General features: G+C 52.6%; 1 protein-coding gene across 2 annotated transcripts; it reads left to right on the plus strand.

The window, feature by feature from the left end:
- The first annotated feature begins 2,332 nt into the window (after window positions 1–2,332).
- LOC144952553 (uncharacterized) lies at window positions 2,333–64,296 on the plus strand. Of its 2 annotated transcripts, XR_013640639.1 has the most exons (6): window positions 2,333–2,392; window positions 28,470–29,626; window positions 48,211–48,292; window positions 51,027–55,394; window positions 56,386–56,497; window positions 63,934–64,296. XR_013640639.1 is itself a non-coding variant. In XM_078883006.1 (3 exons), the coding sequence occupies exons 2-3, from the start codon at window positions 28,510–28,512 to the stop codon at window positions 48,279–48,281; spliced, it is 1,188 nt and encodes a 395-aa protein (XP_078739132.1). In that variant the 5' UTR covers window positions 2,333–2,392; window positions 28,470–28,509; the 3' UTR covers window positions 48,282–48,434. The 2 variants fall into 2 exon arrangements, 1 of the variants encoding a protein (XP_078739132.1); XM_078883006.1 differs by lacking the exons at window positions 51,027–55,394; window positions 56,386–56,497; window positions 63,934–64,296 and having other exon boundaries at window positions 48,211–48,434.
- Window positions 64,297–101,056: the final 36,760 nt, after the last annotated feature.

The raw sequence follows: 101,056 nt of genomic DNA on the forward strand, positions 1-101,056 counted from the left end.
TCGGATCTGACAGCTGCCGACCACCGGCGGCCGGATCTCCGCGGCGGGGCCGGCCCTTTCAGGCCCGTTCCGCGCCGTCTGGAGCAGCCGGAACCGTCGGACGGTCGTCAGTGTCCCGCCCCATACGACGGACCAGCCAGACGGACTCGCGCCAAGTCGTGCTACTTTGCGCGACCCGCCTCGTGAGGAGTCGGGGCTGTTGGTGCGCCTCGTCACTGCGTGTAGTCGCAGGGACGCTGGGCGCGTTCGTTTTCTGGAATTTGCTTGTATTGTGTTGTTGTTGACTTTTCGTGTTCATTGTCAATTTGTACATAGTTGTTCTTGTTGTTGTTGTTCTTGTTGTTATGTTACGGGGCACACTGGGGGGTTACGGGGTTTTTTTTGGTTGGTTGTCATCTTATCGTAGCGGTTGGTTGTTGTTAGCAGCCGGGCCGGCTGCGAGCTATGTGGGAGGGGGTGATGTAGTGGTGATACGCGCTGGGTGTATACGTCGTGTGCCAGCGCGTATGTACGGGTGTGTGTGTGGTGACGCGCGCTGACGGGGAGGAGCAGGCGTCAGTGCGCGGGTGGGGGTAGTGCTGCTGATTGGCTGTGTGCCGGTGACGCGCCCAGAGGGAGTGATCGGGTAGCAGCGCGGTGTGATTGGTCGGGGAGTGGAAACACGCGCTGAGCGGAACCGGATCGTAGAGATAGCGCGTGGGGATTGGGTAACTGAGGAGCGGTGCCGACGTTGAGGTCCGCATCCGCTCCGTCTCCCGGGAAGAGGAGGTATATAAGGTGATGCACAGAGGAGCAGGGGGGGAAGTGGAACCATCTAAGAATGAAGACGAAGGTGCAGAGATAGAGCCCGGAGAGGAGAGTAATGGAGAGTAATGGAGAGTAGAGGAGAGTAAGGTATAAGTGTGTAGCCAGAGAGAGAGAACGGTCTACACGAGCTGAGTACTGTATAGTGTGTAGCCAGAGAGAGAGAACGGTCTACACGAGCTGAGTAATGTATAGTGTGTAGCCAGAGAGAGAGAACGGTCTACACGAGCTGAGTGATGTATAGTGTGTAGCCAGAGAGAGAGAAAGGTCTACACGAGCCGAGTATGCATACGGTGTAGCCAGAGAGAGAGAAAGGTCTACACGAGCCGAGTATGCATACGGTGTAGCCAGAGAGAGAGATGCAAAGTCTACACGAGGCGAGTGGAGAGTGTAGCAGAGGCGCAGAGTCTACACGAGACGAGAGAAGAGTGTAGCCGAGGCGCGGAGTCTACACGAGGCACAGAGAGCCAGCAGCACAGAATCTAAGAGAGTCAAGAGAAGCGTAGGGCGGAGAGAAGAGGTCACGAGTTGTACCGTTGTATGGTGACCGCATTGTGAAGAAGAGAGGCCACGCGTTGTATCGTTACAAGTCAAGATTTAATAAAAGAAGTGTGTTCCCGTCAAGGAGTTTCCTGCCGTCATTTTCCAATACTTCATATGTAAAGAGATTAGGGATTAATAAAGTACAACCATAACCACAATCATATAAACATAAATCTATTTTATAGCAATATATGGGGGGGGGGGGGCATTTTTAGCATATTTGAATATTGGGGGGGGGGTGTGCCCCCCCCCCCCATATATATTATAATTACGGCCTTGGAGTGTAGGCATACCAGCCTGTGTTTCTAACCAGCGCAGATGTTCCATTTAGAGGGTTCCACGTTTCACATGCCTAGAGAAGGCAGGGCATGACTGTGGCCGAGAAGACCCGAAGCTTCATGCGGAGCGACAGACCAGGTAGCTTCCACACAGCATTGCACAGCTGATGAAAAGATAATGCCGCCCGACTGATTCAGACCACCCACACACTGTTCAAACATATGCAGTGTAGACGTATTGTGTACACACAGAACGTACACACACACAGTCTGCACATACAGTGTATACACAAACACACTTTAACAAGAACGACCGCCATTCGCCACTAAGTGGCGGTGAGGTCACCACGGCGCTTGTGCCAGGTTGTATGCACGTTAAGGCCACGTGAAGTGTTGAACGCCCGCCGTCAGGTCACAGGCCAGACTCAGGTGCCATGGGTCGACTGAGATGACTGGCCGATGCACCACCTATGACACCTACTGTGCCAACAGTGTACACACACAGTGTATACACACACACAATAATGTTCACGTTGTTGTCGTTGAGCTCACGCACCCAAGGGGTCAATGTTCAAGAGAGGGAGCAATGGAATAGGAATCTTAATAAACTGAACTCGTTCGTTGACGTCACCACTGCATTACCTCATCAGTGAGACGCGAGGGGGAGGTGTACCCCACTAGTGACGTCATGTCATCTCGTGCTGCCGCGTGACGTCACGAGATACCAGAAAGCTGCCGATTCGCGCGCGCGCTCACTGCGATCCGAGGTGAGAAGTTCACATCGTGGTGGTTGTTGTTGTTTACCTAGGTAGAGCCTCGCTCCTCTCTCTCATAGGGACATCAATTGAGTAGCAGCGAGTATGGAATCGATGTCCAAGTTGGAACATTACAACGCGGGGCCTAGCCATGCGGGGCCTTGCCTCCTGCCGTCGCCTGATTGCATTTGCTTTAATTCTCTGCTTAAGTTGAATTTGTCTTAACCTGGCTCACTACTTTAAACTTTGTTTCCTTTAAATGTTTATACAGTTTTTTTGTATTTTACCAGGCCAATCCCACTTGAGCTATACCGCTCTTTTTCAGAAGCAACCTGCCCACAACAAAGTGGCTTATCAACGTGTGGAAATGTATGTCGGTCAAATACTTTAAACGCGTGGTGATGTTGCCTCTAAATGTGGAGGGAAAAAACGGAGGATCCGGAAGAAATTCCACGCGACCACGGGGAAAGAGACGCGCAAACTCCAAATATATATCCGTAATACAGGTTTGTGTTAGATCGCGTAAATATATAAAGGTGTCGTTAAACCCGCCACCACCCGACACAGCCAACTCGTAAGGGTTGTCACATGAATAGAACGTGGCCAATTCGTCACTAGTACAGCACACCGGTTGTGTGTTGGAGAGCCAAGCCACAACATTTACCATCAGAATACGGCGTTCGCCAGTAATTACAACCAGCTTCATCAGGCGACAGCGAAATGTTGTGGCTTGGCTCTGTGGGAATATAAATCATGTCGCTGGGTTCATAGCGCAGCACGCTAACCATTGCACTACCGCTCCCCACTCATGCACAAGCATTATCATCGAAAGTATAGTATTCAGTAATAACTAAGTTACCCGGCTTCGCACAGGTCTCAGTAATCAAACATTAAGAGTAATGTCTTGCAATGCTGGCTTTATTAGAATGATTTAAGTATGTCAATGAAGTCTGTAAATGTGTGTATATTGCCACGGGTTATTGGTTGTGTTATACAATCGTAGGGCTTGTTTGTTCATAATGAGGACAGCTTTTAAATTCGTTGCACTTGGAGAGCTTAAGGATAGACAATGTTGGATGTTTTGCCATCTGGTGGGTTTAATCGAATGAAGCTTCAATTTTGGCATACATGTCGACAGCAGTTTGGCGAGGTGGGAAATTGTAGCCATCATCACGTATTTAAGGCCTCGACACAGGCGTAGTTTCTTTTTGTGCCTATGTTTGCTCTCTCTCTATGTATCTCTGTGATATCTGTCTGCTTATATGTCTGTCTATGTTTCTGGTTCTGTGTTTAATCTCTCTCTCAAATTTAGCATTCTCAGGAAGAACGTAATCAACCAGATAGGGTGTTGACTGTTATGTTATCCGACTCTCTGTTGTATTACATTACATTTCTAAGTATACTAGATTTGTGTTTCTATTTAATTTATACCTGATGATGATTACTTGTGTTGCAATCGAAACGTCGTATGCTAGTATTTAATTTAATTTATTATTTTATCTTTATACGTGACTTTACCGAAAGAACCAAAGAATAATTCCTGCAGTCACGAAAGCTCCAAATTAAGTTTGAACCACTTCTACGGGGAAGTTTAAAGTTTGTTTTTTCTCTCTCTCTCTCTGGGTTTTTTCGTTGTCTCTCTCTGCTTGTGTATCGGTCTTCGTGACTGTGTTTTTTCAAATTTCACACTTAACTTCTAATTTAGCAATCTCTGAAGAACGTAATCAACCAGGCTATGCGTTAATTGTGTGTTGACCGACCCTCTGTGTTGCATTGCATTACATTTCTAAATTTTTGCTAGGTTAGTTAATTTAGTGTGTCTCTCTCCCTGCCTCCTAATTTTTTCAAGCTTTCGTACCGTACCACTCATCGTGCTACTCATTGACATGCTAATTTCTCTAACCCCTCTCTCTCCGCCCCTGCCCCCCTCTCTCAAGCTTTTTACACCTTGCCACTCACCGTTTCCACTCATGGACATGCTAATTTCTCTAACCCCTCCCTCTCTCCCCGCCCCCCCTTTCTCTATTTAAGGCCTCGACACAGGCGTAGTTTCTTTTTGTGCCTATGTTTGCTCTCTCTCTATGTATCTCTGTGATATCTGTCTGCTTATGTCTGTCTATGTTTCTGGTTCTGTGTTTAATCTCTCTCTCAAATTTAGCATTCTCAGGAAGAACGTAATCAACCAGATAGGGTGTTGACTGTTATGTTATCCGACTCTCTGTTGTATTACATTACATTTCTACGTATACTAGATTTGTGTTTCTATTTAATTTATACCTGATGATGATTGCTTGTGTTGCAATCGAAACGTCATATGCTAGTATTTAATTTATTATTTTATCTTTATACGTGACTTTACCGAAAGAACCAAAGAATAATTCCTGCAGTCACGAAAGCTCCAAATTAAGTTTGAACCACTTCTACGGGGAAGTTTAAAGTTTGTTTTTTCTCTCTCTCTGGGTTTTTTCATTGTCTCTCTCTGCTTGTGTATCGGTCTTCGTGACTGTGTTTTTTCAAATTTCACACTTAACTTCTAATTTAGCAATCTTTGAAGAACGTAATCAACCAGGCTATGCGTTAATTGTGTGTTGACCGACCCTCTGTGTTGCATTGCATTACATTTCTAAATTTTTGCTAGGTTAGTTAATTTAGTGTGTCTCTCTCCCTGCCTCCTAATTTTTTCAAGCTTTCGTACCGTACCACTCATCGTGCTACTCATTGACATGCTAATTTCTCTAACCCCTCTCTCTCCGCCCCTGCCCCCCTCTCTCAAGCTTTTTACACCTTGCCACTCACCGTTTCCACTCATGGACATGCTAATTCCACTAACCCCTCCCTCTCTCCCCGCCCCCCCTTTCTCTATTTAAGGCCTCGACACAGAGGCGTAGTTTCTTTTTGTGCTTATGTTTGCTCTCTCTCTATGTATCTCTGTGATATCTGTCTGCTTATGTCTGTCTGTTTCTGGTTCTGTGTTTAATCTCTCTCAAATTTAGCATTCTCAGGAAGAACGTAATCAACCAGATAGGGTGTTGACTGTTATGTTATCCGACTCTCTGTTGTATTACATTAAATTTCTAAGTATACTAGATTCGTGTTTCTATTTAATTCATACCTGATGATGATTGCTTGTGTTGCAATCGAAACGTCGTATGCTAGTATTTAATTTAATGTATTATTTTATCTTTATACAGTACGTGACTTTACCGAAAGAACCAAAGAATAATTCCTGCAGTCACGAAAGCTCAAAATTAAGTTTGAACCACTTCTACGGGGAAGTTTAAAGTTTGTTTTTTCTCTCTCTCTGGGTTTTTTCATTGTCTCTCTCTGCTTGTGTATCGGTCTTCGTGACTGTGTTTTTTCAAATTTCACACTTAACTTCTAATTTAGCAATCTTTGAAGAACGTAATCAACCAGGCTATGCGTTAATTGTGTGTTGACCGACCCTCTGTGTTGCATTGCATTACATTTCTAAATTTTTGCTAGGTTAGTTAATTTAGTGTGTCTCTCTCCCTGCCTCCTAATTTTTTCAAGCTTTCGTACCATACCACTCATCGTGCTACTCATTGACATGCTAATTTCTCTAACCCCTCTCTCTCCGCCCCGGCCCCCCTCTCTCAAGCTTTTTACACCTTGCCACTCACCGTTTCCACTCATGGACATGCTAATTTCTCTAACCCCTCCCTCTGTCCCCGCCCCCCCTTTCTCTATTTAAGGCCTCGACACAGGCGTAGTTTCTTTTTGTGCCTATGTTTGCTCTCTCTCTATGTATCTCTGTGATATCTGTCTGCTTATACGTCTGTCTATGTTTCTGGTTCTGTGTTTAATCTCTCTCTCAAATTTAGCATTCTCAGGAAGAACGTAATCAACCAGATAGGGTGTTGACTGTTATGTTATCCGACTCTCTGTTGTATTACATTACATTTCTAAGTATACTAGATTTGTGTTTCTATTTAATTTATACCTGATGATGATTGCTTGTGTTGCAATCAAAACGTCGTATGCTAGTATTTAATTTAATTCATTATTTATCTTTATACGGCACGTGACTTTACCGAAAGAACCAAAGAATAATTCCTGCAGTCACGAAAGCTCCAAATTAAGTTTGAACCACTTCTACGGGGAAGTTTAAAGTTTGTTTTTTCTCTCTCTCTCTGGGTTTTTTCGTTGTCTCTCTCTGCTTGTGTATCGGTCTTCATGACTGTGTTTTTCGAAATTTCACACTTAACTTCTAATTTAGCAATCTTTGGAAGAACGTAATCAACCAGGCTATGCGTTAATTGTGTGTTGACCGACCCTCTGTGTTGCATTGCATTACATTTCTAAATTTTTGCTAGGTTAGTTAATTTAGTGTGTCTCTCTCCCTGCCTCCTAATTTTTTCAAGCTTTCGTACCGTACCACTCATCGTGCTACTCATTGACATGCTAATTTCTCTAACCCCTCTCTCTCCGCCCCTGCCCCCCTCTCTCAAGCTTTTTACACCTTGCCACTCACCGTTTCCACTCATGGACATGCTAATTCCTCAAACCCCTCCCTCTCTCCCCGCCCCCCCTTTCTCTATTTAAGGCCTCGACACAGAGGCGTAGTTTCTTTTTGTGCCTATGTTTGCTCTCTCTCTATGTATCTCTGTGATATCTGTCTGCTTATGTCTGTCTATGTTTCTGGTTCTGTGTTTAATCTCTCTCTCGAATTTAGCATTCTCAGGAAGAACGTAATCAACCAGATAGGGTGTTGACTGTTATGTTATCCGACTCTCTGTTGTATTACATTACATTTCTACGTATACTAGATTTGTGTTTCTATTTAATTTATACCTGATGATGATTGCTTGTGTTGCAATCGAAACGTCATATGCTAGTATTTAATTTAATTTATTATTTTATCTTTATACGTGACTTTACCGAAAGAACCAAAGAATAATTCCTGCAGTCACGAAAGCTCCAAATTAAGTTTGAACCACTTCTACGGGGAAGTTTAAAGTTTGTTTTTTCTCTCTCTCTGGGTTTTTTCGTTGTCTCTCTCTGCTTGTGTATCGGTCTTCGTGACTGTGTTTTTTCAAATTTCACACTTAACTTCTAATTTAGCAATCTTTGAAGAACGTAATCAACCAGGCTATGCATTAATTGTGTGTTGACCGACCCTCTGTGTTGCATTGCATTACATTTCTAAATTTTTGCTAGGCTAGTTAATTTAGCGTGTCTCTCTCCCTGCCTCCTAATTTTTTCAAGCTTTCGTACCGTACCACTCATCGTGCTACTCATTGACATGCTAATTTCTCTAACCCCTCTCTCTCCGCCCCTACCCCCCTCTCTCAAGCTTTTTACACCTTGCCACTCACCGTTTCCACTCATGGACATGCTAATTCCTCTAACCCCTCCCTCTCTCCCCGCCCCCGCCCCCCCTTTCTCTATTTAAGGCCTCGACACAGAGGCGTAGTTTCTTTTTGTGCTTATGTTTGCTCTCTCTCTATGTATCTCTGTGATATCTGTCTGCTTATGTCTGTCTATGTTTCTGGTTCTGTGTTTAATCTCTCTCAAATTTAGCATCCTCAGGAAGAACGTAATCAACCAGATAGGGTGTTGACTGTTATGTTATCCGACTCTCTGTTGTATTACATTAAATTTCTAAGTATACTAGATTCGTGTTTCTATTTAATTCATACCTGATGATGATTGCTTGTGTTGCAATCGAAACGTCGTATGCTAGTATTTAATTTAATGTATTATTTTATCTTTATACAGTACGTGACTTTACCGAAAGAACCAAAGAATAATTCCTGCAGTCACGAAAGCTCAAAATTAAGTTTGAACCACTTCTACGGGGAAGTTTAAAGTTTGTTTTTTCTCTCTCTCTGGGTTTTTTCATTGTCTCTCTCTGCTTGTGTATCGGTCTTCGTGACTGTGTTTTTTCAAATTTCACACTTAACTTCTAATTTAGCAATCTTTGAAGAACGTAATCAACCAGGCTATGCGTTAATTGTGTGTTGACCGACCCTCTGTGTTGCATTGCATTACATTTCTAAATTTTTGCTAGGTTAGTTAATTTAGTGTGTCTCTCTCCCTGCCTCCTAATTTTTTCAAGCTTTCGTACCATACCACTCATCGTGCTACTCATTGACATGCTAATTTCTCTAACCCCTCTCTCTCTGCCCCTGCCCCCCTCTCTCAAGCTTTTTACACCTTGCCACTCACCGTTTCCACTCATGGACATGCTAATTTCTCTAACCCCTCCCTCTGTCCCCGCCCCCCCTTTCTCTATTTAAGGCCTCGACACAGGCGTAGTTTCTTTTTGTGCCTATGTTTGCTCTCTCTCTATGTATCTCTGTGATATCTGTCTGCTTATACGTCTGTCTATGTTTCTGGTTCTGTGTTTAATCTCTCTCTCAAATTTAGCATTCTCAGGAAGAACGTAATCAACCAGATAGGGTGTTGACTGTTATGTTATCCGACTCTCTGTTGTATTACATTACATTTCTAAGTATACTAGATTTGTGTTTCTATTTAATTTATACCTGATGATGATTGCTTGTGTTGCAATCAAAACGTCGTATGCTAGTATTTAATTTAATTCATTATTTATCTTTATACGGCACGTGACTTTACCGAAAGAACCAAAGAATAATTCCTGCAGTCACGAAAGCTCCAAATTAAGTTTGAACCACTTCTACGGGGAAGTTTAAAGTTTGTTTTTTCTCTCTCTCTCTGGGTTTTTTCGTTGTCTCTCTCTGCTTGTGTATCGGTCTTCATGACTGTGTTTTTCGAAATTTCACACTTAACTTCTAATTTAGCAATCTTTGGAAGAACGTAATCAACCAGGCTATGCGTTAATTGTGTGTTGACCGACCCTCTGTGTTGCATTGCATTACATTTCTAAATTTTTGCTAGGTTAGTTAATTTAGTGTGTCTCTCTCCCTGCCTCCTAATTTTTTCAAGCTTTCGTACCGTACCACTCATCGTGCTACTCATTGACATGCTAATTTCTCTAACCCCTCTCTCTCCGCCCCTGCCCCCCTCTCTCAAGCTTTTTACACCTTGCCACTCACCGTTTCCACTCATGGACATGCTAATTCCTCAAACCCCTCCCTCTCTCCCCGCCCCCCCTTTCTCTATTTAAGGCCTCGACACAGAGGCGTAGTTTCTTTTTGTGCCTATGTTTGCTCTCTCTCTATGTATCTCTGTGATATCTGTCTGCTTATGTCTGTCTATGTTTCTGGTTCTGTGTTTAATCTCTCTCTCGAATTTAGCATTCTCAGGAAGAACGTAATCAACCAGATAGGGTGTTGACTGTTATGTTATCCGACTCTCTGTTGTATTACATTACATTTCTACGTATACTAGATTTGTGTTTCTATTTAATTTATACCTGATGATGATTGCTTGTGTTGCAATCGAAACGTCATATGCTAGTATTTAATTTAATTTATTATTTTATCTTTATACGTGACTTTACCGAAAGAACCAAAGAATAATTCCTGCAGTCACGAAAGCTCCAAATTAAGTTTGAACCACTTCTACGGGGAAGTTTAAAGTTTGTTTTTTCTCTCTCTCTGGGTTTTTTCGTTGTCTCTCTCTGCTTGTGTATCGGTCTTCGTGACTGTGTTTTTTCAAATTTCACACTTAACTTCTAATTTAGCAATCTTTGAAGAACGTAATCAACCAGGCTATGCATTAATTGTGTGTTGACCGACCCTCTGTGTTGCATTGCATTACATTTCTAAATTTTTGCTAGGCTAGTTAATTTAGCGTGTCTCTCTCCCTGCCTCCTAATTTTTTCAAGCTTTCGTACCGTACCACTCATCGTGCTACTCATTGACATGCTAATTTCTCTAACCCCTCTCTCTCCGCCCCTACCCCCCTCTCTCAAGCTTTTTACACCTTGCCACTCACCGTTTCCACTCATGGACATGCTAATTCCTCTAACCCCTCCCTCTCTCCCCGCCCCCGCCCCCCCTTTCTCTATTTAAGGCCTCGACACAGAGGCGTAGTTTCTTTTTGTGCTTATGTTTGCTCTCTCTCTATGTATCTCTGTGATATCTGTCTGCTTATGTCTGTCTATGTTTCTGGTTCTGTGTTTAATCTCTCTCAAATTTAGCATCCTCAGGAAGAACGTAATCAACCAGATAGGGTGTTGACTGTTATGTTATCCGACTCTCTGTTGTATTACATTAAATTTCTAAGTATACTAGATTCGTGTTTCTATTTAATTCATACCTGATGATGATTGCTTGTGTTGCAATCGAAACGTCGTATGCTAGTATTTAATTTAATGTATTATTTTATCTTTATACAGTACGTGACTTTACCGAAAGAACCAAAGAATAATTCCTGCAGTCACGAAAGCTCAAAATTAAGTTTGAACCACTTCTACGGGGAAGTTTAAAGTTTGTTTTTTCTCTCTCTCTGGGTTTTTTCATTGTCTCTCTCTGCTTGTGTATCGGTCTTCGTGACTGTGTTTTTTCAAATTTCACACTTAACTTCTAATTTAGCAATCTTTGAAGAACGTAATCAACCAGGCTATGCGTTAATTGTGTGTTGACCGACCCTCTGTGTTGCATTGCATTACATTTCTAAATTTTTGCTAGGTTAGTTAATTTAGTGTGTCTCTCTCCCTGCCTCCTAATTTTTTCAAGCTTTCGTACCGTACCACTCATCGTGCTACTCATTGACATGCTAATTTCTCTAACCCCTCTCTCTCCGCCCCTGCCCCCCTCTCTCAAGCTTTTTACACCTTGCCACTCACCATTTCCACTCATGGACATGCTAATTTCTCTAACCCCTCCCTCTCTCCCCGCCCCCCCTTTCTCTATTTAAGGCCTCGACACAGGCGTAGTTTCTTTTTGTGCCTATGTTTGCTCTCTCTCTATGTATCTCTGTGATATCTGTCTGCTTATGTCTGTCTATGTTTCTGGTTCTGTGTTTAATCTCTCTCTCAAATTTAGCATTCTCAGGAAGAACGTAATCAACCAGATAGGGTGTTGACTGTTATGTTATCCGACTCTCTGTTGTATTACATTACATTTCTACGTATACTAGATTTGTGTTTCTATTTAATTTATACCTGATGATGATTGCTTGTGTTGCAATCCAAACGTCATATGCTAGTATTTAATTTATTATTTTATCTTTATACGTGACTTTACCGAAAGAACCAAAGAATAATTCCTGCAGTCACGAAAGCTCCAAATTAAGTTTGAACCACTTCTACGGGGAAGTTTAAAGTTTGTTTTTTCTCTCTCTCTGGGTTTTTTCATTGTCTCTCTCTGCTTGTGTATCGGTCTTCGTGACTGTGTTTTTTCAAATTTCACACTTAACTTCTAATTTAGCAATCTTTGAAGAACGTAATCAACCAGGCTATGCGTTAATTGTGTGTTGACCGACCCTCTGTGTTGCATTGCATTACATTTCTAAATTTTTGCTAGGTTAGTTAATTTAGTGTGTCTCTCTCCCTGCCTCCTAATTTTTTCAAGCTTTCGTACCGTACCACTCATCGTGCTACTCATTGACATGCTAATTTCTCTAACCCCTCTCTCTCCGCCCCTGCCCCCCTCTCTCAAGCTTTTTACACCTTGCCACTCACCGTTTCCACTCATGGACATGCTAATTCCACTAACCCCTCCCTCTCTCCCCGCCCCCCCTTTCTCTATTTAAGGCCTCGACACAGAGGCGTAGTTTCTTTTTGTGCTTATGTTTGCTCTCTCTCTATGTATCTCTGTGATATCTGTCTGCTTATGTCTGTCTGTTTCTGGTTCTGTGTTTAATCTCTCTCAAATTTAGCATTCTCAGGAAGAACGTAATCAACCAGATAGGGTGTTGACTGTTATGTTATCCGACTCTCTGTTGTATTACATTAAATTTCTAAGTATACTAGATTCGTGTTTCTATTTAATTCATACCTGATGATGATTGCTTGTGTTGCAATCGAAACGTCGTATGCTAGTATTTAATTTAATGTATTATTTTATCTTTATACAGTACGTGACTTTACCGAAAGAACCAAAGAATAATTCCTGCAGTCACGAAAGCTCAAAATTAAGTTTGAACCACTTCTACGGGGAAGTTTAAAGTTTGTTTTTTCTCTCTCTCTGGGTTTTTTCATTGTCTCTCTCTGCTTGTGTATCGGTCTTCGTGACTGTGTTTTTTCAAATTTCACACTTAACTTCTAATTTAGCAATCTTTGAAGAACGTAATCAACCAGGCTATGCGTTAATTGTGTGTTGACCGACCCTCTGTGTTGCATTGCATTACATTTCTAAATTTTTGCTAGGTTAGTTAATTTAGTGTGTCTCTCTCCCTGCCTCCTAATTTTTTCAAGCTTTCGTACCATACCACTCATCGTGCTACTCATTGACATGCTAATTTCTCTAACCCCTCTCTCTCCGCCCCGGCCCCCCTCTCTCAAGCTTTTTACACCTTGCCACTCACCGTTTCCACTCATGGACATGCTAATTTCTCTAACCCCTCCCTCTGTCCCCGCCCCCCCTTTCTCTATTTAAGGCCTCGACACAGGCGTAGTTTCTTTTTGTGCCTATGTTTGCTCTCTCTCTATGTATCTCTGTGATATCTGTCTGCTTATACGTCTGTCTATGTTTCTGGTTCTGTGTTTAATCTCTCTCTCAAATTTAGCATTCTCAGGAAGAACGTAATCAACCAGATAGGGTGTTGACTGTTATGTTATCCGACTCTCTGTTGTATTACATTACATTTCTAAGTATACTAGATTTGTGTTTCTATTTAATTTATACCTGATGATGATTGCTTGTGTTGCAATCAAAACGTCGTATGCTAGTATTTAATTTAATTCATTATTTATCTTTATACGGCACGTGACTTTACCGAAAGAACCAAAGAATAATTCCTGCAGTCACGAAAGCTCCAAATTAAGTTTGAACCACTTCTACGGGGAAGTTTAAAGTTTGTTTTTTCTCTCTCTCTCTGGGTTTTTTCGTTGTCTCTCTCTGCTTGTGTATCGGTCTTCATGACTGTGTTTTTCGAAATTTCACACTTAACTTCTAATTTAGCAATCTTTGGAAGAACGTAATCAACCAGGCTATGCGTTAATTGTGTGTTGACCGACCCTCTGTGTTGCATTGCATTACATTTCTAAATTTTTGCTAGGTTAGTTAATTTAGTGTGTCTCTCTCCCTGCCTCCTAATTTTTTCAAGCTTTCGTACCGTACCACTCATCGTGCTACTCATTGACATGCTAATTTCTCTAACCCCTCTCTCTCCGCCCCTGCCCCCCTCTCTCAAGCTTTTTACACCTTGCCACTCACCGTTTCCACTCATGGACATGCTAATTCCTCTAACCCCTCCCTCTCTCCCCGCCCCCCCCCCCCTTTCTCTATTTAAGGCCTCGACACAGAGGTGTAGTTTCTTTTTGTGCCTATGTTTGCTCTCTCTCTATGTATCTCTGTGATATCTGTCTGCTTATGTCTGTCTATGTTTCTGGTTCTGTGTTTAATCTCTCTCTCAAATTTAGCATTCTCAGGAAGAACGTAATCAACCAGATAGGGTGTTGACTGTTATGTTATCCGACTCTCTGTTGTATTACATTACATTTCTAATTATACTAGATTTGTGTTTCTATTTAATTTATACCTGATGATGATTACTTGTGTTGCAATCGAAACGTCGTATGCTAGTATTTAATTTAATTTATTATTTTATCTTTATACGTGACTTTACCGAAAGAACCAAAGAATAATTCCTGCAGTCACGAAAGCTCTAAATTAAGTTTGAACCACTTCTACGGGGAAGTTTAAAGTTTGTTTTTTCTCTCTCTCTCTCTGGGTTTTTTCGTTGTCTCTCTCTGCTTGTGTATCGGTCTTCGTGACTGTGTTTTTTCAAATTTCACACTTAACTTCTAATTTAGCAATCTTTGAAGAACGTAATCAACCAGGCTATGCGTTAATTGTGTGTTGACCGACCCTCTGTGTTGCATTGCATTAGATTTCTAAATTTTTGCTAGGTTAGTTAATTTAGTGTGTCTCTCTCCCTGCCTCCTAATTTTTTCAAGCTTTCGTACCGTACCACTCATCGTGCTACTCATTGACATTCTAATTTCTCTAACCCCTCTCTCTCCGCCCCTGCCCCCCTCTCTCAAGCTTTTTACACCTTGCCACTCACCGTTTCCACTCATGGACATGCTAATTCCTCAAACCCCTCCCTCTCTCCCCGCCCCCCCTTTCTCTATTTAAGGCCTCGACACAGAGGCGTAGTTTCTTTTTGTGCCTATGTTTGCTCTCTCTCTATGTATCTCTGTGATATCTGTCTGCTTATGTCTGTCTATGTTTCTGGTTCTGTGTTTAATCTCTCTCTCGAATTTAGCATTCTCAGGAAGAACGTAATCAACCAGATAGGGTGTTGACTGTTATGTTATCCGACTCTCTGTTGTATTACATTACATTTCTACGTATACTAGATTTGTGTTTCTATTTAATTTATACCTGATGATGATTGCTTGTGTTGCAATCGAAACGTCATATGCTAGTATTTAATTTAATTTATTATTTTATCTTTATACGTGACTTTACCGAAAGAACCAAAGAATAATTCCTGCAGTCACGAAAGCTCCAAATTAAGTTTGAACCACTTCTACGGGGAAGTTTAAAGTTTGTTTTTTCTCTCTCTCTGGGTTTTTTCGTTGTCTCTCTCTGCTTGTGTATCGGTCTTCGTGACTGTGTTTTTTCAAATTTCACACTTAACTTCTAATTTAGCAATCTTTGAAGAACGTAATCAACCAGGCTATGCATTAATTGTGTGTTGACCGACCCTCTGTGTTGCATTGCATTACATTTCTAAATTTTTGCTAGGCTAGTTAATTTAGCGTGTCTCTCTCCCTGCCTCCTAATTTTTTCAAGCTTTCGTACCGTACCACTCATCGTGCTACTCATTGACATGCTAATTTCTCTAACCCCTCTCTCTCCGCCCCTGCCCCCCTCTCTCAAGCTTTTTACACCTTGCCACTCACCGTTTCCACTCATGGACATGCTAATTCCTCTAACCCCTCCCTCTCTCCCCGCCCCCGCCCCCCCTTTCTCTATTTAAGGCCTCGACACAGAGGCGTAGTTTCTTTTTGTGCTTATGTTTGCTCTCTCTCTATGTATCTCTGTGATATCTGTCTGCTTATGTCTGTCTATGTTTCTGGTTCTGTGTTTAATCTCTCTCAAATTTAGCATCCTCAGGAAGAACGTAATCAACCAGATAGGGTGTTGACTGTTATGTTATCCGACTCTCTGTTGTATTACATTAAATTTCTAAGTATACTAGATTCGTGTTTCTATTTAATTCATACCTGATGATGATTGCTTGTGTTGCAATCGAAACGTCGTATGCTAGTATTTAATTTAATGTATTATTTTATCTTTATACAGTACGTGACTTTACCGAAAGAACCAAAGAATAATTCCTGCAGTCACGAAAGCTCAAAATTAAGTTTGAACCACTTCTACGGGGAAGTTTAAAGTTTGTTTTTTCTCTCTCTCTGGGTTTTTTCATTGTCTCTCTCTGCTTGTGTATCGGTCTTCGTGACTGTGTTTTTTCAAATTTCACACTTAACTTCTAATTTAGCAATCTTTGAAGAACGTAATCAACCAGGCTATGCGTTAATTGTGTGTTGACCGACCCTCTGTGTTGCATTGCATTACATTTCTAAATTTTTGCTAGGTTAGTTAATTTAGTGTGTCTCTCTCCCTGCCTCCTAATTTTTTCAAGCTTTCGTACCATACCACTCATCGTGCTACTCATTGACATGCTAATTTCTCTAACCCCTCTCTCTCTGCCCCTGCCCCCCTCTCTCAAGCTTTTTACACCTTGCCACTCACCGTTTCCACTCATGGACATGCTAATTTCTCTAACCCCTCCCTCTGTCCCCGCCCCCCCTTTCTCTATTTAAGGCCTCGACACAGGCGTAGTTTCTTTTTGTGCCTATGTTTGCTCTCTCTCTATGTATCTCTGTGATATCTGTCTGCTTATACGTCTGTCTATGTTTCTGGTTCTGTGTTTAATCTCTCTCTCAAATTTAGCATTCTCAGGAAGAACGTAATCAACCAGATAGGGTGTTGACTGTTATGTTATCCGACTCTCTGTTGTATTACATTACATTTCTAAGTATACTAGATTTGTGTTTCTATTTAATTTATACCTGATGATGATTGCTTGTGTTGCAATCAAAACGTCGTATGCTAGTATTTAATTTAATTCATTATTTTATCTTTATACGGCACGTGACTTTACCGAAAGAACCAAAGAATAATTCCTGCAGTCACGAAAGCTCCAAATTAAGTTTGAACCACTTCTACGGGGAAGTTTAAAGTTTGTTTTCTCTCTCTCTCTGGGTTTTTTCGTTGTCTCTCTCTGCTTGTGTATCGGTCTTCGTGACTGTGTTTTTTCAAATTTCACACTTAGCTTCTAATTTAGCAATCTTTGAAGAACGTAATCAACCAGGCTATGCGTTCATTGTGTGTTGACCGACCCTCTGTGTTGCATTGCATTACATTTCGAAATTTTTGCTAGGTTAGTTAATTTAGTGTGTCTCTCTCCCTGCCTTCTAATTTTTTCAAGCTTTCGTGTACCGTACCACTCATCGTGCTACTCATTGACATGCTAATTTCTCTAACCCCTCTCTCTCCGCCCCTGCCCCCCTCTCTCAAGCTTTTTACACCTTGCCACTTACCGTTTCCACTCATGGACATGCTAATTCCTCTAACCCCTCCCTCTCTCCCCGCCCCCGCCCCCCCTTTCTCTATTTAAGGCCTCGACACAGAGGCATAGTTTCTTTTTGTGCCTATGTTTGCTCTCTCTCTATGTATCTCTGTGATATCTGTCTGCTTATATGTCTGTCTATGTTTCTGGTTCTGTGTTTAATCTCTCTCTCAAACTTAGCATTCTCAGGAAGAACGTAATCAACCAGATAGGGTGTTGACTGTTATGTTATCCGACTCTCTGTTGTATTACTTTACATTTCTAAGTATACTAGATTTGTGTTTCTATTTAATTTATACCTGATGATGATTGCTTGTGTTGCAATCGAAACGTCGTATGCTAGTATTTAATTACATTTATTATTTTATCTTTATACGTGACTTTACCGAAAGAACCAAAGAATAATTCCTGCAGTCACGAAAGCTCCAAATTAAGTTTGAACCACTTCTACGGGGAAGTTTAAAGTTTGTTTTTTCTCTCCCTCTGGGTTTTTTAGTTGTCTCTCTCTGCTTGTGTATCGGTCTTCGTGACTGTGTTTTTTCAAATTTCACACTTAACTTCTAATTTAGCAATCTTTGGAAGAACGTAATCAACCAGGCTATGCGTTAATTGTGTGTTGACCGACCCTCTGTGTTGCATTGCATTACATTTTGAAATTTTTGCTAGGTTAGTTAATTTAGTGTGTCTCTCTCCCTGCCTCCTAATTTTTTCAAGCTTTCGTACCGTACCACTCATCGTGCTACTCATTGACATGCTAATTTATCTAACCCCCCTCTCTCCGCCCCTGCCCCCCTCTCTCAAGCTTTTTACACCTTGCCACTCACCGTTTCCACTCATGGACATGCTAATTCCTCTAACCCCTCCCTCTCTCCCCTCCCCCGCCCCCCGTTTCTCTATTTAAGGCCTCGACACAGAGGCGTAGTTTCTTTTTGTGCCTATGTTTGCTCTCTCTCTATGTATCTCTGTGATATCTGTCTGCTTGTATGTCTGTCTATGTTTCTGGTTCTGTGTTTAATCTTTCTCTCAAATTTAGCATTCTCAGGAAGAACGTAATCAACCAGATAGGGTGTTGACTGTTATGTTATCCGACTCTGTTGTATTACATTACATTTCTAAGTATACTAGATTTGTGTTTCTATTTAATTTATACCTGATGATGATTGCTTGTGTTGTAATCGAAACGTCGTATGCTGGTATTTAATTTAATTTATTATTTTATCTTTATATGTGACTTTACCGAAAGAACCAAAGCATAATTCCTGCAGTCACGAAAGCTCCAAATTAAGTTTGAACCACTTCTACGGGGAAGTTTAAAGTTTGTTTTTTCTCTCTCTCTCTCTGGGTTTTTTCATTGTCTCTCTCTGCTTGTGTGTAGGGGTGTTACGGAGGGGCTGTATACATAGGATCACACGGGAAAAAAACACAGTGGGCGGGGCTTCGTGAGTGCACGGGGAGGTGCTCTCAACGACGTCCGCACCGGGCAGCCTGGGGGGCTGGCCCCACCCCTCAGCGGGGGGTTTTTGGTATAAAAGGGGATGAGCCGGAGAGCTGGGGGAACAATGTAAAAGCTAAACCAGTGAAGACCGAAGATCGTCTAGCTAGAGCCCTGGACTCCCCTGGGTCGCCGCCCTTATCAGGGCCGCGCAGGACCGAGCCAGCGGCGTGGTCCCGAGAACCAGAGCTAGTGCTCTGGGACTCCGGGTACCGTAGCCCGACTTACCAGTGTCGGGCCAGACAGCCTCCCCTAGCCCGTTAGTGGAGGACTAGGAGGTAGGTCAGAGATAGCTAGCAGTGTATTCCCAGCTAGCCGGGTGAGGGGGCCGATACCCCCTCCAGTGTTGTATGTTCACGGTTGTGACAACTGTTGCGAAATAAATACGTGTGCCTCAACCCCGGCGTCCTATAGTCCTCAACGATATTACATCTGGTGACAGAAGTGAACGACCACGAACATGGACACGCGCCGGACAGCTCGAGCCGGGGTACCGGAGGCGGAGGACACCGCTGAAATTGTGGAGCCCGAGACGGCTGAAGAAGGCATCGAGCAGCCGGGGCCGGACGCATCCTTACCGCAGCATCGGGATGAAGGGGAGCCGTCAACAGAAGGACTGAGGCTGGCTCACGCGAGACTGGCGGAGCTGCTGTACGCTGCTGCCGCCACGCTCGAACACATCACACGGCTGGGGGCTGGTGGACCGCCACGGGGCGAGGACAGCCGACGACCGGTGCGCCTTCCCGCCATTTCAACGGAGCCCAACTTCGAATCTCCCGCCATCGCCGCAGCAGCTGCTGAGGGCGTGGCCGGCCTGAACCTCGGGTCCGACATCGGCCGCACAGGGGCTGCCGCGTCATCACCAGCGGACAGAGCGTCACCACTGGTGCGACCGGCGATGCCATCCGTTGTTCGCGCCGAAGCCCAGCCGAGTAACGGGGACAGCGGAGTGCGAGCTTCCACGGCGGCCGCTGCGCTACACCAACGGCTACCTCCACTCAAAGAGTTTGTGGGCGAGGAGGGCGACTGGGGCGGCTTCCAGCGGCGCTTCCTCGCGTACCAGGAAATGGCGCAGTGGTCGGATGCCGAAGCTCTTTGCGCGCTGCCGGCGCTCCTCGACAGCGACGCCCTCGCCGCTCTTACATCGGCGCCGAAGAACAAACGCTCCACGCTACAGATGGCGCTGCAGTTGCTGGCTGCGGTCTACGGACCATCGTCGGAATGCAGGCAGCTCTTTTATGATCGCCAGCGGGGTGCAAAGGAGTCGCCCCTGGCGTACCGTACGAGTCTCCTGGCGCTGGCGAAGACGGCCTTCCCACGAATGGACGACAAAGGCGTGGACGCGATGGTAACGGAAAAGATCCTCCTGCTGGCGGACGACCTGGACATCGCCGTCGTTGCACAGGACGACACAGAAATGGGTTCCCTCCAGGCAGCGCGGCTCCTCCACGCCAACCTACTGTCGCAGCGACGGAAGGCCAGCAGGGCAGCGGTCGGGCGTACTGTGGCTGCAGCCACCCTCCCGGCGGAAGAAGTTTGCGCCATCGACCATCGACTGCAGCAGAGGGCGGGAGTACGGGCGGGCCGGGACGGATCGAGCTGCTCCGACCATCCGTCGTCGCCGCCTGCGCTCCCGCGCTGTTACAACTGCGGCATCTGGGGCCATGTCGCCTCGAGGTGCCGCTCTCCTCGGCAGCGCGGGACGACGCCTCGACAGGACGCCGGCCCTCCTCCCAAGCTCCATCAACATAACCCGGCGAGTCGCGGCACCCCTCATGTTTGGCCCACGCACACACCCGTCACACACTCGCAGACCGCAACGGACGGGGGGCCGACATTGCGCACCGTCGCGCCAACACGCACCACTATGGGGACTCAGATCGAACCCAGGCAGTGGTCCGTGTTGGCCCATCGCGTTGTGGCTGCATCGTCAGGGTCGTCAGCCGTGGTGGGGCACATTGACGGGGTTGAGGTGCGCATCCTGGTCGATACAGGAGCATCGGCGACCATCATTTCGGAACTAATTTACAATATTCTCCCTGTCCAGAGCCGTCCTTTACTGCCGGTTAACGTCCCATTCTATGCTGCTAACGGGGGCTCACTTGGCATCATTGGACAGATTCGAGCACAAATTTTTATCGGTGATATCAAATTGTCCGGCCCGATTTTTGTTTCCTCCTCGCTGGCGGTTCCGTGCCTGCTGGGGACGGACCAGACCATCATAAAAGGGGACGGGGACCCTTTCATCGCGGTCCTCAATGTGGGGTCGCAGACAGTGGTGGTTCCTCAAGGGACCGTGCTTGCTCACGCAACGCCGGTGCCCTGTGAGGAACCTGTCGCGAATCACGTAGGCACTGTCCCTCTGCCGCATCCACATTCGGACACCGATGAAGGGTGGCTCGAGGCGCTTTGTGCGGGATCGACGGACCTGTCGGATTTAGAGCGTCAAAAGCTTAGGACACTGCTGCGTGAATTTTTCGACGTTTTCAGTCAGAACAAATTCGATTTGGGCTGTACCCATCTGCTGCATCACCATATTGATACAGGTGACAGCGCGCCAATACGCCAAAATCCTTTTCGGTTAAGTCCCGCCGAAAAGGACCATGTCAAATCGGCTGTTGATGACATGTTAGCCGCCGACATCATTTCTCCCTCTACCAGCCCGTGGGGAGTGCCGATCGTCCTGGTTAAGAAACAGGATGGCTCGTTGCGGTTTTGCGTCGATTTTCGCCGCCTCAACAAAATTTCTGTTGCCGACGCATACCCGCTCCCACGGATTGACGAATCGCTGGACGCCTTGGCGGGAGCGCGATTCTTCTCCACATTGGATTTGCTTTCGGGATTCTGGCAGCTTCCTCTGGACGATGATTCTAAGCCTAAAACTGCATTCCGTACACCGCACGGTCTCTTCCAATTCAACCGGTTGCCGATGGGACTCCACTCGGCGCCGGCGACTTTCCAGCGATTGATGGAATTGGTTTTGGCTGGATTGCAATGGGACTCGTGCTTAATTTATTTGGATGACGTTATCGTCTTTAGCAGAACATTTGACGAGCATCTCCAGAGGTTGCGGGCAGTTTTCCTCAAAATGCGGGCTGCTAATTTGAAATTTAAACCCCAAAAATGTCATCTGTTACGCGAATCTGTGCGTTATTTGGGACACATCGTTGGACGCTCAGGTATTGCTACCGATCCCGTCAAAACGCAGTGCGTCAGCTCCTGGCCGACTCCCACCTCTGTGGGAGAGGTCAGGAGTTTCATTGGATTCGCGTCGTATTACCGACGCTTTGTCGCGGATTTTGCGACAATTGCAAAGCCCCTACACGCTTTGACGTCAAAGGGGGTCCGCTTTCATTGGGGACAGGAGGAGGAGGCTGCTTTCCGCTCCCTTCAGGATGCTCTGGTTAAAGCTCCTCCCTTGGTTTACCCCGATTTTTCTAAACCCTTTGTGCTCGACACCGATGCGAGCAACACGGGTATTGGGGGCGTGCTTTCCCAGGTGGTTGACGGCGTGGAACGGGTAGTCGCGTACGGTAGTCGGGTGTTGTCTCCAGCGGAGCAAAGATATTGTGTCACCCGTCGGGAACTGTTGGCAATTGTCTATTTCATCCAACAGTACTGCCCATATCTGTACGGTCAGCGTTTCACCGTCCGTACAGATCATGCGGCACTACAGTACGCCCTGCGAGTTCAACAACCATCGGGACAATTGTCTCGATGGTTGGAGGTTCTCCAGGACTTTGATTTTGAAACCACGTACCGTAAGGGCGTTCGCCACACCAATGCGGACGCTCTGTCGCGCATGCCAACCGCCCCCGAATGCGCATGCCTCCTGGGGTCGGATCGTTGCAGGCATCCGGGTGAAATATCTGTTCCGGTCCTGGCGGCCGCCGACGACGCAGCGTCAATGACGAATTCGATCGCTCAACAGGGATCAGATTCCCTGTTGGGGTTGCCTGTCACTGAATGGGGGCGCCTACAGATGGAGGATACCTCCCTCCTCGCGTTGCGTCGTCGCGTCGGGGATGCTGGGCGGGGGAGGGGTGATGCCGACGCATGGGAAATGGTCACGGGTCTGCTGATGCATTGGGACGGGAAATCCCATCGACACCGGCTGGTGGTCCCTTCTGGGTTACGGGGTAAGGTGGTGTGGGCCGCTCATGAGCGCCTCCTCCACCTGGGGACCCAAAAGACCCTCGCCTTGCTCCAGCTTGATTTTTTTTGGCCGGGCATGACAAGGGATGTCGCAGATCTGTTGGGGTCATGCCCTCGGTGTGCGCAACGGAAACCACCAGCACGGGAGTCTAACCCGCCTTTGCAGTCTATTAGAGTCTCCAGAGTCAACGAACTTGTCGCGCTGGATATTCTGGGCCCATTCCCCGCCACCCCCAGGGACAATAGATATTTGTTGACCGGGGTGGAGTACTTTACGCGCTGGCCTATGGCCTGGCCCCTGGCCAACCAGTCGGCGGCAGCCATCATGGAGGCCTTTGTCCAGGGATACGTCCTGGACAAAGGTGCTCCCGAGCGGCTGCTGACCGACCAGGGCAAAATTTTTTCCGGCAAACTGCTCCAACAAGTCTGTGAGCTCCTGGGCACGAAAAAGATTCGTACCTCTCCCTATCACCCGCAAACTGACGGGATGGTCGAGCGTCTGCACCGAACCATCACGTCCATGTTGTCACAGCAGGTTTCGGACTCACAGACCGATTGGGACCTGCAAATTCAAGGGGTCCTGGCAGCATACAGATTGGCCCCCCATGCGGCAACGGGATTTTCCCCCTTCTTATGTATGGCCGCGAACCTGACCCACCTGTTCGGGCCCAGCTGCAGATCCCCGCGCCGCAGGGTAAAACTAAATTGGCCGACCATGTTAAATTTAACCTTGCGAAATTAACAGAGGCACGGGATGCTGCCATGCAAAATTCAGACCTACGTCAGAAAGCTAATGAGCGGCTCAGACTGGGTCGCGCGCACGTGCTACAGTGGAAGCCGGGGGACAAGGCATGGCTGCATTGTCCCCAGGTACCACTCGCGACCTCCTCTAAACTGGTGCGGCCGTGGCGGGGCCCCGTCGAGGTGGTTGAGGTTTTGCGGCCTCAGTGCGTACGCATCAAATGGGGGAAGCGCCGGTGGTTTGTGCACCCCTCCAGATTGAAACTCTTCGTTGCGGTGCGAAGTCCCACTCCACACACGCGTGGCCAAACATGTGGGGGGTCGACCGACTCAAAGGGTCCGTCTCCGCTGCTCTCGCCTGACGTGTTGCCGGCTGTCCCGCCCCCAGGTGCACCAGGAATGACGGGCTCACGCCCGACAACCCCTACGGGGGATGCCGAGGGTCTCGCGACATCGAGAGGAGACTCACTCGGAAATGGACAGTTGCCACCCGACGGCCCGCCATCCGGGGTTGCCCCGTGTGACGGTCCTGCTGCGAGGACGCGCGCAAGAATGCGCAGACTCTTGTGATGCACAAAAAGAAAAAAAGAAAAATTTGTTATTTTTCACATGTTATGTTCACTGTGTGCTGCGTCGGTGGTGTGTTCCTGGCACATTGGATTGTACGTATGTTGTGTTCACTGTGTGTTGTGTGTGTGCTGGGGTTCCCTGCAAATTGTATATACGTTGGTTTTACGAAATTCGTATTTATTCGGGGGTGGGGTGCGTCGGGTTATTTTCCCTTCTTGCTTTTCTGGTTCTTGTTGTTGTTCTCGTTCGCGTTATTGTTGAAAAAATTGTGAGGCACACGCGGGGTCGAGGGGTAAATAAACTTTTATTGTCATGGTTGCAGCCGGGACGGCTGCGAGCTGTACAGGGGGGGGTGATGTAGGGGTGTTACGGAGGGGCTGTATACATAGGATCACACGGGAAACAAACACAGTGGGCGGGGCTTCGTGAGTGCACGGGGAGGTGCTCTCAACGACGTCCGCACCGGGCAGCCTGGGGGGCTGGCCCCACCCCTCAGCGGGGGGTTTTTGGTATAAAAGGGGATGAGCCGGAGAGCTGGGGGAACAATGTAAAAGCTAAACCAGTGAAGACCGAAGATCGTCTAGCTAGAGCCCTGGACTCCCCTGGGTCGCCGCCCTTGTCAGGGCCGCGCAGGAACGAGCCAGCGGCGTGGTCCCGAGAACCAGAGCTAGTGCTCTGGGACTCCGGGTACCGTAGCCCGACTTACCAGTCTCGGGCCAGACAGCCTCCCCTAGCCCGTTAGTGGAGGACTAGGAGGTAGGTCAGAGATAGCTAGCAGTGTATTCCCAGCTAGCCGGGTGAGGGGGCCGATACCCCCTCCAGTGTTGTATGTCCACGGTTGTGACAACTGTTGCGAAATAAATACGTGTGCCTCAACCCCGGCGTCCAAGAGTCCTCAACGATATTACATGTGTATCGGTCTTCGTGACTGTGTTTTTTCAAATTTCACACTTAACTTCTAATTTAGCAATCTTTGGAAGAACATAATCAACCAGGCTATGCGTTAAATTGTGTGTTGACCGACCCTCTTGGTTGCATTGCATTACATTTCGAAATTTTTGCTAGGTTAGTTAATTTAGTGTGTCTCTCTCCCTGCCTCCTAATTTTTTCAAGCATTCATACCGTACCACTCATCGTGCTACTCATTGACATGCTGATTTATCTAACCCCCCTCTCTCCGCCCCTGCCCCCCTCTCTCAAGCTTTTTACACCTTGCCACTCACCGTTTCCACTCATGGATATGCTAATTTCTCTAACCCCTCCCTCTCTCCCCGCCCCCCCTTTCTCTATTTAAGGCCTCGACACAGAGGCGTAGTTTCTTTTTGTGCCTATGTTTGCTCTCTCTCTATGTATCTCTGTGATATCTGTCTGCTTATATGTCTGTCTATGTTTCTGGTTCTGTGTTTAATCTCTCTCTTAAATTTAGCATTCTCAGGAAGAACGTAATCAACCAGATAGGGTGTTGACTGTTATGTTATCCGACTCTCTGTTGTATTACATTACATTTCTAAGTATACTAGATTTGTGTTTCTATTTAATTTATACCTGATGATGATTGCTTGTGTTGCAATCGAAACGTCGTATGCTAGTATTTAATTTATTATTTTATCTTTATACGTGACTTTACCGAAAGAACCAAAGAATAATTCCTGCAGTCACGAAAGCTCCAAATTAAATCTGAACACCTGTTTTGTTGCCAGAAAAAAAGGGGACAACCCTATTATCATGTGTGGAAGGTGTCTAGACTCTACAAAGCTGAGTGTCCATCGCCAAGGTCAAGTCCATATGAGACAAATTTAAGGCCACAACTTTGCCGTTACCCCATACACAATTCTAGTGGATGAGATCATTGATGAGGTAGAATCCGCAGTAAGATTCCTTTCACATGAGACAGAGATGACTACACACCTGGTTGCCAAAATAATTGAGAATAGGAAAGTACCAAAAGTAAATATTAGCTCGAACGCGGCATAAGCCTTAAGAGAGCTCCATTTAAATAAAGATCCTGACAGCTGATAAAGGCCGCACTACTTTAGTGATGTCACTAGCCGATTATGATAATAATATTAAAGATTTATTAGAGGAAAGTACATTAAAATTAAACAAGATCCAACTAATACTTTGGAACGTAAGACTACTGCAATCATTGCAAATTCATTAATCCCTTAGAATGAGCAATTCCTAATTAAGCCAAGGGCTTCAAAACCACCTAGACTGTATGGGCTACCAAAGATTCATAAAATCGACATCCCATTACGACCCATAGTACAATTGGCTCTGCCACATATAAATTAGCAAAATATATAAATAAACAAATACAGCCCTACATCGGTAGGACATCCTCATTCATAAGAAATTCAGAACATCTTGTAAATGTGATTAAATATATAAAACTTAACCCTAATGATATTTTGGTGAGTTTTGATGTGATTTCGATTTTCACTAAGGTTCCAGTGAGCAAGTCGCTTAAATTACTTGATACACTGGTAAAGAATACAGGTTTACCAAAAGATATTCCGAAACTCGCTGACCATTGTTTAAATAACACTTCTTATGGAGAAGCGATTTCTTTAAACAAAGGGAAGGAGCAGCAATGGGCTCTCCTTTATCACCTGCTATAGCAAATCTGTACATGGAAAACTTTGAAACAAGAGCACTTACCGAGCACATTAAAACCATCCTTTTGGTTGAGATATGTGGATGACACTTTGGTTGTCTAGCCACATGGTAAAGATACACTTAAAGATTTTCTAAACCATCTCAATGCACAAAACCCAGCCATCCAGTTCACCATGGAAATGGAGGTGAATTACACACTCCCGTTCCTGGATATTTAACTTGGACATGGCCTAAATGGTAAAATAACACACAGCGTTTACAGAAAGCAAACGCACACTGATGCCTATCTGAATGCAGATTCGCATCATCACCCAGCTCAGAAATCCTCTCTTATCAAGACGCTCATACATCGGGCTAAAACAGTGTCAGATTGTGAAAGTCTAGTGAGAGATTAAACATGTTAAAGAAGCACTAAGACAGAATGGGTACAATAATGCTCAAATTAACAGCACTAAATGCCAAATCACGATCGCAAAGCAACACTGCTGAAATCGATAAGATTGTTAAAACAATTAAAATACCATATATCTCAGGAGTAACTGACAAATTAGCCCGTGTTTTGCAAAAGCAAAACATTACAGTAATATTTGGTACAGTACATAAAATTCTAAAACTAGTAACTTGCACTAAAGACAAATTACCTAAATTATCAACAGAAGGTGTATATCGGATTACATGTTTATGTGGCAGATGCTATATTGGACAGACGGGGCGTAACATTAGTGTAAGACTAAAAGAACACCAAATAAATATTAAACTATCTCAAACACAACTGTCGGCAGTGGCATAACATGCTTGCCAACAGGGACACTCAATTGATTTTGATAACGTTGAAGTGTTGTGTAAAACTAATTGCTACTGGCACAAAATTAATTAAAAAATCCATTGAAATTGAGAGAAACAGAAATAACTTTAACCGCTCAGACAGTTACAGGCTTAGTGCGGCCTGGAAGCGTATTATTAAATAATACATATTACAATTCCTTATAGGGGAAACAAATACTAATTAACGGATTACTAACGTAGCATATAATTACAATAACACATTACAACTGATTACTAATCTACAACTCACATCGTAACAATCGCCTGATTACCCCCCCCCCCCTCAAATCGTTGCACCTGATGAGTTAAATTATGACGTCACCCTGCTGCTGCTCTATTTAAGACCGGGAGCAAGAGCAGAGCCTCACCATTCTGGCGAATTGCCCGATGATGCTGGATGCAATTACCAGCGAAACGTCGTACTCAAAAATTTGAAATGTGCTTTCTCTCTTCAACACACCGGTGGGCTAAAGAAGTAAACTATTTGTCCTTTGAAAAACGTGACACATTTTTTGCTGATTGGCCGTGTCGAGTGGTGGAGGGTTACGACACATTTATAAATAACGCGATCTGACCCAAAAACCTATATTATGAATAATATTGGTTGCGAAAGCCTACGTGGCTTCACCGAAAGACCCAAAGAATATTAATTTATGCATTTTTTCAAAATACAAGTAGTATTATTTTCAACAACCTTTGCTATGTTAGCTGAATTTTTCTTAAATAAATATTCATTTCGTAGCTAGACAGCCTAAATTGTGTGCTTGGAGTTTTGGGTAAACATTCACTTTGAAGATACTCGGGCTTCCGGGCATGTTTCTGACAACTTGCCCTCATTGTGAGCCTTAACAGCCCATGTGATGAATTGGGGAATATTATGAATATATTAATACGTCTAGACGTGTAATTCACATGTGACTGTGTATGTATTCATTCCTCTGCCTTGATACTGACGTAGATGGTGTGGATATTTTTTTCTGTCTGCAGCTGACGCTTCCTCTGTCGCTTCCTCTGCAAAATTGGTCTGATGGAGCAAAGGCACTCGGCGCAGCTCGATGCAAAAAGGCAACAATGCGACCAGCGTGCATACAGCACGGATCATTCTGGACATTTGACAGAGCACCAGAGAACTCACACAGGAGAGAAACCCTTCAAGTGCACTGTGTGTGGGAAGGCGTTTTCACATTCATCTCCTCTTATAACACACCAGAGAACACACACGGGAGAGAAACCCTTCAAGTGCAGTGTGTGTGGGAAGGCGTTTGCACGTTCATCTGCTCTTGTAGAACACCAGAGAACTCACACAGGAGAGAAACCCTTCAAGTGCACTGTGTGCGGGAAGGCATTTTCATGGCCATCAGCTCTTCAGACTCACCAGAGATCACACACAGGAGAGAAACCTTTCAAGTGCAGTTTGTGTGAGAAGGCATTTTCAAGTTCATTTTATCTTAAAATGCACCAGAGAACACACACAGGAGAGAAACCCTTCAAGTGTAGTGTGTGTGGGAGGGAATTTTCAGTTTCATTTTATCTTAAAATGCACCAGAGAACACACACAGGAGAGAAACCCTTCAGGTGCACTCTGTGCGGGAAGGCGTTTGCACAGTCATCTACTCTTCAGACCCACCAGAGAACACACACGAGAGAGAAACCTTTCAAGTGCAGTGTGTGTGGGAAGGAATTTTCAGGTTCATCACAGCTTGAAAGACACCAGAGAACACACACAGGAGAGAAACCCTTCAAGTGCACTGCGTGTGAGAAGGCATTTGATTGGCCATCAGTTCTTCATAGACACCAGAGGACACACACGCATCAGAAGATCCCCAAGGAGTGTAGTCTGCAATCGACTTGTGAAAGTCAAAGTGCTGCAATGAGCCCATCCCTCCTGAAAAAAGAACCAGAAGTAAATTCCAGCTTGGACACTATGAAATGTATCAAGGTGAAATTTGAAGAGACGAAGGTGAAATGTGAAGAAGTGATGGTGACGAGCGAAGAAGTGAAGGTTAAATGTGAAGAAGTAATGGTGAAGAGTGAAGAAGTGACGATAAAATGTGAAAATGAAGATTCAACTCCAAAATCAGACCTTCACATCGATGGAGGCAACGTGAAGCAGGAGGAGAATTCTGACTGTGAAGCAGAGCATGGTAACTCCCAGCAGTTTGTGAAAGTGGAGGTGTGGGTGGATTTCTTAGACAATACAGTCAAATAGAGTCCATGTAGATGTGTAATCTTGAGACAATTAAGGCCTTTTAATGAAAAGAATGTGAAGTTGAACACTAAATTTCTAGGTTCAAACCTGCAAAGTAAGAGCGGCCAGTATTTGCGGACCTGGGGGTTGGGTAGATCTCTATCCAGGAGTCAGAGCCAATAAGCTCTCAAGCATTCACAATGTTTTCATAATAATATTAGCATTTATCTGGTGCTTGCTTAATTGCCTCAGCAACTCGGAGTTTTGTATCACATCTCATCACAAACACTTGAACAGCATGTTGTATATACAGGTAGTCCTCTACTTACGATAGAGATGCGTTAGGACGACCTCATCGTAAGTTAAAAATATCGTAAGTCGAAGATGGCCTAGCCTACCCAGGAGTCTTAAAGAATGGTGATAATTTAGCAAAACAGAGCAATTTACAGTACCGTACTGTATAAACTATATACTGTATGTTTTTATTAATTACAATACTATGCTTGGTTCTTTCGGTAAAGTCACGTAGAAGGGAAATAATAATAAAAGAACATAAATTGTATTTATTTTATTATTTCCCTTCTACGTGACTTTACCGAAAGAACCAAGAATATGAATCCCTGCAGTCACGAAAGCTTTAAATCGAAAAATAACAATACTGTATTGCACAGTAAAATGTTAAATAAAAAACAAGGTAAATTCTTAGCCTACCTATATGAACTGCAATTTCATAGAAAGTTTTTTCACGAAAAATCCTATCTGCTATAAACATTCCTTCGGAGTGGGCAGGTAGGAACTTGGTTGGACAGCGCATTCGTGCGATCCTTGTCACGCGGCGCAAGCTGCGTGGGGCGGCGCGTCACGTGGTGCTGAGCCCGCCCGAAGCGCTCCATGAAATACAAATCGAGGGCGTGGCTATGCACGACAGACAGACAAACGAATAATCCCTGGTGGGCAGTGTGGAACTGTTCCTACCTGTAAAACTTTTAACATGCATTGAACGTATGTATCGTATCATGGTAACCCTAAAATGAAATCGCTAAAGCTATGTATCATACATGTGTTGAGTAGTTCCGACGGACGTACTCGGAGACGGAGGTAAGTTAAGGGCTTTCGCCAGGGTTTATTAAAGCTGTTACAATATTACACAGGGTACACAACTCCCAGGGGCTAGGGGTGCTACTCTGAGTCCGGGTCCCTGCCGGCTAGCTCCGGTCTCTCTCTCGTGTCGGATCGTGGACTCTGCCGACTCCACCGACCAGAGAGAGAAGCACCTCTACGGCTACCACCGGCTTCTCCCCAGACTCCCTATTCGATCCCTCTCTCTATCCCTGGTTCCCTCTTCACCCTGTTTACTCTACCCGTTCCCACAGTGACCCCGCTTACGTCACGGGGTATCCCTTAAGTACCCTAGGAGACGTGACGTCATGTGCACTGTCCAGCGCGCGTGACCCCACGTCCCTTGACGTCATCGCACTGGACAGCGCACACGACGCCACTACTCTCTACTCCTCTACACATGCATTGAACGTATTGTAACGTATATTGTACTGTACTCGCCAAGATTCTGTCCGTCTGCATACTTGAACGATGTTCGGTTGTTGATGGCTACATTAACTTCGTTGTCGGAAGAGGATGGCGATGATAAAGTATAGTATCGTACCTCGTACGCTGCAGCGTTTGCCTGCCGCGCAAAATGTAAAATATTTAACAATTTTGTCGTATCCCCATCGTAAGATCGAAATATCGCAAGTCGTACCATCGTAACTGTAGGCCTTTTCCAAAAAATTATATTAAGAGTGAATCTGCCTATTTTGTAATAATTTTGATCGGGATGTAGCACTGGGGCACGGAAAGGGTGAGTCCCCCCCCCCCACTGCCTCCTCCCTTGCCGCACAAGACAGCTAGAGGATAATTACTCACAAGCCTGCTGGGGAAGTCATAAAATGTAATAAAAAAAACCGGCAAACCCAAGGGGGGCTAATGAGATTCTGCAGGTAATCCCCGGTTGCCTTCAAGAGAAGGCCGCCATAAAGGAAACAACCCATAATAAAACAAACATAAGACGGAAACAGCAGGGGTCAAGAACCTCCCTTGGACTGTGAAATCCACCGAAGTGCAGTTAATCATTATGAGCTGACTGGGGTTTTTTTAATACAACAGTAAGGTGTGAAGCTTAGTTATATATTCAACCTCAGGAGGGGCCTCCCCCTAATATATCAAATACTACTCAAGAATTCCAAACCGTGACGTGAGTGCTGTGAACTCTGCTCAAAAGGTACTTTGAGTCACTTGCAGAGTCAAAACTGCAGAAAGTGGTACGTTTCCAAGCTATAAGTATACTTTTTTTACTTTCAACCCGTGATGAGAGGATGAAATACATGGCGAGAGCAAACACACCCGTGCACAATAGGTCATGACTTCAACGTCAGTGCCCCTTTTTGAGAGACCGCAAAATTTAACGCTTCCAACCCATGATGGGAGCATGGGGAACGCTGCCCAAAATGTGAATGGAAACATGGCGGTAATATAGACATCCGGACAACAAACAGCCCATGCGACTTCAAAAGGCAAACAGCTACCCCTTTGTGAAGAAAAAGGCTGAGGTGGAAAAATTCAGATAAGCAAGAACGCAAGAACATTAATCAGTACTGCTCAAAGAATCACCTAACTGCTACTGTGGAGAAATCCAAACCATCGAGCACATGACCGATGAATGCTCCATCCATGCACATCCTGGCGGTATCGCCGAAATCCACATTGTCAACCACATCATCGGACTGGATGAGGAACCTTTGCATTCATTTATGACGATCATTAAAAATAAAACTGTTGCTTTCCACAATGCCATACGAAAGATGAAGTACTGTGAGTGGCAGGCTCCTGGGATTGCCCTCGTGACTGGAAAATTCATAGGGAGCTCTGCATCGGCAGAAGCCACGCATCACGGAGAGTATTTTTTTGCATCATTGAGAGAGGCTGCCAGCCAAGGCTGGTGCTTGCAGTATTACAATACAAACGTGGGGAAGAGTGCCGTAGCATTACTATTCCCGGTGGCGAAGTCGCTGTGTACAGTCAACACGATCATAGTGACAATCGTTCCGATTGTGCTCCGATCAAAGTCAACCCTTCGAGGGAAAACTGGTGCAACCACTATTCATGAGAGTGCCCCTTTAAATCGCAACCCACAGGCGAAGTTTAGTTGATCTGTAGCGTGTCCTCTGCAGCACGAGTCGTACAGACAACTGGAAGAGGACTCTTGAAGAGGGGGGGGGGGAGACGACAGGTGCTGTCTCTCCAAGTCGCTCCAAAATCTACAAGGATCAACAGTGTCTGGTGCCAAGGGGGGTGACATGCGGCAACCAGCGGACGAGCTGAGAGCGGTGTCTGGTGACGAGATAATCGCGCACATCGACGCAGACCGAGCCGGACCCATCATTCCTTCCCGCACAAGCACCGCCGATATCGTGACCAGCGTGCCGACTCGGCAACCACCCCAGCAGTGGAGAGAGACTGACGAAGCAGTCAAGAGCGCCTTGTGTTTGACACACTTAGACCCAGCGCCACTTCTGAGGACCTGAGGTATTTTAGGTACAAGAAATGCAGCACTTTGGAAGCCGGTTACTCAACAGTTAGCAAGAACACACACACACACAACGCACATATTGGTACTAATAATGTTGCTCCAAGATGTTACCTTTGTGTTTTGGAAAGGGTTGCCATCCCAAGGTGGTGCATTTACTATTAGCTGATCATGAAAAGCATTGTTCTGTCCCTTGAGTTCTATGAATACGGTCGTTTAGAAGTATTTGGCAGTCGTTTTTGTTAATTGCATAACCATACCAATGAATTCATTGATGACACTAAACATAAGCATCTCACAGGAATACTATTGTGTTTTGATCACAGAATCTTGCCTGCGAATTCATTGATGTTCCATTAGCCAATTGATAAGCACTCACACTATTGTTTCAAGACATTTAGTTAATTGCATAATTTTACCAATGAATTCATTGATGTCTATTTTTGCCATTGGGCACATGTTTCTTTAGCACGTTTCGTATGAATATTGTACTTTTTTTGTCAAGGACTTTTCCTATCGCCGTGTATGATCGCGGTGCTCTGAGGAGTTAACCTATTGTTCTGTTACTCAGTTTTAACAAACGTAACCATTGAGGGTTAATTGTAAGGATCAATGAGTAGAACATCTTCAGAAGTATGGTGTTGACAATTCCGACCATAAGTGTGTTCACATATTAGAGTTTTTAGATATTAAAGTTGCTAAACATAGAGTCTGAGTGGTTCCTCCTAAGTTCATGCATAATAATCGTAATTATATTATAATAACTATCCCTTTTGTGAGATCTGAATTCTGAGACCTGATAGAATTGCACTAAAACAAAATCAGTTAAAGTTTAAGCGAGAATCATTGTATTATCACGATTGGTAATACACCTGAGGTGACGAAGCCGAGCCTTATTTGCATACATTTACAGAATTCCATAAATTTGCATAATTTTCTTAAAATACACATTTTTGTTATTGTGTAGTGGGTTCAACTGAGTCGCAGGCGTACTCTTTGGAGGCAACACATAGGTTAATTGCCCCTTAACAGGATAACCTATGGTGGTGGACCACCAGGCTAACTGCACTCATTACACGGTAACTTGCTACACTGGACCAGACCCCAGCTTGGGTCCCGGACCACGTGTTGGAGACTGTAGGACGTAGAACGTACAGAACAATAGGCAACAAGGGAAGAGAACTAAACGCAGTAACACGCGAACGCTCGGAACCCCCTCCATCACCAACATCTCCCACCCTCACCGTGTAACAACACCCGCAAGCACAACAAAGGCCAGAAGTGTGGGTACATGGGGATCACGAAAACCGAAGAGTTTTTGATCGAGTCCTTGTGGCCGGACCCCCAGGGGAGGTGGACTCGCTCTCCCTGGAGGTCCAAGGGGGAACATGCAAATGTCCCGTCGAAGCTGGCTCCTCACGAAGAGCAGTCGGCCGGGCGGATAGGCTGTACTCTCCCGAATACAGTGGAGACAGCGCAGGCGGTGGCTCGGGGGACGTTAAACGCACGGCACCTGAGGACGGGATCACATGACTCAGCAGAGGACCAACCTCAGTGGGCACACACCTCAGCTAGCCGGACACATCTGACACTCGGCCTCTGCGGTGTGGAGATGGAACGAACTCACGAGGAGCGATGAAAGGCTTGAGGTGTGAGGGATGTACAAACCAACTCTGCTGACCCAAGTGAATCTGAACACACTGGTCGAACGACCAGAATCGCATCAACCGGCCCCCTCCAGGGTTTAAACAATTTGGGCGACGTACCCACCGATTCCTGTGGACAGTGCAACCAGGCTTTGTCCCCTGGCACCCACTCATGTGCGGAAGTACGCGAACCCCTTAGCCGCTCATTTGCCAATTGGCGCGAATTGGAATTTACTCTGGAAGCCTCCCACGATTCGGAAAGCTTCTAAAGGGTAAAGTGCACGGAGTCAGAATTTTTTTATTTAGCCTTATTTGGTCGTGTTCCCTCCCGTACATTAAAAACAACGGTGAGTATCGATTGGATGCGTGACCTGATGGCTCAACATGGAGGTCAGAGTCTTGTGCAGCCGCTCAACCATGCCATCCGTCTGCGGGTGGTATGGTGACGTGCGTACTTTGTTCCCAACAAATTGCACACCTCGTGCAGCAATTTCAAAGAAAAATGTTTGCCCTCCATCGGTCAACAGACGTTCGGGAGCACCCTTGTCCATTACGTAGCCATTGAGGAATGCCTCAATGATCGTTGCCGCCAACTGGTTGGGGAGCGACCAGGCCACTGGCCATCGTGAAAAATATCAGGCTCCCACTAGCAAATACTTATTCCCACGAGGGGTAGTGGGAAATGGACCAAGGATGTCCAGAGCAACCAGTTCATTTACGCAGGAGACCTGAATCGATTGCAACGGTGGACAACAGGGTTTTGACGGCGGTTTCTGCCTCACGCACTATCCACACCCTTTCAACAAATTAGCGACATCTGCTATGCCAGGCTAGAAGAAGTCTAGCTTTAGTGTGGCCAACGTCTTATGCACACCCAGGTGCAACAGTCACTCGTGTACCGCCCAAATGACCTTACCCCGCAGGGCAGTGGGCACAACAATGTTATAACAGCGCAACCCTTCATCCCAATGCATGAGTAATCTGCCTCCAACAATGACAGAGGCAACACCCCGTCGATCCTCGCCCCCATCAGCCTCCTTGACATGGCGCCGCAATTTAAGCAGGGAAGAGTCCTCTACCTGGAGGCACCCCCATTCTTCGTGGTCCAGCCCAATGACGGCATCACGTGCCACCGGACCATCGGCTACCTCAGGTTCCAACCTCGGCCGACGCTGCAAAAGGAGGGGGCGAGTGCTCGGTTGGGTGGCTGACAGTGCCCAGAACCCAAAAAACACGCGCACCCATCGCTCTTTAGTAATCACGACAGGACGGCAGCGTTCGTGTGCCGGGAGCCTTTGCGATAAGTAACATCAAATGAATAGTCCTGGAGGACTTCCAACCAACTTTAAAGTTGGACAGATGGCTGTTCAATACGCAGCGCATATTGTAGCGCTGCATGGTCAGAGCGCACCTCAAAGCGTCTACCATACAAACAAATGCGGCCTTAGCCATCAAGCCGTGGAGAGGTTTGGCAATCGTGGCAAACCCGGCGACAAAACGGCGGTAAAAGGACGCAAATCCAATTAAACTCCACACCTCCCCCACCGCCGCGGGGGTCAGCCAAGAATGCACACACGCGGTTTTGTCCGGGTCCATCGCTATCCCTGATTTACTATGTGGCCCAGATACCGAACAGATTTTTGGAGGTGACACTTCTGCGGTTTAAATTTGAGGTTCGCTGCACGCATTTTAAGTAAGACAGCACACAGCCGTTTCAGCTGCGCTTTGAACGGACAGCTGAAATCGATTACATCGTCAAGATATATCAGAGACGAGTCCCACTGGAGACCAGCCAGAACCAGTTACATCAATTGCTGGAACGTAGCCGGTGTGGAGTGACAACCCATCGGAATCTGATTAAATTCGAGTAAACCTTGTGGTGTATGAAAGGCTGTTTTGGGTTTGGAGGCTTCATCTCGTGGCAACTGCAAAAATCTGGAAAGGAGGTCAAGACTCAAAATTGCTAGAGCGTCTAGGGAATCGTCCATCCGAGGAAGAGGGTACGCGTCAGTGACGGAGATCTTTTTAAACTTACGAAAGTCACAGAAGCGCAAGCTACCATCCTGCTTTTTAACAAGGACAATCGGGGCCCCCCACGGGCTGGTGGACGGCGAGATGATATCGGCGGCCAAAATCTTATCAACCGCCAGCCGCACGTGTTATTTTTCCTTAGGACTCAAATGGTAGGGCTTCTGCCAGATGGGAGCGGCGTCACCCATATCAATGTGATGACTCAAGAACATAGTGCGGCCGATGTCAAATTTGCCCTTGCTAAAAACATCTAAATATTCACGCAAGAGTGCCTTCAACTCCCCTGTCTGGGACTGGGACAAATCCGCATTTTCCGAACAAAGTGTATCCATCCACTTCTCATCAGAATCCTTTATCGGCCGCGTATTAGACTCGGCCTCCATAATGCCAACGATGCTTCCTAAGCACAGGCGACGCATGAGCTAGCATGGTGCCTTCCTGAAAAACCGACGTGTCTAACCTTGCATTAAGGACCTGAATGAACGGTTCCTGATCGTTGGATACCAGAGTCTGGGCCCCTACCAACGTCAACCGGCGAATAGCTTTATTTGAGGGTCCCAAGAGGATTACTCACGCAGTCACCTCCTTGTTCAGCGGCTTGTGCAATCGTAAGGGAACCCACATTTGCACACCCGGGGGAATCTTTACGGTCTTACTCGCAAGTGCCTGCACAGTAGCGTTGGCTGTGCACAATCGAGTGGGAGATGGCAAAATTTTCAGGGGTATTTTCCATAAAAAATAATTCCCAAGCAAGCAAGGAATAGCAAAGAACATCGATACAAGAACCGGTCCCGTCAATTTGATATCTGCGATGCACACCTCCGCTGTAATTTTTTAAATGATGCCCAATGAGCCGCCATTTGTGACAAAATACGGAACTTTGACAGGACATATGGTTCGACATTTAGGGGGCAAGATGTTCTTAAGCAACTCTGAAATGATGGTCGCCTACGCACCGGTGTCAACAAGCATCCTGATCTCAACCCCCTCTATCAAGCCGATAACAGCGGACGAGCCTATAGTCGCGGCAACCATTTTATGGGCCAGCTTCGACCACCGACCCGGTCGGAGCGGCCGATCGGCCCGATCAAAATCCGAACCCTCCCTTACCAATGCACGATGGCCACATAAACCAAACGAACAAAATGGGTGAGATGGATTCAGCAGCCGAGTGTGTGATGTGTCGCGACTCGCCTTAGGCCTTGCTGATGATGCCAATGTGGAGGGAGATGAAGTCCCGTCGAAGACACCAGGGACGTTGCAGCAGCCCCCGGCAATGTGGCTGAGCTGGCCACAGCGAAATAACTTGGTGGGTACTGGCCCCTGTTGTATTTATGCCCCTTTTTCCAAAAATTAATATTAAAAATAATTAGGACAATTTTTTTTAATATATATTTTCTTTTATACAAACAGACATAACTTCAACCGAGAAGATGGATTCAAATTAACCATGTTAAACCTCAACCGTCACTCTCCCCCGCTCTGCGTCTCCCCCTCCACCATCCGTGATGCCGTCTTTTAGTACCACCTTCATCTTCCTGGCTCCACCCACACCCCAACCCCGCCCCCCATCCTGCACCTCGTCCTCCCTCCACCGTCCATTTCGCCACCCTTTACTACCACCTTCACCTTCCTGCCTCCACCCCCCCCCCCCCATCCTGCACCCGCCCCCCTTGGCTCCTCCCCCCTCCTCTTCTTACCTATAAACGTCACTTTTTGTCTGTCTGTCTGTACGTCTGTCTTGTCTGTCCATCTGTGTACGCTCGCTTGCGAGGGATTTGGCGCTCGGGCCGTGGGGTTTAGGACGAAAAAATTTTACCAGGAGGCACGTCCCGTGCCCCGCGGTGAACATAGGCATTTCCAATTTTTCGTCCGTCGCCTTTAAATCGATCCGATTATCGATTTAGTGCGATTTCTCTTTATTTATTTATTTACTATTGCCGACCGGCACGTGACGAAGCACGCCGTTGCGCATGCGCGAGTGGTGATTGGTGAGGGTGTGATTGGTGAGGATGAGTGGTGAGTAGTGAGTGGTTGTTGTGAGGGTGAGTGGTGAGGGTGAGAGTGAGTGGTGAGGGTGAGTGGTGAGAGTGAGTGGCGGTTGTGAGTGGTGATTTGTGAGTGGTGAGGGTGAGTGGTGAGGGTGAGTGGTGAGAGAGTGGTTAGTGGTGAGGGTTAGTGGAGAGTGGTGAGGGTGAGTGGTGATTGGTCAGTGGTAATTGGTGAGGATGAGTGGTGAGTAGTGAGGGTGAGTTTGAGTGGTGATGGTGAGTGGTGAGGGTGAGTGGTCGTTGTGACGGTGAGTGGTGAGGGAGATTGGTGAGTGGTGAGTTGTGAGGGTGAATGGTGAGGTGTGAGTGGTGAGGGTGAGTGGTGAGGATGATTGGTGAGGGTGAGTGGTGAATAGTGAGGGTGAGTGGTGAGTACAGTCAATATGCACTGCTGTAATCATAGCAGGTACCACCACCACAGTATGTACTGCTCTCATCAGAGCAGGTACCACCAAAGTATGTACTGCTGTCGTCATAGCAGGTGCCACCACACTCGGTATGTACTGCTGTCATCATAGCAGGTACCACCACCACAATATGTCCTCTTCTCATCATAGCAGGTACCACCACAATATGCACTGCTGTAATCATAGCAGGTACCACCACAGCAGTATACACTGCTATAATCATAGCAGGTACCACCATAGCAGTATGCACTGCTGTAATAATAGTATGTACCACCACAGCAGTATTCACTGCTGCAATCATAGAAGCTACCACCACAGTCAGTATGCAATGCTGTAATCATAGCAGGTACCACCACAATATGCACTGCTGTAGTGATAGCAGGTACCACCTCAGTCGGTATGCACTGCTGTAGTGATAGTAGATACTGCTATCGAGTTGGTAGATCATGCTATATTGAGTTAGTAGATACTAAAACAGACAGTATATACCACTACAGTCAGTCAATACTGCTACAGTCAGTATATACTACTGTAGGGCTGTTACGGGAGGGCTGTAAGTGCATACGATCCAATGGGTAACAAACACAGTGGGCGGAGTTACGGGAGTACACGGGGGGGGTGCCCGCAGCGACGTCCGCATCAGGCAGCCTGGGGGGTTGTGATCCTGATGGGGGGTATAAAGGGGGAGGACAAAGAGAGCTCGGGGCTCAGTCTGGGAACGAAGGAGGAAGAGTGAAGATCCTCTAGCTAGAGCCCTGGACTCCCCTCGACGCCGCCCTTGTCAGGGCTGCAGAGGAGCGAGCCAGAGGCGTGGTTCCGTGAACCAGGGTTAGACCCTGGGACTCCGGAGACCGTAGCCCGACTCACCAGTGTCGGGCCAGTTAGCCTCCCCTAGCTCGTTAGAGGAGGACTTGGGGATAGGTGAGATTAGCTAGGGGGTATCCCCAGTTATCCGGGTGAGGGGGCCGCTACCCCCTCTAGTGTTGTCCTGTACCGATAAGCTGAAATAAATATACGTGTGCCTCAACCTGGGTGTCCAGCGTCTTCACCGGTACTTCATCTGGTGTCAGAAGTACTACGGACATGGAAACACGTCAGACAGCTCGAGCCAGAGTACCGGAGGAGGACACTGCTGAAGTCGTTGAGCCCGAGGCGGCTCACCAAGACATGGCGCAGCCGGGGGCCGACGCGTTCCTACCGGGGCATCGGCATGAAGAGGGGCCGCAGCCAGACGCGCTACGGCTGGCTCACGAGACTGGCGGAGCTACTGTACGCCGCTGCCGCCACGCTGGAAAACATCACGCGGCTGGGGGCTGGTGGTCCACCACGGGGCGAGGGGAGTCGTCAACCTGAGCGCCTTCCCGCCATTTCTGAAAACTCAAACTTTGAATTTCCCGCCATCGTCACGGCAGCTGCGGAGGGCGTGGCCGGGCTCAACCTTGGGTCCGACACCGCTCTCGCTGGGACAGCTGCGTCATCTCCAGCGGAGGGAGCGTCATCACATCCGCGACAGGCGATTCCATCTGCCATTCGCGCCGACGCACAGCCGAGTCCCGGGGATAGCAGCCTACAGACGTCCAAGGCGAACGCTGCGCTACAACAACGGCTGCCTCCGCTGAAAGAATTTGTTGGTGCAGAGGGCGACTGGGGCGGCTTCCAGCGACGCTTCATCGCCCACCAAGAAATGGCAAGGTGGTCCGACGATGAAGCCCTCTGCGCGCTGCCGGCGCTCCTCGACGCAGACGCGCTCGCCGCCCTCACATCGGCGCCGAAAGAGAAGCGGTCTACTCTGCCGAAGGCACTACAGCTGCTGGCCGGGGTCTATGGACCTTCAGCGGAATGCAGAGAGCGGTTCTACGAGCGCAAGCGGGGTGAGAAGGAGTCGCCCCTGGCATACAGGACGAGCCTCCTAGCGCTGGCTAAGACGGCTTTTCCCCGTATGGACGACGATGGCGTGGACGCGATGGTCACGGAGAAAATACTCCTCCTGGCAGACGACCTGGACATCGCTGTCGTCGCACAGGAGGACGCCGAGATGACCTCTCTTCAGGCGGCGCGCCTCCTTCACGCCAACCTTCTGTCCCTGCGGCGGAAAGCCAGCAGGGCATCGGCAGGGCGTGCGGTGGCTGCAGCCACCCTTCCGACGGAGGAGCTCTTCGCCGTCGACCATCGACGGCAACAGGCGCAAGAAGTACGGTCGGCCCGGGACGGGTCAAGCCGTTTCAACCGCCCGTCGTCTCCACCGGGGCTCCCGCGGTGTTTCAACTGCGGCGTCCGGGGCCACGTCGCCTCGGGGTGCCGCTCTCCTCGACAGCGCGGGACGACGGCTCGACGGGACGCCGGGCCTCCTCCTCCCAAGCTCCAGCAACATGACCCGGCGAGTCGCGGCACCACACATGTTTGGCCAAAGCACCTACCCGTTGCACGCTCTCGCACCACAACAAACGGGGGGCCGATGTCGCGTTGCGAGGGGCCAACGCGGATCACTGCGGGGACTCAAATCGAGCCCAAACAGTGGTCCGTGTTGGCCCATCGCGTGGTAGCCGCGTCGTCAGGGTCGTCGGCCGTAGTCGGACACATTGACGGGGTAGAAGTACGCATCTTGGTCGATACGGGGGCATCGGCGACAATCATTTCGGAATTAATTTACAATATTCTGCCCGTACAAAGCCGGCCTTTACTGCCGGTTAACGTCCCATTCTATGCCGCTAACGGGGGCTCTCTCGGCATCATGGGACAGATTCGAGCGCAAATTTCTATTGGGGACATCAAATTGTCGGGGCCGATTTTCGTTTCCTCCTCGCTGGCGGTTCCGTGCCTGCTGGGGACGGATTTCTTAGGTAAAATGCCCATTCGTATTTTGATCGACCAAGGATGCATTGAGCTTCCATCGGGGCGGCGCATGGCGTTCCTGCCATCCCCTGCGGCGGCTCGGTCGGCGTTCGCGACGGTACCGGCGTTCGTCGTTGAAACTGTTCGTGTGCCGCCGGGAGCTCAAATGCTAGTGCCTCTGAAACTTCGTAAGCCCTTCGCTAAGGGCATAGGGGATCAGGGTGTTTTGCTGGGACCGTCTAGGGCCGGGGTTAATGGGCCTCATTTGATTCCGGCCCAGACCGTCGTAAGAGGGGACGGGGACCCTTTCATCGCGGTCCTAAATGTGGGATCGCAGACGGTGGTGGTTCCTCAAGGGACGGTGCTCGCTCACGCGACGCCAATGCCCTGCGAGGAACCTGTCGCGAACCACGTTGGCACTGCTTCCCGGATGCTCCCACATTCGGACAGCGATGAAGGGTGGATCGACGCGCTTTGTGCGGGATCGACGGACCTGACAAATTCAGAGCGCCAACAGCTTAGAACGCTACTGAGGGAATTTTCCGACGTTTTCAGTCGTGATAAATATGATTTGGGTTGCACTCACCTGCTGCGTCACCATATTGACACGGGTGACAGCGCGCCAATTCGCCAAAATCCGTTTCGGTTAAGTCCCGCCGAAAAGGACCATGTCAAATCGGCTGTTGATGACATGTTAGCCGCCGACATCATTTCTCCCTCCACCAGCCCGTGGGGAGCGCCGATCGTCCTGGTTAAAAAGCAGGACGGCTCGTTGCGGTTTTGCGTGGATTTTCGGCGCCTTAATAAAATTTCGGTTGCCGACGCATACCCGCTCCCACGGATGGACGAATCGCTGGACGCTTTGGCGGGAGCGCGATTCTTCTCCACACTAGATTTACTTTCGGGATTCTGGCAGCTTCCTCTGGACGATGATTCTAAGCCTAAAACTGCTTTCCGTACACCGCACGGCCTGTTCCAATTCAACCGGTTGCCGATGGGCTTACACTCAGCGCCGGCAACTTTCCAGCGATTGATGGAATTGGTTTTGGCTGGATTGCAATGGGAATCGTGCCTGATTTATTTGGATGACGTTATTGTCTTTGGTAAAACTTTTGATGAACATCTCCAGAGGTTGCGGGCGGTTTTCCTAAAGATGCGGGCTGCTAATTTGAAATTTAAGCCCCAAAAATGCCATTTGTTACGCGAGTCGGTGCGTTATTTGGGGCACATCGTAGGGCGCTCGGGTATTGCTACCGATCCCGCCAAAACGCAGTGTGTCAGCTCCTGGCCGACTCCCACCTCGGTGGGAGAGGTCAGGAGTTTTATTGGCTTCGCATCATATTACCGACGCTTCGTCGCTAATTTTGCAACAATTGCCAAACCCCTACACGCGTTAACATCTAAAGGGGTTCGGTTCCACTGGGGTCAGGATGAGGAAGCTGCTTTCTGCTCCCTTCGGGACGCGCTGGTGAAGGCTCCTCCCTTGATTTACCCAGATTTTTCGAGGCCGTTTTTGCTCGATACCGACGCGAGCAACACGGGTATTGGAGGCGTGCTTTCCCAGGTGGTTGACGGCGTGGAACGGGTGGTCGCGTACGGCAGTCGGGTGTTGTCTCCAACGGAGCAAAGATATTGTGTCACCCGTAGGGAACTGTTGGCAATTGTCTATTTCATCCAACAGTATCGCCCATATCTGTACGGTCGGCATTTCACCGTCCGCACAGATCATGCGGCACTGCAGTACGCCCTGAAGGTTCAACAGCCATCGGGACAATTGTCCCGATGGCTGGAGGTCCTCCAGGATTTCAGTTTTGAAACCACTTATCGTAAGGGCGTTCGCCACACCAACGCTGACGCTCTGTCACGGATGCCAACCGCCTCCGAATGCGCATGTCTCCTGGGGTCGGGGCGTTGCAAGCCAGTGGGGGACGTGATGGTTCCGGTCCTGGCGGCGGCCGCCGACGATGAAACGGTAGTCCCCATTGATATCGCCGAACAGGGGAGAGATTCCCTGCTTGGATTGCCCGTTGATGAATGGGGGCGCCTCCAGTTGGAGGATGCCTCCCTCCTCGCGTTGCGTCGTCGCGCCGGGGAGAGGGGGCGTGTGACGGGTCATGCCGACGCATGGGAAACCCATGCGGGCTTGCTTATGCATTGGGACGGGAAATCCCAGCGTCACCGGCTGGTGGTCCCTTCTGGCCTACGAGGTAAGGTGGTGTGGGCTGCTCATGAGCGCCTCCTCCACCTAGGTACCCAGAAAACACTCGCCTTGCTTCAGCTGAATTTTTTTTGGCCGGGTATGACAAGGGATGTTGCTGATCTGTTGGCGGCATGCCCTCAGTGTGCGCAGCGCAAACCACCGGCACGGGAGTCGAACCCGCCCTTACAATCCATCCAGGTCTCCAGAATAAATGAACTGGTCGCACTGGATATTCTGGGGCCATTCCCCGCCACCTCCAGGGGAAATAAATATTTGCTTACTGGGGTCGAATATTTTACGCGCTGGCCTATGGCCTGGCCCCTGGCGAATCAGTCGGCAGCAGCCATCGTCGACGCCTTTGTCCAAGGTTATGTCATGGACAAAGGTGCCCCGGAGCGGTTGTTGACCGACCAGGGTAGAAATTTTTCGGGGAAACTCCTAAAACAAGTCTGTGATCTCCTGGGAACGAAAAAAATTCGAACCTCCCCCTATCACCCGCAAACGGACGGGATGGTCGAGCGTCTGCATCGCACCATCACGTCTATGTTGTCGCAGCAAGTTTCGGACTCACAGGCTGATTGGGACTTACAAATTCAAGGGGTTCTAGCGGCATACAGATTGGCTCCCCATGCTGCGACGGGGTTTTCACCTTTCTTTCTTATGTATGGCCGCGAACCCGACCCACCTGTTCGGGCACAGTTGCAGATCCACGTGCCGCTGGGCAAATCTAAATTGGACGATCACGTTAAATTTAACCTTGACAAACTGACTGAGGCGCGGGATGCGGCGAGGCTAAATTCTGACAGGCGTCAGAAGGCGAACGAGCGCCTCAGACTGGCTCGCGCGCACGTGCTGCAGTGGAAGCCGGGGGACAGGGCATGGCTGCACTGTCCCCAGGTACCACTCGCGACCTCCTCTAAACTCGTACGCCCGTGGCGGGGCCCCGTCGAGGTTATTGAGGTTTTGAGGCCTCAGTGCGTTCGAATCCAATGGGGGAGGCGCCGGTGGTTTGTACACCCCTCTAGGCTGAAGCCGTTTGTTGCGGTGCGGGGGCCCACGCCACGCACGCGAGGCCAAGCATGTGGGGGGTCGACCGACTCGGAGGGTCCGTCGCTGCTCTCGCCTGATGTGTTGCCGGCTGTCCCACCCACAGGTGTACCGGGAATGACGGGCTCACGCCCTGGAACCCCCACAGGTGATGCCGACAGTCGCGCGACTTCAATCGCGACCTCACCTCGAATGGGACAGCCGCCACCGGATGGTCCGCCGTCCGGGGTTGCCCCGTGTGACGGGCCTGCGGCAAGGACGCGCGCTAAAATGCGCAGACTCTTATAATATACAGCAGGAAGAAAAAGAAAAAAAAAACTTTTCTTATTTATTTTCCTTCACGTGTCATGGTTACTGTATGCTGCGTCGGTGGTGTGCTCCTTGCACACTGAGTGTGTTGTGTTGTGTGGGCGCGGTGTGTGTGTTGTGGGTGCGTTGTGTGTCGTGGGTGTGCTGTGTGTGATGGGGGAGTTCCTGGCTAGTTGTACATACGTGCTTACGGATTTCGTATTTATGCGGGGGGGGGGGTGCGTCGGACATTCCCTTCGGGGGTATGGTTGTTGTTCTTGTTGTTGTTCTGCTATTTGCATTTTGTTGAAAAAATGAGGCACACACGGGGTCGAGGGGTAATTGTTCCTTTATTTGGAATTGTTGCAGCCGGGACGGCTGCGAGCTGTAATGGGGGGGGTGATGTAGGGCTGTTACGGGAGGGCTGTAAGTGCATACGATCCAATGGGTAACAAACACAGTGGGCGGAGTTACGGGAGTACACGGGGGGGGTGCCCGCAGCGACGTCCGCATCAGGCAGCCTGGGGGGTTGTGATCCTGATGGGGGGTATAAAGGGGGAGGACAAAGAGAGCTCGGGGCTCAGTCTGGGAACGAAGGAGGAAGAGTGAAGATCCTCTAGCTAGAGCCCTGGACTCCCCTCGACGCCGCCCTTGTCAGGGCTGCAGAGGAGCGAGCCAGAGGCGTGGTTCCGTGAACCAGGGTTAGACCCTGGGACTCCGGAGACCGTAGCCCGACTCACCAGTGTCGGGCCAGTTAGCCTCCCCTAGCTCGTTAGAGGAGGACTTGGGGATAGGTGAGATTAGCTAGGGGGTATCCCCAGTTATCCGGGTGAGGGGGCCGCTACCCCCTCTAGTGTTGTCCTGTACCGATAAGCTGAAATAAATATACGTGTGCCTCAACCTGGGTGTCCAGCGTCTTCACCGGTACTTCACTACTATACAGTCAGTACATACTACTACGGTGAGTAGCTACTAGAGTCAGCAGATACTACTATACAGTTAGTCGGTAGATACTACTGTAGGCCCAGTAAATACTACTATGGTCAGTAGTTACTACAGTCACTAAATACTACTACACAGTAGCTACTACTGGCTCAGTAGATACTACGGTACAGTCAGTAGATACTACTACAGAGTCAATAGATACTACTTCCTCTGTTGTATGTAAGGTGTGTAGGTATATATACCTACGAGGGGTAAAGATATTTTTTGAGGGGCGGGGGTCCACAATTTTCAGAAACCTTTTACATCAACTATTTACCCCACACTTTATACAACTTTTTGGACTTGTGCAAGCCTCTTATAATTTTGTTGGTGGAAAAATGTACAAACGGCCCACCTGGTTTTGACAATACCTTCGTATCTGTGTATATGAAGTATAGTAAACTACGGCGGGAAACCACTTGACGGGTAGCACATTTTATTCACACTTGGGTTGTCATAATAACACGTGTTGTCACTACAGCTCACGCTACACGTTCCACCTGACACGGGTGGTAACTACTGCTCACGCTACACGTTCCACCTGACACGGGTGGTAACTACTGCTCACGCTACACGTTCCACCCGGCTACACAGACACGGGCATTCCAGCCCCGTAGCATCCGGGGGAACCTCTAGACCCATCCCAGCTTGGGTACGGATCACGACCACTGGGTCCCGCGGCCCGGTCCTCACACGGACGTCCGGCCCCCGGGTCCCAAGGTCCCGCCTCTGAGCCACACAGGGCCCCGGTCCTTACAAGGACAGCGGGACTAGGTGTCTCAGGGCCCTATCTCTTCCTCCTCCGTCTTCCGTCTTCACTGGTCACCAACTTCTCCCCGAGCGCCCGCGCGCACCGCCTTATATAGCCCTCCGCTCCAAGGAGACGGAGCCTATGCGGACCGCGATGCGAGCACCCACCCTCGCCGACCAATCATCACGCGCTGCCACACGATCCCTTCTTGTGCCAGCGCACATAACCAATCCCCACGCGCTGCCACACGATCCATCACTGTCAGCGCGCGTCACCAACACACAGCCAATCACCATCACATAACCCATGACCCCGCGCTGACCTACGATCCCTCACCGTCAGCGCGCGTCACCAACACACAGCCAATCACCACGCGCTACCCCACGATCCTTACTACCAGCGCGTATCACCACTACATATATATGGAAGGTTAAATTTCGATTTAAAGCTTTCGTGACTGCAGGGATTCATCTTCTTGGTTCTTTCGGTAAAGTCACGTCTCCCCGACAGACCTGGTCTTCACCTGAGGACGGCTGCTTGTGTTGTGGCCGAAACGTCGTGAGAATGATTTTATTATCTTTTATTTTTATTATTTTATTATTAGTACCTGATAAATGAACTTGAACTTGAACCACACAGTGCATTACGGCTCTTGAAAGAGTGTTTTTTTACCGAATAAAGAATGTATCTCGTTATTTTCGTTACCGTCCTCTGGTCTAGGGCAATATCTTGGTCAAGGACCCCATGGCTGGGACCGTGCGGGTAACAGACTTTGGTTGCAGCTTCCATGAGACTTCTCAAAGTAAGTGACCTCAACCGCATGCATGAGTATATGTGTGCGCTATGAACCTGGCGACCCGAGTTCAATTCTCGCTCATGAGCAACACCATTCGCAGCCGTTTCCTGTTCATCTTGGGGTGCGACAGCATCTCATCTGACTCCTGCATTGTTTACATCATGTTCGACCATGTAATTCGAGAAGCCTTCTATGGCTGTACCTGTGGAATTTTAATCTGGTACAGATACAATGGGAGGCTGATCCTCCTGGTCAACCATGTTATGCACAGTGATGATCTGGTGGTTGCTGCCCACTGATGAGTTGAAGGTTCTGCTGCTGAACCTGCAGCGTGCCACTAAGAGATAGGCCTTACTATCAGCCTCACCAAATTAAGCACCTGCTCATGTATTTTGTATAATCCAATACTCCACTGAGTCAACTCCCCGCCATGATGGTGCAGTTGGGGAAAGAGTAGAGAAGTGTCCATACCTGGGCTGTGTGCTCATGACCAACTCCAGATTGGCAGCAGAGCTCTCACTCCGAATCAGTCGAGCGGCATTATATTTTGATCAGCTGCTTAATGCTGTGTGGAAGCTACCTGGTCTGTCACTCGACACAAAGATCCCAGTATTTTCGGAAACAGTCTTGCTCTTCCTTCTCTTTGCTTGCGGAATGTGGACCCCTCTCATAGAATATCTGCACCGGTTCGAAATTTTCAGGTTGGCCTGCCTATGATCCATTTTGTCAATCTAGATTTGAAGTTTTTGTGACTGCAGGGATCCATACTCTTTGGTTCTTTCGGTAAAGTCGCGTAGGTATAAAATAAAATGTATTAAATCACGACGTTTCGGGCGTAACACAAGCGTCCGTCATCAGGTGGGACAACCACAGCAAGAAACAATTGCTGAAGTGGGCCCCTTCAACCCGATAGCCTAAGGGAGGTACACGCTCCCTTCTAGCGCGTCCTACACACTCCAGGCGACTCTACACACCGGTCCCTTGCCACGGCGGCTAAGGGAAGACTGGACCGACCCGTTCCAGGCAGGGTACGGGGCTCACCCCTGGTCCGCTACACTGCGGCTCTGACCAGAGCCTCGGGGAGGGTCCCAGGGTGTCCGAGCTACCTCGGGTCCGCCACAACCCGGCTCTAACGAGAGCCTCGGTTGAGGGTTCCCGGGTGCTGGTCCAGTCTTCAGGTCTTCAGATGTCTTCAAGCTTGAGTTGGCGAACACTGCTGGAACCGTTCAGAGGGTCGGCTTTTTATCCCCAGGTTGGGCTTACCCCTCCCCTCATGACCCCCCCCCCCTCCAGAACCTTCTGGAAGGTCTTAGAGGGTCTTAAATCTTAAGGGGTCTTAGGAAGGGGTGGGGGGAGCCCATCCCCCTCAGCCCCCAGTCCCTGGGGGGTCTGGGGTGTCAACCTCCGGTCACGGGCCTCCCACCTCGCTCTCTCTCGGCTGCCCCCTGTCGGCCCGTGAGCGTGGTGGCAGGTAAGCTCCTTACAGCGCCTTGTTATGGCGCAACACCTACGTGACTTTACCGAAAGAAAGAACCAAAGATCCATTTTGTGTTTAACCAGGCTGAATTGTGTGAGGAGAACATAAATCCTTCAAAGATCTGAACACATTCCCATCAGTGAACTCCTCCGATGGGCAATGCTGCATTGGTTGTGTCATGTCACCCCGCATTCCCAGCCACCACATGCCCAGCCAGTTTCTGTTTCGCTGGATAGAGGGGACTAAACAGACGCGGTACGGCCTGGAGAAGAGATGGACTGTTGCAATATGGGAAGGATGTGGAGCTCAGTGGACTTGCTCAAGACTCACATATGTCATGAAGAACGCAGTTACCCTCCAACAACAGAGGGCAGAAGAGCGACGCTCATGACAATGAGCAGAGTGTCGAATCGCTAAAATGCAGCAAGTTGCAGTAGTCAGCCAACCCAACACCACGGTGGAGAGATTTTAACTACCTCCCCTGGTATACAGGGGGCTGTGGGTACGATCCTGATCCTGACGCTTTGCCTTTCTCCCCGTGGTCACATGGATTTTTCTCTGGGTCCTCAAGTCTTTCCCTCTAAATTTAGAAACATGCTTTTAGAGTATTTGGCTGCGATACATTTGCACGTGATAAGCAGCTTCACTGAGCTATCATTTGTAGCCAGATCGCTACTGAAAAATAGCTAAATAGCTCAGTGGGCCTTACCTGGTTAAATAAAAAAAAATGTATTCTGTCCTGTGACCTGTCAGCGAGCCTTTGGCACTTTACGTGGCCTCGGAGTGCACCTAGCCTGGCACAAGCACCCTGGTGATGTCACCGCCGGTGACGAATGGCGGCTGTTGTTGCTGTGTGTGCCTATGCAAGCATGTGTGTGGGGAGCGGTCGTGTAGCAGTTATTGCGCTGTGCTATGAAACCATCAGTTCGATTCCCGCTCACGTTCAACACCAGTGACGATTATCGGAACCGGTGATGGGCCTCCGCGAGCTCCACTCAGCCTTAAATGAATACCTGATGGGATGCATTAACATTGCCATGAGGGAGACAAAGGTGGCCGGGTGCGGTGTTGGCCACCCACCACTTCATGCGCCTTTCTGGCCTTTATAGGTACTTGCAAACAGAATTTGCCCTAACAGTCTGTTAAAGGCTATATGGGGGATCATTTTCTTTTGTATACTTGATGGCGCTGTGGGTGGTGATACTGTGTGATGTTATTAAAGGCAATACGTGAACATGTGGGCACTCGGCTGTGTGGTGGTAGAGATAGCCTTGGGAAAGCTCCTCTTCAAGGTCTACAACTTCAACGACCTGTTCCCGTGCTATGTAGAGGTATGACACACTGCAGTTCACTTGTGGTTCGCCACCGATTTTTGGGTCAGACTCACGTAATGATCTGGCGCATAGCGGTCATTTTACATTGTGTGTAATATGTGTACGATACGTATTCGCAACAGACACGTTGTGAGCAATTGTAAGGCTGGGCCCACGCCAGAGCAATCAGTCGAGCAACCGTAATGCTCTCAAAGTTGCGCAACTCGCCCCTGACCGCTTTGTCCACATCTGAGCGAGTAGTTGTCCAATAAGGATATCAAATGGCGCTTTCAGGATCATCGGAACCAATCACAGTTCTGAATATGATCACGTCACGAGCTACTTCACTCCCAATCACTGAGCGTATTGCTTGGGAGTGTGATGCCACCGCCGCAAAAGCCGCTCAGCGGGCGCCCCATCTACGACCTCGCCACCACCAAGCGACGGGGCAGACCCCACTTCCCCCTCACCACCCCCCACATAAACACACCCTCACACATTTCACCCCCATAGAGCTCCGAGGGGAGGTCACCTGGCCAACAGGTTTTCACCCGGAAGCCCTCATAGGGATAATCTTCATGGTTTCCTGTGGCCAGGGAATTGGGCGATCTCCCCCGATGCTAATTCGCACCGCGGCGCTGTGACCTGGGTTGAGATTACATGGTCACGGCGGGGGCTATCCAGCCACGACGGTTAAAATGCACCCCCCCACACACGGATCAGCAAGGCAGGCAGGGTGGCCGCAGCCACGAACCTAAGGAGAAGCCAGGGTGGGCGGCTGATTAGCATAGCAGGTGTGCTCGTGGACCGCCGCCGCGCAACCGCCAGCGGCGAGCCCTTTGTTACGGAAACCGCGGCTGATTAGCATAGCAAAGGCGCACGTGGACCGCTGCCGGCGCCGCAGTCAGCGGCGGACCCGTTGTTAGGGAAACCGGGAGTGCGGCTGGGCAAGCACAGCGACCTGATTGGCCGAGAAGACCCTCGGGTCAGCTTCCTTTGATGTGGGTTAGTCATAAAAGGGGGGCGCAGAAAGGTAGAGGCTCCCTTGCTCCTGAAGTCAGCGCCCGGGACGGTCCCCAGTTCGGCCACTCGAACGTCCGTGCGACACGTCGAAGTGTGCGGAGAGGACGAAACCGTGAGTAAGAGGAAAGAGAGTATTGGGATTGAGGCTAGAAAAACCAAAACCTCTTAGAGCCTATCAAATTAGATCAATCGGGTACAGACCCTTGGGCGATAGTGTAGGCCTGCCTTGCCGATCCATACTGACCCAACAGTGAATCACAGTCGCCCGATAATAAATCATTAATAACCCATCGCAGCCTCGTGTGGTTCGGACAAGCGGGTGAAAGCGCGTGGTGCTGTGTGTGTGCTCGTAACGTGGGTGGTCGGTGTTTCCATGGGTGCACGCTCCGTTCTGTCGCCGTGGAGACTTGTGCTGTGTGAGGGCTCACACTCACCGTAAACACCTGTTCCACGGCCCCTTTAAACAAGCGTTATCACCCGCTCGCGGCGGCCGCGCGTGTGCGAGCAATGTAATTCGCCCTCCGACCCCTGACCCCCCGTTCAGAGCGTGTGATTGCTGCGCGGGGCTGTGTGGGGGGAGGCGTTGCGTTTGATTGGCGGAGAGGCAACGCAGTGTTTACAGGCCTCCGGGAGCCGGCGACGAGCCATGCCTCTCTCGCGAACTCGCGGGGGTGCGACCCAGGGAGGGGAGCCGTCGGGCGACAGCCCTTATCCCACGAGCGATGAGCCCAGCGGCGGCAGCAGCTGTTCGCACACCAGCGAGGGGTCGGGAAACGGCGGCGCCCCTGCAGTCGGCGCCCAGGAGAGACCTCGGGGGCCAGCGGCCTCAACAGGAGTACAGGCTGCCGCTTACTCTACGCAACTGGTTGTGCAACTGATTGTGGGGACATCCACATGTGAGCGATTTAGTCGCTTAGTTAACTTGGTGCCTCGGTTGCGCAGCCAGTATTATTGGTAAGCTGAAACACAATCCATACAACCAGATTTAACAGTGAAATATATGCAACGCATCGCTTTAAATGGCATCAAGCATCTGTAGGACAAGTTGCAGGAAGTCAGCATGACCCTGTCACGTTGCCCGGATTCGAAAACAGCTGTCATGACTCCACAGGAACAACGAATGAGAATCAAAGCAATGCAAAATCATATTGGCTGTGCAAACCTACTTGCTAAATACAGCAATCCCTTGCCAACCCAGGGGGGTTAGGTTCCTGGAAAATGCCATGGTCGGCAAATCCGCAGTTGGTAAAGTCCAGGGCCTATGGGAAATAGGTGGTTAGAGGAACCACGGCCACGGTCAGACTCATCATAGCTTAACTAAGCTCTCTGCTTATTAACTGACACAATAACATAATAAACCTTAAATAAACGTGAAATTAACTTTACATGCCTTTAATGTTGACGACGATGACAATGAGATGATGGGGGAAGGGCTGGTTAGAAGGAGGAGGGGCAGAGGCTCAACCTACCCTCTTCCTCAAAGCCACAGACGCAACTCTCTCAACTTCACCGCTTGTGACCACGCTCCGGGTCCATGATTAAAAAATATGAATTAAAAAAACCCTATTGATACACAGTACGTCCATGTATCTTGGTGATATCTGTCTGCTAATATGTCTGTCTATAGTTTTCTGGTTAGATTTTATGTCGCTATTGCATTATACCTGATGATGATTGCTTGTGTTGCAATCGAAACGTCGTATTCTATTATTTAATTTAATTTATTATTTTATCTTTAGACGTGACTTAACCGAAAGAAACAAATAATACGTCCATGATGTTATGCTGTGATGCAATGACGTAATACCCGTGGATTTCTCAAATTTCGAAAGCCGCTGTTGGTAAGCAGGTGTAGTGTTGACAAAGTAGGCAGACTTCCCTTTGTAGGCAACACCGTTTATTCGCTCTAACGACTAAGAGCGTACTTAACACGGAGAGGTAACGGCCTCTCCCACCCGATAGCCTAGACCCTAGAGGATACGTCCTCACACTTGGTGTGCCCTCACACTATACTCTGCTATCAGGAATTCTTCCGCTAAGGGACCTAGGGGAGCCTATGCTCACCCGACCTTGCCAGGGTAACGGGTGCCACCACTGGGCCATTCAGACCTGGCCCTGACAAAGGCCGGGGGTCGGAAGTCCCAGGGCACTATCTAGATGTCTTCGGGTCTTGAGGTGAGTGCGGACTGACTCACGCTGGGAGAGCTGCCCTTTTTATACTACTCTCTCCCAACCGCGTTCTCTCGAGTGGGTCTGGGTCTGACCGTTGGCCCCCCCAGCCCCCTCCCTCAACGGTTATTGTAGTCGTGGGTCGTACACCCGTCACTCAACAGCCTCCTTGGCTGTTCTGCGCCCCCTACACACTGAGGGCGCCACTAGAGGTGAGTGTACGTGACTCATACAATACTGCTACGCTGGTAAGTATACATGTTGTGCGTAACAATGCCGCTACACAGGTCTACAGAAATAAATCCGCGTATACTCAAACTTCCCAGTTGCTAAATTCACGATTTTATGGTTGGCCAGGGATTGCTGCAATCACTCGTGGTTGTTTTTTTCGATACGTATTTGGTTTTCAGAAAGCACCGTTTACGCTGAGCGTCTCAGAGCACTTGGCATGCAATGACTTTCACCACATCTTTTGTCGAGCAGCTGATTGGGCACGCCCAGAGGCAACTGTTCCTGTATGGCACAATACGAGCCAGAAGTTAGCCTACAAACGGGCGTCAGCCTGCCAGTTTAAAGCAATGATTGCTGCGACTGCAGCTGTGTAACCACAGTTTATTAATTTGCGAGTAACTTGGCGAATTTGGGCTGTGACGCGGGACGATAATCGTTAACTAATTTCCAGTGACATCATGGGGTCTCCAACAACCCGCGCTGTGAATGAAATAGTGCAGAGTATTTTACAGTTAATAATACAAATCCTATAATTATCCGGGACAGCCACCAGATTATAACTGCTTAAATTCGTGGCGAATGGCCTGAGGTCGGACCGTGCCATTAACGCTGCTTGTGCCTAATACGTGGGGAACGGTAGCGTAGTGGTCACTGCACGACCCAAGTTCCATTTCCACTGACTATCAACGTCAGTTACGATTATCTAAACCAGACCTGGGTCTCCCCAAGATTTCGCGTAGCCTGAAACGAGTACCTAATGTGGTCATTGCTAATAGCAATTTCTGCAAAAATCTGTTAAGGCTTTATGGGGGACCTTTGTCTGCCTCGTGTGTAGGTCCTGGGGTGCCTCCTGGGTTTGTGTGGGATACTGCTCCCTGCAAGGATCAATACTTTGGTGAGTTGCAGCGGAGGGTGATAGCTGATCATGTTTGTGTCCTTAGGACCATCTGCCACCCAAAAAGCCAAAACAAATTCAATGGCCACATGCACAAGCTTTGAAACGAAACACCAATTATGGTCGTTTAAACTCAACCACTGGGACACGTTGAAGAGAAATCCTCACAACAACCAAATTTGCCAACGAGATAATGACGCTTCGCTCGACACTGCATCAAACATATTCAGAAGACGAGGTCATAAGTCAGAACAAAATCCAGGAAGTCGCCATCAAACGCTTATACAACACGTCATGACCATTAGTTTTGTTTGGCTGCGTTGGATGGTGGAGGGTATTACGACAAAATTGGACAGATCTTGGCCCGACGAAAAAAATATTAATAGATCATGAATTATTTCCGACCAACCATGAAACACGTTGGTTGTCGGGGCTATAGGTTTCAAACGGTAAATATGAATTGTGAATTAAAATTAAAGTTAATAAAACCCATGTATTGATCCTATAGGGTTTAACATAATAGTTAATAAAAATGTAGCGTATTTAGTATGTACATTTTTCTGAAAGTTTACAGCTATATATGTACGTTAAGTTTATTTCGCACCATACAAAACCAACAGTGCTAATCGGAGGTTTGGGAAATCACAGACGACGTCCGAAGTAATTGCACGTCAGGGTTAATGTCGCCATGTCTCGTCCCAATTAAGTCATTGGCAGTGTAAATGTTCTAATTCGGACCATGACGTTGGCACACAACGGTCTACTCCTTTGGAATGATGTTACGGGGGTATTTAACTGGCACTTGCAAATCAAACGGCTCAAAATATTTCACGGTAAAAATTAATACCGCAGTCAAAACCCAGGGTGGTGTGGCGGATCCCAACCCCACGCCGAGTCATCGTGCTAAATTTTTTGCATTTCTGCACTGGCGGCTGTGCGAGGCCGACGTGGTTTGTGACAGTGTTCCTCCTGTATCTCGTCATTCCCACAGACGGCTCGGGGATGCCTTGGAATGAGAGAATATTCTCAGGGAGCTACCCGCTCCACGAGGCGGTCGCCACTCACGACCCCACCTTGGTAGACTTCGTCTCTAGCTGCCTATGGTAAGAACCCCCCCTGCTCTTGTCACTCTCCTCCAAGAGACACCCATAGAGTGACGAAGATTTACATAGAGATCCATAGTCACAACAATAACAACAACCGCCATTCGCCACTAAGTGGCGGTGACGTCACCACGATGCTTGTGCCAGGCCATGTGCACCTTGAGGCCACGTGAAGTGTCGAACGCCCGCTGGCAGGAGGTCACGGGGCAGACCCAGGTGCCACGGGTCGACTGACTGAGATGACCGAGATGACTGGCTGATGCACCACCTGTGCCCCCTACTGTGCCAACTTGCTGTGCTTTAGACACCCAGCGCTCCGCTCGTTGTTGTGAGCGTCGCTCCTCCGCGCTCCGTTGTTGCTGGAGGGCGACTGCCTCCAACTGCCCAGTAGCGTCTTTCACGAGCCTCCTCCACAGAGGCCGATCTTGACACTGTTGGTACCGGTCTTCAGCAAGTCCACTCAGCTCCACATCCTCCAGTCCTGCATCAGTCCATCTGTACTCCAGCCCATTTCTTGCCCTTTTAGCCCTCTAACTGGACAAACAGAAGCAGCTTGGACATGCGGTGGTGGGGCATGAGGGCTACATGACCCAGCGAATGCAGCGTTGCCTGCTGGAGGAGCTAATTGATGGGACTGTGTCCAGATCTTTCAAGGATTTGTGAGCCCCTCACACAATCCAGCCTGGTTAAACCAAGGATGGATTGTAGAGAGGCCAGCCTAAATGTTTCTAACCAGCGCAGATGTTCCATGACAGGGGTCCACATTTCACAAGTATAGACAGCCGATTAATATATAATGCTGCCTGACTGATTTAGAGTGAGACCTCTGCTGTCAAACTGGAGCTGATCATAAGCACACTGCCCAGATCTAGAAAACTCTCCACTTTCCACTCTCTACACTCCATTGTATATACACACTTGCACACACTTGCACACTGGTAGCCTACACAGAATATGAGGTCAAGTGCGCACCTATGAAGAACGGCACTGCACACAAGGGAGGTGGTGTGACCAGAGCCATGGCCGGCCGCCTTAGTCTCCCTCGTGCTGACGTTCACTACATGCCACACCAGGTTCTCGTATTCATCGGAATCTAAGTAAGTTGGTACATTTGTAAATGCGCAACTATTTATAAGCTAGGTGATCACGAGAAACGCACAGGAAGATGGAAAATCGGTTCTGATGTTTGCTGTTGCCATTCTTAACCATGAGATTGACTCGAACTCGGCTCGCCAGGTCCGGAACGTGGTGCGCTATCCGCTATGTGAGCGCCAATGCCTCATCAGTTTTTTCTGTCGCAGTTGTTGCCCCTGCTGCTCGCACCCGTCGCCCTCATCATCATCCTCCCCGTCGTCGTTGTTGCCGTGCAGCGACCTGGCGTCTCGTCTGGCGGCCGCCCGCAGCGGACATCCCCATACTTCCAGACCCTCGCCGTGGCCGACTTGCAGTGCCAGCGCCCCGAGCCAGCCTCCCTGAGCTCGCGGGAGGATCTCGACCACTGGTAAAATGGTCACGGCCAGCCCAAGTTCGAGTGCGCGGCCTCCCTTCTTACAGTTGGCCCAACTCCGAATTGGAGCTGGAGCAAACATCCCCAAGTCAGCAGCCTCTCACCACTGGTGTGACAGTTCAGAACTGGTTTCTACTGCATTGCACACAATACCTGCTTGACGACTCGATGTGCGATCACGGCCACGATGCACCACTCCGCTACTCCTTACGCAATCATCTGGCTCGATCACCTCTATCCAATCAGAGCGGTCTACATCCGCCGCTTGTACTGCCATCCACGCGCCCACCACTCGCTCTGCCTGTCGATTGCCTTCAACCCAATGGCTTTGAATATACCACACAATCTCATTGACTCTGGGAGAGTAAGCAGGCTTAGCGCTTAGATGGGAGACTCCCTGGGAATACCAGGTGTTGTGGGCTTAGGCCACAAGATGACTAGTCGAAGGCGTGCATCGATGGATTCTTGATTCCATATATCCGTATCATTGAGGTGCATCCTTGTCATATGCATGGCGTTCTACTTGGTACCGTTTCCTCCCACACGCACCACTCCATTCAATTGGCCAAACATTCCAATGTAGCGGGAGCCTCCTGATAATGTCTTAAGACTCAGTAGGGCTCTCCTGGGTAAACAGAAGGCAGCTTTCACATTTTGTTACTATCGGTCACCCTTTAACCCTTGTCTCTACACACCAACCTGCAACATGTTCAGAACTCATCCAGCTGACTGTTCATCAACCCACCCTGGCCACCTGCTTCCCATCAGCTGTTCCCTCACTTGGCCATTCGTCCGAATGGAGGCAAGGGTTGGTCACTGGGGAGACAGAGTGAGCCGGGCCTAGTTCTGGCCACCCACTCCGTGCTGGCCACTTCACCCCCTCATGTGCTGTCCCGGCCTTAGCAGATGTTCGCTCGCAACATTTGCCCCGGCGGTCTCTTGAGGCGATGGGAGGGATCTCTGTCCTCTTGAGTTGGTGACCGAGCAATTGTTTGAGTGACGCGGCTCTCTGCCCACATGTCGCCCAGGACTCGGGCGAGCTCAGCCTCACGGTCGCGCACGGGGAGCCAGAAGGAAACCCCAATGAGAACGTGGAACATATCGGCGATGTCCTCTTTGGAACAAATGCCCTCCACCTCCACTCCCATCACTTCTCAGTTTCCTCATTTCGAGTGTGGCAATATCTGACAACCCCTGTGTTTTCACTGTCCCCAATTAGACTGTCAAGAAACTCTCGGCATCCTCTTGAGCGAGTGGAAGCAGCCCATGAGATGTGGTCTTGGTCGTGAAGTCTGTTGCGCTGACGCTAACGACGGCAGTATCGCGCTTTTATTCTGCCCTCGGCTTCTTGTGGTGTTCACAAGGGGCCGGCATTCCACCCCACTCCCTCCCCAGCAACTCAACTACTCTCATTGCGAGGCCACTATTCGATTCCTGATCAGATAATTTGTATGGTCTTGTTATCATTCGTATTGTTTCTCAATTATTCTCCGTTTAATGATGAAATGTAATAACTTATTACGTTTTGTGTGCTCTGTTAGCTGCGGTCTCGCTTGGTAGGGGTGGCTCGCAAACCAACCTGCCACACCGGTGTCACATTGACCATCACCACCATGGGCCTAAATGTCAAATATATTAAACGATTGGAAATAATAACTTCTCACGCATGTGTAGTGACAGAGAAAGGTCACTACTGTGTCGGCCCGTACGAAGGCTGGGGGCCCCAAGGGGGTGCCTGGGGGGTCACGTGGTGGAGGGATCCGGACCCTCCCAGATGTGGGGGAAGTGAGGCGTGTCCTGGGAAGGGAGGCGTGGCCTGGAGAGAGCCAGCCACGCCCGGGCGGAGCCAGCCACGCCAAACCAAATATAAGCGTGGTGTGAACGCAGAGCGAGGCTGCTGTTGTACTGTACTCCAAGGTGAAGACATCTTCGGTCGTCAAGTCCCGAGTTGTCGTCCTGGGCCAGGCAGGCCGTTGCCTGCCTGGTCCAGTCTGTGTCGTGTTCCAGAGTGTTAGTGAGTTGAGGAAGGTGGTCACCACCTCATGTAGAGTGTTATATTATTTACCGTTTAATAAATAGTGTTGCCTCCAAGTTGCGTGTGTGTGCACCTAATTTGAACCTACTACATTTGGCGTCAGAAGTTGGAAAAATAAATATTGCTAGGTGTTATCCTAGGGAAGTAAAATGGGCACACGAAAAACAAATATACAACTCACCTGGACGCCTTCGTACAACGGGGACGGTGTGACGACCATCCTTCGGACAGCCCCGGGGATGGCAGCCCCGGTGACAGAGAGAGAGAGAGATGGCGCTGCGCGCGGAGCGGCGGGACTGGCACCACACTGCTGCTTCGCCGCCATCGGGAATGGAGCGACGGAGCCGCGGGGAGAGGACACCATCGTCGCTGCGGGGGCTGGCAGGGGAGGCCCGGCCATGCGGGCCACGCGGTTCCCGCCATTTCGGCGGCTGGTCGGGGCGCGGTTCCCGCCAAAGCGCCGCTCCCGCCATTTCGGCGGCGGGAACGCCGCTCCTGCTGCTGAAATGCCGCTCCCGCCGACATCAACGCCTGCAGAGGGGGAGTTCCAGTCTTCAGCTCGAGCGCGAGAGGTGGATGGGTTCGCAAGAGCAGGCCGTGTTCACCATGAAAGATTCTTCGGGCCGTCCCAGTGCTCCACCTTGCCGCCCTCCACTATTCACAGTTTGCCAGGCGAGTCGTGACATGACAAGCACCCGGCCCCAAGAAAAAAAAAAATAATAATCTTCACCCATCTTACGTGCGCCGGGTTGCGATCGCGTGTGTTTTTTTTTTAACTCGCTGGGTTGCAGAGCGTGTTCGTCCGGTTGTGTGCGTGATAAATTGACGCGGCGACCATGGGGGTTTCTGCTTGTAACAAGTGTTGCTGTTAATTACGGCGTCGAGATCGGTATCTTCTGGGTGTAGTTAATGATTAATTCGTGTTGGTGTCCCGAGCTCCGTTGATATCCTGTATGTTGCCGTGTTAATGACTCGTGTTGTTACATCGTTTTGTTGCGAAATCGCCGTTGTTATTGTGTATACTGTATGGAGTTTCGCTCGTGATTGCCACGTGTAACTGTAATAAACTTTGATCGTCATTGTTGCCAAGGTACAGACCGTATGGAGCTTTGCTTGGAATTGTTAACAGTGTATGGAATGTTGGGTACTTGCTTGTGATTGTTTACTATGTACGGATTGTCTGGAGTATTGATTGTGTGTGTTGCCATGTGGGGACTGGATGGAGCATTGCGCCAAACAATTTACTGTACGAACTTCGTATACTGCATATACTGTATTAATCAATTCGGCGATTCTTGGGGTTTGTGTATAGTTTTTTTGCTCTCAAAATTCGAATGCCCTGAGTCCCATGGTTAATGTTGAAGGGGATTTAGAAATGACAGGTTCGGTTTGTTTCAAACTCGCTGGTTGGTTCCTGTCCGTTGTTGCACAGATGATGTCTTTTGTGCGGGAATGCTCCTTGTGTTCTGTATGGATCAGGGGTGCGTTTCCGTTAATTGCCGTCAAATTGCGTTGCTCTCTCCACTCGGTTGGTACAGCTGCATGCTGCAATGCGAGTCTCGGAGATGATGTGTACGGATACGGGATGTGAGGTGTATTGTTGTGACCATTGAATATTCGGGATCGTCACAAATTGTGCGTACCTGTTTGGCATTGGATCAGTTCTGTGGGGGATCATAATTCAAATTGTATGTGTTGTGATGGTGTTAAATTGCGATGGTGACATGCTGCCAGGGATTTGTAATTGTGCTGCTGGCTGTCACCTATCTTGGGGCGCAGGTCCTGACCAGGATGGCCCAGTGAGTGTTGCGTGTCTAACATGAACGTTGTGGTCCCGTCATGCAATGGCTGACGGCTTGACCTGACAGCCCGGAGATTGAAACACTCCGTGGCATGTCTAGCCTAGTGGGCTGTGCGCTCACATGGCTCGGAGAGTGTGGTCCCGTCATGCAATGGCTGACGGCTTGACCTGACAGCCCGGAGATTGAAACACTCCGTGGTATGTCTAGCCTAGTGGGATGTGCGCTCACAGGGCTCAGAGTGTGGTCCCGTCATGCAATGGCTGATGGCTTGACCTGACAGCCCGGAGATCGAGACACTCCGTGGCTTGTCTAGCCTAGTGGGCTGTGCGCTCACATGGCTCGGGGAGTGTGGTCCCGTCATGCTGTGTCTGACGGCTTGACCTGACAGCCCGGAGATCGAGACACTCCGTGGCTTGTCTAGCCAAGTGGGCTGTGCGCTCACATGGCTCAGAGAGTGTGGTCCCATCATGCTGTGTCTGATGGCTTGACCTGACGGCCCGGAGAGTGAGACACTCGGAGGTGCGTTGAAACAGTGGGCTGGAGATTCGTAAGGTTCAGGTGGAGTTGTCCTGTTACGTTGGGACTGTATCCCTCAGTTGTTAGGGTGCATGTTGTGCAATGAGTGAACGATGGGTCGTCTCAGCTCGGTCGGTACAGTTATATGCTGCGATGCGAGTCTTCGAGAGAGACTGGCTCGTCTCAGCTCGGTCGGTACAGCTATATGCTGCGATGCGAGTCTTGGAGAGAGACTGGGTCGTCTCAGCTCGGTCGGTACAGCTATATGCTGCGATGCGAGTCTTGGAGAGAGACTGGGTCGTCTCAGCTCGGTCGGTACAGCTATATGCTGCGATGCGAGTCTTGGAGAGAGACTGGGTCTCAGCTCGGTCGGTACAGCTATATGCTGCGATGCGAGTCTTGGAGAGAGACTGGGTTAAAATCCCACCGATATGGCCGACGTGTGCTACTGGTTGTGACGCCGCGTCGGAAAGGCGGTGGGGTGGTAACATGGAAATTCCCCCCCCCGATATGGCCGACGCGTGCTACTGGTTGTGACGCCGCGTCGGAAAGGCGGTGGGGTGGTAACATGGAAATTCCCCCCCCCGATATGGCCGACGCGTGCTACTAGTTGTGACGCCACGTCGGAAAGGCGGGGGGGTGCTAACGGGTGACTGTCATTGCATGCGTGATTCTAACGGGGGGGGGGGGGGGGCTGTGCTGGAGCGTAAGTGGGTTAGCCAGTTTTCATGTATAATTGTTGTTAATTCCCCGTTTTCTATGCGGTTCCCTTTTACCCTCGTCGATTCTGTATATATTACGTGATTGTATTTCTTATCGGTCGCCGGTCATTTATTGATGTTGTTGGTTCGGAGGCACACCTTTTCGATGTTTCACAGTTGTGTTACAGCCGGGGACGGCTGTGTGTTTATACAGGGGGGGGTGATGTAGTGACAGAGAAAGGTCACTACTGTGTCGGCCCGTACGAAGGCTGGGGGCCCCAAGGGGGTGCCTGGGGGGTCACGTGGTGGAGGGATCCGGACCCTCCCAGAGGTGGGGGAAGTGAGGCGTGTCCTGGGAAGGGAGGCGTGGCCTGGAGAGAGCCAGCCACGCCCGGGCGGAGCCAGCCACGCCAAACCAAATATAAGCGTGGTGTGAACGCAGAGCGAGGCTGCTGTTGTACTGTACTCCAAGGTGAAGACATCTTCGGTCGTCAAGTCCCGAGTCGTCGTCCTGGGCCAGGCAGGCCGTTGCCTGCCTGGTCCAGTCTGTGTCGTGTTCCAGAGTGTTAGTGAGTTGAGGAAGGTGGCCACCACCTCATGTAGAGTGTTATATTATTTACCGTTTAATAAATAGTGTTGCCTCCAAGTTGCGTGTGTGTGCACCTAATTTGAACCTACTACACATGCAAGTCGGCGCTTTTATCAGGTGCGTATCGCGTGGCGTGATTAACAATCGTGCAGTTAGGGTCGAAGCTAGTTTTGTTTTGTTTATTGGTCTGGTCGGCCCAAGTGCGTGTCGAGTCCGGGCTCTGCTCGGTTCGGGGTATTGCTGGTGCCACCACGCTTGTGACGCTGGCACTGGTGTCTCTCCGCAGCTTGAGCGAGCGCTACGAGGAGGAGATGGCAGTCAACTCCGGCAGGCGGCTGGTACAGAGGTACGAGCAGGAGAAGAGCCGTCTCGCCGAAGGGCTGCTCCACCCACGCTTGCACGGATGGCCGGATGACAAGGCGGCCACCGAACGGCCAAACCACCAACCCGACGGACGACCCCCACCCGACCGCCAGCCCACGGGTACCCCCACCGAGTAAATGACCCAACACGCATCATCCTGACACACTGACCAAATAACTTACAGACCGATAACTCGCCACCCCATCCTATGACCCAATAAAATACTTTCGCAACAATATATATGAACCCGACACTCGACTTGCCCACCCTCTGACTCTATAAGACACCGAGGCCAAGACTACACACCGACTTGGTGAAACTCTGACCCATCATTCGACCCATTTGACTTCGAGCCTATCCACCAGATCACCAGCTGACCTACTGATCCAATAAACACTCTAACCTGGTAACTTACTGCCAAAATACTGATCCACCAAATGACCCTATAACCTTGCCAGCTAGGCTCAGACTCACGACCAGCTGATCTAATAATCCAAAAACCCACTGTCCCACCAGGCTATCCCCGCTATGAAGGGGGGACCGGTATTATAAATTAATGTTGTGTTTTTGTTCCACGTTTAGGCACCACTGCCATTACTTGGCCATAAACGTGTTTAAGCCCAGGAGTGTCTGTGCACTCATCTTTCCCAAATGGAAGCTGCTCGTGGTGGAGGCAACATGTCACGTCTGGCAACGCAAAACTAGTTTAGCACCAATGGATTTGACTTAAACCACTCGTGCACAAGACCTGTTGAAAAATTATCCTGACATTTTTATAAATTAATACACACCGTGAGGAGGGTAGTTCCTTAAACAGCATGCTCGAAGTGGTCGAGTGACACGGACGTATGTTCTCCTGTACGTGCATTCCACGTAGTTATGTTCTCCTGTAAACGAGAGCTACTCCTAGGAAAATGTGCACAACGCACGCTGCGCTCCCACGGTTTCATCTTTCCATGTCACAGCGATCTGCAGGTTCTGCGCTTGTTTAGCTTGAGGCTGTAGTCATTGCCGCGATGCCACGAGGGAGTCTGCTGAGTGAGCTCCTGCGCCCCGTTATCAATCGAAGGCTCGCGTTGCCGAGCCACGTGTCGCCAGGTTCGATCGGAACACGACGGTGGCTGGGAGGGCTCGGCGGGTTGTTTAAAGTTCTTGGGAGACACCGCAATGGGGGATCAACGTAGGCTCGGAATGAACTTAGCAAAATTATATCCCTTGAGAGAGAAGGCTGCAGATGTGTGCGTCGTTGTCTCGTTACCAGCTTTTGTTGAACACTTGGGTGTCATGTGGTGCATTTTATAATTCTCGTGACAGACTGCAAAGGCTGAAGTGGAATTCCTCACACATCCGACACGACACAATATACGCACAGACACACGTAAACTTTACCCCCTGTATTTCCAATATTCCTATAACCGTGCTCGATTCAAGACACTTATTATCTCTTTATCGGTGACACATTTAATAGTCATGTTTTTTGCTGGCTGTTTTGTGTGTGTGGGTCTTTGGGGCTGTCTGATGAACAAAAATAAAATTAGTTCCTTGAGTGTTAGCCCCTCCATATACGTAGGCTTTGTTCGGGCACTCCAGTTTCCTGCCACACACGACGACCAATTCAGCTCCTGCCCTCAGGACCCTCTTGGAAGTGCAGCTTGAGACCACCAATCACTGCACCGCCACTCCCCAAATGCAGGATACTGCAGCATGCGTCAAAAATAAAATCCATTCCAGTCATTCTCAGCACAACAACGTGTAATAACAGCCATAGAGGGTTCACGTGTGGATTGGCTTGCCGGTCCTGCTTGTAGCCAATAAGGGTTGAGATAGGGACCATGGCCCACGCGTGATCACGACAGGTCATCAGGAGTGATTGGCCCAGCCATTCGGGGCCCCAGCTAATGGGGAGCCGGATGAGGGACGTGGTCCCGGGATTGACAGGGAACCATCGAGAATGGTCGAAGCTGTCCATGAACGATTGGCTGGGGGAACCACGTGACGAAGGTATTAAGAGCGAGTGAGAGAGAACGATCGGGAGCAGACTGAAACTGACAAGAGCAGGGTCACGCGCGGACGGGGGCTCGGGGTGCCACGTGCGCGGTGGGGACTTAGTGCATAGTCTGTCCTCTCTCCGTTGTCTGCCAGCAACGGAGAGTGAGTGAGCAAAGTGTATTGTGGAGTGGAAATAAAAGGACTGATTCCGAAGCCGTCTCCCGAAGGATTATTACACTGGTGTCAGAAGTAATTCTGCGACTGTTTGGACGATCGTCAAGATGTCTAAGCACCTCAGAAAAAAGAACCTGCCCGTGCCTCTATCGGAGGAAGAGGTCGAGACGGATGAAGATGAGCTGTTGGGAGCTACAGCCCTGGTGCCGCCGGCTGATGACGCTCGCCTCGACGCCTCTCAGTGTCGACCGGGGGAGGATGCGACCACCGCAGGACCGAGAGACGAATGGCGGCTGATGGCGGAGCAGATTGAGTCGTTGCGCGCAATTCTGCTAAGCCTGGTGACCGCGGTGGCGTCCTCACCAGCCGTGGGTCGCCAGATCGCCAATCAGCTGGACGCCGCGGGAAGGGGTCCTGCTATGGAAGCGGGACCCGCCATTGCTCCTGCCACGCGGGAGGACGCCGTCGTCTTGGGTGGGGCGGCTGCGCCGGAGTCGTCGGCCGCCATTTTGGGCGCGCCTACCACCACGCGGCCGCCGGACGCCATTTTGTCTACACCGAGCGGAGAGCGGGAACAGCAGCCGGAGACGCCCGCGGCACGCGCCTGCCACCGCGGACATCGCCTTCCACAAATAAAATAATTTATCGCCGGGGGCGATTGGAGTGCTTTTACGTGGCGCTTCGAGTCAGCTTTTAGATCTGTCAACTGGACGGAGGAAGAAGCGCTGGGAGCGCTACCTACGCTGCTCGATGATGTGTCTCTGGGAGTCTTCCGCTCCATCCCGGCGTCCAAGAAGAAGACACTGCGGGATGCGTTCACAGAGATGGCGGAATTTTACGACCCGCCGACATCGGCCACCAGAAAATTTATGTCGCGTCGCCGGGCACCGGAGGAATCGCCGTTGGCCTATCGGGGGGCGTTGATGGCGATGGCCATGGCCGCCTACCCCGACGCAACGGCCGAGCATTTGGATCCACTCATCCTTTCCCGCATGCTGGAGTTGTCTCAGGAGCTCAACATCTCTCTACCAGTGTGCGGCCACGAACCGCTTTCATCGCGGTGGGTGGCGCGCTGCCTGGACGCTAAGTTTAATATCAAGCGGTGGGACCAGATGGCGGCGTGGACGGGGAAACCCGAGATCGACGGGCCACCTCTGGGGTGGTCTCCGCGACTGTTTGTCCACTGCTCCGACGACTCGGGCGACGACGACATGTTGGCTGCTGCTGTCCCACATAGGATTCCGGGACGGCGGCTGCGCGACCAGCGGGGGCGACTACACGGGCCGACCGCGTGCGAGGGCCGGGTCGCCCGACCACCGGCCGACGTCGGCCGCGTGTTTTAAGTGCGGCAGACGGGGCCACTTCGCCCGTGACTGCCGCTGCCGACCTCTGCTGTCGCCTCCTCCGCCAAGGGGACCTCCATCTCCTCTACCTGCTGCGGAGCTGCAACAACCTCGGGCGAGTCGGCACAAATCGGACACCCGGCAGGTCGTGTCACATCACTCATCCACTCGCACTCATTCTTACACTCCTAAGGATAATTTTACTTCTCCTGCTCCATTGACACGCTCTGCTACACAGTGGAAGAAATTGGCTCGCAGGATTGTGGCTGCGGCGTCGGGCTCGTCGACGGTACGCGGTACCATCGACGGCGTTGACGTCCGTATCTTGGTGGACACTGACGCATCGGCTACCATCATTTCGGATGTAATTTTTCATTTGTTGTCCATTCCTGCGTCGAGAATATGCAAGGTTAATGATGCGTGTGTTGCCGCCAATGGGGGGAGCATGGGTATCTGCGGACAGGTGGATGTGAGCATCGCTATCGGAAATATTACCGCCGCAGGACCTGTGTTAATTTCTCGCTCGCTAGCTGTTCCATGCTTGTTGGGTACGGATTTCCTGCGCCGGATGCCGTTGCGAATACGGGTCGACCAGGACTGTTTGGAAATACTGGGGGGTCGTAGGATGGCGTTCCTGCCTTCCCTGCTGGCCAAGGCGCCTACAGGTAACGCAGTTACTGCTGTAGTTGCGGCTACGGTGGAGGTTCCATCGGGAGCGCAAATGCTTATTCCGCTACGTTACCGAAAACCACTTCAAATGGGAAGGGGTGCGAAAGGCGTGCTATTATCCCCATCGAATTCCGTATCGAAATCTTTTTCTTTGGCGGCGGCACAAACGATCGTGCGCCCAGGTCAGGCACCTTTCATACAGGTCTTGAATGGGGGACCTGATCGCGTTGTTGTTCCGGAGGGATCGGTGCTGGCTCACGCCACTACCGATTTCGCCTCTTGTGAAAAACCGCCGCGCGCTCGGATGCCCGCGGATGGGCCTCCGCATGATCATTCACAAGAACGCTGGATCGCGGATTTATGGAGAGAATTCTTCCTTGTCAAATGAACATAGGAACGCCTTGCGTTCGCTGTTGCTGCAGTACGCTGATGTGTTCAGCAGAAATGATTTGGACCTCGGCCGCACATCGCTTTTGTCGCACCATATTGAAACCGGTGCGGCGCCTCCTGTCTGTATGCACCCTCACCGCATGAGCCCGGCGGAAAGGGAACACGTGCGTGGGGCGGTAGATGAATTGCTGGCGGCGGATATTATCTCGCCATCCAACAGCCCTTGGGGCGCGCCCGTCGTTTTGGTTAAGAAAAAAGATGGTGGTACGAGGTTTTGCGTTGATTTCCGCCGGTTGAACAAAATCTCGGTAGCAGACGCGTACCCCTTACCGAGGATGGATGACTCATTGGATGCTTTATCGGGTGCTAAATTCTTTTCCACCCTTGACCTGTCCTCGGGCTTCTGGCAGCTTCCCCTCGATGATGAGTCAAAAGCCAAAACGGCATTCCGCACGCCGCAAGGCCTCTTTGAATTTAATCGGTTGCCGATGGGCCTGAACGCGGCTCCGGCCACGTTTCAGCGGCTCATGGAATTGGTGTTGGCGGGACTGCAGTGGGAAACGTGCCTCATATATCTAGACGATATAATTGTCTTTAGCCGCACGTTCGAGGAACATCTCCAACGCCTTGAGACAGTTTTTCAAAGAATGCGTGCGGCTGACCTTAAGTTTAAACCGAGGAAATGCCACCTCCTGCAACACTCCGTCCGTTACCTGGGTCATATTGTCAGTTCGGACGGTGTATCCACTGACCCTCTGAAAACGAAGTGTGTACGTGAGTGGCCCACACCCACTTCAGTGGGTGATGTTCGGCGGTTTATTGGATTCGCTTCCTATTATCGCCGCTTCGTTAAGAACTTTGCGACGTTGGCAAAACCATTACACGTGCTGACTGGCAAAAATCAAAGGTTTAAATGGGGGGGCGGAGGAAGAAAGCTCCTTTATGGCACTTCGGGACCACCTCGCCACGGCGCCTACGTTAGATTACCCAGATTTTTCACAGCCGTTCATCCTTGATACGGATGCTAGTGATATCGGCATTGGGGCCGTTTTGTCGCAACATAAGGACGGGGTTGAGAGGGTGGTGGCGTATGGCAGCAGGGTTCTGTCCCCTGCGGAAACGCGATATTGCGTGACAAGGCGGGAACTTTTGGCAATTGTCCATTTTGTTCGATTGTACCGACCGTACCTGTATGGACGGAAATTCCTGGTCCGCACTGATCATGCGGCTTTGCAATATTCCCTCAAATTGGATCAGCCGTCAGGCCAATTGGCCCGGTGGTTGGAATCGTTACAGGAATTTTCCTTCGATATAACATACCGAAAGGGGGCCCGTCATGCGAACGCCGATGCGCTCTCAAGGCTGCCGCCCGTTCCTCCGTGCACTTGCCTGACGGGCACGCACCGCTGCGCCGCACCGCCCACGTCGCCCTGCCCGGTTATGGAGGCGATAGCGAATGAGGACGACGCAGGGGCGAAAGCGAAGGAGGAGGACCAGCAGGTGTCGGTGGACACCGATGATACCTTACGGCTGCCGCACGCGGTCTGGTTGCGCGAGCAGGAGGCCGATGCCTCGCTGTCTCCGCTACGTAAATTGGTTGGGAAACAGAAATCGCAATTGGCGGGCTGGAAGTGGCAGATGTTCCGGGGTAAGTCGGGATTGCTAATGTGTACCGACGGGGTGTCTGACCGACCACGCTTGGTGGTGCCTACTTCGCTTCGCTACGACCTGCTCCGTGCTCTGCACGCTGATAAGTTGATGCACCTCGGCGTCCAAAAGACTGTGGCCGCGATGCAAAAGGATTTTTTCTGGGCCGGTATGACGGCGGACATCAATGATTTTGTCCGCTCGTGCCATGATTGTGCGAAGAGGAAGCCGCCTCGGAACCACTATGTACCACCGTTGCGTTCCATTGAAGTGTCCCATATCAACGAATTAGTGGCTCTCGACATTCTGGGGCCGTTTCCCCCGTCGGCTAGGGGCAATAAATACCTTCTGGTCGGGGTGGAATATTTTTCTCGATGGCCGATGGCCTGGCCTCTGCCCGACCAAACGGCAGCGTCCATCACCGACGCTTTCTTGAACGGGTATGTCATGGACAAGGGGGCATCTGAAAGGCTGCTCACAGATCAAGGCCGGAATTTCTCCTCTAAATTGCTTAGGGAAGTTTGTGATGCGCTAGGTACAAAGAAAGTTCGCACCTCCCCATACCATCCACAAACAGATGGTATGGTGGAACGATTCAACCGTACCCTTTCCGCTATGCTTTGTCACACGGTCAGTGAAAAGCAAACCGATTGGGACTTGCACATACCAGGCGTTTTGGCGGCATACCGCATGGTTCCGCACACGTCCACGGGATACTCACCGTTTTTTTTGATGTATGGCCGTGAAAATGTTCCACCCATCGATGTGCAACTGGGTACGCCGAGTAAACAACCGTCCCGCTCCCTGCCTGACCACGTGCGTGACTTGCTTGAACGAGTAACGGAAGCGCGAGAGGCTGCCCGGTGTGCGACGGCCCGTGCTCAGGCAAGGAACGAACGGTACGCGCGTCGATCGCATACTCGCATGCCTTGGTCAGTGGGAGACCTGGCGTGGCTCCACTGCCCCCAGGTACCGGCGGGCACATCCCCTAAACTGCACAGGCCATGGCGGGGGCCTGTGACGCTCGTAGATGTTCGGAACTCGCAAAGTATCCGCGTTCAATACGGCAAACGTCGGTGGTATGTTCATTCCTCGCGACTTAAACCCTATGTTGACGCGCGTGTCGGTCCTTCATCCCCAATAGCTGACCTACCGGGTTCTGCTGGGCCGACTACGCCACTTGACACGCCCGTTGATCCCAGGGGGGACTGTGTTGTGCCTCCTGCAGATGAACAGGTTCTGAGGGCTGAGGAAGCCCCCGCTGCCCCCCCTCCAACGGGGCCCGCCCTGGACGTGACCAAGCACCAACAACCGACTTCTTCTTCGAGCCTGCCACCTCCTGTCCATCCGGAAGCAAAGCGACCTTGCGCTGGGAGCGGAGAGGGTCCCGCGTCGCGTACGCGGTCGAAATCTCTTCCGTTTCGTTAACGTTTGATCGTTCGCTGATTCCCTGTCGTTACCGCGCTGCAGGGGCGCCCTAATGTATGTTGTGATTTTTTTATTTTTATTATTATGGGTGACGGTTTTAAATGTTGTTAGGCGCGGGAATGCCGGTTCACCCTCAAATTGTTAAATGCACCTTGGTGCCCTAATAAGATGTTGCGGAATTGGTTCTTCACCCTTTTCCCAGCCGAGACGGCTAAATTTTTTCACCGGGGGGGGGTGATGTAATAACAGCCATAGAGGGTTCACATGGGGATTGGCTTGCCGGTCCTGCTTGTAGCCAATAAGGGTTGAGATAGGGACCATGGCCCACGCGTGATCACGACAGGTCATCAGGAGTGATTGGCCCAGCCATTCGGGGCCCCAGCTAATGGGGAGCCGGATGAGGGGCGTGGTCCCGGGATTGACAGGGAACCATTGAGAATGGTCGAAGCTGTCCATGAACGATTGGCTGGGGGAACCACGTGACGAAGGTATTAAGAGCGAGTGAGAGAGAACGATCGGGAGCAGACTGAAACTGACAAGAGCAGGGTCACGCGCGGACGGGGGCTCGGGGTGCCACGTGCGCGGTGGGGACTTAGTGCGTAGTCTGTCCTCTCTCCGTTGTCTGCCAGCAACGGAGACTGAGTGAGCAAAGTGCATTGTGGAGTGGAAATAAAAGGACTGATTCCGAAGCCGTCTCCCGAAGGATTATTACAGGATGAAGGCCCCTCCCGTACGTCGCGTTAACAATGGGGGTCATTTGATCATATTTCACCACGCCGGTGAGTGCGAGTGCAAAATTATTCCCGGTGTAAGCGATCCGGAGCGTTCCGGCTGAAAGTAAACATTGAGCGTCGCGATGGAGAGAAAGAGCAGTCTAATCACGAGAGAAGAAGGCGCAATGAAGGGACCACTCCTACCCCTTGTAGCAAGCCACCCTCCCTTATCACGCCTCTTGATACTTCTCCACTGTCTATCAATGCTCACAACACGCTCGATTTTTTTCCTTGTTTTTTTTTATTCTCGTCGATTCTTTTGCATGGAAGCCCCCGTTTCAGTGAGGCCGGTGCTCTCCTCCATTCCGTAGGCATTCAGACGTGACTCGCCTCCTCTCGTGCAACGTCTGACCTCCATCCCCCTCCCTGCACTCCTCTCCTACAATGCTCCGTCTCCTCACAAGTTGCCAAGTTCTCCATTCGGTGGCCACACTTCCCCTACAAGGTGACCCTGGCAGCGCGGACCTGGGAAGCTGCGATCCTCCGTGAACGCACCAGCGCTTTCCTTCAGAATCTTCCTCGGGAGGCTTGCTGGGGTCCGGAGCTCCGAGAAGGTGGGAGGGGGGTTCCAGGTGGCGTGGGCCGGGTCTTCACGAACCGGCTACCCTTATGCCGCCCCCTGCTGGCGTGGGGTGGTGACGCCTGTTCATCACCCAAATTCGAAGGCCTCATTCCCCGCCGTTCTGGCCTTAGTGACGGAATATGGAGGTGCATTGGGATACAAATTAAATGTAACTAAATCGGACTTGATGCCCCAAATAAGTTCTCAAAAAATTAGTTTTCAATCTAGATGATTTAAAAGTGTATAGCTCCAGTGGCTTCCTAATATCGGAAGCGCATCTGAAAGCGTGTGATGTGCTGAGGCCAGAGCACAAATAATCATCCCCATGCAACATGGCCACCATGATGCAGTCCCCCATGCAACATGGCTACCATTAAGTCCCCCATACAACACTGCCAACATGAAGTCCCCCATGCAACTTGGCCACCTGGATATCACTCATGCATCATGGCCGCTATGAAATCTTCAATGCATCATGGCCACTGTGACATCCACCATGCAACATGGCCATCGTGATGTTCCACCATTCACCATGGCCCTCTGTGACATCCCTCATTCCTGTTCTTACCTTGCGGTGATTTGATGCAGATGGAGGCGGTGCCCTCTGAGGACAGCGCCCTCCACGTGGTACAAAATTCGCCCTTATTCCTCGCCTCTCCAGATTGGCTCATCTACACACACACAAAGACAAAGGTCCACCACATAGGCTTTAGCAAGATGTGGGGGATAGTGCAAGCGGCGAGCACTGAGCCAGGATCTCTGAGATCCTGGGCTCCACATTCAGGAGGGTCCTGCTGAGATGTCAGTTCTCAGCGTTCGGATATTTGGCCAATGTCAGATGTCACACTTGGATTAACAATGAGACACGTGTGTATTTAAAGGACACACGCAGGTTAATGGCATCCTTCAAACTGTTAAGAGTAGGGCTGGGCCAGGACATGCCACGGCCACGAGGAACAACGATGGTTGATGGTCTATAACAATAACGGAGGTGCAGCCAAGTATCGGAACACGTCTGAGAGGACGGCTGCTAGAAAGATGGAGCGACAAAATCGGTGCTTGGTGGATTATTCCATCGCAGGATCGTGAGGGGTAGCAGGGTCTCAAGGAAGGAGGCCTTCATCCAGTAGTGGATAGATAAAAGTACAGTAGATTATTAAAACATAGAAAGGCAGGTACACAGAGAGGATCTTGGGGAGATACTCTGATAGATGCACACACACTCAGGCAGCCAAGCAGATGCACACTTAGGTGTATGGATAGGTGACAGGTAGCCACACGCGGAGTGGAGAGCACACGTCCATTAATACTTCACCACACGAGTCGAAGAGCCACACGTACCTCCATGGTGGCCAATTGCAGAGCAGGGTGCACAGAACTAACAGCGTCTCTCGTGCAGTTCAGGTCTCTGCGTGCGAAGCAGGAGACGAAGCCGAGGATCACATAGAGTCGAGGGGGTGTGACGGCACCCATATCTCAACACGAGTCAAGTCACAATGCGGACTCACACCATGAACCCACATCATCAACACAGACTCACATCATCACCAATCACTCACAACACGAAACACAAAAACAACAACCGACATTCGCCACTTAGTAGCGATGATGTCACCACGGCGCCTTTGCCAGGCCAGGTGCACTTTCAAGCCACACGAAGTGTCGAAAGCTCGCTGACAAGACGTCACGGGACAGACCCAGGTTCCAAAGGTTGGCTGAGATGATTGGTAGATACACCAGCTGTATGCCCAACTGTGCCAACTTGCCGAATTTTATCCACCACTCGTTGTGAGCGTCACTCCTCTGCCCTCAGTTGTTGTTGGAGGCAGACTGCCTCCAACTGTCCAGTAGCCTCCTTCACGAGCTTCCTCGTGAAGGATGCTATTTACACTGCTGGTACCAGTCTTTCACAAGTCCACTCAACTCAACATCCTCCCATACAGCATCAGTCCATATTTTCGACAGCCCATGTCGTGGCCGTTTAGCCCCCTTTATGCGGCCAAAAAGAAACTGCTTGGTTATGCGGGCTACAAGACCCAGCAAACGCAGCCTTGCCTGCCGGAGGAGCTTACTGGTGGGAATGTGTCCAGATCCTTCAAGGATTTGTGAGCTCCTCACACAATCCAGCTAGGTTAAACCCAGGATGGCTCGTTGGAACCACCACCGACACCACCACCAACACCACTAACACCATCAACATCACCACCAACAACACCAGTACCACCACCAACAAGAATATCACCATCATCAACACCGTCACCAGCACCACCAACAACACCAATAGCACCACCATCAACACCACCATCAACACCAACAACACCACCATCAACACCACCACCATCAACACTACCAACAACACCACCACGAACAACAAAGATAAATATCCCCCTTATAGCTGAAATAAACTGTTGGGGCAAGTGCTGTTAGCCAGCATCACCTATGAAGGCCGGAAAAGCACACGAGGGCGTGGCTGGCCAACACCACGCCTTTGTCTCCGAGTGGCGATATTTACACACCACACCAGGTACTCATTTGAGGCTGAGTCGACCTAGGGGAGGCCCAGGACCGGTTCATATAATCGTCACTGGTGTTGACAGCGCGTTAACCATTCCACACACACAGACTCACACACGGATACAAACACACACGGACTCGCACAAACACAGACTCACACCACACACACATAGACTCACACCACCGCACCACCCACCCACAGCTAGGATCCACTCCTCACCTTGGCCAGAGTTTCTCCCCGCCTCTCTAACGGACAAACTGCCAGGGGGAAGCGCGTGACTCGAGACGAGGGGGCGGTACCAGGTGACCACGCCCACCGAGACGTAGAGCCCTGAGCCCCTCACCCGAGCCCCCCCCCATGCCCACCCCCTGGCCCCACCTCTTCACCCCCCTCGGCCCGCCCCCTCTTCCCCGCCCCTCCCTCCGCTGAGGCCGCGGCGAGTGGAGGCAGCGCTGTGCATTGTGGGTGGCGAGCGGCTGATTTGGATTCCCGCTCGCGGCCACTGTCGGTGGCTCGCGAGCTGCTGAAGCGGCGGCTCGCTGGCTGGTCCTCCTCTACATCGACTCAGCCCGAAGAAGGTGAGAACCTTGCACGGTGTGGACACATCAGCAGTGGCGGTGGTGGAGAGGGGAGGCAGAGGAGGCGCCTGGAGCCGTTACGTTTTGGGCGCCTGCTGAGTTCACGGCACTGCTCCAAGCAGAGCGCGGCCCTGCTGATGATGAGGAGAGGCACTGCCAGATTGTGGCTGATGGGATGAGTTAAATTTAGTTTTTTTGTATCTGGAGGGACGGATTTGTTGTCGTGGCAGAAATGGCCTCCACTAGAGGCCGCGATGTGGAGTATTTGGTCTGCTCTTCCACGCTGGTCCAGACCCGTTGGAGCGAGGTGGGTGTACCCACAACTTTACCCCTCCACACGCGGGGGGCGTCAGCTCACTGCACTTGCAATGCAGAGGTGCAGGTTCGAGTCCATTTCCCACTCAGCCATTCACCCACCCACTCACCCACCCACAGAGGGATAAAGACCCTTTATGCAGTGGTTGTGTAGTATCTGCATCAATGTTTTTGTTGTTTAGTTATGGTGGTTGTTGTTGTGGTTATAATCTTGGCTTTAGTTTTGGTTGTATAGGTGGTTGTAGTGTTGGTTGTAATTGTGGTGGCTCTGGTTGTGGTGCCTTTGGTGGTTTTGGTTGTGGTTTTAATTGTGGTTGAGTAGGTTGTGGTTATGTGCAGTTGTGGTGTTTGTGGTTATAACTTGATTTGAAGCTTTGGTGACTGCAGGAATTACTCTCTGGTTCTTTCTGTAAAGTCACGTAGAAAGAAAATAAATTAAATAATAGAGTACGACGTTGCGATTGCAACACAAGCAACCGTCATCAGGTAGAACTAAATTTGAGAGAGAGACAAAACACAGACACGGAGACACACAGACAGACACACAAGCAGAGAGAGACAACACAGACACAGAGAGGGAGGGGGGGGCAGAGAGAGAGGTGGGTCTGCTGGAGCAGCTGCTGGAGCAGAGAAATTAGCATGTCAATGAATCCACCCCGAAGTGACCGAGGGAAAGAAGATCGAATGGCCCTATGAGAGCCTGGTAAATTTTAGAGAGAGAAATAGTTTGAGAAAACAATGTAGCAAATCTTTTGGAAATGTAATGTAATGCAACACAGAGTCGGCTAACACAGTTAACGCATAGCCTGGTTGATTAAGATCTCCAAAGATTGCTATAATTGGAAGTTAAGTGTGAAATTTGACGAACAAAGACACAGAGAGATGTGTGGAAATCCACCCAGAAGCGGCCGGGGGAGAGAAAGAGCAAAGGGACCTATGAGAGACTAGTAAATTTTAGAGAGAGAAATAGGCCATTTTCTCTGTCTCTCTCTCTGTGTCTCTGTGTTGCATTACCTTACATTTCCAAAAGATTTGCAAAATGTTGTTTTCTCAAACTATTTCTCTAAAATTTACCAGGCTCTAATAGGGCCATTCGATCTTCTTTCCCTCGGTCGCTTCGGGGTGGATTCATTGACATTTGTGGTTATATTTGTTGTTATAATTGTAATGGTAATAGTTGTGGTGTAGGTTGTTATGATGGTTTTTATGGTGTTTATGGTAGTTGTATTATTTTGAACTTCTATCGCACTGTACCCAGCCAACTGTACTAATTTGAGGTGTGGTTATAGTTGTTATTTTATGGTTGTTTTGGTTATTGTTGTGGTGGTGATTGTAGTTGGTGCAGGTGCTGGGATGAAGGATGCGTTCCATGTCCCCTGCCCATGCGGCTCCAACAGCGATGGCTCCAGCCAGCACTTCCACCCCTGTGCCACATGGGTCACATGACCTCGCCTCCCAGCATACCTTGCAGTCGTCATTGATTCTGGGGCATCTTTACCTCATGCATCTCTATCGAAGCTCTCACTTTCTACACACACTCTCCTCCTACCTCTCCTCTCTCTCCCTTTGTCTCCCTCCACTCTCTCCCTGTGTCTCCATCCCCCCCTCCTCTTTCTGGGTGGTCCAGGTTCAGGGGTCAGGAGTTTACTGGCTGCACTCCGACCTTTGCCCTTGGCTGTCACCCGAGTTGAATTGTCGCATAACAGTCAACCCATAGAATCAGGATCTGTCCCGTGACCTCCTCCTCCTGCACCAAGCTTGGAACAGTAGTCAACTTGTGGCACCCGGATCTGTCCCATGACCTCCACCTGCACCTAGCCTGGCACAGCAGTTAACCCATGGCACCTGGGTCTGTCCCGTGACCTCCTCCTCCTGCATTTAGTCTGGTACAGCAGTCAACCCATGGCACCTGGGTTGTTGTGATGACATCACTGCCACATCGTGGCAAATGGCGGCCATTGTCGTGAGTTTGTGGGCTTGTGAGTGTGTGACTAGCATTTAGTGTGTGTTGGATGGTAGGGGTGTGTTTATATGGGTGAATGTGTGTGGGTGTGTGAGTATCGTGTTGAGTATGTGAGTGATGGTATGGGATAGTGTGAATGTGATGGTGAGTGTATCGTGGTGAGTGCAAGCAATACTGACTTTTTCTCCCTCCCTCCCTTTACCCACTCTTCCCCCCTCTCCCTCTCTCCCTCACTCTCCCCCACTCCCTCTACCTCCCTCTCCTTTCTCCCGTAACTACCTCGCCTGTTATACAGAAGGTGGTGGGTTTGATCCCTACCCTCACACCTGCTGTATATTTTGAGTTTGCGTGTCTCTCTCTCTACCCGTGGTCGCGTTCAGAGTTTTTGGTTTCTATAAATGTCGATGTGATGATAAGCCACTTGGTTGATTTGATTGAGTGATTGATTGCGTGGGTGGGTGAGTGGGTGGGTGAGTGAGTGGGTGGGTGATTGGGTGGGTGGGTGGGTGAGTGGGTGGGTGAGTGGGTGGGTGGGTGAGTGGGTGGGTGAGTGGGTGGGTGGTGGGTGAGTGAGTGATTGATTGAGTGGGTGAGTGAGTGATTGATTGAGTGGGTGAGTGATTGATTGATTGAGTGGGTGAGTGATTGATTGAGTGAGTGAGTGAGTGGGTGAGTGAGTTTGTGAGTGGGTGAGTGAGTGGGTGGGTGGGTGAGTGGGTGAGTGAGTGAGTGAGTGGGTGGGTGAGTGGGTGGGTGAGTGGGTGGGTGGGTGGGTGAGTGGGTGGGTGGGTGGGTGAGTGGGTGGGTGAGTGAGTGAGTGGGTGAGTGGGTGAGTGGGTGGGTGGGTGGGTGAGTAAGTGGGTGAGTGAGTGGGTGGGTGAGTGGGTGAGTGAGGTTGTGAGTGAGTGGGTGAGTGAGTGAGTGGGTGGGTGAGTGGGTGGGTGAGTGAGTGGGTGGGTGAGTGAGTGAGTGGGTGGGTGAGTGAGTGAGTGAGTGGGTGAGTGAGTGGGTGAGTGAGTGGGTGAGTGGGTGAGTGGGTGGGTGAGTAAGTGGGTGAGTGAGTGAGTGGGTGGGTGAGTGGGTGGCTGGGTGAGTGGGTGAGTGAGTGGGTGAGTGAGTGGGTGAGTGAGTGGGTGAGTGAGGTTGTGAGTGAGTGGGTGGGTGGGTGAGTGGGTGGGTGGTGGGTGAGTGAGATGATTGATTGAGTGGGTGAGTGAGTGAGTGAGTGAGTGGGTGAGTGATTGATTGATTGAGTGGGTGAGTGATTGAGTGGGTGAGTGAGTGAGTGGGTGGGTGAGTGAGTGGGTGAGTGAGTGAGTGGGTGAGTGAGTGGGTGGGTGAGTGGGTGAGTGAGTGGGTGAGTGAGTGGGTGAGTGAGTGGGTGAGTGGGTGGGTGAGTGAGTGAGTGGGTGGGTGAGTGAGTGGGTGAGTGAGTGGGTGAGTGGGTGTGTGAGTAAGTGGGTGAGTGAGTGGGTGGGTGAGTGAGTGAGTGGGTGGGTGGGTGAGTGAGTGAGTGGGTGAGTGAGTGGGTGGGTGAGTGAGTGGGTGAGTGGGTGAATGAGTGGGTGAGTGAGTGGGTGAGTGAGTGGGTGAGTGAGTGTGTGGGTGTGTGGGTGGGTGGGTGGGTGAGTGGGTGGGTGAGTGGGTGGGTGAGTGAGTGGGTGAGTGAATGGGTGAGTGAGTGGGTGAGTAAGTGGGTGAGTGAGTGGGTGGGTGAGTGAGTGGGTGGGTGAGTGGGTGGCTGGGTGAGTGGGTGAGTGAGTGAGTGGGTGAGTCAGTGGGTGAGTGGGTGGGTGAGTAAGTGGGTGAGTGAGTGGGTGGGTGAGTGGGTGGCTGGGTGGGTGGGTGAGTGGGTGGGTGAGTGGGTGAGTGAGTGGGTGAGTGAGTGGGTGAGTGAGGTTGTGAGTGGGTGGGTGAGTGAGTGAGTGGGTGAGTGAGTGAGTGAGTGGGTGAGTGGGTGGGTGAGTGGGTGGGTGAGTGGGTGGGTGGGTGAGTGGGTGGGTGGGTGAGTGGGTGGGTGGGTGAGTGGGTGGGTGGGTGAGTGGGTGGGTGGGTGAGTGGGTGAGTGCGTGGGTGGGTGAGTGGGTGGGTGAGTGAGTGGGTGGGTGAGTGGGTGAGTGAGTGGGTGGGTGGGTGAGTGGGTGAGTGAGTGGGTGGGTGAGTGGGTGGGTGGGTGGGTGGGTGAGTGGGTGGGTGGGTGAGTGGGTGGGTGAGTGGGTGGGTGGGTGGTTAAGTGAGTGGGTGAGTGAGTGGGTGAGTGAGTGGGTGAGTGAGTGAGTGGGTGAGTGGGTGGGTGAGTAAGTGGGTGAGTGAGTGGGTGGGTGAGTGGGTGAGTGGGTGGGTGAGTGAGTGGGTGAGTGAGGTTGTGAGTGAGTGGGTGGGTGGGTGAGTGGGTGGGTGGTGGGTGAGTGGGTGGGTGGTGGGTGAGTGAGATGATTGATTGAGTGGGTGAGTGAGTGAGTGAGTGAGTGGGTGAGTGATTGATTGATTGATTGAGTGGGTGAGTGATTGAGTGGGTGAGTGAGTGAGTGGGTGAGTGGGTGGGTGGGTGAGTGGGTGAGTGAGTGGGTGGGTGGGTGAGTGAGTGAGTGGGTGAGTGAGTGGGTGAGTGAGTGAGTGAGTGAGTGGGTGGGTGAGTGAGTGGGTGAGTGAGTGGGTGAGTGAGTGGGTGGGTGAGTGGGTGATTGGGTGGGTGAGTGGGTGGGTGAGTGAGTGGGTGAGTGAGTGGGTGAGTGAGTGAGTGGGTGAGTGAGTGGGTGAGTGAGTGGGTGAGTGAGTGGGTGAGTGAGTGGGTGAGTGAGTGGGTGAGTGAGTGGGTGGGTGAGTGGGTGGGTGGGTGAGTGAGTGGGTGAGTGAATGGGTGAGTGAGTGGGTGAGTGAGTGGGTGAGTGAGTGGGTGGGTGAGTGAATGGGTGAGTGAGTGGGTGAGTGAGTGGGTGGGTGAGTGGGTGGGTGAGTGGGTGGCTGAGTGGGTGGCTGGGTGAGTGGGTGAGTGAGTGGGTGAGTGAGTGAGTGGGTGAGTGAGTGGGTGGGTGAGTGGGTGAGTGGGTGGGTGAGTGGGTGGGTGAGTGGGTGAGTGAGTGGGTGAGTGAGGTTGTGAGTGGGTGGGTGAGTGGGTGGGTGAGTGAGTGAGTGGGTGAGTGGGTAAGTGGGTGGGTGAGTGGGTGGGTGAGTGGGTGGGTGAGTGGGTGGGTGAGTGAGTGAGTGGGTGGGTGGGTGGGTGAGTGGGTGGGTGGGTGGGTGGGTGAGTGGGTGGGTGGGTGAGTGGGTGAGTGGGTGAGTGAGTGGGTGGGTGAGTGGGTGGGTGGGTGAGTGAGTGGGTGAGTGGGTGGGTGGGTGAGTGGGTGGGTGAGTGAGTGGGTGGGTGATTGGGTGAGTGGGTGGGTGAGGGAGTGGGTGGGTGGGTGATTGGGTGAGTGAGTGAGTGAGTGCGTGGGTGAGGGAGTGGGTGCGTGGGTGGGTGGGTGGGTGAGTGGGTGGGTGGTGGGTGAGTGAGATGATTGATTGAGCGGGTGAGTGAGTGAGTGGGTGAGTGATTGATTGATTGAGTGGTTGAGTGATTGAGTGGGTGAGTGAGTGAGTGAGTGGGTGAGTGAGTGGGTGGGTGAGTGAGTGAGTGGGTGAGTGAGTGGGTGGGTGAGTGAGTGGGTGGGTGGGTGAGTGGGTGGGTGGGTGAGTGGGTGGGTGGGTGGGTGGGTGGTTGAGTGAGTGGGTGAGTGAGTGAGTGGGTGGGTTAGTGGATGGGTGAGTGGGTGGGTGAGTGAGTGGGTGAGTGGGTGGGTGAGTAAGTGGGTGAGTGAGTGGGTGGGTGAGTGGGTGGCTGGGTGAGTGGGTGAGTGAGTGGGTGAGTGAGGTTGTGAGTGAGTGGGTGAGTGAGTGGGTGGGTGAGTGGGTGGGTGAGTGGGTGGGTGAGTGGGTGAGTGAGTGGGTGAGTGGGTGAGTGGGTGAGTGGGTGGGTGAGTGGGTGGGTGGGTGGGTGGGTGAGTGGGTGGGCGGGTGAGTGGGCGAGTGAGTGGGCGAGTGAGTGGGCGGGTGAGTGGGTGAGTGAGTGGGTGGGTGATTGAGTGGGTGAGTGAGTGGGTGCGTGGGTGGGTGGGTGAGTGGGTGAGTGGGTGGGTGGTGAGTGAGTGGGTGGGTATGTGGGTGGGTGGGTGAGTGGGTGGGTGGTTGGGTGGGTGAGTGGGTGAGTGAGTGGGCGAGTGAGTGGGTGGGTGAGTGGGCGAGTGATTGAGTGGGTGGGTGATTGAGTGGGTGAGTGAGTGGGTGAGTGGTTGAGTGAGTAAGTGGGTGAGTGAGTGGGTGAGTGGTTGGGTGGGTGAGTGAGTGAGTAAGTGGGTGAGTGAGTGGGTGAGTGGTTGGGTGGGTGAGTGAGTGAGTGGGTGAGTGAGTGAGTGGGTGAGTGAGTGAGTGAGTGAGTGAGTGGGTGAGTGAGTGAGTGAGTGGATGAGTGAGAGTGTGAGTGAGTGGGTGAGTGGGTGAGTGGGTGGGTGGGTGAGTGAGTGAGTGAGTGAGTGAGTGGGTGAGTGAGTGAGTGGATGAGTGAGTTTGTGAGTGAGTGGGTGAGTGGGTGAGTGAGTGGGTGGGTGAGTGGGTGGGTGAGTGAGTGGGTGGCTGAGTGGGTGGGTGAGTGAGTGGGTGGGTGATTGGGTGGGTGGGTGGGTGGGTGAGTGAGTGGGTGGGTGGGTGGGTGGGTGAGTGGGTGGGTGGGTGGGTGGGTGGGTGAGTGGGTGGGTGGGTGGGTGGGTGAGTGGGTGGGGGTGGGTGAGTGGGTGGGTGGGTGAGTGGGTGGGTGGGTGAGTGGGTGGGTGGGTGGTTGGGTGAGTGGGTGAGTGGGTGGGTGGGTGAGTGGGTGGGTGGGTGAGTGGGTGGGTGAGTGGGCGGGTGAGTGGGCGGGTGGGTGGGCGGGTGAGTGGGCGGGTGAGTGGGCGGGTGAGTGGGCGGGTGAGTGGGCGAGTGAGTGGGCGGGTGATTGAGTGGGTGAGTGAGTGGGTGAGTGGGTGGGTGGGTGAGTGGGTGAGTGGGTGGGTGGTGAGTGAGTGGGTGGGTATGTGGGTGGGTGAGTGGGTGGGTGGTTGGGTGGGTGAGTGAGTGGGCGAGTGAGTGGGTGGGTGAGTGGGCGAGTGATTGAGTGGGTGGGTGATTGAGTGGGTGAGTGAGTGGGTGAGTGGTTGAGTGAGTAAGTGGGTGAGTGAGTGGGTGAGTGGTTGGGTGGGTGAGTGAGTGAGTGGGTGAGTGGGTGAGTGAGTGGGTGGGTGAGTGAGTGAGTGAGTGAGTGGGTGAGTGAGTGGGTGAGTGGGTGAGTGAGTGGGTGGGTGAGTGGGTGGGTGGGTGAGTGGGTGGGTGAGTGGGTGGGTGGGTGAGTGAGTGAGTGGGTGGGTGGGTGAGTGGGTGGGTGAGTGAGTGGGTGAGTGGGTGGGTGAGTGGGTGGGTGAGTGGGTGGGTGAGTGGGTGGGTGAGTGGGTGGCTGGGTGAGTGAGTGGGTGAGTGAGGTTGTAAGTGAGTGGGTGGGTGAGTGAGTGGGTGAGTGAGTGAGTGGGTGGGTGAGTGGGTGGGTGGTTGGGTGGGTGAGTGGGTGAGTGAGTGGGCGAGTGAGTGGGTGGGTGAGTGGGCGAGTGATTGAGTGGGTGAGTGAGTGAGTGAGTGAGTGGGTGAGTGAGTGGGTGGGTGAGTGAGTGAGTGGGTGAGTGAGTGGGTGGGTGAGTGAGTGGGTGGGTGTGTGAGTGGGTGGGTGGGTGAGTGGGTGGGTGGGTGGGTGGGTGGGTGGTTGAGTGAGTGGGTGAGTGAGTGAGTGGGTGGGTTAGTGGATGGGTGAGTGGGTGGGTGAGTGAGTGGGTGAGTGGGTGGGTGAGTAAGTGGGTGAGTGAGTGGGTGGGTGAGTGGGTGGCTGGGTGAGTGGGTGAGTGAGTGGGTGAGTGAGGTTGTGAGTGAGTGGGTGAGTGAGTGGGTGGGTGAGTGGGTGGGTGAGTGGGTGGGTGAGTGGGTGAGTGAGTGGGTGAGTGAGTGGGTGAGTGGGTGAGTGGGTGAGTGGGTGGGTGAGTGGGTGGGTGGGTGGGTGGGTGAGTGGGTGGGCGGGTGAGTGGGCGAGTGAGTGGGCGAGTGAGTGGGCGGGTGAGTGGGTGAGTGAGTGGGTGGGTGATTGAGTGGGTGAGTGAGTGGGTGCGTGGGTGGGTGGGTGAGTGGGTGAGTGGGTGGGTGGTGAGTGAGTGGGTGGGTATGTGGGTGGGTGGGTGGTTGGGTGGGTGAGTGGGTGAGTGAGTGGGCGAGTGAGTGGGTGGGTGAGTGGGCGAGTGATTGAGTGGGTGGGTGATTGAGTGGGTGAGTGAGTGGGTGAGTGGTTGAGTGAGTAAGTGGGTGAGTGAGTGAGTGGGTGAGTGGTTGGGTGGGTGAGTGAGTGAGTAAGTGGGTGAGTGAGTGGGTGAGTGGTTGGGTGGGTGAGTGAGTGAGTGGGTGAGTGAGTGAGTGGGTGAGTGAGTGAGTGAGTGAGTGGGTGAGTGAGTGAGTGAGTGGATGAGTGAGAGTGTGAGTGAGTGGGTGAGTGGGTGAGTGGGTGGGTGGGTGAGTGAGTGAGTGAGTGAGTGAGTGGTGTGAGTGAGTGAGTGGATGAGTGAGTTTGTGAGTGAGTGGGTGAGTGGGTGAGTGAGTGGGTGGGTGAGTGGGTGGGTGAGTGAGTGGGTGGCTGAGTGGGTGGGTGAGTGAGTGGGTGGGTGATTGGGGTGGGTGGGTGGGTGGGTGAGTGAGTGGTGTGGGTGGGTGGGTGAGTGGGTGGGTGGGTGGGTGGGTGGGTGGGTGAGTGGGTGGGTGGGTGAGTGGGTGGGTGGGTGAGTGGGTGGGTGGGTGAGTGGGTGGGTGGGTGGTTGGGTGAGTGGGGTGGGTGGGTGAGTGGGTGGGTGGGTGAGTGGGTGGGTGAGTGGGCGGGTGAGTGGGCGGGTGAGTGGGCGAGTGGGTGGGTGGGTGAGTGGGCGGGTGAGTGGGCGGGGGGTGAGTGGGCGGTGTGAGTGGGCGAGTGAGTGGGGCGGGTGATTGAGTGGGTGAGTGAGTGGGGTGAGTGGGTGGGTGGGTGAGTGGGTGAGTGGGTGGGTGGGTGAGTGGAGGGTGGGTGGGTGAGTGGGTGGGTGAGTGGGAGGGTGGTGGTGGGGAGTGAGGGGGAGTGGGCGAGTGAGTGGGTGGGTGAGTGGGGTGAGTGAGGGGGTGGGTTGAGTGGTGAGTGAGTGGGTGAGTGAGGTGGAGTGAGGTGGGTGGAGTGAGGTGAGTGAGTGGGTGGGGTGAGTGGAGGGGTGGAGGGGTGGGTGAGTGAGTGAGTGGGGGTGGGTGAGGTGGGGTGGGAGTGGGTGAGGTGAGTGGGTGGGTGAGTGGGTGGGTGGGAGTGGGTGGGTGAGTGGGTGGGTGGGTGAGTGAGTGAGTGGGTGGGTGGGTGAGTGGGTGGGTGAGTGAGTGGGTGAGTGGGTGGGTGAGTGGGTGGGTGAGTGGGTGGGTGAGTGGGTGGGTGAGTGGGTGGCTGGGTGAGTGAGTGGGTGAGTGAGGTTGTAAGTGAGTGGGTGGGTGAGTGAGTGGGTGAGTGAGTGAGTGGGTGGGTGAGTGGGTGGGTGGTTGGGTGGGTGAGTGGGTGAGTGAGTGGGCGAGTGAGTGGGTGGGTGAGTGGGCGAGTGATTGAGTGGGTGGGTGATTGAGTGGGTGAGTGAGTGGGTGAGTGGTTGAGTGAGTAAGTGGGTGAGTGAGTGGGTGAGTGGTTGGGTGGGTGAGTGAGTGAGTGAGTGAGTGGGTGAGTGAGTGAGTGGGTGAGTGAGTGAGTGAGTGGGTGAGTGAGTGAGTGAGTGGATGAGTGAGTTTGTGAGTGAGTGGGTGAGTGGGTGAGTGGGTGAGTGAGTGGGTGAGTGAGTGGGTGAGTGGTTGAGTGAGTGAGTAAGTGGGTGAGTGAGTGAGTGGGTGAGTGGTTGGGTGGGTGAGTGAGTGAGTGAGTGAGTGAGTGGGTGAGTGAGTGAGTGGATGAGTGAGTTTGTGAGTGAGTGGGTGAGTGGGTGAGTGAGTGAGTGGGTGGGTGAGTGGGTGGGTGAGTGGGTGGGTGAGTGAGTGGGTGGCTGAGTGGGTGGGTGAGTGAGTGGGTGGGTGATTGGGTGGGTGGGTGGGTGGGTGGGTGAGTGAGTGAGTGAGTGAGTGAGTGAGTGGGTGGGTGGGTGGGTGGGTGAGTGGGTGAGTGGGTGGGTGGGTGGGTGAGTGGGTGGGTGGGTGGGTGGGTGGGTGGGTGGGTGGGTGGGTGAGTGGGTGGGTGGGTGGTTGGGTGAGTGGGTGGGTGGGTGAGTGGGTGGGTGGGTGAGTGGGTGGGTGAGTGGGCGGGTGAGTGGGCGGGTGAGTGGGTGAGTGGGTGGGTGGGTGAGTGGGTGGGTGAGTGGGCGGGTGAGTGGGCGGGTGATTGAGTGGGTGAATGAGTGGGTGAGTGGGTGGGTGGTGAGTGAGTGGGTGGGTATGTGGGTGGGTGAGTGGGTGGGTGGTTGGGTGGGTGAGTGGGTGAGTGAGTGGGCGAGTGAGTGGGTGGGTGAGTGGGCGAGTGATTGAGTGGGTGGGTGATTGAGTGGGTGAGTGAGTGGGTGAGTGGTTGAGTGAGTGAGTAAGTGGGTGAGTGAGTGGGTGAGTGGTTGGGTGGGTGAGTGAGTGAGTGGGTGAGTGAGTGGGTGGGTGGGTGGGTGGGTGAGTGAGTGAGTGAGTGAGGTGGGTGAGTGAGTGGGTGAGTGGGTGAGTGAGTGGGTGGGTGAGTGGGTGGGTGGGTGAGTGGGTGGGTGAGTGGGTGGGTGGGTGAGTGAGTGAGTGAGTGGGTGGGTGGGTGAGTGGGTGGGTGAGTGAGTGGGTGAGTGGGTGGGTGAGTGGGTGGGTGAGTGGGTGGGTGAGTGGGTGGGTGAGTGGGTGGCTGGGTGAGTGAGTGGGTGAGTGAGGTTGTAAGTGAGTGGGTGGGTGAGTGAGTGGGTGAGTGAGTGAGTGGGTGGGTGAGTGGGTGAGTGGGTGGGTGGGTGGGTGGGTGGGTGAGTGGGTGGGTGGGTGGGTGGGTGAGTGGGTGGGTGGGTGGGTGGGTGAGTGGGTGGGTGGGTGGGTGAGTGGGTGGGTGGGTGGGTGGGTGGGTGGGTGAGTGGGTGGGTGGGTGAGTGGGTGGGTGGGTGGGTGAGTGGGTGGGTGGGTGAGTGGGTGGGTGGGTGGGTGGGTGGGTGAGTGAGTGAGTGAGTGGGTGGGTGGGTGGGTGAGTGGGTGGGTGGGTGGGTGGGTGAGTGGGTGGGTGGGTGAGTGGGTGGGTGGGTGGGTGGGTGAGTGGGTGGGTGAGTGAGTGGGTGGGTGAGTGAGTGAGTGGGTGAGTGAGTGAGTGGGTGAGTGAGTGAGTGGGTGAGTGAGTGAGTGAGTGGATGAGTGAGTTTGTGAGTGAGTGGGTGAGTGGGTGAGTGGGTGGGTGGGTGAGTGAGTGGGTGAGTGAGTGGGTGAGTGGTTGAGTGAGTGAGTAAGTGGGTGAGTGAGTGAGTGGGTGAGTGGTTGGGTGGGTGAGTGAGTGAGTGAGTGAGTTAGTGGGTGAGTGAGTGAGTGGATGAGTGAGTTTGTGAGTGAGTGGGTGAGTGGGTGAGTGAGTGGGTGGGTGAGTGGGTGGGTGAGTGGGTGGGTGAGTGAGTGGGTGGCTGAGTGGGTGGGTGAGTGAGTGGGTGGGTGATTGGGTGGGTGGGTGGGTGGGTGAGTGAGTGAGTGAGTGAGTGAGTGGGTGGGTGGGTGGGTGGGTGAGTGGGTGGGTGGGTGGGTGGGTGGGTGAGTGGGTGGGTGGGTGGGTGAGTGGGTGGGTGGGTGAGTGGGTGGGTGGGTGAGTGGGTGGGTGGGTGAGTGGGTGGGTGGGTGAGTGGGTGGGTGAGTGGGCGGGTGAGTGGGCGGGTGAGTGGGTGAGTGGGTGGGTGGGTGAGTGGGTGGGTGAGTGGGCGGGTGAGTGGGCGGGTGAGTGGGCGGGTGATTGAGTGGGTGAGTGAGTGGGTGAGTGGGTGGGTGGTGAGTGAGTGGGTGGGTATGTGGGTGGGTGAGTGGGTGGGTGGTTGGGTGGGTGAGTGGGTGAGTGAGTGGGCGAGTGAGTGGGTGGGTGAGTGGGCGAGTGATTGAGTGGGTGGGTGATTGAGTGGGTGAGTGAGTGGGTGAGTGGTTGAGTGAGTGAGTAAGTGGGTGAGTGAGTGGGTGAGTGGTTGGGTGGGTGAGTGAGTGAGTGGGTGAGTGAGTGGGTGGGTGGGTGAGTGAGTGAGTGAGTGAGTGAGTGGGTGAGTGAGTGGGTGAGTGGGTGGGTGAGTGGGTGGGTGGGTGAGTGGGTGGGTGGGTGAGTGGGTGGGTGGGTGGGTGAGTGAGTGAGTGAGTGGGTGGGTGGGTGAGTGGGTGGGTGAGTGAGTGGGTGAGTGGGTGGGTGAGTGGGTGGGTGAGTGGGTGGGTGAGTGGGTGGGTGAGTGGGTGGCTGGGTGAGTGAGTGGGTGAGTGAGGTTGTAAGTGAGTGGGTGGGTGAGTGAGTGGGTGAGTGAGTGAGTGGGTGGGTGGGTGGGTGGGTGGGTGGGTGGGTGAGTGGGTGGGTGGGTGGGTGAGTGGGTGGGTGGGTGGGTGGGTGGGTGAGTGGGTGGGTGGGTGAGTGGGTGGGTGGGTGGGTGGGTGAGTGGGTGGGTGGGTGGGTGAGTGGGTGGGTGGGTGGGTGAGTGGGTGGGTGGGTGGGTGGGTGAGTGAGTGAGTGAGTGGGTGGGTGGGTGGGTGAGTGGGTGGGTGGGTGGGTGAGTGGGTGGGTGGGTGGGTGAGTGGGTGGGTGGGTGGGTGAGTGGGTGAGTGGGTGGGCGGGTGAGTGGGCGAGTGAGTGGGCGGGTGAGTGGGTGAGTGAGTGGGTGGGTGATTGAGTGGGTGAGTGAGTGGGTGCGTGGGTGGGTGGGTGAGTGGGTGAGTGGGTGGGTGGTGAGTGAGTGGGTGGGTATGTGGGTGGGTGAGTGGGTGGGTGGTTGGGTGGGTGAGTGGGTGGGTGGTTGGGTGGGTGAGTGGGTGAGTGAGTGGGCGAGTGAGTGGGTGGGTGAGTGGGCGAGTGATTGAGTGGGTGGGTGATTGAGTGGGTGAGTGAGTGAGTGAGTAAGTGGGTGAGTGAGTGGGTGAGTGGTTGGGTGGGTGAGTGAGTGGGTGAGTGAGTGAGTGAGTGAGTGAGTGGGTGGGTGGGTGGGTGGGTGAGTGGGTGGGTGGGTGGGTGGGTGGGTGAGTGGGTGGGTGGGTGAGTGGGTGGGTGGGTGGGTGAGTGGGTGGGTGAGTGGGTGGGCGGGTGAGTGGGCGAGTGAGTGGGCGGGTGAGTGGGCGAGTGAGTGGGTGGGTGATTGAGTGGGTGAGTGATGGGTGCGTGGGTGGGTGGGTGAGTGGGTGAGTGGGTGGGTGGTGAGTGAGTGGGTGGGTATGTGGGTGGGTGAGTGGGTGGGTGGTTGGGTGGGTGAGTGGGTGGTTGGTTGGGTGGGTGAGTGGGTGAGTGAGTGGGCGAGTGAGTGGGTGGGTGAGTGGGCGAGTGATTGAGTGGGTGGGTGATTGAGTGGGTGAGTGAGTGAGTGAGTGGGTGAGTGGTTGGGTGGGTGAGTGAGTGAGTGGGTGAGTGAGTGAGTGAGTGGGTGAGTGAGTGAGTGGGTGAGTGAGTGAGTGAGTGAGTGAGTGGGTGAGTGAGTGAGTGAGTTGGTGAGTGAGTTTATGAGTGAGTGGGTGAGTGGGTGGGTGGGTGAGTGAGTGGGTGAGTGGTTGAGTGAGTGAGTAAGTGGGTGAGTGAGTGAGTGGGTGAGTGGTTGGGTGGGTGAGTGAGTGAGTGGGTGAGTGAGTGAGTGAGTGGGTGAGTGAGTGAGTGAGTGAGTGGATGAGTGAGTTTGTGAGTGAGTGGGTGAGTGGGTGAGTGAGTGGGTGGGTGAGTGGGTGGGTGAGTGAGTGGGTGGCTGAGTGGGTGGGTGAGTGAGTGGGTGGGTGATTGGGTGGGTGGGTGGGTGGGTGAGTGAGTGAGTGGGTGGGTGGGTGGGTGGGTGAGTGGGTGGGTGGGTGGGTGGGTGGGTGAGTGGGTGGGTGGGTGGGTGGGTGAGTGGGTGGGTGGGTGGGTGGGTGAGTGGGGTGGGTGGGTGGGTGGGTGAGTGGGTGGGTGGGTGAGTGGGCGGGTGGGTGAGTGGGCGGGTGGGTGAGTGGGCGGGTGAGTGGGCGGGTGAGTGGGTGGGTGATTGAGTGGGTGAGTGGGTGGGTGGGTGAGTGGGTGAGTGGGTGGGTGGTGAGTGAGTGGGTGGGTATGTGGGTGGGTGAGTGGGTGGGTGGTTGGGTGGGTGAGTGGGTGAGTGAGTGGGCGAGTGAGTGGGTGGGTGAGTGGGCGAGTGATTGAGTGGGTGGGTGATTGAGTGGGTGAGTGAGTGGGTGAGTGGTTGAGTGAGTGAGTAAGTGGGTGAGTGAGTGGGTGAGTGGTTGGGTGGGTGAGTGAGTGAGTGGGTGAGTGGGTGAGTGAGTGGGTGGGTGGGTGGGTGGGTGGGTGAGTGAGTGGGTGAGTGAGTGAGTGGGTGAGTGAGTGAGTGAGTGGGTGAGTGAGTGGGTGAGTGGGTGAGTGGGTGGGTGGGTGAGTGGGTGGGTGGGTGGGTGAGTGGGTGAGTGAGTGGGTGGGTGAGTGGGTGGGTGGTTGAGTGAGTGGGTGAGTGAGTGAGTGGGTGGGTGAGTGGGTGGGTGAGTGGGTGGGTGAAGTGGGTGGGTGAGTGAGTGGGTGAATGAGTGGGTGGGTGAGTGGGTGGGTGAGTGGGTGGGTGAGTGGGTGGCTGGGTGAGTGGGTGAGTGAGTGGGTGAGTGAGGTTGTAAGTGAGTGGGTGGGTGAGTGAGTGGGTGAGTGAGTGTGTGAGTGGGTGGGTGAGTGGGTGAGTGGGTGGGTGGGTGGGTGAGTGGGTGGGTGGTTGGGTGAGTGAGTGAGTGAGTGAGTGGGTGGGTGAGTGGGTGGATGAGTGGGTGGGTGAGTGGGTGGGTGAGTGAGTGGGTGGGTGAGTGGGTGGGTGAGTGTGTGGGTGAGTGGGTGGGTGAGTGAGTGAGTGGGTGAGTGAGTGGGTGGGTGAGTGGGTGGGTGAGTGAGTGAGTGAGTGGGTGGGTGGGTGAGTGGGTGGGTGAGTGAGTGGGTGAGTGAGTGGGTGAATGAGTGGGTGGGTGAGTGGGTGGGTGAGTGGGTGGGTGAGTGGGTGGGTGAGTGGGTGCTGGGTGAGTGGGTGAGTGAGTGGGTGAGTGAGTGAGTGAGTGAGTGGGTGAGTGAGTGGGTGAGTGGGTGGGTGAGTGGGTGGGTGGGTGAGTGGGTGGGTGGGTGAGTGGGTGGGTGGGTGAGTGAGTGAGTGAGTGGGTGGGTGGGTGAGTGGGTGGTGGGTGAGTGGTGGGTGAGTGGTGGGTGAGTGGGTGGGTGAGTGGGTGGGTGAGTGGGTGGGTGAGTGGGTGGGTGAGTGGGTGGCTGGGTGAGTGAGTGGGTGAGTGAGGTTGTAAGTGAGTGGGTGGGTGAGTGAGTGGGTGAGTGAGTGAGTGGTGGGTGAGTGGGTGAGTGGGTGGGTGGGTGGGTGGGTGGGTGGGTGGGTGGGTGGGTGGGTGGGTGAGTGGGTGGGTGGGTGAGTGGGTGGGTGGGTGGGTGGGTGAGTGGGTGGGTGGGTGGGTGAGTGGGTGGGTGGGTGAGTGGGTGGTGGGTGGTGGGTGGTGTGGTGTGTGAGTGAGTGTGTGGGTGGGTGGGTGGGTGAGTGGGTGGGTGGGTGGGTGGGTGAGTGGGTGGGTGGGTGGGTGGGTGAGTGGGTGGGTGGGTGGGTGAGTGGGTGGGTGGGTGGGTGAGTGGGTGGGTGGGTGAGTGGGTGAGTGGGTGGGCGGGTGAGTGGGCGAGTGAGTGGGCGGGTGAGTGGGTGAGTGAGTGGGTGGGTGATTGAGTGGGTGAGTGAGTGGGTGCGTGGGTGGGTGGGTGAGTGGGTGAGTGGGTGGGTGGTGAGTGAGTGGGTGGTATGTGGGTGGGTGAGTGGGTGGGTGGTTGGGTGGGTGAGTGGGTGGGTGGTTGGGTGGGTGAGTGGGTGAGTGAGTGGGCGAGTGAGTGGGTGGGTGAGTGGGCGAGTGATTGAGTGGGTGGGTGATTGAGTGGGTGAGTGAGTGAGTAAGTGGGTGAGTGAGTGGGTGAGTGGTTGGGTGGGTGAGTGAGTGAGTGGGTGAGTGAGTGAGTGAGTGAGTGGGTGGGTGGGTGGGTGAGTGGGTGGGTGGGTGGGTGGGTGGGTGGGTGGGTGAGTGGGTGGGTGGGTGAGTGGGTGGGTGGGTGGGTGAGTGGGTGGGTGAGTGGGTGGGCGGGTGAGTGGGCGAGTGAGTGGGCGGTGAGTGGGCGAGTGAGTGGGTGGTTGATTGAGTGGGTGAGTGAGTGGGTGCGTGGGTGGGTGGGTGAGTGGGTGAGTGGGTGGGTGGTGAGTGAGTGGGTGGGTATGTGGGTGGGTGAGTGGGTGGGTGGTTGGGTGGGTGAGTGGGTGGTTGGTTGGGTGGGTGAGTGGGTGAGTGAGTGGGCGAGTGAGTGGGTGGGTGAGTGGGCGAGTGATTGAGTGGGTGGGTGATTGAGTGGGTGAGTGAGTGAGTGAGTGGGTGAGTGGTTGGGTGGGTGAGTGAGTGAGTGGGTGAGTGAGTGAGTGAGTGGGTGAGTGAGTGAGTGGGTGAGTGAGTGAGTGAGTGAGTGAGTGGGTGAGTGAGTGAGTGAGTTGGTGAGTGAGTTTATGAGTGAGTGGGTGAGTGGGTGGGTGGGTGAGTGAGTGGGTGAGTGGTTGAGTGAGTGAGTAAGTGGGTGAGTGAGTGAGTGGGTGAGTGGTTGGGTGGGTGAGTGAGTGAGTGGGTGAGTGAGTGAGTGAGTGGGTGAGTGAGTGAGTGAGTGGATGAGTGAGTTTGTGAGTGAGTGGGTGAGTGGGTGAGTGAGTGGGTGGGTGAGTGGGTGGGTGAGTGAGTGGGGTGGCTGAGTGGGTGGGTGAGTGAGTGGGTGGGTGATTGGGTGGGTGGGTGGGTGGGTGAGTGAGTGAGTGGGTGGGTGGGTGGGTGGGTGGGTGAGTGGGTGGGTGGGTGGGTGGGTGAGTGGGTGGGTGGGTGGGTGGGTGAGTGGGTGGGTGGGTGGGTGGGTGAGTGGGTGGGTGGGCGGGTGGGTGAGTGGGCGGGTGGGTGAGTGGGCGGGTGAGTGGGTGGGTGATTGAGTGGGTGAGTGGGTGGGTGGGTGAGTGGGTGAGTGGGTGGGTGGTGAGTGAGTGGGTGGGTATGTGGGTGGGTGAGTGGGTGGGTGGTTGGGTGGGTGAGTGGGTGAGTGAGTGGGCGAGTGAGTGAGTGGGTGAGTGGGCGAGTGATTGAGTGGGTGGGTGATTGAGTGGGTGAGTGAGTGGGTGAATGTGAGTGAGTGAGTAAGTGGGTGAGTGAGTGGGTGAGTGGTTGGGTGGGTGAGTGAGTGAGTGGGTGAGTGGGTGAGTGAGTGGGTGGGTGGGTGGGTGGGTGGGTGAGTGAGTGGGTGAGTGAGTGAGTGGGTGAGTGAGTGAGTGAGTGGGTGAGTGAGTGGGTGAGTGGGTGAGTGGGTGGGTGGGTGAGTGGGTGGGTGGGTGGGTGAGTGGGTGAGTGAGTGGGTGGGTGAGTGGGTGGGTGGTTGAGTGAGTGGGTGAGTGAGTGAGTGGGTGGGTGAGTGGGTGGGTGAGTGGGTGGGTGAGTGGGTGGGTGAGTGAGTGGGTGAATGAGTGGGTGGGTGAGTGGGTGGGTGAGTGGGTGGGTGAGTGGGTGGCTGGGTGAGTGGGTGAGTGAGTGGGTGAGTGAGGTTGTAAGTGAGTGGGTGGGTGAGTGAGTGGGTGAGTGAGTGTGTGAGTGGGTGGGTGAGTGGGTGAGTGGGTGGGTGGGTGGGTGAGTGGGTGGGTGGTTGGGTGAGTGAGTGAGTGAGTGAGTGAGTGGGTGGGTGAGTGGGTGGATGAGTGGGTGGGTGAGTGGGTGGGTGAGTGAGTGGGTGGGTGAGTGGGTGGGTGAGTGAGTGGGTGAGTGGGTGGGTGAGTGAGTGAGTGGGTGAGTGAGTGGGTGGGTGAGTGGGTGGGTGAGTGAGTGAGTGAGTGGGTGGGTGGGTGAGTGGGTGGGTGAGTGAGTGGGTGAGTGAGTGGGTGAATGAGTGGGTGGGTGAGTGGGTGGGTGAGTGGGTGGGTGAGTGGGTGGGTGAGTGGGTGGCTGGGTGAGTGGGTGAGTGAGTGGGTGAGTGAGGTTGTAAGTGAGTGGGTGGGTGAGTGAGTGGGTGAGTGAGTGAGTGGGTGGTGAGTGGGTGAGTGGGTGGGGGTGGGTGGGTGGGTGGGTGAGTGGGTGGGTGAGTGGGTGGGTGGGTGAGTGGGTGGGTGGGTGGGTGAGTGGGTGGGTGAGTGGGTGGGTGGGTGGGTGAGTGAGTGGGTGGGTGGGTGAGTGGGTGGGTGGGTGGGTGAGTGGGTGGGTGAGTGAGTGGTTGGCTGATTGGGTGGGTGGGTGGGTGAGTGGGTGGGTGAGTGGGTGGGTGGGTGGGTGGGTGGGTGGGTGGGTGGGTGAGTGGGTGGGTGGGTGGGTGGGTGAGTGGGTGGGTGGGTGGGTGAGTGGGTGGGTGGGTGGGTGAGTGGGTGGGTGGGTGGGTGGGTGAGTGGGTGGGTGAGTGGGTGGGTGAGTGGGTGGGCCGGTGAGTGGGCGAGTGAGTGGGCGGGGTGAGTGGGTGGGTGATTGAGTGGGTGAGTGAGTGGGTGCGTGGGTGGGTGGGTGAGTGGGTGAGTGGGTGGGTGGTGAGTGAGTGGGTGGGTATGTGGGTGGGTGAGTGGGTGGGTGAGTGGGTGGGTGAGTGGGTGGCTGGGTGAGTGGGTGAGTGAGTGGGTGAGTGAGGTTGTAAGTGAGTGGGTGGGTGAGTGAGTGAGTGAGTGGGTGGGTGGGTGAGTGGGTGGGTGGGTGAGTGGGTGGGTGGGTGAGTGGGTGGGTGAGTGGGTGGGTGGGTGAGTGGGTGGGTGGGTGAGTGGGTGGGTGGGTGAGTGGGTGGGTGAGTGAGTGGGTGGCTGAGTGGGTGGCTGAGTGGGTGGGTGAGTGAGTGGGTGGGTGATTGGGTGGGTGGGTGGGTGAGTGAGTGGGTGGGTGGGTGGGTGAGTGGGTGGGTGGGTGAGTGGGTGGGTGGGTGAGTGGGTGGGTGGGTGAGTGGGTGGGTGGGTGAGTGGGTGGGTGAGTGGGCGGGTGAGTGGGCGGGTGAGTGGGTGGGTGAGTGAGTGGGTGAGTGGGTGGGTGGGTGAGTGGGTGAGTGGGTGAGTGGGTGGGTGGTGAGTGAGTGGGTGGGTATGTGGGTGGGTGAGTGGGTGGGTGGTTGGGTGGGTGAGTGGGTGAGTGAGTGGGCGAGTGAGTGGGTGGGTGAGTGGGCGAGTGATTGAGTGGGTGGGTGATTGAGTGGGTGAGTGAGTGGGTGAGTGGTTGAGTGAGTGAGTAAGTGGGTGAGTGAGTGGGTGAGTGGTTGGGTGGGTGAGTGAGTGAGTGGGTGAGTGGGTGAGTGAGTGGGTGGGTGGGTGGGTGGGTGGGTGAGTGAGTGGGTGAGTGAGTGAGTGAGTGAGTGGGTGAGTGAGTGAGTGAGTGGGTGAGTGAGTGGGTGAGTGGGTGAGTGAGTGGGTGGGTGAGTGAGTGGGTGGGTGAGTGGGTGGGTGAGTGGGTGAGTGAGTGGGTGAGTGGGTGGGTGAGTGGGTGGGTGGTTGAGTGAGTGGGTGAGTGAGTGGGTGGGTGAGTGGGTGGGTGAGTGGGTGGGTGAGTGAGTGGGTGAATGAGTGGGTGGGTGAGTGGGTGGGTGAGTGGGTGGGTGGGTGAGTGGGTGGGTGGGTGAGTGGGTGGGTGAGTGGGTGGGTGGGTGAGTGGGTGGGTGAGTGGGTGGGTGGTTGGGTGGGTGAGTGGGTGAGTGAGTGGGCGAGTGAGTGGGTGGGTGAGTGGGCGAGTGATTGAGTGGGTGGGTGATTGAGTGGGTGAGTGAGTGGGTGAGTGGTTGAGTGAGTGAGTAAGTGGGTGAGTGAGTGGGTGAGTGGTTGGGTGGGTGAGTGGGTGAGTGGGTGAGTGAGTGGGTGGGTGGGTGGGTGGGTGAGTGAGTGGGTGAGTGAGTGAGTGAGTGAGTGGGTGAGTGAGTGAGTGAGTGGGTGAGTGGGTGAGTGAGTGGGTGGGTGAGTGGGTGGGTGAGTGAGTGGGTGAGTGGGTGGGTGAGTGGGTGAGTGAGTGGGTGAGTGGGTGGGTGAGTGGGTGGGTGGTTGAGTGAGTGGGTGAGTGAGTGGGTGGGTGAGTGGGTGGGTGAGTGGGTGGGTGAGTGAGTGGGTGAATGAGTGGGTGGGTGAGTGGGTGGGTGAGTGGGTGGGTGAGTGGGTGGCTGGGTGAGTGGGTGAGTGAGTGGGTGAGTGAGGTTGTAAGTGAGTGGGTGGGTGAGTGAGTGGGTGAGTGGTTGGGTGGGTGAGTGAGTGAGTGGGTGAGTGGGTGAGTGAGTGGGTGGGTGGGTGGGTGGGTGAGTGAGTGGGTGAGTGAGTGAGTGAGTGAGTGAGTGGGTGAGTGAGTGGGTGAGTGGGTGAGTGAGTGGGTGGGTGAGTGAGTGGGTGGGTGAGTGGGTGGGTGAGTGAGTGGGTGAGTGGGTGGGTGAGTGGGTGAGTGAGTGGGTGAGTGGGTGGGTGAGTGGGTGGGTGAGTGGGTGGGTGGGTGAGTGGGTGGGTGGGTGAGTGGGTGGGTGGGTGAGTGGGTGGGTGGGTGAGTGGGCGGGTGAGTGGGCGGGTGAGTGGGTGGGTGAGTGAGTGGGTGAGTGGGTGGGTGGGTGAGTGGGTGAGTGGGTGAGTGGGTGGGTGGTGAGTGAGTGGGTGGGTATGTGGGTGGGTGAGTGGGTGGGTGGTTGGGTGGGTGAGTGGGTGAGTGAGTGGGCGAGTGAGTGGGTGGGTGAGTGGGCGAGTGATTGAGTGGGTGGGTGATTGAGTGGGTGAGTGAGTGGGTGAGTGGTTGAGTGAGTGAGTAAGTGGGTGAGTGAGTGGGTGAGTGGTTGGGTGGGTGAGTGAGTGAGTGGGTGAGTGGGTGAGTGAGTGGGTGGGTGGGTGGGTGGGTGGGTGGGTGGGTGAGTGAGTGGGTGAGTGAGTGAGTGGGTGAGTGAGTGAGTGAGTGGGTGAGTGAGTGGGTGAGTGGGTGAGTGAGTGGGTGGGTGAGTGGGTGGGTGAGTGAGTGGGTGAGTGGGTGGGTGAGTGGGTGAGTGAGTGGGTGAGTGGGTGGGTGAGTGGGTGGGTGGTTGAGTGAGTGGGTGAGTGAGTGGGTGGGTGAGTGGGTGGGTGAGTGGGTGGGTGGGTGAGTGGGTGGGTGAGTGGGTGGGTGGGTGAGTGGGTGGGTGGGTGAGTGGGTGGGTGAGTGGGTGGGTGGGTGGGTGGGTGAGTGGGTGGGTGGGTGAGTGGGTGGGTGGGTGAGTGGGTGGGTGAGTGAGTGGGTGGCTGAGTGGGTGGCTGAGTGGGTGGGTGAGTGAGTGGGTGGGTGATTGGGTGGGTGGGTGGGTGAGTGAGTGAGTGGGTGGGTGGGTGGGTGAGTGGGTGGGTGGGTGAGTGGGTGGGTGGGTGAGTGGGTGGGTGAGTGGGTGGGTGGGTGAGTGGGCGGGTGAGTGGGCGGGTGAGTGGGTGGGTGAGTGAGTGGGTGAGTGGGTGGGTGGGTGAGTGGGTGAGTGGGTGAGTGGGTGGGTGGTGAGTGAGTGGGTGGGTATGTGGGTGGGTGAGTGGGTGGGTGGTTGGGTGGGTGAGTGGGTGAGTGAGTGGGCGAGTGAGTGGGTGGGTGAGTGGGCGAGTGATTGAGTGGGTGGGTGATTGAGTGGGTGAGTGAGTGGGTGAGTGGTTGAGTGAGTGAGTAAGTGGGTGAGTGAGTGGGTGAGTGGTTGGGTGGGTGAGTGAGTGAGTGGGTGAGTGGGTGAGTGAGTGGGTGGGTGGGTGGGTGGGTGAGTGAGTGAGTGGGTGAGTGAGTGAGTGGGTGAGTGAGTGAGTGAGTGGGTGAGTGAGTGGGTGAGTGGGTGAGTGAGTGGGTGGGTGAGTGAGTGGGTGGGTGAGTGGGTGGGTGAGTGAGTGGGTGAGTGGGTGGGTGAGTGGGTGAGTGAGTGGGTGAGTGGGTGGGTGAGTGGGTGGGTGGTTGAGTGAGTGGGTGAGTGAGTGGGTGGGTGAGTGGGTGGGTGAGTGGGTGGGGTGAGTGAGTGGGTGAATGAGTGGGTGGGTGAGTGGGTGGGTGAGTGGGTGGCTGGGTGAGTGGGTGGCTGGGTGAGTGGGTGAGTGAGTGGGTGAGTGAGGTTGTAAGTGAGTGGGTGGGTGAGTGAGTGGGTGAGTGAGTGTGTGAGTGGGTGGGTGAGTGGGTGAGTGGGTGGGTGGGTGGGTGAGTGGGTGGGTGGTTGGGTGGGTGAGTGAGTGAGTGAGTGAGTGGGTGAGTGGGTGGATGAGTGGGTGGGTGAGTGGGTGGGTGAGTGAGTGGGTGGGTGAGTGGGTGGGTGAGTGAGTGGGTGAGTGGGTGGGTGGGTGAGTGAGTGAGTGGGTGAGTGAGTGGGTGGGTGAGTGAGTGAGTGGGTGGGTGGGTGAGTGGGTGGGTGAGTGAGTGGGTGAGTGAGTGGGTGAATGAGTGGGTGGGTGAGTGGGTGGGTGAGTGGGTGGGTGAGTGGGTGGGTGAGTGGGTGGCTGGGTGAGTGGGTGAGTGAGTGGGTGAGTGAGGTTGTAAGTGAGTGGGTGAGTGAGTGGGTGAGTGGGTGAGTGAGTGGGTGGGTGAGTGAGTGGGTGGGTGAGTGGGTGGGTGAGTGAGTGGGTGAGTGGGTGGGTGAGTGGGTGAGTGAGTGGGTGAGTGGGTGGGTGAGTGGGTGGGTGGTTGAGTGAGTGGGTGAGTGAGTGGGTGGGTGAGTGGGTGGGTGAGTGGGTGGGTGGGTGAGTGGGTGGGTGAGTGGGTGGGTGGGTGAGTGGGTGGGTGGGTGAGTGGGTGGGTGAGTGGGTGGGTGGGTGAGTGGGTGGGTGGGTGAGTGGGTGGGTGGGTGAGTGGGTGGGTGGGTGAGTGGGTGGGTGAGTGAGTGGGTGGCTGAGTGGGTGGCTGAGTGGGTGGGTGAGTGAGTGGGTGGGTGATTGGGTGGGTGGGTGGGTGAGTGAGTGAGTGGGTGGGTGGGTGGGTGAGTGGGTGGGTGGGTGAGTGGGTGGGTGGGTGAGTGGGTGGGTGAGTGGGTGGGTGGGTGAGTGGGCGGGTGAGTGGGCGGGTGAGTGGGTGGGTGAGTGAGTGGGTGAGTGGGTGGGTGGGTGAGTGGGTGAGTGGGTGAGTGGGTGGGTGGTGAGTGAGTGGGTGGGTATGTGGGTGGGTGAGTGGGTGGGTGGTTGGGTGGGTGAGTGGGTGAGTGAGTGGGCGAGTGAGTGGGTGGGTGAGTGGGCGAGTGATTGAGTGGGTGGGTGATTGAGTGGGTGAGTGAGTGGGTGAGTGGTTGAGTGAGTGAGTAAGTGGGTGAGTGAGTGGGTGAGTGGTTGGGTGGGTGAGTGAGTGAGTGGGTGAGTGGGTGAGTGAGTGGGTGGGTGGGTGGGTGGGTGAGTGAGTGAGTGAGTGGGTGAGTGAGTGAGTGGGTGAGTGAGTGAGTGGGTGAGTGAGTGGGTGAGTGGGTGAGTGAGTGGGTGGGGTGAGTGAGTGGGTGGGTGAGTGGGTGGGTGAGTGAGTGGGTGAGTGGGTGGGTGAGTGGGTGAGTGAGTGGGTGAGTGGGTGGGTGAGTGGGTGGGTGGTTGAGTGAGTGGGTGAGTGAGTGGGTGGGTGAGTGGGTGGGTGAGTGGGTGGGTGAGTGAGTGGGTGAATGAGTGGGTGGGTGAGTGGGTGGGTGAGTGGGTGGCTGGGTGAGTGGGTGGCTGGGTGAGTGGGTGAGTGAGTGGGTGAGTGAGGTTGTAAGTGAGTGGGTGGGTGAGTGAGTGGGTGAGTGAGTGTGTGAGTGGGTGGGTGAGTGGGTGAGTGGGTGGGTGGGTGGGTGAGTGGGTGGGTGGTTGGGTGGGTGAGTGAGTGAGTGAGTGAGTGGGTGAGTGGGTGGATGAGTGGGTGGGTGAGTGGGTGGGTGAGTGAGTGGGTGGGTGAGTGGGTGGGTGAGTGAGTGGGTGAGTGGGTGGGTGGGTGAGTGAGTGAGTGGTGTGAGTGAGTGGGTGGGTGAGTGAGTGAGTGGGTGGGTGGGTGAGTGGGTGGGTGAGTGAGTGGGTGAGTGAGTGGGTGAATGAGTGGGTGGGTGAGTGGGTGGGTGAGTGGGTGGGTGAGTGGGTGGGTGAGTGGGTGGCTGGGTGAGTGGGTGAGTGAGTGGGTGAGTGGGTTGTAGTGAGTGGGTGAGTGGGTGGGTGAGTGGGTGGGTGGGTGGGTGAGTGGGTGGGTGGGTGGGTGAGTGGGTGGGTGGGTGGGTGGGTGGGTGAGTGGGTGGGTGGGTGAGTGGGTGGGTGGGTGGGTGGGTGAGTGGGTGGGTGAGTGAGTGGTTGGCTGATTGGGTGGGTGGGTGGGTGAGTGGGTGGGTGAGTGGGTGGGTGGGGTGGGTGGGTGAGTGGGTGGGTGGGTGGGTGGGTGGGTGAGTGGGTGGGTGGGTGGGTGGGTGGGTGAGTGGGTGGGTGGGTGGGTGGGTGAGTGGGTGGGTGGGTGGGTGAGTGGGTGGGTGGGCGAGTGGGTGGGCGAGTGGGGTGGGCGGGTGGGTGGGCGGGTGGGTGGGCGGGTGAAGTGGGCGAGTGAGTGGGCGGGTGAGTGGGTGG

The sequence above is a fragment of the Lampetra fluviatilis genome, chromosome 68 (assembly GCF_964198595.1).
Source record: "Lampetra fluviatilis chromosome 68, kcLamFluv1.1, whole genome shotgun sequence".
NCBI classification, from domain to species: domain Eukaryota; kingdom Metazoa; phylum Chordata; class Hyperoartia; order Petromyzontiformes; family Petromyzontidae; genus Lampetra; species Lampetra fluviatilis.

What these genes read in the sequence shown, in the direction of transcription:
- LOC144952553 (XM_078883006.1), top strand. Translation starts at nt 28,510, where the DNA reads ATGGAGCAAAGGCACTCGGCGCAGCTCGATGCAAAAAGGCAACAATGC. An exon ending in TGACTGTGAAGCAGAGCATG is followed by an intron (nt 29,627 to 48,210) that starts GTAACTCCCAGC and finishes CCTCTGGTCTAG; the next exon opens with GGCAATATCTTGGTCAAGGA.